The 141,128-nt window shown below is 41.2% G+C and overlaps 6 protein-coding genes across 11 annotated transcripts; 4 read left to right on the top strand and 2 right to left on the bottom strand.

Annotated features, from left to right (window-relative positions):
* Positions 1-9,791: 9,791 nt before the first annotated feature.
* LOC124282815 lies at positions 9,792-53,973 on the top strand. Of its 2 annotated transcripts, XM_046718849.1 has the most exons (8): positions 9,792-9,856; positions 10,188-10,250; positions 34,062-34,121; positions 46,798-46,857; positions 47,319-47,384; positions 47,487-47,785; positions 49,787-49,891; positions 53,234-53,973. In XM_046718849.1, the coding sequence occupies exons 1-8, from the start codon at positions 9,832-9,834 to the stop codon at positions 53,741-53,743; spliced, it is 1,188 nt and encodes a 395-aa protein (XP_046574805.1). In that variant the 5' UTR covers positions 9,792-9,831; the 3' UTR covers positions 53,744-53,973. The 2 variants fall into 2 exon arrangements, with proteins under 2 accessions (XP_046574805.1, XP_046574806.1); XM_046718850.1 differs by lacking the exon at positions 34,062-34,121 and having other exon boundaries at positions 9,801-9,856.
* An 8,492-nt stretch (positions 53,974-62,465) lies between these two features.
* LOC124282776 lies at positions 62,466-63,500 on the top strand. The gene has a single exon (XM_046718804.1). The coding sequence runs from the start codon at positions 62,466-62,468 to the stop codon at positions 63,498-63,500; it is 1,035 nt and encodes a 344-aa protein (XP_046574760.1).
* Positions 63,501-76,097: 12,597 nt separating this feature from the next.
* On the bottom strand, positions 76,098-83,115 carry LOC124282813 (caspase-3-like). The gene is made up of 6 exons (XM_046718845.1): positions 82,914-83,115; positions 81,149-81,191; positions 79,867-80,148; positions 79,231-79,409; positions 77,280-77,439; positions 76,098-76,766 (listed from the first exon to the last, which is right to left on the bottom strand). Exons 3-6 carry the CDS (start codon positions 79,979-79,981, stop codon positions 76,543-76,545), a joined length of 678 nt encoding a protein of 225 aa, XP_046574801.1. The 5' UTR covers positions 79,982-80,148; positions 81,149-81,191; positions 82,914-83,115; the 3' UTR covers positions 76,098-76,542.
* A 4,412-nt stretch (positions 83,116-87,527) lies between these two features.
* LOC124282812 (caspase-6-like) lies at positions 87,528-97,323 on the top strand. Of its 4 annotated transcripts, none has more exons than XR_006900251.1 (7): positions 87,528-87,681; positions 88,041-88,070; positions 89,489-89,546; positions 93,368-93,638; positions 94,791-94,969; positions 95,889-96,046; positions 96,588-97,323. XR_006900251.1 is itself a non-coding variant. In XM_046718844.1 (6 exons), exons 3-5 carry the CDS (start codon positions 93,509-93,511, stop codon positions 96,012-96,014), a joined length of 435 nt encoding a protein of 144 aa, XP_046574800.1. In that variant the 5' UTR covers positions 87,906-88,070; positions 89,489-89,546; positions 93,368-93,508; the 3' UTR covers positions 96,015-96,046; positions 96,588-97,323. The 4 variants fall into 4 exon arrangements, 1 of the variants encoding a protein (XP_046574800.1); XR_006900250.1 differs by having other exon boundaries at positions 87,528-87,746; XR_006900252.1 differs by lacking the exon at positions 87,528-87,681 and adding an exon at positions 87,844-87,899.
* A 6,936-nt stretch (positions 97,324-104,259) lies between these two features.
* Positions 104,260-133,890, bottom strand: LOC124282775 (protein CIP2A-like). The gene is given in 29 exon segments (XM_046718802.1): positions 104,260-104,650; positions 105,187-105,348; positions 105,475-105,557; positions 106,255-106,286; positions 106,289-106,371; positions 107,873-107,877; positions 108,268-108,401; positions 109,178-109,288; positions 109,605-109,667; positions 110,333-110,564; positions 111,011-111,077; positions 112,336-112,479; positions 113,616-113,700; positions 114,049-114,280; positions 114,937-115,055; positions 115,815-115,914; positions 116,554-116,695; positions 117,288-117,444; positions 117,944-118,180; positions 119,662-119,737; positions 120,014-120,159; positions 120,582-120,704; positions 121,090-121,183; positions 123,232-123,326; positions 123,835-123,863; positions 125,061-125,220; positions 129,266-129,303; positions 129,306-129,402; positions 133,782-133,890. Coding segments are annotated over 27 exon segments (3,009 nt in total). The 5' UTR covers positions 129,367-129,402; positions 133,782-133,890; the 3' UTR covers positions 104,260-104,650; position 105,187.
* A 60-nt stretch (positions 133,891-133,950) lies between these two features.
* LOC124282811 (probable methyltransferase-like protein 25) lies at positions 133,951-140,545 on the top strand. 2 transcript variants are annotated; one of them, XM_046718843.1, is made up of 7 exons: positions 133,951-134,217; positions 134,885-135,616; positions 135,952-136,843; positions 137,313-137,428; positions 138,205-138,375; positions 138,867-139,013; positions 139,511-140,545. In XM_046718843.1, exons 3-7 carry the CDS (start codon positions 136,621-136,623, stop codon positions 139,598-139,600), a joined length of 747 nt encoding a protein of 248 aa, XP_046574799.1. In that variant the 5' UTR covers positions 133,951-134,217; positions 134,885-135,616; positions 135,952-136,620; the 3' UTR covers positions 139,601-140,545. The 2 variants fall into 2 exon arrangements, with proteins under 2 accessions (XP_046574799.1, XP_046574798.1); XM_046718842.1 differs by lacking the exons at positions 137,313-137,428; positions 138,205-138,375; positions 138,867-139,013; positions 139,511-140,545 and having other exon boundaries at positions 135,952-136,625.
* Positions 140,546-141,128: the final 583 nt, after the last annotated feature.

Below are 141,128 nucleotides of genomic sequence, written 5' to 3'. Positions count from 1 at the left end.
TTGGTTGTTCAGACCATCCTTTAATGTTGGAATATGGGCGAAAAGTAAATATAAAACAACATGAGCGATTCTGCCCTCTGTGTGTTGTACTTTACCATTGAATCAGAGTACCAATTCTTTATTGAATGTTAATTTTACTGTGATCTGAGAAACAGCCTGCTCCCACAATACTACATAAATAATCCATGTGAAACTAAATTTATCAACTTGTTATTGTCTTGCAATTCTACAACTGTTAACAATCTTGCTAAGTTTATATTTCTTTTGCATTGACAATAAGAGCGAAGTTTTTTTGAATATAGAGTATAAGATTAAATGAGACATTGTACATGTTAGCATACAGCTCAGTATTATATATGGCACTGGATTGTATTGTCATCTTTATAATTGTATAACGGGTCGGTGGCCCTTGTACGAAATTAACTCTCACTCACTAGATATATGCTTACGATGACACATACTTAAACTAAACGTGACAAAATTCACTTTTCACCCAAAACATTGAACATTTAAAAATGTGTTCACCACTGCAATTTCGACTAGTCAAGTCGATAATCCTTTCGTTAATCCCTTTAAACACTCATTACTAAAACAACACCAAACATCAAAGACTACCGCCAGTCGCCATAACGCCCCCATGAAACACTCATGCCGCCCCCATGCCACTATAGCAATAGATAGATAGATAGATATTCTTTATTTCCTCCAGTGAATGAAGATACAATGTGATATGATATATTGACATGCAGATCAGAAACAGGGGAATACAGATAGTTACAAACAGTTTACAAAGAAATGTTTCCAGTTGTTAACAGTTGTACATACATTGGTCATACATTCAAGCCATACATTATCATCAAGGGATAGACAATATTCCGTTGGAAGTCCTCCGAGTAAGAAACATAGAATCAATTCTTCATCATTGTTCCAAAGGCTAGAAAACGTATTTACATCTACTCTGTCAATAATTGATTCGATAAGAAGATCTCTCTGACGGCTTGTCAGCTCGCAGTACATAAAAACATGTTTGACAATATCGTAGGCAAATGTGCCACATATACACTCTTTTGATTGGATACGCAGAGTACTAATTTGCACCAAGTTTGCAATACAGTGAAATAGATCAGGTCGTAGGATCGACATTTGCCATAATCTATGTATATTCTGGTCTCGCACTGAATAGTATCTATGTTGATTTTCCCTTGACGTTAACTCTTTACATATATGGATATTTTCAGCATCATGAATTGTTTTCGTAACATGGACATTCCATTGTGCTTTATTAGGAAAGCTGGCAGACACAATGTATGTATTTACATAACCTGTCAGGTCGTATTTATATGTTAATAGTAGCATATGGTAGATAGGGGATTTTGTACTTTTAGCTTCTCTTTCATAACATGAGTCAAGTAAGAATTGACTAAGTTTAAAGTTTAAGACATTCTTGAATACAAAGTTTAAATTACCTCTACATAATTTGCCAAGGAACATAAGACAACGTTTTTCTATGTATGCTTGGACTGATAGTAAATTTAAACAGTCTCGTGCGACAACTGTCGAAGAACATTTAGAGAGCCCCTGGATGTGTTTACAGAAGAAAGATTGAGCTCGTTCAAGTATTTCATACTCTTTAGATGTTAGTTTACACCATAATTCACAAGCAAACAGGGCACATGGTAACATAACTCTGTTCCAGACTCCACAAGCAGACATGGGGTTTAGACCACCAAAGAACAAACCATTGCAGCGATTTGTGTTGACTAACATTCTAAGTTTATCACATGATTTTTGAGTACGCACTAAAGTTGAAGATGCAGTGGTTATGTACAAGCCAGCATACACAACAAGATCTTTTTGAGTTACAATCTTCTCCCCAATGTAAAATGATGGACATGTATGTTTTTGGGTATTACCAAACAATAAGAATACACTTTTGTCGGCATTATATTTAAGATGCCATTTGCAAGAGTACTCAAAACACACATTTAGTGCACACTGTAGGCCATCTATGGCTCCACTTACAATAGTTGTGTCATCTGCTAATAAGATACCTGGCACATTACCCCATGGAAGACTTAAACCGTGTTGTAATGATTCTAGTGCGTATAATAGGTCATTAATATACAATGAAAATAACCAAGCTGACAAAACACATCCTTGACCAACACCTTGTTTTACAGGAAATGGAGCAGATGCAACTCCCCCCTATTTTAACACAAGACTGCATTGAAGTATATTTAGTACGTAAGATACGCCACAGTTTACCATTTATACCAAAGTGATGGAGTTTATAAAATAATCCATTAAGCCATATTCTATCAAAGGCCTTCTCGTTGTCTAGAAAGACACAATACACTGGTGAGTTTCTTTCCCTGTAATAAGCTATACTTTCTAACAGTGTTAATGCAGCTGTTTCAGCGCCAGCACCTTTACGGAATCCAAATTGATACTTGTGCGGGAAAGGTTTACTGTGGCAACACCAATTTTCTATTCTTTCTAAGATGACTCTTTCGAATAATTTGCTGACAATAGGAGTTAAAGTTATTCCCCGGTAATTTGAAGGGTCGCATGTGCTTTTACCTTTTCCTTTGTGTATGGGAAGTATGGTACCAACATTAAAACCACAAGGTAGATATTCATAATGAACAATAGCATTGTAAAGTGCTACTAGGTGATTAATAACAGATCTACCGGCGTACTTTAAGTGTTCATTAACAATACCATCAGGTCCAGGTGATTTGCCGTTCTTAAGTCGCCGAATAGTGCATAACAGTTCATCAAACGTAAAAGGACACTGAAGCAGTGTAGAAACATCATCACAGTCATCATGAGTATTATCAAGTTGAGATACAAAGTTATTTACATAATCAGTAAGATCTGAATCAAAATTAACATCTGTACATGGTAGAGATAGGTCTCTGAAATATTTAGCAAATAGGTCACATATACCTTCCTGAGTATTACAAGATGTGTTTTCGTAAGTGAGAACTTGAGTGTATTCTTTTTTACGTTTGTATATTTTGGTAGCTTTAAAGTACTCTTGTATACCTAGTTCAGAAGCCTCATAAATTCTTTTGAATTTAAGATCATCCTCATGTTTCTTTGATTGACGATGTCGTTTTCGGAAAATACGTTTTGCTTCTTTATATGCAATGTAGTAACTATTCTCTTTATCATGGATTTTACCATTACGGATCCATTCATTGCGACAATTTCTCATTGTATTATGTAGATCTTTCAAATTATCTTTTTTTCCAATATGGTTTCAAGTTTGCCTGGTAACGAGAGGAAGGGATACTTATATTTGCTGCAGAATGGAGAGATTGGGTTACATATGCATAATGAGCTTCGATGTATTCTTCTGGAGATGTATACTGGGAGCATTCGAATTCAACATTTCTAAAATAGTTTTCAGTTTCATACCGATACAATGAGAGATCTACTTGATTGGCTTTTCGCCAATTTAGATGTATACCATCAGTATAGCTGTATGTAGGAGTTTCACTACGAAACACCGTGAGGATAGGAAAATGGTCGGATACAGCATAGCTTATGTTATTGTCAACAGCATAACCCAGTACCCTATTTCTGAGATCACAGTCTATGAAGACGTAGTCAATCAAACTTCTTTGTGTTTTACACTTGTTGGAATAAGTAAAAACATTACTATCATCCAGAGGTATAACAGATACAAGGTTTCGTTCTGTTAGAACCCTATTTAGATACCTAGCTCTACGCTTTGAGTCAACACAGTGTCTTATGTCAGCATTAAAATCGCCAACTAATATTGTCTCTGCTTCTTGAGCGCACTTGTCATATAGATCAAAGGTATTATACAGTTCTTCACAATACCGAGAATCAAGCACGTTTGTGGACGGAAGTCGGGTGCCAATTATAAATGTTGTGCTCCCGTTAATAGTCACCTTTGCACCAAGGATGTTTTCACTCTCTGATACGTAGAGCGCAGAGCTGTTTAATGTTTTCCGGATAAACAGAGCAACACCACCTGCTCCTCTCTGTGACGAATGGTCAGTTCTACACTTATAGTATACACTAAAAGAGTCATGTAGATCGAGCAGTGTTGATATTTCAGACTTATTCATCCAATGTTCGTTAATGAATAGAGCATCACAGCCATCGAGCTTTGTTTTGAGATGGGGCAAACAGTTACTAGCACCCCGTACATTCCACGTTATTACACTGAAAGCTGCCATGAGAATATACACAACTCCACACCACGCCCTACTTGTGTGCTTCATTGTCTTGGCTTTTCAGAAATGTCGTCAGTGTACCAATCGCTGTTTGGAATCCAGTCCCTGCAGTTTACGTTTTCGGGCCAGAAGCACTCGTCGTCATATATAATATCCGCACATCGTCTTGACACTGTTATTCTGATGGTGTATGTTGGATTACGTCCCCCTTCCCAATGTTTCATCAGCCTGGTATTGGAGACGTTAACGCCACGTTCTTTGGCATATTCACAGATGGCGTCTTTAACGACTTCGTAAGGTTCATCAGCACGAACATAACTCAGTACAAACCGTTTGTTTCTATTTCTGGATACTCCTGAGAAACACTTTTTCCAGTGGTTAGTGAAAGTTACGTTTCTTCTGTCTGTTGATTGGTTTCGTCTCGTGTGTGAGGAGTACTGGTTGTTAGTGACGTAATCTACTGTACCAGTGTCCACAGGAGGGTTGATACCATAGCTTGTCTGGGTCTCCGCTGTGACGTCATCATTGAATGGCTGGGGTGTGCTGACAGGGCTTGATTGACTATCCCTGGGCTCCATTGTCGTCTTGCTTGGCGTGGTTACATCAGTGCTTGTATCCTTGAGGGCCTCTGAATACAGTAGCTTGTGCCTTGTACTTACGCAATCCATTTTGCCCTCAACTGCTCGTACGCACTTTTCAATGGAGTTGAGCTTTGAATTTAGGCTATCTTTTGTGTCTTTCAGTTCTAAGTCTTTCTGCTTTATCTGATTGCGTAATTTCACAGCTTCTGACTTGAGAGTTTTTTCACTATGGCAAAGAGAAGTTATCTCTTCTTTACAACACTTGACCTCGTCAGATTTTCTATCATAGGCTTCAATCAGCTGCATCATGTCTCTATCATATTTTTCCTCAAAGGTTTCTAATTGTTTACATACAGACTCAAACTTCTTTATCATATCTTCATGAATACACATCATCTTAGATAGCATTTGCGAGGCAATATCTTTATCCATATCACTTAATTCATGTTGAACTTTGGGCTGGACCGACTTAGCCCTGCTCAGAACTTCAGTCTGTATAACATGTGACTGTATAGCTCCCTTGTAGAACTTATACAGTAGATACACGTCAGATGCATACTTTTCTGCAATTGACTTTGACTGGCCATTTCTTTTCACCCTCTTCACAAGAGTTCCCTCCGGAAAATCCCGACACTCAGTTTTAGCAATATCATATATAGCTTGTCTGATATGGTTCAAACCTTCATCATCATCGACATATGAATCGACCAGCTTTTGTTCACACGTTTTCCTGTCATTAACACCTATAATGTCATTAAGTTCATTCAAAATATTATAATCCAATGGATCAGGGTTCTGTGTTTGATAATACTGTGAAGAGTTCATGTCGGCCATGGTAAGCTCACGTATAGAGGGAAAAGTTGTATTTACCTCAGGCAATAAGTCCATCCATATCGTAATCCATGAATATTATAATCCACAAGTGTAGAATTACATTCTGTAGACACGGAGTCATGTAGGTCCTCGAGTTCAAATTATGTATTTGATTGATGGCCAATATGATTTTGCATGACATAGCTTATAACATAACAATTTCTCTCGTGGAGGCGAGGTGGGTGTCAATATAACACTACTTACAATATTATTGTCACTTCCACCACAACCTCGCTTCCGAGAAAGAAATCGTTATGCTTCAAGTTGTGTCATGGAAAATCTTTTTGGTCATCAATCATATATTTATTGTACTACAACTAGTAAGTAGTTTTGATTCTTTAACTTCCGCGAAGCGATCTGAACACATTTAAGATATCGTTCCAAGCTTCCACAACGCTCGCTTCGCACTCACAAACATAACCCAGTTAGCACGAACTACGGGGTCCAGTGGAAATTAGTGCATGGTGACACCATCACTCGACCCCCTAGGAGGGCAACGCAACGATTCGTTTTGCTTTGAGTAAGTTTGGTTGTTCAGACCATCCTTTAATGTTGGAATATGGGCGAAAAGTAAATATAAAACAACATGAGCGATTCTGCCCTCTGTGTGTTGTACTTACCATTGAATCAGAGTACCAATTCTTTATTGAATGTTAATTTTACTGTGATCTGAGAAACAGCCTGCTCCCACAATACTACATAAATAATCCATGTGAAACTAAATTTATCAACTTGTTATTGTCTTGCAATTCTACAACTGTTAACAATCTTGCTAAGTTTATATTTCTTGCATTGACAATAAGAGCGAAGTTTTTGAATATAGAGTATAAGATTAAATGAGACATTGTACATGTTAGCATACAGCTCAGTATTATATATGGCACTGGATTGTATTGTCATCTTTATAATTGTATAACGGGTCGGTGGCCCTTGTACGAAATTAACTCTCACTCACTAGATATATGCTTACGATGACACATACTTAAACTAAACGTGACAAAATTCACTTTTCACCCAAAACATTGAACATTTAAAATGTGTTCACCACTGCAATTTCGACTAGTCAAGTCGATAATCCTTTCGTTAATCCCTTAAACACTCATTACTAAAACAACACCAAACATCAAAGACTACCGCCAGTCGCCATAACGCCCCCCATGAAACACTCATGCCGCCCCCATGCCACTATAGCAATTAGCCCATGCAGAACAATAATTTACCATCACCCACCAGTTATCTCCCCTTGCGGATATTTCCAAACTTGGAAATCTCACATTTCCAAAATTAGAAATTTTTGGAAACATCATCTTTCCAAAATTGGAAATGTCTTGGAAACATCATCTTTCCAAAATTGGAAATGTCTTGGAAACATCATCTTTCCAAAATTGGAAATGTCTTGGAAACATCATCTTTCCAAGACATTTCCAAGCTTGTAAATGTGGATTTTTTTCCAGTGATATAGTGAGGGTCCTCGGGATGGAGATGACCTCGTCGACTCACCTAAACATGGGAGTGATTGACAGTACCATGATCATCCGCGTACACCCTTTCATTGTTGATGAACAGTTTGTCTCTTACCAGTCTGGCATTTTCACCCCTACTCTTTGCTTGTCTAAAGAGAGGGACTAACTTCTTCCTTCACTCATTCATTTCCCTCGGTAGTTTTTCATTCACTCCAATGCTGGTACCCCTCAGTTGAGTGGCGCAGATTTCTTCACGAGCTCCCGTTGCCTGAAGTGCGTGAAGCGCGCTATAATGGGCGCGTCCTGGACAACAGGTCAGACCCGAGACGGTGCACTCTATCCAGGGATATTTTCTCTTCAGTTTTCAGATTTTCTTTATTAAACGTTAACAATTGATCCTCAACATTTTCCTTGCTGGTCCCACTGAATGTAAGGTTGTTCCTCATTTCTCTCCACTGGAGATCTAGCATATCCTCGCGAACCTGATGTAGATCACTAGATAAATTGTCTATACACTCAATGTCTTTTCTGATCTTTCAAGCAATTTACATCATTTGTATGTTGTTTATTCATTGACTCAGTAGCTGAACGAATACTCTTCTGTAGTTCAATAACTTCATCATATCTAATGCTCATGAACTATCAGTCTAAGTAAACTTAGGCTCAGTACTATTCGTTACACTGCTATACTGAGTCTATCAAAACCTAGTAGAAGGTCGCGTCAGCTAACATTTTGGACTGACCAGTCAGAACACAGCTTACCAAATCGCGGAAGTTAACATTCGCACATACCGTTTGAACCTTTACCTAAAAAACTCGAACGATTCCGAATGCTATTTTCCGCACTATCGCTTCCGAGTGATACACGCAATGAGTAAACAAAAGCGTTTTTGTCAATATTCAAGGATGTCATCTTGCGAACATATAAGCAAATAGTAACCATGTCATTAGAAACCCATAAGTGTATATACTGCAGGTCAAATATTTGTGTTTTATGCGGATTTTCGTTTGTTGATAGATCAGTGTCAGCGACCAGGGAAGAGAAAATTCAAAAACCGTTTTGTAAGTCCCGCCGAACCCTAACAAGTAGTCGTTGTCTGATTGGTTAAAACCGTTCGACCTTCTACTAGGTTTTGTTAGACTCAGTATAGCAGTGTAAGGAATAATACTGAGCCTAAGTTTACTTAGACTGATGAACTGTACACTTTCCTGCAGTGATTTTATTGTCTCATCAGTCTTGTCAAGTCTACAGCTAAGTTGATTCATTTTTTAATTGATGTCACTAACTGCACTTTCAACAGCGTCGAGCTTATACAGTTTATGGATCATAACATTCATTTTATCCATCATGTCCTGATACTGCGAGGGTTGGTGGGTTTGTAGGTACTGGGAGTGAACCTGGGGCTGAGTCATGGGGGTAGCTCCGTGTATAACTCCTGGGGTTGGGAATAACTGTGATGAACACTGGGGTCCCCAGTTCATCTGGGGTGGAATTGAAGTCTGCATGTAGGTACCAGGGGAAGGTATCTGTGATGTCATATTGTGTTCTGTGAGAAGATTTAAACTGTCTAGGACAGGTTTCGGTGTTTGGGTGTGAGAGCTAGTCGGCTCGGTATGTTTACATATTTGTCTGTGGGTGTTGACAGTTTTTGTGCAGGCATCAGATAGTGTTCGCAATGTTCAATATATGGCTCCAGACAACACTTATGCGTTAAGACATGCAGAGCTCGGTGTTGATACGTCAGTGTGCAGCCGCCGAAGAACCGGGTTCGATTCCCCTCATGGGTACAATGTGTGAAGCCCATTTCTGGTGTCCCCCGATCCCGGTAGTCGCCTCTAACAACAAGCATGGGTTACTGAAGATCAAATTCTAACCTGGATCTTCACAGGTCGACTCATAGAACAGCAATACAAATTTTGATATTCGTACACTTAATGGAAAAGGCAGCTACCCCTGTGGAGGAACACAAACCATCTGAAAGGGAAACTTTCTTCGGAAGAATGAAAAATATGTCCAGGCATGACCACAAAGCTTGGTCAACGACATTCAAGGCAATTCACTTCAATTCATATCATGGATCAACAGTTATTTGCATTAACTTAGCTTGTCAAGCAGTTTAGGTCAGATTTTAAAGACTTGTCACTGTTATATCAGACGTAAAATCATGACACTTCTCCAAAGACTTCAATCCTAAGACCTCTTCTTCATTGCAAAATTTGAATTGATTGGCCCTGAAGTAATGAAATTTGATAGATTACTTCATTTTCTATTGTCTTTCTATAGGCACAGCAATATTAAGTCATCTCACGTTGTTATCTGAAAATTGATTTTTGAATTTCCAGAAAAGCTAGTTTTCACAAAACTATTATTCAAGGTGTTTGTCATTGCTTTATGGTCATTTAATTTCATAACGACAGTTCAAGCTATGTCTATAACACCACTGGTGATACAATCTTGACAAAAACTTTGAAGGATTTATATATTCAAAGAGAAATTGGTAGTCCTAATAGTATGTTTTTGGACAGGGTGGGTGGTGAAGGTCACGTGACCTTAGTCACTACGTCAGGGTCTATATGCAAGTAATAAGCTTTCCAGTGAAGAATAATATGTACACACCTGAGATGGATATTTGGCTCGTTAATTTAGCCACTTTTCTTACAGGCACCTACAAGGCTGTTCCGTGAAGACTCTAAAAGTTGGAAATGAAGATTGTGAAGAAGTTGAAAAGTGAGTAGACTTGTCTTTGAGTGTGGCTCGTTCTGTACACAGAATTACAAAGAGGTTGTCTGTCTAAACAAGGTTTGTTGCGTCATCTGTTAATGGAAACCTACTGGAGTTTACGACCATAGTAGTTTATTGTGTTGTAATGAACATTTAATCATTTTCTTTGAAGTGATACAATTATAGATTATGATATTTATATGATATTATCTAAGTGTGATGAGAATGTTTATCATTTTTCTGTTCTATTTTTTCTTGCAAAAAGGTTTGTACATAATATGGTCTCTATTCAATCATTTATAATTAAATATTTAGAACTCAGTTTATATGGTTCCAGGTGTTGCCATCTTGGTGCTCATTTCCTCGCTCATTGGTTTGGTGGGCAAAGCTTTATATAAATGTAAGTAGCATCTAACATTAAATAACAGTATCTTGAAACAGCAGAAGCAGTAGAATGGTACGGTACAAGCAGTAGAATGGTACGGTACAAGCAGTAGAGTGGTACAGCACAGTATATTGGTACAGCACAAGCATTATAGTGGTACAACACAAGCATTAGAGTCCCGGTTCGAGACAATTCTCTTGTCTTATTATGTTGAAAACGTCTCTAGAGATGAAATCGTATTTCGCTGGACACCAAAATGTCTGGCCACTCCATTTTGGGCCATTCCAGTCTCCATTATACCCACGGCGCGGAGACTCTGATTTTCTGTAAGCCGTGACATGACGTACGGGCTGTTTAGGTTGACATTACGTGTTTCCCATAAAAACAGAGGCTAGAGAATAATCAACCGTTCTTCAATATCATATGTGTGAACTTCAAAGCACATGCAAAAAGTGAGTATGTTCATTGTGCGCAAAGTGCACGTGCCACGCGTGATACGTGACATCAAATTTCATGCAGAGTGCTTTACTACATGTTTATTTAGGGTTATATTCATAACCATTCAAGTAACCTTTATTTTATGCAATATGTTATGCAATTACTTTTTCCGTTAGTATACATGAATAATCAACTCTCACTTTTGACATATCAGACTTAACGAACACGGAATAATCAGATAGTCAGAAAATTATCTACTGACATGTGGAGTACCAAGTCTTTATTTCCGGTACTGAAAGGCCACAGGCCTGTAGTACAATACATTTGCAAACAGTATTTACACGCACATGTAATGCACATGAAGAAGAGAAGATAATCAAGGGTAGCTTACATTGTGTTCTGAGATATATTCTGCTCTAAACAACATGGTATAGTAAGTAAACATGGACAAGTTTCGAAGTATTTTATGGTTTTTATTATTTAAAAATGCTGAGAATTTATAAAGGTGTAGATTGACAAAATAATATTTCTTAATATTCACCTTTCTCAGGGAATTATAAGCAGGGCACATTAAAAGAAAATGATATTCATCTTCTATTTGGTTAAGATCACAAAGTTTGCAAAATTTTATTTTCGTTTTTGACAGTTTTAAGTCTTCCACTTGCCATAATTAAAATCATGTGAAGAATACATCAGTCTACTTAACGCTCTCCTAAACAGCTTTACGTTTACACATGAAAGATAAATATCTGCGTCAAAAGTAAATTTAAACATCTTATAATACAAACATTTACAGAAGAAACCCAATTTGTGTGTCCATTTCTATCGAATAACATCATATTGTAACATTTCTTTGGTAGCCTATAAGAAGGCATCTCAATACATTTAACATGTATTTTATAGCTCTGGTAAATAAATAAGTGCATCGGATATCTATCACATTCTCTATACACCATTATATTCCTTGTATTGGGTTTAACACCAGGGAATATTTTACATGGCTTGCTTTCAATTGAACTCTTTAGATATCATTGTAATAATTCAAACCCCAGATTTCAGCCCCATACAATAAAATTGGCTTACTTTTTGCATCAAATATTTTAAAGTCTGAACTTAAATTTATGTCTCCAAGTACATTTGATTGTTTAAAGATACCAATCAGGACCTTTTGTGCTTGCAAGCAAGCGTAATTCAGATGTGTTGTCCAAGATAAACAATTACTGAAAAACATTTCCAAATATTTATACGAAATGGTGCATTCTAATTCATTACCTTTATACAACCATTTCTCTTTTTTAACAAACGTCCCCCTTTTTAAAAAAACTACTACTTTAGTTTTCATTCTATTTACAGTTAATTTGTATTTGTCACAATAAATCTCAAGTTCTTTGTAAACCTCCAACAGTGCTTGAGAATAGCACGATATCGTCCGCAAAACAGAAGAAAAATATGTACTAAGTCAGGGTGTAACTGTATTCCATAATCACAAGTGTTCTCAATTTGGGTTGCTAATTCGTTTATGAAAAATAGAATTAAAATGGGCTAAATATACAGCCTTGTCTTACCCCGAGTTGTAGTTCAAAAGAATCTGAGAACTCATTGTTTTTCTTAACACAAACGTTAACATTTTCATAGATATTATGAATCATCTTATTTTCGTTTTCGTACTTGGAGCATGGGTATTAAAATAGGCCATAGCTTTTGTCTGTCCACTGAATCATATGCTTTTTTCAAAATCAACGAAAAGAGCATAGAGCTTACCGACTTTGCTGTTTAGGTATCTCTGTATAATACTTTGTAATATAAACATAATGTCATTAGTCGTATATCCATGTCTAAATCCAGCCTGAGATTCATGTATTTTATTCAGTGCCTCTCTCCAAATTACTAATATTGTGTTAATAATAGAAGTGAAAACCTTCCTAGAAATACTCAAAAGACTAATGCCTCTGTTATTATTTGGATTATCGAGACTGTCTAGCTTATGGACCGGGACAAAAATCCTGATTGTCCAACTAGTTGGAAAAGTACCATTTTCAAATATTATATTGAATAATAATTCTAGTGGGTTTTAAGCATTTAATGCTGTCCAAAATCTATTCCCTAATAATAGGACAATCCACCATATGTTTTGTCAGGAGATGTTGACAAAGTGTTATTCTCAGTTTCGAAGTTGAAAAGATTTCGAAAATGTCGATGCCACTCATTCGTACAAATATTGTTTGGGTATTTTTTTGCTACGGTAGAATTGTTCAAAGTTTTCAGTTCAAACTAAAACCTTTTTGAGTGCCATATGCTATTTTCTATGTCTAACCGCTTTTCTTTATAGTAGCCAAGTCGCTTTTGCTTACACACTGCATTATATTCATTTCTTATCTGACAATGTTCTTCAAATGACCTCTTATATTCCGATTTTCTAAACTTATTTAATAACTTACATCGTTTAGTTACAACTTTCTCACATGCCATATCATACCATTTGTTGACATTTCTTTGATGTGCCAATCTTGTCTTTTCATATTTTCCGCAGCTAAAATGTGAGCATTAGTGATATAATTAATGGCGTCATCAGTAATCAACTGATTTATCAAGTAATAATACACTGGGAGCATTAGTGAGATATTTAATGCTGTCATGATATTTTTGTGAATGCGTAATCAACTGATTTATCAAGTAATGATTATCAACATGATCAGACCATAGGTTCTCTCTAAATTGTTCAGCTTTATCGGTTTCCCAGAAAAACGTATAAGCATTAATCATTGGGTGCTCTAGGTTGCTACCTCGTTTGGGCCAGTTTAATTCATAATATATCCCTCAGTTCTTATAAATCAAATTCTTCCATTTTCACCCCGTGCAGGTTGGCTACTGCCTCTGCACATTACGCTTTTGTCAGGTCAGCTCGGCCCCTGCCATTGCTTCCATCTCGGGTTGTCGCCCCTGCAACCAATCTTATAAAATATTTAGTAAGTAGCAACCGAGCCAGCTCCCAATTATGTGCCAAATTATTCTGTGAGTATATATATATTCATGTATAATAAATCTCATTTATAATAAATATAATTCATTCTTGCTTGTGTTGTTTCCGCGCAAAATGTAAATATTAATGTTTTTGTTTGTGCAGAAACAAGTCGTACGTATGTTATTCATTTATTTTCTAGGCATAACTACATCAACATTGTTATACCATAGCGTACTATTGCACTTCCTATTGTACTATATTTTTCTACGTAAGTTTACATAACTTCAATAATTGCTGCACTATTTCCCCACTACAATCCGCTAATTTCCTTAGTACTTCCTTGAATTTAGCTTCTCTCACGGCATTTAGTTTCGTATTCTACTTCCCTTTAGGCGCCTTACATCGGGCTTTTTTATAGTAATGTTAATTAGCATAGTAGTAGATACAATGACTGTCCGGGACCAAGTCCAACAAAAGCCTCTGCAAAGCCTTATTTCCCAAATAAGGCTTTGGTCGGACCCTTAGCTCTTGCTACCATTGTATCTACTACTTTTGAGCCCCCGTTGATTTCCCGCCCACACGTGGCACTATGTCACGTTGACATCGATGAAACAGTTTAATGTGAATCGCCTATGATCTCTTTGGTGTTCGTAATAAAGTCTTGCCGGGCTTTTTGTATCCCCTGTTCTATGTACTTTTTTTTCTCGTCCTCGCTGATAGAAGACTTACGAGACTTGGACCGAATCTCTTGTTTCATTTTGTCATATTTTGTGAGTTCAGAGAGGATTGAACGAAACTCCTCCTCCGAGATCTTACTGTCAGTGAGTGCCGTGGAAATACGCTCACTTCTCATGTTCAGCTTTGCTTCGGCCAGAACCCTGATCTCGTCGTGTGTTTCAACGCCTTACGATGCAGTCTGCGGGATGCAAACTTAAGCACCAACCCTAACACCCCTGTCACCCCAGCTGTTATTTCAATGCCTAGCACTATAGGTGCAGCCACGATGGTAGCTAACAACCCAACACCTGCCGCCCCTAGCCCCATGCTGGTTGCCATAAGGGCAGTATCAGTCCCGTCCACGCATTGAAAGCTCTATGGTACTTCTTATATAGTGCTGTCCGCGTGTCGCGGTCTTGTTCTAGTTGACGTTTTACATCACATAACTGCCTCAAGCGGAACCCGTCTACGGTTTCCAGGGTCTTCGCTACTTCCTCTACGACTGGGTACAGCCCCATCCTATAATATATATTACGAAAGATATTTTAATTGGGTTTCATTTAACCTTAGATTAATGTACTTAAAGCTGATAATGCTTAGATTAATGTGCGTGTAAAAAAGCAGGGTCTTAAAATGAAGGCCATTAAAGAGACGAACTCCATCAAGGCTTGCTAAAGGGTCGTTTCCCGATACCTTAGTAATACGACAACGTTGGTTATTACACCTGTCTTCCCAATTTATCACCATATCCTCTGTAATGTAAATATACACCCCAGGCGACGGGCTATCTCCGAGATAGACGTCTATGATTAATGTGTAGGTTTCCGCGACACTTCTATTTAATTGGTAACTGAGAAATTTGATCTCTGTCTTTACCTTCTCACTGGAAACTAACATGTTACCCGAGAAGTCTGGTATTGGTAGGACTCGTACACTAGATTCCGGAACAAACGATCCTAGAAATATGCTGTTGTTCTTAATCTCGGAGATAGTATTATTTTTTTTCAAGGAGATATAAGGTGAGGTGAGGGTTAAGTTGGCTAACCATTCAGGATCTTTAAAATCTGTTAACGGCACCCGTCTATACACGTTGTCTTTGAAGTGCAGGATGTATAAGGTGTCTTCCTCACCAGGCTGATCGAATCCCTCCGTGTCCCCTAGGTCGTTAAGAGTAGTGTTGGGGCGAAGCCAAGACATTACTATAATACTATTACGATATAATTTCCAACTGGTTTTCTGATAATAGTTCAGGGGTGCACTTCAACCCCATGAAGTGTATGTTGTCGGGTAGGAATATCTTGGTTAGTGATATCGTGTCTTCTACGATCACGGTGACACCCTGCAGACTGGTTTTGGAGTCGACACCCACCCGCACGTAAACGTTGCAAACGTGATACTGGTGTTGTTTCCCCCACCGGAGTTTGACCCCCTTCACGATCTCGACATCATCCCGCGATGGTTCCCCTAGGTAGACTTGGATGACCAGTGTTGAGTTCGCCGGTAGACTCTCCAGGATCTTGACCACGCCTTCGAATTCAGACACCAACTGCAATACAACGTTTTGCATGCCCGGTTTACCGATAGCATATGGGCTGCCATACTGGCGAGTGGGACTGATGACTACGCTACGTCTCTGAGTCGGGACGTAAGCCACTAGCAGGGTTCCGTTGTTCACGACTTTGTTTAGGTGGTTGTCTTTGTTATCCGTGAACACGTAGGGGGAGCCGAGCCTAATATTGAGAAACCAGTCGGTTTTATCGGGTAATAACACCCACTTGTCATCTTCGGTGAAGACGAGCGTATATGGCTTGTTTCGGGCGACGGTAGTGCTCTCAACATCGGTTAAGTCGAACAGTTTGCCCCCGAACGATGGGTATATTATCCATTTATCATCCCCGGTGGTGACTAGGGTGTACTTAGTGTTGACTACCGCTCTTGTGGTATCTACTATATCACTTAGGTTGCTAGTACCACCGATGGAGGGGACTTCAACGCGTTTGTAAATGCTGTTTTTCAGTTGCAAGGCGTACAATTTACCATTTACTCCGGGGTCGTCGAATCCGCGTGTGTCCCCGAGGTCGGAGATCCCCACATTGATGCATTTTTTCAACTTCATTCCAGGGCCTTGTGCGTTGGTCATTTTATGTGCAGCGTTATGCTGAGGTATCCTATATTCACGGGATTGTGATTTATATCTAACACCGATATTATCAGCTCAGGTATGTTGCCCTGAGTCAACCTCTTATACTGCTGCGGTGAAAACGACTCAGTTCTACCGTCGTTGTATTTCTCCGTTTTCACTGGTACGGCTCTCAGTATAGTGGAAGGGTGACCCCCTTGAATGTTGTCCGTTGTGCTCACCTGGTTGAGATGAATGCACAGCTCTCGGTACGGTACTAGGTCGGGTAACTTCACACCTGTGGCGGTAGTCGTTGGTTTTATCTCGTCCGGCGGCATACCGAGTGTCCTCGCCAATGGTCGGCTGAGCCTCAAGGAGTTTCTTCCGTTGTTGATTAACACCACTGTGCCGTTTGAGTCGTTCATCTTGAGTTCGGCTCCCAGGGGCTTGAAGACCTCGTCGCTTAGCGAGCACACGCTGTAGTAGCCATGAGTTATCTGGTTGCGATCGCCACCGATGATCAGCTTATTGTTGTTGGCGTTGATGTTAGTCCATCGCGGTAGGTAGGTGATATCGCAGAGTGCGACTTCGAGTTGACCTGACGTGTTATCGATCGCGTGCGTCAGCTGAACGGCCTCACCGCTCGTTATTCCTGGAAGTGTTATGTACATGTTAGAGTATATATGCTCATTATATAATAGTTTCAAAATGTACTCCCCTGGTGTGTTTTACCCTAAACTGGGCATAGATTTCCCCCACATGAAGATCGTGGTCGCTGCTGGGTTGTATTTCTACGCTCAGTTCATAGATGTGTTCGGCCAGTATAAGTTTTCGGTGACTAACGCTAAGGTAGTTCATGCTTGGTTCAACAAACCGATGCAGTTCTGGCAGAATCAACTCAACTTCGCCGTGTGGTGCGCTACAACGCGGTGTGGTGTGACATTGACAGACACTCGGCGTGGACCGCTGAGTCAGTCTGTGTTCACGTTTCACGTGTACTACCAGGTCAGGCGTATCCTCAAAGAGATCAGCGCCCCGCTCCCACAGGAAAAGGCGTGGAACCCAGTAAACAACCAGTACGATAGACGGGCCTACGAACGTATTTGCAACGAATTCGAACTAAACACGAAGACGGATTGGCGTTTGCCGGGACCGAACCTCAGGTTGGGTATCCCCATCGTTCACAACATGCCCCTCGTGGATGCCAGCGAGAAGATGAAAGAATGGGGATACAAGTCGTATCATCACCTCACAACCAACGAGTGGGATGACCGTTACATGGCTTTCGACAACAGCAAGGATTACCGAGTCTGGAGGTTCGAGCAGGGGGCAGCGGATGACTGGAAAATGTTCATGCTGGACACATCGAAAGGGTTCACTCGTGCTGGGGTAATCAGGTTAAACGACTCGATTCGAACGTACGTGTGGGCGCTGTTGGGTGCGCAGACGCAAACGCGTTCCAACATCCTCGGTAAGGGGACTGCTTACGACGCTCAGAAACAGTTCGTTGTCAACGTTGAGGATGCTATCAATGCTCCAGTTGATCTCCCGAGTGCCATCAAACGCTACCAAGACGTGTTGGAATACGCCAGGTCGAAAGTCGACTACGTCTTCGACGTGGGGCTGTACATGGCTCCGAGCGATATGCAACTGAGAGTAAAAAAAGTGGGGGCTACAACAACGAAATAGTCATAGCCACGGCGGACCAAAAGTTGGGCATCAATTTTGATGTCAACGTCCCCCACGTCCCACCACCCACGACCGGCGAAACGGGTGTAGTCGTACCACCCCCAGAGCCTAGGGCTCAACCCACACCCCCTGTGGGGTCACACACACCTGCACACGTTCAGCAGCACATCGATCGTAAAACAGCCCTGGTGGTTGGTGGGGTCGCGGTCAGGTTGGGGCTCATTTGGTTAAAAATTCCTTAGCCGCTACGTACACCAAACCCGCCACGGCGACGATGGCTGCCCACAGGTTTTGACTGAGCCATGTGGCAGTTTTAGCCAGAGCGCTCAGCAGCCACGAGACGATGCTACCCAGGATGCCGGGCAGGGCTTCGGCAGCCTTACCAGCCAGTTTAGCCAGGGCCTCCCCTAGGGATTTCAGGTGTTTTTTTATCCAGTCTTTGACACCCCCACCACTTGGTGGTGTGCCGCCGGCAGGCGTGGGGGTACCCCCACTCAATGACACCACCAGGGTTGATATGATGAAGCCCAATGCAGTCAGAATGCTGGCGATGGTTATGCCTTGCTCTCGGAAGAGGATTCGGATCCTGTCAGCTAGCGTGGTGTCCTCATTTAGGACTCGATCGATGGTTTCCCGTACACGACTGATCTGGGATCAGAGGGCTTCCTGGTTCGAGGAAGCGGATTCAAACCGAGTCCGTCTCTCATCTTCCAAGTTTTTTATTCTCTCCTCGATACGACGTTTCATATCATCATCTTCAGTTTCGGTGAGTTTTATTTTCTTGCGAGCGATGCGAACGTCGACTTCGTTCAGTTTCCCCATGTTGTTAATGAGTTCTCCGCGTACATGTTTCAAGGCTTCGTCTAGGCCTCGCAGTTCCCTCAGGGGAAATTCGAGCCCCGGCAAGGGTTTGTTATGGTACGTGGCCAATATTTTTTCGATACTGTCCGATGTTTCTTTAGCACGTTGGGGTATATCCCCTTCACCGCTGAGTTCAGGCCTGGCTGCTTGCAGATCTTGGACGACCTTCGGGGGAAACTTAGGTCATGCACCAGCGTAATCTATGAAGCCTAGTTCATCACGGATCAGTTGGCTCCCACCAGGGCGACTGGTGAGTGTTGACAAAGCATATGTCTTCCCGTCTTTTTTCATGATATCGACCCCCGGGTGAGCCTTCAATCGCAGTGTGCCCTTCTTATCGACGGTAAACTTGGCATAGTCTCGCACCAACGGCTTGATGTTGTCTCTATTTTCAACTGCGTCGTAATAATCGTCGACGGCCGGCTGTACAAGTTCAGCACTTAAGGGGTTGTTCGTGAATGTGGTGTCATCCTGGGCACTTTCATCCCACATATCATCCATAGGTATGTATTCAGCCATTATTTAGTATTAAAACTTATATATTTCATTTATATAACAATGTATGGTAGAAAACTAGATCCTTTGAGAAGATCAAGAGAGCCCCTAGGCATCAGAGCCGTGCGCCAGTCGGTGACCATCACCAACAATCCCAGCAAGATAGACCAGAATCAAACGCTGCTGGTTAGATTCCCAAACCTTGGTGAGAATGACCTCATTGTACCAGGCACGGTTCGACTGGCGTTCAACCTCACGTTGACCTCCGACAACGACAAACGCGAGCTAGTGCGGAACGTAGGTCGAGCCATCATCAAGAAAACCACCATCAAGATCAGCGGTAACGAGGTGCTGAGCATCGACGACAGCGACGTGTTTCACTGCTACGGGGACCTCTGGAAAACCGAGGGAGAACGCGTCAATCACGTGTACCAGGGTATCAGCAAATCGACTCGGTTGCGTATGGGATACAGCTTCACACAAGACCAGCTAGACAAGATCTCGGATGGTGACAAGGCCATCGCCCAAGCGTACGGGAACAGGTTCTGCGTGCCGCTCGACTTCGAGTTGCTCACGTCACACGCGCCGTTTTACAAGGCCGCGCTGGGTGATAGGCTCGAATACGAGCTAACGTTTAACGACTACAGCAAAGTAGTGCTACGCCGAACGGCGATGAGGCCAGTTACGTCATAGACAACATCTCTCTGGAGTTCGACATGGTCACTAGCCCGGAGCTGGCCAGGCAGGTTCGAAGCCAGTACTCGGGGAAGGTGGCCATCCTGTACGATCGCATACTGAGGCATAGATCAGTCGTGCGGGATAAGAGCGACACTGTGTGGAATATCAACCTGAACGTGCCAGCGCGATCGATGAAAGGCATCCTGGTCGTCCCCGTGGAGGATTACGAGCCATTCCAGAGGGACAGCGAGAAGTTTTTCAACCCCGAGATTGAAAAGGTGGAAGTGACCATCGAGGGCGTGCCCAACCAGCTGTTCAGTCATGGTATGAGGGCATACCAGCAGTGGGATGAGATAAAAAAGCTACCGGCCATCAAACAACACCCATACATAACCAAAGACCTGGACCTATCCTCCGTGCAGATCGGCGAATACCTGACCACCAAGTACGCGCTGTGGTTGGACATGCGATCCACGGATGACGATAAACTGCACGGTAGCGGTCGCCGCATCGATAACAGCAGTGAGGGGATAACAATCCAGATTACCAAGAACCCGCTGGCAAGTTGAAATTATATCTGTACGTTATTATGGACGCGCAACTTAATATAGACAATGGGAGATTCGTGCAAGCCATCTACTGATTTGCCTACTGATTTGCCCCGCGACCCACACTGCGCCATAGTGTGCGGGCAGACTGGTTGTGGGAAGACCGTTTTCGTGTTGGATATGTTGGAGGGGTACTACAGGGATGTTTTCGACAACATCGTTATCATGTGCCCTACTCTGAGCAAGAATAAAACTTACACGGAAAGACCTTGGGTGATGACGGACCCGGACGTACACAGAGTCGACCCGGGACCACGTCTGCAGGACTGGTTGAAAGCTTACCATATGAAATTTAAAGGGGAGTCGACGCTGTTCATACTGGATGACTGCAGCGCTAATCGTGAGATAACAAAAAAGAGAGACATGATATCGTACCTGGCCTTCTCCGGCCGGCACGCAAATCACAGCGTCTGGGTGCTAACGCAGAAGTTCAACTCGGTGTTGAAAGACCTCAGGGAGCAGACGCGATGGGTGGCCTTATTTCACTGCAAGGACAGGGATTCGTTCGAGGAGTGTTTGAGAGAGAACGATGTGATGAGCAAATTAGAACGGGAACAGGTGAAGAAACAGCTCGCTGAAACTAAACACGCTAAGCTAGTGCTCAAGACCGACCAACCCGTGGCCTATAGGGTGTTTTAGCTTAGCAAAAGCTTAGCAAAGCTTAGCAAATGCTTAGCATTTAGTTATAGCTATGGTATTTGAAGTGTTCGTCGTGTGCAACTTAACCTTCATTTCTCTGTGTTTTGTCTGCATAGGGTATTATATTGTTAAAACTAAAACTTACTTGTTACATTATAAGATGGAGTGTGATGAACTACTCGAACAACTGTTGGTGCCAGTGAGTGATGATAAGCGAGGGGATGATGATAAGCGAGAGAAACTGGTGGCATTGGCTGTTGGCGGCAAAGCCAAACAATACTTTGGGGAGTACACTCACGATAAAATTCACAAAATGTCAGCCGAAGAAATCAATAAGCTGCACGCTAGATACGAGTCTAGACTCGGGGCAGAAATGACAAAGACAATAGGATCGGCTATGACCCAGATATACACTGGTATTGCGTCGTACTTCCTTCCCATCCCCCCGGAGCGCCGACTTTACCTGTGGGAGGACCTCGAGAAAGACCCTTTTATCGAACACGCCTTGAGCTCTATCAGCTGCCAGCTGTACCACAAATACGGTATGTTGTTAGCCCCGGTGACGGCGGCGATTATCACGGCAAAGCATTGTCAATTTGAGAGGAAAAATAATAATAATAGTATAGATGGATGCTGCACAGGAGGAGATGGGGGAGACCCCCAAGGAGGAGACCCCTTCAGAGGAGACCCAGACCCCCAGGGAGGAGATGGGGGAACCCCAACCCCCTACAGTCACCAGGTAGAAGAATCCTAAGAGAGTAGCTGCCGGTAAAAAAAGGTGGTGTAACCTACTTAAAATTATCACGGTGACTCACCCGACCCGACTCTTGTTGGCTGTAGGCGTAACTGCTGCCGTGGTTATCTCATGGTTATATACACGACACAGGGATCCCAAGGATCCTGGGGATCCGGTCCCACAATTAGAGGTCAACCCACATATCATGTTATAATTTAATATTTTATATCATATACATAATGTCTGAGGGGAAAACGTTCGTCAACGACGCATACCACGCCACCGTGGTCGCCAATCTAGCCGTAGGGTATGCTAGGTTGACCAAAATCAAGCTAGATTTCAACCTGCAGGATATGGGTATGCTCATAATGAACCTTGGTATGGCGATGGCCACAAAGGACATCCTAGTAAAACAAGGGATACTACCTGAAAATATTATGAAGTAAATATAGGATGGCTACGATTGCCATGATGGTCGGTGGTGCGTTAATAAATGCCCTAGCATTTTCCGGGAGTAATTTCGTCTTCTCGAAACTACGAGAGTCACACGCGGCTGAAATACAGGAAGAAAGGAAGCGACATAACCTCGCTATTGAGAAATTACAGGCCGCACAATCCGAGTACGCTAAAAAACGCCTCCAGAGGATCGATTACATTAACCAACAGCTCAGGCTTGAAAACCATGCCGTTCAAACATTCCACGATGTCGACGAGGCAGCGAGAGAATACTACCTACTAACTGGTAAACGGTTGGAACCGCTCAATAAACCCACACTCGCTCAGTACTACACACCATCCAAGGGGCAAATGGACCGTGAACTGGTCTTCATAGCGCAGCGACTGCGTTGGTTGCAATACAATTAGACTAAGTACTCATATAAGTATGCTAAACATGAGACCTGCTCCATACCGATGCGAATACATACTTATGGGGAAGAAAGAAGCCTGTGATAGGAGATGCAGGACCGAGGGGTACTGTTGTTTCCACATGGGAAGTCCTAACTACACGTGTTCTGTGTGTGGTATAGGGGTTAAAGGGCACTACTGCCTATGCAAAGCTCACGGGGCGAACGTAGTAAGACATCATCTCATCTACGAGAATAAAAAGGCCTACATAAAAGAACGTAGGCGCCTCCTCAAGATAGACCCCCAATTAGAGCCTGTGCACACTTAGGTATAGCTATGTTTGTGGAAATTGACCCCAGGGAAAGTATACCCGTCATCGAATCTCTGGTTAAAAACATACTCAAAGATGAACTGAACTTATGGGGACGCTTCAGATTTCAGGTCATATTGGAAGTGGCATGGATTAAAGAGGGTGTTAAGTATACTCTCCCCTTCACATGTGGGCGGGACATCACGACTCAATAGCAAATAAATTGTTTTACAAGTATACAGGAATACCTGCACAACTTCAAGGAATACTATATCCAACAGTGTAAGTACTGGATTGAAACGGCCCATCTAGTGATTTTATGAGCGCCTCACTATATTTTTTATCAGTTACCTCCCTTTTCTGTGGTCCAATTAGACATTGATTCTCTTAGGTGTGTACGCAACTATGACTACTATACGTGAGCTCAAACAAATCGCCAGACGCCGTGGTGTGATCGGGTATTCTCGAATGAGGAAGCCAGCCTTGTTGAGATTACTAGGTTTAGGAGCCCCTCCCACGGTAAAACAATTAAAAATCCAGGCAAAACAGCTTGGGCTCACGGGTTATTCAAACCTGGGGAGAGCCGGGTTAGTTGCATTGTTATCACATGACCCCGTAGCAAAACCTCCCACTGTAAAACAATTAAAAGCTCAGGTACGCAATTTGGGTTTAGGTGGATATTCCCGTATGAGGAAACCACAGCTTGTAGAACTATTACGGCAGAATAGAGCTATTGACCTACAGTTCGTGCGCACTGAGCGCACTGTAGGCAACTATTTGAGAGGCTGGCGCATGCATGTTGATAGGAATATAGACATCACAGATATCAAGCCTCTGATAGCTGATAAGGTCAACCATGAACTACATGATCTTGGAAGTATCAAATTTCAGATCACAGTTAAAATGTCGCTCGATAAGCAGGTAGGGGGAGGGGTCACTGAGTACGTTCAGCCTTACTTCAGAGGTAGGCAAGAAATCGTCACGCATACAGAGACCATAGACGCATCAATCAATACCAGTTTTCAGCAGATACGAGAATACCTAGAACGCTACACACACTTGGGGTCCGGGTGGGCTGTAGATAAAATCGATAATGTCTATCTAGACATAGCTAACTACGTGACGTTCAGAGGAGGGTCATACCTAGACTTGCCCCCCTACTATAAGAAAAAACAGGCCATGGTAAACGTCAAGAATAGAGGAGACGATTGCCTGAGGGTAGCTACTAGGTCAGCCTTGTTTCCAGCTGACACTCATTCAGACAGGCTTTCTAGCTATCCCCAAGATGATGGGCTCAACTGGGATGGTATAGATGAACCAACCCCCATATCCCAGATCACTAAAGTAGAAAAACAGAATAATCTAGCTTATAACGTCTTTGGGCATGAAGGCAACACAACAATAGTACACAGGGTCAGCCCAGTGTTGGGGGAGGAGGGCCGCCAAGTTATCAATATATTCATGATCCAACGAGGTGAAAAGTATCACTACACGTGGATAAAACATCTCAGTCGAAACACGTTGGGAAAAAACACTTTTGTGTGCGATGCCTGCACGGTTTCAGCCGAGCTGATTTATTAGAATCCCACCGGGAGGATTGCCAAGGTGTGGGGCAGACGGCCATACGAGTCGACATGCCTAAGGAAGGTGACAATATCCTAAAATTCAGCAACCACAAGAACCAAATGTCTGTGCCTTATATCATCTACGCCGACTTTGAAGCCTTGGTCAAACCCGTTGAGACTGTTGGGGGTACCCCAACCACACTCAAAACACAGGAGCATGAAGCCTGTGGGTTTGGATACGTTGTCGTCCGTTGTGACGGGGAAACGAAAGCTCCGGTAGTGTACAGGGGTCCCGACACGGCTGAAAGGTTTTTAAAGTGTTTGTAGGAGGAAGAAAAAATTATTAGGAATACACTGTACACAATCGCTCCCATGCGTATGACCCGAGCCGACCGACTAGCTCACGCCTGTAGCACTAATTGTCACGTGTGTGACTCACCACTTAACAGTGATTCGGTGAGAGATCACTGTCACGTAACCGGTAAGTATAGAGGCGCCGCTCACAGCGCGTGTAACCTCAAGCTTAGAATCAACCCCAAGATAATAAACATCCCCGTGGTCTTTCACAACTTGAGAGGGTACGACTCTCATTTGATCATGCAGGCCATCGCGAAAATCGATGGCAATATAACGTGCATCCCCAACAACATGGAGAGATACATCTCCTTCAGCTTAAACGGCCTGAGGTTCATCGACTCAGTTCAGTTCCTCCTGTCGTCACTCGACAGTCTGGTCAAGGCCAACGATACCTTCCCTATTACCGATTGATACACAGACGCCGAGACTAGACCCCTGCTGATGAGGAAGGGTGTGTACCCCTATGAGTACATGGATGGTTGGGCCAAGTTCGCCGAGACCAGACTACCCCCCATCATAGAATTTTACAGCAACCTGACCGACTTGGCAATATCCCAAGACGATTACTCACACGCTATTAACGTATGGAATAAACTGGGTTGTAAGAATCTGGGTGACTACCACGACCTGTACTTGAGGACAGATGTACTGCTGTTAGCCGACGTGTTTGAGACGTTTAGGCGGACATGTTTCAAGCAGTATAAACTCGACCCCGCATGGTATTACACCAGCCCAGGTCTGTCGTGGGATGCCTTGCTTAAAAAGACCGGAGTTAAGTTGGAATTGCTTACAGATTATGACATGCACCTATTCATTGAGAAAGGCTTGCGAGGTGCGATCTCCATGGCAACCAAACGATACGCGAAAGCAAATAATCAATACGTGAAAGGCTACGATCCGAGCAAGCCAACCAATCACATTCTCTACCTCGACGCCAACAACCTGTACGGCTGGGCCATGAGCCAGTATCTACCCACAGGGGGATTCGAATGGGCGTCACATGAGGTCGATGTTATGAGCATCGCACCAGATTCGAACAAAGGTTATATCCTCGAGGTTGACTTGGAGTACCCCAAGGCATTACACACATCACACAACAGTTACCCCCTGGCCCCCGAACGTATGAGGGTTAACCCAGACTGGATGTCTGAGTACCAACATAACTTGTTAGGTGGGCGGGTGGCAGACGTTGAAAAACTCGTGCCCAACTTAATGAATAAGACCAAGTACATCGTTCACTATCGCAACCTACAGCTGTACCTGTCGTTGGGTATGAGGCTGACCAAAATACACAGGGTGCTCATGTTCAACCAGAGCCCATGGATGGAGCCCTACATCAGAATGAACACAGACCTACGAAAGCTTGCCACCAGTGACTTTGAGAAAAATCTCTATAAGCTCATGAACAACTCGGTGTTTGGTAAGACTATGGAGAACCTGAGGAAACGCGTGACCGTGAAGCTGGTTCGGTCGAATGAGGAAGACAAGCTCAGGAGACTGATAGCCAGTCCGGCATTCAACCGTAGCAAGATATTCACCGACGACCTAGTTGCCCTACACATGGAGAAAAGCCACATAAAATTCAACCGGCCTGTTTACGTGGGGATGAGCATCCTCGATTTATCCAAACACCTGATGTACGACTTTTACTACAACGAGCTTAAGAAACAGTACGACGACAGGTGTGAAGTGCTGTACACTGACACGGATTCCCTGCTGATGGAGATTCGAACCGAGGACGTGTACGAGGACATGAAGAAACACCTCGATTTGTACGACACCAGCGACTACCCCAAGGACCATGCCATACACAGCACGGTAAATAAAAAGGTCCTAGGTAAGATGAAGGACGAGTGTGCTGGCACGCCCATAGCCGAGTACATAGGTTTGAGACCTAAGATGTACTCCATCCTGAAGGCCGACAATAGTGAGATCCGGAAGGCTAAGGGTGTTAAGAAGTACGTGGTTAAACAACACATCAAACACGCCAGATTCAAGGAAGCCCTGTTCAAGACCCGTACCTTTAGGCATAAAATGAACACACTTAGAAGTGATGGTCATAGGATATACGGACTTACTATAAACAAGACGTCCCTGTCGCCGATGGACACTTAACGTTGGATAGCTATTGATGGGATAAACACGTACGCGTACGGGCATGAGAAAATTGAACCAAGAACATAGATGTATATATGTCTGGGAACCAGAGAAAGTTTGAGGCTATTTACTATAGCCCGCGTGGCTACTGGAAAGGAGCTAGCGCTGTAGATAAGCTGGCTAAAATGGCGCGAGTACCCCCGGAGGAGGCCAAAGCGTGGCTTGAAAAACAAGCCCTGTAGCAGATCTATTTGCCGCCACCACGCTACGTGCCTAGAAGGAAGTTTGGTATTAACATACCTAATAGCGTTTACCAGGCAGACCTACTGTTCCTACCCCACGACAAGAGGTACAAGTATGCCTTAACCATAGTGGACGTAGCCAGTCGCTACAAGGAAGCCGAACCCTTGACCGCGAAAGATTCTGCCCAGGTAGCCAGAGGATTCGAACGCATATACAAACGCAGTCCGCTGACGTGGCCAACAGAGCTGCAAGTTGACCCGGGCGGAGTTCATGGGTGTCGATGTCACAACTGCTAGCCAAACACGATACAAAGGTCAGATGGCACGGCCGGAGCCCATCGCAGCCAAGCCATAGTTGAGAGATTTAATAGGACTTTGGCTGAGCTTATTCGGACATCAGTATGCTAGGGAGATGGCCAACCCGGGGAAGCGATCGACTGAATGGGTCGCGAGGTTACCTAAGGTGGTGTCGGCAATCAACCATGAAGTCACCCGTCTCACCGGCAAGAAACCGGCAGACGCTATCAAACTAAAATCAATAGTGGCAGAGTCGGCTGCTCCATTGCGTGGGAAAGAGAAACAGATACCAGATAGGGCCCTAGTGAGGTATCTATACCAGCCGGGGGAACATGAGGGTGATAGCCGTAAGCGAGCCACCGATCCTATATGGTCAGTCAAAACTTACAACATAGATAAAGTGGACATGAAAGCAGACGAGCCTAACTTGTACTACTTGAGGGATGGGCCAGGTAGAGGGCTCGTTAGACAGGAATTATTGATCGTACCGTACGGCACAATGTTACCTCCTGTCAACACGGCATAGTGTCACGGAAGTAAACAAAATAATCCCAGTATCACATTAAACTGTTTCCTAGCAACATATCACGTGATCAGGAAAGTGCTAGTTCACTATCTCAGGATAGACCCGTTAAACCGAGATACTCCAGCTAAGTCCCCGGTAGCTCAATCGGTTGAGGAGTGGTGCGGCCCATTATGCATAGTTTGCGCGAGCTATACATGTGGGTTCGTATCCCGCCGTGCCTCAGGAGATTCCTTGCAACTTTGTGTGATGTGAGGTGTTTCGGTAAGGAATCAAGATCATATCAGTTGGGTCGCTGAAAAGGGCTTAGCTGAGCGAGGCACTCTCATAGCGAGAGAAAAGCAGCCGACGCAATTCCCCTTGGGAGAAGCGCAACATCATCATCTTTCGATTTCACCCTTGGGGAATTGTGGCTGCCGGGGACATTTTACTACTTTTTAGAACCTTTCTATCTTTCTATAGGTACAGTAGTGCCACGTGTGGGCGGGAAATCAACGGTGGCTCAAAAGTAGTACATACAATGATAGCAAGAGCTAAGGGTCCGACCAAAGCCTTATTTGGAAAATAAGGCTTTGCAGAGGCTTTTGTTGGACTTGGTCCCGGACAATCATTGTATCTACTACTAGCATTTATTTCACGTACTCCTATTTCACTTGACCAAATCCTTAATTTTTTTTGTCTCAATATATATTTTCAACTTATTAATAGTTCGTAATTAGCTTCACATATTTTCATGACGTCATCTATTCCTGCGCGCATGTGTAGCTGTGCACGCATTATATTTTTGGTCGGATAATAGATTCTCCCTAAATTGTTCAACTTTATCTTTTCCCAGAAAAACGTATAATAGTGGAACGGCTAAGCAGATAAATGTTCATTTAATGACAAAAACATGAAACTTTGCGCATTTATAGTTTGATGCATAGTGAACATTTTAGGATATGGATGCACTCAAAATAATTTCATTTTGCGCATGCGCAGTAGATAAATAATATTTTACATTTTCTGGCTACTGTTCTAGCTTTGGGACTACCATCAATACCCTACTAGGACAACTTTTTTAAAAATACTGACCCAAAATATTGGTTAAACATCTTGAAAACATAGCTGAGTCAATGTTATGAGCACTGGCTCTCGCAACAACAGTGAGGATTGTTTGCACTTGCATCAGTTGTTACACCCTTTTGTACAGACACGATACCAACACCTGACAAGATTGTGATGCTTCGGGTAGTGTCGTCCAGTAAGGGACATACTGTCCAATTTCGTTCTGTATCCAGCCCCACGTAGTTGGAGATGGGAGTTCAGGCTGTGGAAGAATGACTGACCCCATATATGACCTGTCTGGTAAGCTGCCCTTTTGACATGTTGTACAACAGCTGCATGTGTTGATGGGATGGCATAAATTGAGTTTCCTTCGCAAATAATCTCAAATAAAATGATTGAATATAAAAAGAAAAATATTCCCAAAGCATCCTTCCATGATGGTAGGGAAGGAGCAGTTGCCAAATAGTGCTCTTACTTCGTGTGGGTTGGAAGCTGAGGGATGTTTTAAGCCTACATCTCTGTATGCTCGAAGTATCACCGATCTTATCCAGAAGCATATAGTTGTTTTGGTTACGTCTGCTGTGACATCTCTCACGAGCGGGATGAAGAGTCGTCTTAACTTGACGTCTGGTGCTCGTTCTACGTAGATATAATGCGTAGTGATAAGTCTTCCTTATCTTCATTGCCAAGTATAGAAGATGATCGTGGGATGTGAAACTGTCGGTCTGGCTGATTTGGGGCAGTATAATCCAAACGCACTGATCCATTGGGACCTTTATCAAATCTGGTAAGGCTGACGTCTATAGAATGGATCTCTGACATTCTGAGTGAGTTTGGAGCCTTCACCTTGGTGATGACAGAGCTGATGGGTGCTAAGATTTGACCAATCTGGAAGTTTTAGAACCGGACTGTCTGCTAGCAGGATGAGTTGGCTGTCCTAGTCATCAATGGCTCATTGGACAGTCGAGGGACCCAGTGGTTAATGGCTCAGATAACTGATTGATGATTGATATGAAGTAGCTTCTCTTCTGGAGACAACAGCTCTGAGGTTACATCTGTGTCGAGGTGTGCTCCCCTACACTATAGAGACGCATCTACATACAGATACAGGTTGAACCTTGGCTCGCCGAGAAGGTCATTGCACAGACCTTTGATTTCATCTTCCACTATTGGAGATACTGTAGTAGGTGGTGTGGTAGTTGTGATCTGAAGTCCTGCTGGACCAGCAGTCAGACTAGAAACCTCTGGATGGGTTGTAGTTGCAGTCTGCCCCTCTTCGTGAATGATTGGGTTGACGTTGGGCAGCAATCCTAGTGTGAAATGCAACTGACGTTTGAGTATAACGGCTTGTTGAAGTGATTTAATGCATTGTCTAGGTAGAAGGTGCATATAATTACCCTGTTGTGCAGGAAGCTCATGATGGGCTTGGTTACCCGTATGAATAACCATGGGCCATGAAAATGCAAAACTGTAGAACCCTCCACTGGTTTTTTTGATGGTTTGATGGTTGAACAAGAATCGTAGATACTTCCTGGACCCTGGGTGGATTGGCATATGCAGATATGCATCCCTTAAATCTATGCTTGCCAAAAAGTTGTTCTGTCTTATCATCTGCTTCAGCTGTAAACGGTGGAGAATTCTGAACTTCTCTGTCTTCAATAAGTAATCATTGTTGAACTTCTTCATATTAGTCTGGATTTTTCTGATAAATTGTTCTTGGGAACCAAGAAAATTGGGGAGCAGGACTCTGGGTCGAGTGCCTCTTGAGGTAAAACTTCTATTGCTTCTTTGAATAGAAGTGACTCAATCGCATCTGTGAGTTTGAGTTGTAGGGTTTCTGCGTAATGTATCTGTGGAAGATAGAGTGGAGTGATGGCGTCGTGTTCACCGGAATGGTATCTACTCTTTAAGATATTTGTGATGAATGGGTCTTCCAGAAGGCCCCAGTTTGGCCAATACTTCCTTGTCTACGTATTTAGGTGAGTCCCGCTGATGCTGAGCAGATCTGGTCGGAGATATACTCCTGATACTTCTGCTGGTTGACCATGGACAAAAGCATACGTTCTTTGAAGTGTGATATCATCACCTTCTTGATGGATCTGGATATGGTGAGGCCCAGGAAGACTCGTCTGATAATAGTATCAAGCTGAGCAAGCTGGGAAGACCCTGCATTCTGGTAGCTTTGGTTCTTGATGACTTGCAAAGTTGCTCCAGTGGGTGGTAAGGTGAAGGAGGACGATCCTTCGATGGGGAAGCTATGAGTAACCCATCTAAAATCCAAGCTAGCAGTTGACTGATATTGTCCCTTCATGATGTGAGTCTAACCCTGTTGGCACTTATATGAGAGAGTGAAGAGTCACAGGCTTGGTCACGTGCATCCGCTTCACATGCGCAGATTGGAATGTGCCGAGGTTAGATATGTTTTTTTTCTTTTGAAGGGGAACACAAGCACTTGATTTTCCACTACTATTCGGAAATGAGATGAGATAAGCAATTAATATGAGTCAGGATACGATACAAGTTGTATGTTTGCACTAAATTAATTTCTATTTACCATTACACAATAACAAAAACTAAGTATGACTTGTACCGAAAAAATGACTGCTCCCCTGCGAAAGACAATCTGAATTATTCCTTTGCTTGCCCCTGCGCCATGAAGATGGGGAATAATCACATAGATTTTGATTGTTAAACATATCCAAGACTTTTTTCTTATTTTACTGCATTTCTTTTGCCACCTATTATGTTCATTTTCAATTGTGATCAGATAAATCCCAAGCATACACACATTTTCTCAAAGTTCAATAGTCCAAAAAGCTATCTACTAGCTCCCATTGTGGGAAGAGGGATTGTTCATTGTTTCAAAATGTTTTGTATTATTCTGAAATTATGTATTTCTTGTCTTTTCACGAACCTGTAAATCACTATTTATGAAAATGTGGGTGTGTAACGAAAGATTGAAGAAGAAACGCTGAAAATAGTATGTCAAAGTTTATGTACTGCGCATGCGCACAAAATACAACATTTGAGGTGCCTCCATATCTGAAATCATTTTCGACATGTTCTGTTATATGATGACTAATTTTGGTGCTTTTATCATCAAATGCACAATTCTTATGAAAACCTGATCTTAGCTGCTCCACTATAAGCATTATTTGGATTGTTGTAACATCCGTCAAAAGATCTAACATAATCTGTCTTTACTGAGAGTGTTATTGGTAAATGTTCTGACTCGATTCGAGATTGTATACTAAAAGCACCCTCAAAGTCAAATAATATTGATGATGAGAATATAATCGGTTAGGCTTGTACCTATATTACCTATATACGTAAAATCTCCAGTTTCTAGAGACCCGTGAAGGTCCAGGTTAGAATGAAGCTTCAGTAACCCATGCTTGTTGTAACAGGCGACTAACGGGATCGAGTGGTCAGGCTCGCTGACTTGGTTGACACCTGTCATGTACATGCTGTTGATCACTGGATTGTCTGGTCCAGATTCGATTATTTACAGACCGCCGCCATATAGCTGGAATATTACTGTGTGCGGCATAAAACTAAACTCACTCACTCCATCACCAGTTTCTAGATTGCTACCACAACATCCGTTCAAAATATGGATAAGGTAGAACATAAATCTAGTAAGGTTTTACCAAAGTTGTTTAGAGTTCTGTTGGCGGAAAAAAACTTTTTGGATTAAAAAACTTCAGTTAAAAAGTCCCAATAGGATTCATTTTCTATTTTATGTGTATTCTAATAAATAGTGATCCTCTACAAAGTCAGGGTTTGTGCCAGTTCGAGCATTAAAATCTCCACCACAGAGAATATAAACATCCGGTAGATTAATATATACAACGTCTAATAAAGGAACTTGAGGAGGTCACATCTTTCTGCTCCGGTAGTCTCCGATGCGCCGTAAAATGTCAACGAGAATCGTGCCCTTGGCCCCACCCCTTGGGAGAATGTTCCTGGGAGGGCGACGCGAATCCGACCTGAGACCATGGCGGGGTCCCTGCTTCAATATCTAGTTTCATCACATATCCTGCTCTTTTTTAATACTGTCTATGTCCTCTCTCAGCTCGTGGATGTCAGATTTCATGTCTCTTATGTCATCTTTGATAGATCATTCACTGATCATTCTTGAGCTATCTGTGCACAAATTGTGTCACTATTGTCGCACAAATGTAAACATACATTTTCCCCAGACAGTAGATTAAAATCAAGATGCCTGGTGTCAGCACAAACTTCCACATATCGCAAAAGGGAAAAGGACAAGATGAAATGTATCGAGAATAGCACAGCACAGAGAATTAGTGTGTAGGGAACATCAGAGCTGGCGGTGTACACGGTGCAGGTGTCGCAATGGCCGACCTGTCGACTACCCCTCGTGTGTGTAAAGAGCCTGATACTCGCTCTATAGGGCATTAGGTCTATCATAATTAGTTCATAAAGATGCTTTAGTCCTTATAAAGTAGTATTGATGGTTGGTTGTCAAAACGGTATTTTGATAATTACCTAAATTTTCTCAGCTGCTGTGCTACGTGAAACTGTTGATAGGGGCGAGTAACTCTGTCACTCATAGTTTGACACCAATATATTTCAGCTCGGGTTGAGAGACTTCGCTTTGCCACTATACTTGAAGAGTACGCAAAGAAAACTACAGGTATGTACACCTGGCCCGCAAATGACCTATTTCGCTTGCCGCTGTTAATAACACCCCTGATCATGATTGTTGGCATGTTTTCATGGAAATAACTCCTGCCCATCGGTTTCGCTTCCCTTTAAGTGGAAATGGCAACTGACATCTGTTCATTGACATTTTTCCAACAATATCACGGCGAGGGACACCAGACATTGTACCCATGGGGGAATCGAACCCGATTTTTGTCGTGATGAAGTGGTGCATTCTAATTCTTTACCTTTATGCAACCATTTCTCGTTTTTAATAAACGTCCCCCTTTTTAAAAAAAACTACTGCTTTAGTTTTGATTCTATTTACAGTTAATTTGTGTTTGTCACAATAAATCTCAAGTTTTTGGTAAACCTCCAACAGTGCTTGAGAATAGCACGATATCGTCTGCAAAACAGAAGAAAAATATGTACTAGGTTAGGGTGTAACTGTATTCCATCATCACAAGTGCTCTCAATTGGGGCTGCTAATTCGTTTATGAAAAATAGAATAAAAATGGGCTAAATATACAGCCTTGTCTTACCCCGAGTTGTAGTTCAAAAGAATCTGAGAACTCATTGTTTTTCTTAACACAAACTTTAACATGTTCATACATATTATAAATCATCTTATTTCGTTTTCGTACTTGGAGCATGGGTATTAAAAATAGACCATAGCTTTTGTCTGTCCTCTAAATCAAATGCTTCTCCAAAATCAACGAAAAGAGCATAGAGTTTACCGACTTTGCTGATGAGGTATCTCTGTATAATACTTTGTAATATAAACATACTGTCAGTAGTCGTATATCCATGTCTAAATCCAGCCTGAGATTCATTTATTTTAATCAGTGCCTCTCTCCAAATTACTAATATTGTGTTAATAATAGAAGTGAAAACCTTTCTAGAAATACTCAAAAGACTAATGCCTCTTATTATTTGGATTATCGAGACTGTCTTGCTAATGGACCGGGACAAAAATCCTGATTGTCCAACTAATTGGAAAAGTACCATTTTCAAATATACTCTCCAAAAAAAGAAACGCATATAGGAATTTCAACTGTATTTTTATGTTTATTTTGAAACATCTTGTAGGCTTTATGAGTCAATGAAATATAGCGAAATTGCACACTGGGAATGCAGCCTTATCCGTCTTTGGCACCAACTCGAGGAAAGTCAGTTTAAGTGTCACATGGAGACGTGTGGTGGCGCTGAAGTCAATACCTCGTGTGACCACCGTGGGCATCCAGAACTGCACGGCATCGAACAAATAAGTCTCAGAATCTCGTGTTGCCCAATCGCAACCCACTCTGCCTGTAGTGCCTGTGCGAGTTGCTGAAGTGTCTGGGGCTGAGGGTTACGGCGTCCCACCCGTCTGTCCACGGCATCGCACAGATGTTCGATCGGGTTTAAGTGCGGTGATCTTGAGGGCCAGGGGAGCACATTGATGTTGTGGTTCTGGAGGAAGTCTCTAGTGTGACGTGCTGTGTGGGGCCTGGCATTGTCTCCCTCTGGCGATCAATGATCGGAAGGAGGTGTGGGCGTAGGATTTCGTCACAGTACCGTTGAGCTGTCAGGTTGCCCTGGATCATCACCAAATCACTTCTCCTACGGCAGGTGATCGTTCCCCACATCATAACACTACCCCGGCCGAATCTGTCCACCTGGGGAACGCAAGCGTCGGCGAAATGTTCACGTTGACGTCTGTACACCCGCATTCTTCCATCGCGTCGTTCCAATAGAAATCGTGATTCATCACTGAACCAGATGATACGCCAATTCGGTAGGTTCCAGGCCTGAACGTTGGTGCACCATTGAACTCGATGTCGACGATGTTGTTGTCGAAGCACAGGGCCAAAATAAGGTCTTCTGGCACGTAAACCAGCCTCTCTTAACCTGTTCCTGGCGGTCTGTGCAGAAAGCCTCCTCAATCCGGGTATTTGTCGAGCAGTACTGGTCGCCGTAGCTGTTCGATGACGCAGGTGATGTACCCGTAGGTAGCGATCCTGCGATGCAGTGGTCGCTCGAGGTCGCCCACTACGAGGGGTTTGGTGAACATTCATGCGTCGGGCAACTGCACGTTGAGACTGGCCAGCTTCAAGCAAACCAATGGCGATATGACGGTTGGCTTCACTTAGACGTGGCATTTTGCGTTCGTCAACAATATTCCAAATACAGTGAATAATCGACAGACAGCGATCAACCTTTTATACCCATCGATCATTGAGACGATCTGATCCCCAACTTTCACGTGCATTACATGTGAATTGTGTATTCTGTGACACTACAGGCCGAAATTGAAAATCATGCTGTTAAATACGGGTATTTTACGGATGGTGCGTTTTGTTGTGATGTTTCAAAACATAAACACCATAGGACTCATAAACAGAGCAAAACCTTTTGTAAAATGAATCACGTTTTAATTCATTGCTACATGAAATTGCTATTTTCATGATGCGTTTGGGAGAGTATATTATATTGAATAATAATTCTAATAGGTTTTTAGCATTTAATGCTGTCCAAAATCTATTCCCTAATAATAGGACAATGTTTTGTCAGGAGATGTTGATGGATTTATTCTCAGTTTCGAAGTTGAAAAGATTTCTAAAATGTCGATGCCACTCATTCGTACAAATATTGTTTGGTTTTTTTTTGCTACGGTAGAAGTGTTCAAAGTTTTCAGTTCAAAGCGAAACCTTTTTGAGTGCCATGTGCTATTTTCTATGTCTAACCGCTTTTCTTTATAGTAGCCAAGTCGCTTTTGTTTACACACTGCATTGTATTCATTTCTTATCTGACAATATTCTTCAAATGACCTCTTATATTCCGATTTTCTAAACTTATTTAATAACTTACAACGTTTAGTTACAACTTTCTCACATGCCCTATCATACCATTTGTTTGATATTTCTTTGATGTGCCAATCTTGTCTTTTCATATTTTCCGCAGCTAAACTGAGAGCATTAGTGATATATTTAATGGCGTCATCAGTAAGCAACTGATTTATCAAGTAATGATAAACTGGGAGCATTAGTGAGATATTTAATGCTGTCATGATATTTTTGTGAATGCGTACTCAACTGATTTATCAAGAAATGATTATCAACATGATCAGACAAGAGATTCTCTCTAAATTGTTCAGCTTTATCGGGTTCCCAGAAAAGCATTAATCATTGGGTGCTCTAGGGTGCTACCTCGTTTGGGCCAGTTTAATTCATAATATATCCCTCAGTTCTTATAAATCAAATTCTTCCATTTTCACCCCGTGCAGGTTGGCTACTGCCTCTGCACATTAAGCTTTTGTCAGGCCGGCTCGAGCTCGGCCCCTGCAATTGCTTCCATCTCGGGTTCTCGCCCCTGCAAACAATCTTATAAAATATTTAGTAAGTATCAACCGAGCAAGCTCCCAATTATGTGCCAAATTATTCTGTGAGTATATATATATTCATGTATAATAAATCTATTTTAATTCATTCTTGCTTGTGTTGTTTCCGCGCAAAATGTAAATATTAATGTTTTTGTTTGTGCAGAAACAAGTCGTACGTATCTTATTCATTTATTTTCTAGGCATAACTACATCAACATTGTTATACCATAGCGTACTATTTCACTTCCTTGATCTATATTGTTCTACGTAAGTCTACATAACCTCAATAATGGCTTCACTATTTCCCCACTACAATCCGCTAATTTCCGTAGTGCTTCCTTGAATTTAGCTTCTCTCACAGCATTTAGTTTCGTATTCTACTTCCGTTTAGGCGCCTTACATCGGGCTTTTTATAGTAATTGTAATTAGCATATATTCTCGTACTCCTATTTGACTTGACCAAATCCTTAAATTTAGTGTCTCAATATATATTTTCAACTTATTAATAGTTCGTAATTAGGTTCACATATTTTCATGGCGTCACCTATTCCTGCGCGCATGTGTAGCTGCGCACGCAGTGTATTTTTTTGTCTTCGTTGTTGTTCAGCCCTAGCGCCATGTTTGTACACCCTGGGCTTCCTCCTTGGAGCTGTGCATGGTTCTACTTACCTTATTTCTTTTCATTACATATTCCCAATTTCTTAACATTTCCATGTTATTCATACTTATTCCTGGCGGCCAGTTTAATTCATAATATATCCCCCAATTCTTATAAATCAAATTCTCACATCTTCACCCCGTGCAGGCCGGCTACTGCCTCTGTACATTAAGCTTTTGTCAGGCGGCTCGGCCCCTGCAATTGTTTCCATTTCAGGTTGTCCAGGCCAGTTACAGCCCCTGCAAACAATCTTAGAAACTATTTAGTAAGTAGCAACAGAGCCAGGGTCCAATTATGTGCCAAATTATTCTGTGAGTATATATGTAATCATGTATAATAAATCTATGTTAATTCATTTTTGCTTGTGTTGTTTCTACACAAATTTAATGGCATCATCAATATTTGTGAATACGTAATCAACTGATTTATCAAGTAATGATTAATATCAACATGATCGGATAATAGATTCTCCCTAAATTGTTCAACTTTATCTTTTTCCGCAAAAAACGTATAATAGTGGAACAGCTAAGCAGATAAATGTTTATTAAATGACAAAAGCATGAAACTTTACGCATTTATATTTTGATGCATAGTGAACATTTTAGGATATGGAGGCACTCAAAATAATTTCATTTTGCGCATGCGCAGTAGATAAAAAATAATTATTTTCTGGCTACTGTTCTAGCTTTGGGACTGCCATCAATACCCTATTAGGACGACTTTTTTTAAAATACTGACCCAAAATATTGGTTAAACATCTTGAAAACATAGCTGAGTCAATGTTATGAGCACTGGCTCTCGCAACAACAGTGAGGATTGTTTGCACTTGCATCAGTTGTTACACCCTTTTGTACAGACACGATACCAACACCTGACAAGATTGTGATGCTTGGGGTAGTGTCGTCCTGTACGGGACATACTGTCCAATTTCGTTCTGTATCCAGCCCCACGTAGTTGGAGATGGGAGTTCAGGCTGTGGAAAAATGACTGACCCCGTATATGATCTGTCTGGTAAGCTGCCCTTTTGACATGTTGTACAACAGCTGCATGTGTTGATGAGATGGCATAAATTGAGTTTTACTTCGCAAATAATCTCAAATAAATTGATTGAACATAAAAAGAAAAATATTCCCAAAGCATCCTGACATGATGGTAGGGAAGGAGCAGTTGCCAAATAGTGCTCTTACTTCGTGTGGGTTGGAAGCTGAGGGATGTTCTAAGCCTACATCTCTGTATGCTCGAAGTACTACCGATCTCATCCAGAAGGCTATAGTTGTTTTGGTTACTCCTGCTGTGACATCTCTCACGAGCGGGATGAAGAGTCGCCTTAACTTGACGTCTGGTGCTCGTTCTACGTAGATATAATGCGTAGTGATAAGTCTTCCTTATCTTCATTGCCAAGTATAGAAAATAATCGTGGGATGTGAAACTGTCGGTCTGGCTGATTTGGGGCAACGGAGACAAGGATGCACTGATGCATTGGGACCTTTATCAAATCTGGTAAGGCTGACATCTATAGAATGGATCTCTGACATTCTGAGTGAGTTTGGAGCCTTCACCGTGGTGATGACAGAGCTGATGGGTGCTAAGATTTCAGCAATCTGGAAGTTTTAGAACCGGACTGCCTTCTAGCAGGATGAGTTGGCTGTCCTAGTCATCAATGACTGATTGAACAGTCGAGGGGCCCAGTGGTTAATGGGTCAAATAACTGCCTAATCTCGGTGATTGATATGAAGTAGCTTTTCTTCTGGAGACAACAGCTCTGAGGTTACATCTGTGTCGAGGTGTGCTCCCCTACACTATAGAGACGCATCTACATACAGATACAGGTTGAACCTTGGCTCGCCGAGAAGGTCATTGCGCAGACCTTTGATTTCATCATCCACCATTGGAGATACTGTAGTAGGTGATGTGGTAGTTGTGATCTGAAGTCCTGCTGGACCAGCAGTCAGACTAGGAACCTCTGGATGGGTTGTAGTTGCAGTCTGCCCCTCTTCGTGAGTGATTGGGTTGACGTTGGGCAGCTGTTACAGGCTCCTTCCCTCTGCAAGCAGTTTGCGTTCTGCTGTTTATTTTGTTGACAGTTACATAGTCAGATTCTTTAAAGAACCACTAAACTTTGTTTTTTGTTACTCTTTTAACCATTACATATGAAAGATTTGTGGTTAGTCTTATGCGGAACACCAAATTTATTCTTTAAAAACTTGTGGTTAATTAATACCGAGCGATTAAAAGTGGCCAAAAAGTCGCCTGCTTCCCTCTCGCCCGCCAACGAAACCACAGACAGGTTACGTAACTCTGTCGCCAGAGCACTGCAGTGACGTCATATGAGGAACGATTTTCAGTTAGTTGTATAGAAAATGTGTAGCACGCTCATCATTTTGATGATTTTTCGACATCAACAACGACATGCTGAATCGTTGCTTTGTCGTCAATTGCTCCTAGGGGTCGGGCGATGGTGTCCCCATGCACAGATTTCCACAGGACCCCGCAGTTCGTGCTAAATGGGTTATGTTTGTGAGTGCGAAGCGAGCGTTGTGGAAGCCTGAAACGATATCTTACTTGTGTTCAGATCGCTTCACGGAAGTTAAAGAATCAAAACTACTTACTAGTTGTAGTAAAATATGCATATGATTTATGACCATAAAGATTTTCTATGACACAACTTGTAACATAACGATTTCTTCCTCGGAAGTGAGGTTGTGGTCGAAGTGACAATAATATTGTAAGTAGTATTATATTGACACCCACCTCGCTGCCACGAGAGAAATTGTTATGATATACGCTATGTCATGCAAAATCCTATTGGCCATCAATAAAATACATATTTTACTACCAGTAGAAAAATAGTTTTGATTTTAAACTCGGTGAAAACAAACCTAAATACCATTTATCCTCAGACTGGCGGATGTTACCGACAGGGCGCTGCCATTTTTAAAAATAAAAAAATCTGTTAGAATTAATGAGATTATAGTTAGTTTTCATCAAGTTAGAAAATCAAAACTACTTTCTACTCGTAGTTAAATATGTATTGGAATCATAACCAAACGGATTTTGCATGACACAACTTATAACATAACGATTTCTTCCACGGAAGTGAGGTGGGGGTCGAAGTCACAATACTGCGCGATAAATTTCTTGCTACATTCCCATGGTTAATGTCCACTCACCAGTATGTAGATACTAGTCAATGTGCGTCTTTATATTTGGTCTTATAATCCTAATTAGTTTATTATCACACTTGTATGCATTTTGAAACTAAATAAAAAGCAGACGATCTGCTGATACTTATAAGTGAATTTATAACAGAACTGTAATATCTAGACATTTTATAGTTTGCCAATGTGAATCATAATTCGCACACACACCCTAGTGCATGTTGTCTGTCTCATTACACTTCACGGCGAAAACAATGATTCTGTTGAATGCTACGACAAATGAATAAAAACAAAATGCAAATATTAAAATTCAAACACATTAAAGTTATAGGAACAATATCAGGCCATTACCTTGTTCGATGAATGTATCCATCAATATCCACAAAACTGTTCCAAATGATGTGTCTTTTAACAGTTTAATATACGAAAAAGTGATAAATCTTTTCAGGTATTGGTGTATAGTCTCATTGGTCACCCAAGATAGCACACCTGGCAACTAATTGCATAATGTCCGCCTTTCTTTAAAAACAGTAATTTAGTTAGCCAATAATGGGCAATCAATCAATGTATTGCCGGTTAATCCTTTGAAAGAAGGACGTTGTTTTTACGCAGACACCGACACGACAGAGTGTATTCAGTATAGATTAGTAAATCTACATACATAAACACTACCTTCTGACAATTCCGCTGTGTAAGATAAAAGTAATTTATCAATCAGCGTGTTATCGGTTAATCCTTTGATCGATGTTTATAATGTTGAATATTTACTCCAGACACAAGAAATGCCAAATGGGAACCTTTGTCGGGTAATCTAAGTGTGTTACCACTAATTATACCTGTTATAAATTCATTAACTGACCATCAAGTGAATGATGACAAATAACATGTGTAGGTTTATACCACCTAACACGGGTTACAACGAGGGAGTATTAATTGCTGTATTGCATGTGAAAACTTATGGGCCGACACTGTTTTGAGAATACAAACAAATTTTTACATGACATGATTAAATATCGAGGTAAAACAACACAGAAATGGGATCAATTTGGATCAGTCATTATACAAATAGGGCCTAACGACACCAATCGATTTTGACAGAATCGTCTATGAAAACAAGTTGTAACTCGGAAACTAGGCAAAGCAGGAGACAAAATTAAATGACAGTAGATTGTGAGAACATATAGCTTTCATTTTCCACAACAATTGTCACGATTTCAGGTTTATACAAGCCTGTAAACACGATAATTTACCCCCTAAAATGTAGATGAATTCTGCATCGGCTCTCAAAGCTATTCCTCATATGACGTCACAGAGGCGCGCCCGCTCTGATTGGTTGAAATTTCGTTCGCGGGTGAGAATTGTGCACTGTTGTCAAAAAGGTCGATTTAAGTCAATTAAAGGTCGAAATGAGTAGTTTTAATGACGGGGTTTCATTTATAACGATGCCAGTTAGTGATTTATGTATTTGTACCCCCTAGGGTTTATGTGACCTTTAATACAAATGCATAAAATCGGTGATTTACAATGTGATCAGGTTGTCTGACAAAACATCCACTTCCACAGTTTGAGATCGATTGGGTCATTGGATGAAGAGATATTTACAAAAAAAAACGGGTCCACATGCATTTCATGCCAAACTATAGGGTGAAATGCAACTGACGTTTGAGTATAACGGCTTGTTGAAGTGATTTAATGCATTGCCTAGGTAGAAGGTGCATCTAATTACCCTGTTGTGCAGGAAGCTCATGAATCGTAGATACTTCCTGGACCCTGAGTGGATTGGCATATGCAGATATGCATCCCTTAAATCTATGCTTGCCAAAAAGTTGTTCTGTCTTATCATGTGCTTCAGCTGTAAACGGTGGAGAATTCTGAACTTCTCTGTCTTCAATAAGTAATCATTGTTGAACTTTGGGGAGCAGGACTCTGGGTCGAGTGCCTCTTGAGGTAAAACTTCTATTGCTTCTTCGAATAGAAGTGACTCAATCGCATCTGTGAGCTTGGGTTGTAGGGTTTCTGCGTAATGTATCTGTGGAAGATAGAGTGGAGTGATGGCGTCGTGTTCACCGGAATGGTATCTACTCTTTAAGATTTTTGTAATGAATGGGTCTTCCAGAAGGCCCCAGTTTGGCCAATACTTCCTTGTCTACGTATTTAGGTGAGTCCCACTGATGCTGAGCAGATCTGGTCGGACATAGACTCCTGGTACTTCTGCTGGTTGACATTGGACAAAAGCATACGTTCTTTGAAGTGTGATATCATCACCTTCTTGATGGATCTGGATATGGTGAGGCCCAGGAAGACTCGTCTGATAATAGTATCAAGCTGAGCAAACTGGGAAGACCCTGCATTCTGGTAGCTTTGGTTCTTGATGACTTGCAAAGTTGCTCTAGTTGGTGGTAAGGTGAAGGAGGACGATCCTTCGATGGGGAAGCTATGAGTAACCCATCTAAAATCCAAGCTAGCAGTTGATTGATATTGTCCCTTCATGATGTGAGTCTAACCCTGTTGGCACTAATATGAGAGAGTGAAGAGTCACAGGCTTGGTCACGTGCATCCGGTACACATGCGCAGATTGGAATGTGTCGGGGTTAGATGTGTTTTCTTCTTTTGAAGGGGAACACAAGCACTTGATTTTCAACTTCTTTTCGGAAATGAGATGAGATAAGCAATTAGTATGAGTCAGGATACGATACAAGTTGTATGTTTGCACTAAATTAATTTCTATTTACCATTACACAATAAAACAAGTTAAGTATCACTTGTACCGGGAAAATGACTGCTCCCCTGCGAAAGACAATCTGAAGTATCTCCCTTGCTTGCCCCTGCGCCATGAAGATGGGGAATAATCACATAGATTTTGATTGTTAAATATATCCAAGACATTTTTCTTATTTTATTGCATTTCTTTTGCCACCTATTATGTTCATTTTCAATTGTGATCAGATAAATCCCAAGCATACACACATTTTCTCAAAGTTCAATAGTCCAAAATGCTATCTACTGGCTCCCATTGTGGGAAGAGGGAGTGTTCATTGTTTCAAAATGTTTTGTATTATTCTGAAATTATGTATTTCTTGTCTTATCACGAACCTGTAAATCACTATTTATGAAAATGTGGGTGTGTAATGAAAGATTGAAGGAGAAACGCTGAAAATAGTATGTCCAAGTTTATGTACTGCGCATGCGCACAAGATACAACATTTGAGGTTCCTCCATATCTGAAATCATTTCAGACATGTTATTTTATGTGATGGCCACTTTTGGTGCTTTTATCATCAAATGTACAATCTTATGAAAACCTGATCTTAGCCGCTCCACTATAAGCATTATTTGGATTGTTGTCACATCCGTCAAAAGATCTAACATAATCTGTCTTTACTGAGAGTGTTATTGGTAAATGTTCTGACTCGATTCGAGATTGTATACTAAAAGCACCCTCAAAGACAAATAATATTGATGACGAGAATATAATCGGTTAGGCTTGTACCTATATTACCTATATACGTAAAATCTCCAGTTTCTAGAGACCCGTGAAGGTCCGGGAATGAAGCTTCAGTAACCTATGCTTGTTGTAACAGGCGACTAACGGGATCGAGTGGTCAGGCTCGCTGACTTGGTTGACACATGTCATGTACATGCTGTTGATCACTGGATTGTCTGGTCCAGATTCGATTATTTACAGACCGCCGCCATATAGCTGGAATATTACTGTGTGCGGCATAAAACTAAACTCACTCACTCCATCACCAGTTTCTAGATTGCTACCACAACATCCGTTCAAAATATGGATAAGGTAGAACATAAATCTAGTAAGGTTTTACCAAAGTTGTTTAGAGTTCTGTTGGCGGAAAAAACCTTTTTGGATTAAAAAACTTCAGTTAAAAAGTCCCAATAGGATTCATTTTCTATTTTATGTGTATTCTAATAAATAGTGATCCTCTACAAAGTCAGGGTTTGTGCCAGTTCGAGCATTAAAATCTCCACCACAGAGAATATAAACATCCGGTAGATTAATATATACAACGTCTAATAAAGAAACTTGAGGAGGTCACATCTTTCTGCTCCGGTAGTTCCAATGCGCCGTAAAATGTTTACGAGAATCGTGCCCTTGGCCCCATCCCTTGGGAGAATGTTCCTGGGAGGGCGACGCGAATCTGACCTGAGACCATGGCGGGGTCCTGCCTGCTGCTACTATGCTCTGGTGAGGTGTTCTTGGTATGGTGTGAGGGAGACTGGGTGGGTGCAGGTGTGTCTGTCGTCCTAACGGGTCGTCCTTAGGGGCTTCCATCAGTTTGTTGAAATGGTAACGCATGTTAGGGTTTCCACTGCGTTGTCGTTGAAGCTCTTTGCGTTGGTAAGTTGTGAGGTCGTTAGGAATCCCCACCCCTTGGTGCTTCAAAACACTCCTCATTTTCACCGATTGCCACTTATCCCAATGACACATGCGAGCTATAATGAGCCTAGTTTTGTCACCCCTCTTAGAAGAAGGTCTGTGTGCCCTCTCTATATCCCGAGGGGCTAACGGTAGGAGATTCTTCACTACCCTGGGCTCACTGAGAACTGTCATAACTTTATCCTTACTCTCAGTGTATGTCTCTCGTTGACCGCTCTCAGGCACATTGTATAGCACGAGATTGTTTCGTCTGCTACGGTGCTCTTGATCCTTGAATTTAGTGTCTAAGTCTTCCAGATACTTCTCGATACCCACTGTCCTGTCATTCAAAGCTTCAATATCTAGTTTCATCACATCCTGCTCTTGTTTACTACTGTTTATGTCCTCTCTGAGCTCGTGTATGTCAGATTTCATGCCTCTAATGTCATTTTTTATAGATCTTATATCCCTAGATATCCTATCCTCACTCACCTATATCTGTTTCAAAATGTCCCTCTTCATCTCATTTAGACCATCATTTGGACCGAGATTGAGTTCTATATCTCCTGACAGATGTAACGTCGAAGGAATCAGTCTCTTTACAGGGAGAGTTGCTGTTATGAGATGTTTATAGCACAAAACACTGATCATTCTTGAGCTATCTGTGCACAAATTGTGTCACTATTGTCGCACAAATGTAAACATACATTTTCCCCAGACAATAGATCAAAATCAAGATGCCTGGTGTCAGCACAAACTTCCACATATCGCAAAAGGGAAAAGGACAAGATGAAATGTATCGAGAATAGCACAGCACAGAGAATTAGTGTGTAGGGAACATCAGAGCTGGCGGTGTACTGGGTGCAGGTGTCGCAATGGCCGACCTGTCGACTACCCCTCGTGTGTGTAAAGAGCCTGATACTCGCTCTATAGGGCATTAGGTCTATCATAATTAGTTCATAAAGATGCTTTAGTCCTTATAAAGTAGTATTGATGGTTGGTTGTCAAAACGGTATTTTGATAATTACCTAAATTTTCTCAGCTGCTGTGCTACGTGAAACTGTTGATAGGGGCGAGTAACTCTGTCACTCATAGTTTGACACCAATATATTTCAGCTCGGGTTGAGAGACTTCGCTTTGCCGCTATACTTGAAGAGTACGCAAAGAAAACTACAGGTATGTACACCTGGCCCGCAAATGACCTATTTCGCTTGCCGCTGTTAATAACACCCCTGATCATGATTGTTGGCATGTTTTCATGGAAATAACTCCTGCCCATCGGTTTCGCTTCCCTTTAAATGGAAATGGCAACTGACATTTGTTCATTGACATTTTTCCAACAATATCACGGCGAGGGACACCAGACATTGTACCCATGGGGGAATCGAACCCGATTGTTGTCGTGATGAGCGAACGCTTAAGACTACCCCACCGGCCTACTGTCAAAGATTTAAGCAGAATGTGACGACCAATGATTGGTTCATGTCATTCAAATGACTTATGACATCAACATATGATCACTGCAAGTTTATGATTCATTAGTTACGTCATTTGTTTATAAACATGCAGCCATTGTTAATTCTTGACGCAAAATGTCATCTGATTGTACTTAAAAGTATACTTCCATGATCAAACAGATTTACAACGTGCGGGACAATGGAGGAACAATCAAGTGAAAACATGTGAAAAGGAATCATTCCCAGGTCAGTCAAGTTATACTTTAACTATTCTCACTGCCAACACCATGGCGTTTGTAATTGTATGTAAATTTTAAAATGACCGAGAATAATATTCACTCCTTGCAGGGAAGGCATGTGTTCGAAATGACTGCCCGGTACTACAGTCCACAACACTCGAAGAAAACCTGAGAAGTGTCCTGTCCACCATGTCGGAACGGAATCTACGGGATCTGGACCTAATAATGGGACTGTTCCCAGAGCCCCCTACCGGCAAAAGAACAATGTTTGTCACAGCAACATCCAGCAACCACTTCTACGAGTCCCAGGCCCTGATCCGGAACCTCCACAGGAATGTCTTCCCTCTGATTAATAACTACACATTTGTGCTCTATGACCTGGGACTGACGGCATCTGAACGAAAGCAGGTGAAACATGATACAAAACAATGACATAATGAACATAATACAATGACATAATGAACATAAAACAATGACATAATGAACATAATACAATGACATAATATAATGAACATAATACAATGACATAATGAACATAATACAATGACATAATGAACACAATACAATGACATAATGAACATAATACAGTGACATAATGAACATAAAACAATGACATAATGAACATAATACAATGACATAATGAACATAAATCAATGATATAATGAACATAATACAATGACATAATGAACATAATACAGAGACATAATGAACATAATACAATGACATATTGAACATAATATAATGACATAATGAACATAATACAATGACATAATGAACATAATACAATGACATAATGAACATAATGAACATAATACATAATACAGACATAATGAACATATAATGACATAATGAACATAATACAATGACATAATGAACATAATACAATGACATAATGAACATAATACAATGACATAATGAACATAATACAGTGACATAATGAACATAATACAATGACATAATGAACATAATACAATGACATAATGAACAATACATAATAATGATTACATGACATATTGAACATAATACAATGACATAATGAACATAATACAGAGACATAATGAACATAATACAATGACATAATGAACATAATACAATGACATAATGAACATAATACAGAGACATAATGAACATAATACAATGACATAGTGAACATAATACAAAGACTTAATGATCATAATACAATGACATCATGAACATAATACAGAGACATAATGAACATAATACAATGACATATTGAACATAATATAATGACATAATGAACATAATACAATGACATAATGAACATAATACAATGACATATTCAACATGATACAGAAACTTAATGATCATAATACAATGACATAATGAACATTATACAGAGACATAATGACATATTGAACATAATACAATGACATAGTGAACATAATACAATGACATAATGAACATAAAACAATGACATAATGAACATAATACAACGACAAAATGAACATAATACAATGACATAATGAACATAATACATTGACATATTGAACATAATGCAGAGACATAATGATCATAATACAAAACAATGACACAATGAACATAATACTGACTTACTGAGTTTGGTTTTACGCCGCTTTTAGCAATATTCCAGCAACGTCACGGCGGGGGACACCAGAAATGGGCTTCACACATTGTACCCATGTGGGGATTCGAACCCGGGTCTTCGGCGTGACGAGCCAACGCTTTAACCATTAGGCTACCCCACCGCCCCATGAACATAATACAAAACAATGACATAATGAACATAATACGAAACACTGACAAATGAACATAACACAATACAATGACATAATGAACATAATACAATGACATAATGAACATAATAGAAAATACTGACATAATGAACCTAATACAAGTAGATTATGAGCATAATACAAAATATTTACATAAGGAACATAATACAAAATACTATAAACAATATATACACGTTATATTCTTGATGACAGTCGTCATATACGCAGCATATATATTATTATCAGCCATGCAATTATTTTCAGCTAATAGGAATCATTTTCAAATTGTAACATACACAAGATAAAGCATTCACACATAAGATAATTATCAGTATGCATATATATTTGCTAGGTACAATCACAGGGGCTTGTAACGCTTAAAACGGGCTTCAAGGTACATACTGTCCTTGACGGGGGTCTTAACACTATATGAAAGGATGTGAAGACCCCGTCAGTGACAGTGACAATATATACCTTGATGCACGTTTTACAATGGCTCACTTGGCCTGACTTTGCATGTGTTTGTGATGCGTGGAGCAAGATGTCATACACCATAAACAGATCCTTATAATGTGGGCGGCATAGGAAAACAGACTGCACCTTTAACTACGATTACTGACGATTATGGAAATGGCTTTGTCGCTTTTATTCACAGATGGAGAAACATTGTCGTTGTGAAGTTCGGAGATTTCCGTTGGAGTTCATGCCTTCAAGCTTGCGGGATCTTAAATGCTACACATGGAAACCAATTATTATACAGGTGTGCTATTTTCTGTTTCCCTACTTTTACATGTCTGTGTTTTCGAGAGAAAATGTTATATTTAGTGAATAAATCCCAGAACATATATATTGTCCGTGTTCTATAAAGATTCATGCTGGAACTTGTCAGTGCATATACACTGTAGGACGGAGATAAACACGTGTTTTCAGTGTAGTGTTATGTTTCCTGTAAACATACCGACGCTGAAATGAACGGGGAAGTGAACGTGCAGTGTATTTGTTTTCAGATGACAAAATGTAAGTGTTTGGTGTTATCAGGGATACTGAGTGAGTGAAGCAGTATGTTTGGAAGTAGTAATGATGTAATTAACATATAGCAGGTTGCAGTAAACACTCCATACTGTCACTTACAGCATTTACAGATTCAGTCTTTATAATGTTATCAGGTTAATATCTTTTACTGAGGTAGTGAATAAAATAGGCAAACATGAAATGGACTCAAGCAAATGACATTGTCAGCTTTGTTTCCAAATGAATCCGATGTTACAGTGGAAGATGAAGACTCGCCTAATGTCGAGATCATTTGTTTTCCCTTCAAATTTCAATGCACTCCAGCGAAAGAGTATTATAAGTGATATAACTTTTAGCTTGATGAAAATTGTAATCTTCGTCCAACCAAACTGATGTCTGGTGCAATTTCGACTTGTACCATATGCTAATAATGGATGAGGGAGTGAGTGAGTTTACGTCACACTCAGCAATATTCCGACTATATGGCGGCGGTCTGTAAATATCGAGTTTGGACCAGACAATTCAGTGATCAACAGCATGAGCTCCGATCTACGCAATTGGGATACGATGACATGTGTCAGCCAAGTCAGCGAACGTGACCACCTGTGTCAGCCGATCTCGTTTGTCGCCTTTTACGACAAGCACGGGTTACCGAAGATCAATTCTAACAGTGATCTTCACGGGTATTTTGATGGATGACACAAGTGGGGCAACACCTGGTCTCATCACTATATGATATATTCTGTCAAGAAAAGTGGGGATATTTCTTCTTTTTTTATGTGTGGTGATTTGGGAACTAAGATGTATGAGTGTATATGGATTTAGAAAATGATCATTCTATTCACAATGTGTTGTGAATTTCGTGCAAACACACCGAATTCGTGCAAGCGTTTTTCATGACGTGAAGGTTAACATGGTCGAAGTAAAATTGTATAGTGAAACCTGTCAGTGTGTTGCTGTACATTTCAGTGATAATAAAACATACTGTTCCGCTACTGTTTTAAACTCAATTCAACGTGTTTTTGGCCTGCGGCGTCTGTCACTTAAGGAACGACTGTGTGCAGTTGGCATGTTGGAAGTTGGTACAAGACAAAGCATTGTGGCACGTTCTCTGAAAGTTTCACAGTCAGTAATAAGCAGACTGCAATCACGATATCATTAGGCAAATACCGTTGGTGACCGCGGTCGATTACCTGTCCCTACAAGTTGAGTTGACCAATAATTCATTCAATTTATAACATGAGTATAACAAGTAATCGCTCAGGGAGGTCAACACATTGAGATGTTAATAAACATTACGTTTTGGCTTCTTTAAGGGTCTTTGCAACCCAATATCTCTTTACGGTACACCCTGCTACATGTAAATACTACTACTGGGGGTGTAGTAGGAGGAGACAAGATTTGTAGGTCATACAGTACATATGTTGTGGATACAGACTCGTAATAGGACGGAAGTCAAAACATTAACTTCTTTAGGAGAAGTCTTTGTACAACCAAGTCGGAACATACCCGTATTCTCGACAGAATTGAAACAGTGAGATAAAGATGTCTGGATACAATGGAACAATTCCTAAAACTGCTTTCGAATACCACTGGAATCTGGCGCCGTAAATTTAATTTGACTTTACATTTGGGCTTTTTAATTAGTTTTAAAGACAATCAAGTTAAATGAAACACACCAATGGCGACCTTATTGTCCTTAAATGTCTATTTTAATCCACTAATCATGGTTCTTCGAGGTTCCCACGTGAAGACCGCTAGCTACTGCTTCAGAATCTATGGTTGGTCTTTCCTCGTCAGTACCTTTGATTGCCTATAATAACTGTAAAACTGATTTCAATCACTTTTTAAATGATCTTTTGTAAAATGAAATTATTTACATTTCACGGTTTTCCCCGAATTGACAGTATCAAAATATAGTAGTGTCAAAAAGAGACATACTGGTGTGGATGGACGCATCTGTAACATCTTAGGATAGGTTTGCATCTAGTTGTTGTACTTTCAGGTTAACCTACATAAGGCAGACATACTGGTGTGGATGGACGCGTCTGTAACATCTTAGGATAGGTTTGCATCTAGTTGTTGTACTTTCAGGTTAACCTACATAAGGCAGACATACTGGTGTGGATGGACGCGTCTGTAACATCTTAGGATAGGTTTGCATCTAGTTGTTGTACTTTCAGGTTAACCTACATAAGGCAGACATACTGGTGTGGATGGACGCGTCTGTAACATCTTAGGATAGGTTTGCATCTAGCTGTTGTACTTTCAGGCTAACCTACATAAGGCAGACATACTGGTGTGGATGGACGCGTCTGTAACATCTTAGTATAGGTTTGCATCTAGTTGTTGTACTTTCAGGCTAACCTACATAAGGCAGACATACTGGTGTGGATGGACGCGTCTGTAACATCTTAGTATAGGTTTGCATCTAGTTGTTGTACTTTCAGGTTAACCTACATAAGGCAGACATACTGACATACTGGTGTGGATGGACGCGTCTGTAACATCTTACATACTGTGGACGGTTTGCATCTAGCTGTTGTACTTTCAGGCTAACCTACATAAGGCAGACATACTGGTGTGGATGGACGCGTCTGTAACATCTTAGTATAGGTTTGCATCTAGTTGTTGTACTTTCAGGCTAACCTACATAAGGCAGACATACTGGTGTGGATGGACGCGTCTGTAACATCTTAGTGTAGATTTGCATCTAGCTGTTGTACTTTCAGGCTAACCTACATAAGGCAGACATACTGGTGTGGATGGACGCGTCTGTAACATCTTAGTATAGGTTTGCATCTAGTTGTTGTACTTTCAGGTTAACCTACATAAGGCAGACATACTGGTGTGGATGGACGCGTCTGTAACATCTTAGTGTAGAGGTTTGCATCTAGTCTGTTGTACTTTCAGGCTAACCTACATAAGGCAGACATACTGGTGTGGATGGACGCGTCTGTAACATCTTAGTATAGGTTTGCATCTAGTTGTTGTACTTTCAGGCTAACCTACATAAGGTGGACATACTGGTGTGGATGGACGCGTCTGTAACATCTTAGTGTAGATTTGCATCTAGCTGTTGTACTTTCAGGCTAACCTACATAAGGTGGACATACTGGTGTGGATGGACGCGTCTGTGAGGATCTCCAACAATACCATCAAACCCCTGCTAGATGATGTAGAAAGTCGGGGCATGGTCATACGCTCAGGTACCAACTCGGTGGGGCAGCATACTCTACAGGTTACAATGGACTACATGAAGGAAGACGTCTGCACCCTAGCTCCAGTGTTTGAGCATGAAGCAACATTCATCATGTTTCACAACAAGCAGTGGGTACGAGGGGCCGTTGTGAAGCCATGGGCAGTTTGTGCCATGAGTGCTAAGTGCATGTGTCCTCGGGAACCTAAACAAGTCATATACTGTAACGTGTACATCCGCAAATACCACAAGTGTCATCGTTTTGACCAATCAGGAATAAACATCATCCTCGCCAAACTTTTTCGGGATCACACAAGTAGTCTTATTTCGACATACAACGGTCGTGTCGCTTTGAAGCGTGGAGATACTTACAAATATTTTGATGAACTTGAGAAACAATAATCCGTTATCGAACGTCTCTAAAGTCTAACTGATCAGTTCATTGTATTAGTACATCGGAGCATCATATAATGCAGGGGCGATGGGGTAGCCTAGTGGTTAAAGCGTTCGCTCGTCACGCCGAAGACCCTGGTTCGAGTCCAGACATGTGTACAATGTCTGAAGCCCTTTCTGGTGTCCCCCGCCGTGATATTGCTGGGATATTGCTTAAAGCCGCAAAAAGCTAAACTCATCCACTCTTCCTCTTTAATACTTTACTCATTCTATTTGTGAGTTTTAAAGAACCCGTTGGCCCCAGTTGTATTCCCTCCTATTATTCCCTTCCGGCCCAGGTGTGTGTGACCTTTAGGTTGACCTTAGTGGTCTGTGACAGTAACATCCTCTATTTTGAATTATGACATTATTACACAGTTGTATGATCAAATGTATACCTCGAGTTCATTCTAGGTGTAGGAAAATGAGGGCCAATGACGCCATCACCCTGACTCAATATTAGTCGCCCATTCAGAAATTATCTTTTCAATTCTGGATTGTTATTCAATTATTTGATAAGTGTGATTAATGGGTTTTTAATCCCTCTCTAGTGACCTGATACGTGGGTTGCTAATGGAAAACCCCATCCTTATCAGTTCAAGAGACGCATTAGGGCATGCCATGACATTCTAAATAAAATATTGAATCCATAAATGAATAGTTGTTTCTGTGAAAACGGAAATAGGTGAAGTGCTGGATAGTCAACTTCTTTACTCATTGCAATAAAGAAGTTGACTATCCATAGAACTTGGTTTTCCTTCATCTATACAACTTCTAAAAGGCCTCTCAAAGAAGTGATAAGATACATCATATGACTTTAAATAACCCTAATTGGTCCTCAAATAGATGAGCCCCTCACGAGACCCATACTCTGATTGCCAAGCAAACTAATGGGTAATCCAACTGTCTCGTTATCCCTCAAGTACATCATTGATGAATTCATTAACAAGAGACGGCAACCCAGTCTATGTACCCAGTAACTGTGTTCAGGCATCTTTATCTGTATATAAGCCCCTGAGTGCTGTTGGACTGACCGTGGTCTGATAAGGTCCTCGCTAATACCAAATGTGTCTAGTGATCTGTCTGTGGTAACGTCTGCTCAGCCAACAATTTACCCTGATATGTAAATGAAGAAGAAATCACATTGTATGTGTTCTAAACACAACTTGAACTAAGACAACTGTCTCGACCATGTCCAGCTTTGAAAGTGCTAAGTCAGAGAGAGATAAATCCAAGTAGGGGTCACTATCTGATGGCGAAATACGCTGATAATACCTGGAGGGGCTCCTTGGATTGTTATGTCGTCAAAATCATCTGAAGGTTATTGTTGTAAACATTGTCATTCATGTGTATGAACTTTGTATTGGTTTTTATATCTGTTTAAATGACATGGTGCATGTGAATCATGTTCAGTTGTGTTTAAGATGGCACCTTGGGAAGAGTACTTGAATAGGATCTATTATGATCCCAAACGAGAACCCAGATCAAGAGTATTGAATTCAAGAAATTATTAAAAAGAGAAGACGAAACAAGCAGAAGGAGGTGTTAATAAAATGGCTTCATTGGCCAAGAAAATATAATTCCTGGATTCCCGAACCGGATATTTATCGTTATCCCACAGTATAAATGGATTGATACTTCCTTCTCAGAGTCATTTGTGTGTCAAGACACATCATAGACAAATATATGGTCCTTCGTATCACAGACAGTCAAAACAGCTATCCTGACAATACACCCTGGACGTTTAGAGTCCAACTGAATGAACCACTACAGTTTGACAATTAAGGACCTGTCCCGTCATAAACGAACAAAACATTCAGGAGAAGATCCCAAGCAGCAGCAGCAGCATTCAGGAGAAGACACGATACTGTATTCCTCCGTGTTAATGCCTCGCCATGTTTTTTTGTCCGCTGCTTGAATGATAGAGATCTTGATGGGAAGCCTTTCCGATGAGGCAAGGCATGTTTGTACCTTTTCCAGGCCACGAGCAACGTAATGTAAAGCCTTGATTCAGGATTTGCAATCGGGATAGAACGTCCGTAACTCCTTAAAACGTGTAAATCCTTAAAACGTAATTTAAGCCATGTAAACTTGTTATCGCTACCGTTGTTTTCCCCACCTGTTGTATATTCGGTTGTATTATGATGGAATAATAAATACAATGAAAATAATACACAAGCGTCAACACATTTCATCCGATGTGCGTGTGGTGTACGTATGTTGATTGACCTGTTTCTGCTGATATCTTACTAGATTTTCATCACTGCTGTAGCTCAGGGCTCATGGGTTACGGTAGAAACCACGAGCACACAGAGATAGATTGAGTTTAGTTTAACACCGCTTTTAGCAATATTCCAGCAACACTACGACGGGGAACACCAGAAATGGGCTTCACACAGTGTACCCATGTGGGGAATTGAACCCGGGTCTTCGGCGTGACGAGCGGTCATTAACCACCTGGCTACCCCACCTCCCACACACAGATAGAGAGGAACCCGCCATCAGCGAATCCTGGCGCGACGAAGCGAAGTAACTATACAGACCTCTCGCGTCCTTTAACGTTTCAAGAAATATGTATACCGTTTAAATAGTAAGCTACCCTAGAAATATATACGCAAAACATGAAGCATGAAACCAACCAACAACGAAGAAAATTATATGATCAACAATTGTATTCTATAATGTCATAGGTTTACAAAATCATACATATTACGGTCAAATAGTTATGATGGCAAAACACAATAGTTAGTGAGTGAGTATGGTTTTACGTCGCTTTTAGCAATGGGGAATCGAACCCGGGTCTTCGGCGTGACGAGGGAACGCTTTAACCACTAGGCTACCTCACAGCCCCGGCATATAAAAGAATAACGGTGGTAATAGAAGTAAAGTCTATGACGATAGTCTTCACCTAGCAGAGTGAGTGAGTGATTTCAGTTTTACGCCGCTTTTAGCAATATTCCAGCAATATCATGGCGGGAGACACAAGGAATGGGCTTCACACATTGTACCTATGTGGGGAATCGAACCCGGGTGTTCGGCGTGACGAGCGAACGCTTTAACCACTAGGCTACCCCACCGCCCCGGCATATGAAAGAATAACGGTGGTAATAGAAGTAAAGTCTGTTACGATATTATTCACCTAGCAGAGTGAGTGAGTGAGTTCAGTTTTACGCCGCTTTTAGTAATATTCCAGCAATATCATGGCGGGTGACACCATAAATGGGCTTCACACATTGTACCCATGTGGAGAATCGTATACATCCATGCATACATACATACATACTATACATACATACATACATACATACATACATACATACATACATACATACATATACATACATACATACATACATACATACATACATACATACATACATACAAAACTTTCACTTACAATTGACACATTTGGATTTCTTCTTCCTTCTGAGGATGGTCATGAATTGATTCGGACACGACAGAACACCGCCCCTGAAACTAATCTGTAGACGACTGCATACATTGTCAGAAACAGGTTTTCCTGCAGTGGCAGGGTTCTAAAATTATGAAATAAGTATGGTTTTCAATTATACTAATATGTAGAAATACAAAGTTTGACAACTGACATTTTTTATTAACATTTTATTTTATATATAATACTGCGTGTTATAGATGTTAGGCAAAGTCGTGCAAAGAGGTCCTTCAGCTTCTGCTGACAGATTCCTTCAGAAACTGTTATGGCAATGACCTGGTCTCGTGAAGTGAGAGCTCTGTCAACAAATTTATACCTATAATAAACCAGTCAGTTCTGGTCAGGTGGATATTCAATTCTATGATGGTTTTCTATGTACTGTTTGGAAATGACAAATCCCTTTTGTAGGAAGTTGGAAACCAATCATTGGTACGCGTTCAGCCACTGCACATTTTTAGTACTTTTTTTCTAAAGATACAAGTCTTCCCTTACAATAATTTCACATTAAATGGCGTTGATATATTGCAAATGGAATACACGGTTGAGTTATATTTTAAGCCAGGGCTTTGGTCAGCTGGTCATGGAGATAATTCTTCCCACACTCAGCGGGTCCCCGAACAATTGGTGACAGTCAGGAATTGCTTCTGGGAATCAACACTTCAATCATAATTGCTATTTGAAAATGTACTTTCCGTCTGATTTTTTTTAATCTATCAACACTATCGACACTCCTCAAAATAATGTCTTCATGCCTACTTGGGTCTGGGTAAATTTATGATATTGCTTTGGTGATTGGCTTTTTTGGCGAAATTGGAGTTAGTTCTGGTCAGCTGGAAACATTCAGTTGTTTTTGTTGTTGTTGTTGTTGTTGTTGTTGTGGGGGAGGTGTGTTTGTGGGTTTTTTTGCGGGTTGTTGCTGTTATTGTTTTGGAGTTATTTGGGTTTTATGGTGTGGAAACACTTACTGCCAGGACCAGACAATCCAGTGGTCAACCTCATGGGCATCGATCTACACAAAGGGGATTCGATGACATGTTGGGGGGAGGTGGGGGAGGAAGAGTGGGGGGGGATTTCCGTGAACAAAACGCACATCACCTGGGTAGGGCTTCTCCTCCCTTCCCCCGTAAAGATGATAAAAGAAATGGGCGACTGGATGCTCTGAATAAACTTATCTTCCTCTGGGTAGTCGAGTCAACCTCCCTCCGGGACACAAACCAAACTGGAAATGAGACTTCACCCAAGGAGAGTCACAGAGCACGTACAAGTAAATCTTGGACACATCAACTTCTTGGGTATGCAAAAGCAACAGGATGACCAGAAATGTCACGGATCAAGGACAAAACGTTGAAGCAGCAAAGAGAGAGAGCATAAACTTGCATTTATGATATTTCATACAAAATTGTATAAGCGCCGTGAACCGGCTGATCTGTCTGCCAACACTTGTCAGGCACCTTCACATGAACCAACAGTTGCGACAGCAGCAGGTCCGAAACTGCCAATGGATGTTCACATTATCCTTCGAAAATTACCTGATCCCCTGGGCTAACAGAATGAAATCTCCTAATGTCACGATCAGTAACTGAAATGAAAAAGTCAGCACTGTATTTTATAACCTAGTGGGTGGGCTGTGACTCGTTGAACTCCTGTACGTGGGCGATCGGCAACTTCATTAGTCTTCTGATAACGTCTCAACAGTGCTGACATGTTGCTTTCGTGGCAATGAAAATTAGCAGCCTCCTGGCGTTGAAGCAATTCCCATACTGACTATCTCAATAGCTTCATGTCATGATGCTGTTCAGTCGTTCTGCGGTTTTTTAAGGATACCAGGGCATGTTCACTCTTAGTTCTGCAAAGATCGAAAAAGTCTTTCCCAAAGAAAGGTGATTTGACTGATTGTCAAAAGGTCCCCGCTTTACCTGAATACACTATAGACAATACTATGTATTGTGCTGGCTGTGTTACAGATGCTGTGTCATCTTACTGCACCTGCAATCATATTAGTTACCTGGAGTAGATAGCCATCAGAAATGATACTGGGGTTTAAGGATCAATTGTTGATTCAAAGAATGATCATTGAAGTGACAAAACGTTTTCGCTGTAGCCACACAATGTGTTGGACAGACTACAAAGACACTTATGACTCTGTACTTCACGAATGGAGTATGAGGACACTAAAACGCACCGACCTCTCCGGAACAAGTACTTGTTTTACTCAAGTACGCCCAGTTATTGAAGTTCAGAGTCTTAATAAAGACCACGTTTTGTTTTGCTGTGAAGGAATTTGAAAGAAAAATCTAAAAACATTGTATTATTTGCGTTTGGTTGTTTTACCTGAAGGGGTATATACTGACACCATCATTTAGTGCTTCATGTGGCACTTTCTGAACATCATTTCTTTGAACACAGAGTATTTGTAATACGTTTTGCCCAATAAAACACCCACGTACCTAATATAATCAGACTCAAGGTTGCAGACAAGACAAGTTTATTTGTGTACAAACCGCTTGGTCAAAGTAAATACACATGCATATACAAACTGATCTAACATGATATTACAATTAAACTGGTAAGCTTCTTTACGACAGTAATTGACATAGTTTCTAACAAGTCTGGTGTTCATAAAAGTATGAATCCACAAACTCGGGTCTTCAGTTTCTGGGCACACCGATACAAAGTGAAATTCATTTCGAAACACAATTGTTGATCACATTCAATCTTAGCGTCAAACCTCACCAAACCGAAATTTGCAGAATATACCTAATACATCTTTATAGTTAAACAGGTCCATAATACATTTGTCGGTGTCGGGAAAATATTTTTTTAGCTTTCTAGGGAAAAAAAGTGTAATGTACATGAATTAAGGTAAACGGTCAGATTAAGTTCTTTAGATAACTTTTAAATCGGTATTTAAAACAAACAGAACACGTTAACATCCTGATTAGAATTGGTCTTCAGCATCCTATGTTTCTCATAAGCGGCGAGTAACAGGATTGGGTTGTCAGGCCCGCTGACTTGCTTGACACATGTCATCGTATTATCGATATTGATCATTGGACTGTCTGGTCTGAACTCGATCATTTACAGACCGCCGCTAAATAGCTGCAATATTGGTGAGTATGGTGTTAAACAACAAACAAACAAGCAAAACAGTGCTCTAATAACTGTAAACCAATGCTATTTGCCGCATCATTGAGAGTATATGTTTTGTTTGTCCGAAAACAGATAATGCTAAAAACGGTGTAAAACCTTACTCACTCACTCACTCATTGTATAAGGCGTATCATTATATGTTTTCGGCGATTTTCATGTAACTTTGTCAATTTTGTATACTTCCAGTTTGTTATTACACCAATTTCACCACTACTCCCGTATACATAAAACTCATTATTGAAATAAGCCATGCTGTTTATTTTGTAGGAAAGGGCCATAATTCTCATGCTCAAATTCATTGACAAAGAAAAACCTAATACCTCAGAGCTTTTGATGTAATAAAGAAGTGACCGATCTGGATCAAATACCAAATTAGATATGTATTTTCCTTTAAGGAGTGTTCGCATATTTGTACCTTCATATGATATGGAGAATATTCTGTTATATGATCGCCCAAAAATAATTTGCTGCGAAGTATCAAGCACCATTATACTGGGGTCGAACCTTGTTGGGAACTTCTGTAGGATTTTGCCTGTTAATGTCATCTTCTCCAATTTTCCCCTCGATGTTACAAACAGGATATCCTTTTCTTCATCTACAGCCATTGATCTCACCATTATTTCCTTGTTGTATGACCGATATATCAGAGGTGTCGACAGGTACCGACATTATATGCATAGCTGTAGCTATCAGCAGTGCTTCTGATTTCTGGAGGACTGCAACACTTATAACCCGCCTTTCTCTGAGATACTGGTAATCTCTTAGAGAACCATTACCAAGGAACAGTTGATGAAAGGTTAGCTGACTTTCTGAATAGAGTCTTATTACCAGCAGTCGTGCCTTCGGTGAACATTCGGTCAGTTCTTCTTCTCTCATTACGGAATCTATCGACATACAAAACAGAACATCTGGAAGGAACATATTCCAATGTTTGGCACTGAAACTGAGTGACTTCGGAAGGACATCGTAACAATCACGAGTGAGTGAGTTATAACTTAAAGCCACATTTCAGCCATATTGGTACGTAACAGTCACGAAGCACGTGACTTGAGACAGCATTGTCAATCAGACTCGGCTGGTTGCGGACAGATATTGTTTTTGGAACCAAACATTCACAGACACTATCTTACGTACATGCATACATACATACATACATATCTACACAGACGCACACGCACACGCACACACACGCACGCACGCACGCACGCCCGCACAGACAAACAAACAAACACACAGACATTGCTAAAATATTCACTTACATTTGATACATTTGAGATGCTTCTTCCGTGTGAGGATGGTCATGAACTGATTTGGACACGACAAAACACTGTCTCTGAAACAAATCTATAGGAGACCATATACATTGTCGAAATCAGGCATTTCCAGCAGTGGCTGGGTTCGAAAAAATATACTTTTCAGATATACCAATGAAAGGGAAATTTACAAAGCCAAAAATATATACAAAGAGAAAGCTGTACTCATGCAACAACGACATCTGAACATACTTCTATTTGTATGGTAAGAATAATAACATATTAATTGTTTGATCGGCATTCTAGAAGTTGGTGAGTCAAAAAATGAAGCATACAACTTTATGGATGACAAAGCTTGTCCTTGAAAGGATTAGGCATCATCGAAAAACGAAAACCATTACCTTCTGCCAAATAGATCATCACCTTCAATAACTAAACTCAACAATGTCGCCTGATCTCTTCAAAAAACTATGCAGTGCCCAGAACCGAGCCAACAACAAATTGGACTCTAAAACCAAAACCATCCATCTCAACAAGCTGCATCAACTCCAGGACAATAAAAGATCGAACTCTAAGACATCGGACTCCAGTGTGACCCAGGCATAGTACATCAAGACGACAGTCATAAACATCAGCAGCAAGACTATCACCAAAAACCAAATCAACCTCTTAGCCAAAGGCCATTACTTATGTACCCACCAAACCATGGCGACATTATGAAAGGTCTCCAGCAACTTGCCCCAGGAGGTAAGATTGATTACTTACGCCACCAGATGAGCCACATTCTTCAAAAGCCCTCGGACACACACCTAAACTTACACTAGCCGAGAAACAAGCCATGAAAGACCTCAAGAAAGACCCAGACATAGCCAAGGTCACAGCTGACAAGAGACGTGCCATGGTCATCCTTGACAAGTCTGAGTTCCACTCCCTGGTCAACAAGATGCTCACCGACCCCACCACCTACAGAAAACTCAAGAAGGATCCCACCAGCACACTCCAACGTCAGCACAAGTCCACATTGAAACGCATGAAAGACACCTTTGAGATTACCGCCCAACCATATTATGAACTTTCTGTCTCGCATCCACAGCACCCCTATGCCCGCGCCACCATCAAGAGTCATAAAGACCTCATCAAGGCAAGACTACTTGTATGTTCAAGGGACACAGTCTTTTACAACACCACTCAGTACCTCGCCGAAATACTCTCCCCTCTTGGTAAAACAGCGAAATCCTACATCACAGACTCCACAGACTTCTGCCAAACGATAAGCAGCATTACTGAACCCGACCAGATTATCAGCTACGATGTTGTTGACCTCTTTACAAACTTCCCACCTACGAAGCCCTACAAATCCTCCGTCAGCGCATCTCCAACCTGGATCGACCTTTCCATAGACTCCATCATCAGCCTCACTAAATCATGCATAACATCCACCTACTTCACCTGGGGAGACAACATTTTCGAACAGATCCATGGTCTCCCTTTTTCACCCATTCGTACTGAAATCTACATGACCCATTTTGAAGAAGAAACCCTGGCCTCCTTCCCCATCCAGCCTGTGTGCTTGTATCGGAAGGTGGATGACACCTTTGTCATCCTCGGAAAAGACCAACATCCCACCTCACTACACCAGCACCTCAATACCCAACATCCCCGAATCAAGTTCACTATGGAGACAGAGAACGACAACAAACTCCCCTTCCATAATGTCCTTGTATCCAGAGACCCCTGCGACACGATCCAAACCAAAGTCTACAGAACACCCACCCATTCCGACCAGTACATTCATTTCTACTTTAACCACCCCCCTAAAACAAAGTTCGATGTCATCTCGCCAAGAATATTTGCTCCAGCAGCGATGACCTAGAACATGAACTTAACCACCTACAAAATGTCTTCACTAACCTCAACCAGTATCCGACTAACCTAGTCAAGAGGACCATCTCCACCACGCTCCAGGACAAACCCAAACCGACGAAGCATGTATCCGTAATCCACCCTCCACTAAGCAACCCCCCAAAGGAGTGATTTACAAGATTAACTGTGAATGTGGAGATTCTTATATAGGTGAAACCTCCAGTCCCGTTGACACCCGCATAAAAGAACATACAACCTCTGCAGCCAAGGCAGAGAGCAAATTAGCCCTCTCAAATCACCAGCAAAAATTCCCTACCCATCAAATCAAGTTTGACAAATTCGAAGTCCTATCAACCAAAAATCAGCACTTCACAAAAAGAAAACTGTTGGAAGCCATCGAAATCCGCCGCCACAAACCATCAGCCTATGAAGAACTAATCAAACTATAGACTATTAAAGCACCCTGTCTATTTGTTGTTACTACTTAATCCCCCTGTTTATTGACTTCATCACTAGTGCTATTTGTTGCTTTTAGTTCCTCACTGGCCTCTTCCAATTATGTACCACTTGTTATTCTATTACATGACGTTGTTAATGTTAATCTGCTGCTTGTCACAACATACCATGTATATATGCTTCTCACCATTTGGTTGTAGTCACTTTTAGATTTATAACGATGTAAGAATCTACCTCGAAACGTCGCTTTACGCAATAAACAAGGTGTTGTCATCCATAAAGTTGTATGTTTCATTTTTTAATAACATATTGTTGTCTCAATCGTAAATGTGTTAATACGTACCTGTAAGTTGTCTTTAATATGTGCATCTTTTTATCTGTCGTAAATGTTTTATACCTACCTGTAAGGGGTCCGTTGATAAAACTGTATCCGTTCTAGACCGTTTCGTGTTGACTGGGCCATCTACTCGACAGGAAAGATCAGCAACCTCAAATATGAAGCTGGTGCATCCACTGACACGATGACAGAGCTCTTCACACATGCGGGGACCAAAGGGTTTTATGTCTTGTCTGTATACATGTATATAGGAGGCAGTGGTAAAACTGCATATCATTGAAGTTATCCAAAGACCTGCAAAGTAGTGCTTCATATTCTTCTGGCAGATTTCTGCAGCAACTACTAAGGCAATGACCTGCTCTTTCCTGGGAGGTCTTCACACGTGCGGGAACCAAAAGGCTTTATATGTTGCCTATATACGGGTATATAGGAGGCAGCGGTAAAACTAAATTCTGCAAAGATTTGCAACGTAACCCTTCTTCTACACCATCCCCTCAGAAACCACTATTGCAGTGATCTGGCCTTCAATACTCAGATCTCATCTGTCGAGAGAAGTTGGAGTTATGGTAAAATATGTTAGTTGTGTTTGGAAATACAGCTTGTTCAGCTTGACCTGAGCTACTCTACATATGCATGACCCGTGAGGTCAATTGGCGCAAACGGCAGGTCGAGTTAACTTCATTAAATAGGGGAGCAGAGAATGTTAAACGACAACCTTGTCTCGGCTGTTCGGACATGTTGACAATCAACTGACAAAGGTGCACCCCTTGACAATAATAGACCCAACCATTCGCAATACATTAGTATTCACTTGATCATGTCAAGCTGGACAAGCTGTAAGAACTCTCTTTTGTGAGGTTGGACTGCACTTACTTGTTTGTGTGCAGTCACTGAGAAGGTTTAGCATTTTTTATTGAAAGAAATAAGTCTTGCTCGACAACAATTAAAATTAAATGGTAATAATATATTGTAAACGATATGCTCTTTGACGTGTGAGGGTTCCATGTGGCAAAAGGTTTAGGGATATTTCTGGCCAAAACTCTGTCAATTGTTCATGCCGCTAATCGTTCCTAAACTCAATAAGCCCGATAACTGATGACTGGAAAGAGCTGCTGAACACTGAAAATATAACGGTTGTTTAAAACGGTACTTTTCGCCTGGAAACAATGAGATATGTCATGCATTTTATGTATTTATCACTACTAAGCCCTGTGCTCATCACTATGCAGTATGGGAAGCAATGTTTGATCCCAAACCGAGTGAGCGAGTGAGTGGGGAGTGAGTGGGAGTGGCAGTGAGTGAGGGAGGGAGGGAGTGTGAGTGAGTGGAGGGAGGAGTGAGTGAGGGAGGAGCAGTGAGTGAGGGAGGGAGGGAGGAGGAGTGAGGGGTGAGCGAGGAGTGAGGGAGGGAGGGAGGGAGCTAGGAGTGAGGGAGGGAGGGAGTGAGTGAGCGAGGAGTGAGCGAGGAGGGAGGGAGGGAGGGGAGCTGAGTGAGCAGTGAGGGAGGGAGTGAGTGAGCGAGTGAGCGAGTGAGCGAGTGAGCGAGTGAGGAGGGAGGAGTGAGGAGCGAGCGAGTGAGCGAGCGAGGGAGGGAGGGAGGGAGGGAGGGAGGAGAGAGGAGGGAGAGAGTGAGGAGAGTGAGTGAGGAGGAGGGAGGAGGAGGAGTGAGGGAGGGAGGAGTGAGGAGTGAGTGAGTGCGGGAGGAGAGTGAGAGAGGGAGGAGAGGAAGGAGGTAGGGAGGAGTGAGTGTGAGTGAGGGAATGAGCAAGGGAGTGGGGCAGCAGTGAGTGAGTGAGTGAGGGAGTGAGTGATCGAGGAGGGAGTGAGCGAGCGAGGGAGAGGGAGGAGGGAGGGAGGAAGAGAGGGAGGAGCGAGTGAGCGAGGGAGGGAGGGAGGAGGGAGGGAGGAGTGAGGAGGGAGGGAGTGAGCGAGTGAGCGAGTGAGTGAGGGAGGGAGGAGGAGCGAGTGAGGAGTGTGCGAGTGAGCGAGTGAGTGAGGAGGGAGGGAGGGAGGGAGGGAGCGAGTAAGGGAGTGAGCGAGTGATTGAGGGAGGAGGAGTGAGTGAGTGAGTGAGTTTACGCCGCCTATAGCAATATTCCAGCAATATCACGGCGGGGTGAACAGAAATAGGCTTCACACATTGTAACAATGTGGGGAAGAGAACCCGGGTCTATGGCGTGATGAGCGAACGCTTTAACCACAAGTCTACCCCACCGCCCGTGTATCTCAGATGAGGAGAAATGGAAAGACGTAAGGTTGGAACTGTTGGAATACTACTCGATATCCCTGATCCATTTGAAAGTTTGACATTAAAATATGCAAATTGTTACTATACTATCGTATTGACACAAGTTGTTGAAAGTGAAATTCATTTCTTGTGTGAATGCAAATGTTAGGTTGATCTTACATACGATTTGTTAGCCTCCTATTATACTTTTAATGATATTGCTATAAATGATAAAAATACTTTGTTCATTAAACCAATGAATTTGAAAATATCTATTTTGTACATATGTTAGCCAGTAACATAGCAAAAATGTTTTTGAGACGCAATTTACATGCGCCTACTTTTATATACTTTCTCAAAATATTTTAAGCACAATTTACCTTATTATATTATGTAATGCTCTTATATAATGTATATGCTATACCATTTTAACAGTCACAACGATTGTATATTCTCACTACGTTTTTTTATTTATATTGTCCATTTAAAACCTGCTTTTTTATATTTCATAAGTTTTAAATGTTTAGTGTCTCATAAGCCAGTTATGGCTGGATGACAGTTTTTTTATATAAATATTTTGACTACCTTGATTGTACCTATTGTAACTGTCATGTGACACTTTAATAAAATACTTCTGTCTGTGTTGTCCTCGTTACCTTAATGACCCTTGACCGGATCCAGCGCTAGGTGTCCAAGGATGTCTCTACGGTTTATGAACAAGAAGTCGACCTTTTGAAATTTCGCTATGGACACCCGCTGTAAACTTTGATGTTGAAGGTGTTGCTGGAGTCACGCTGATCCGCTAATAGATTTTCGATAACTTAAGGATCGCGTAAGGCGTGAACATAGTTCACTCAAAATCTCATCTGTGAGAGTGAATTTTACAATGGTGAACATATTTCATTCAATTTGGATGTATATGGAAAGACCTCCGTGAACACAGTATGTAGATGTATCATGCATGGTATTAATCAATGGTTTTTTATATCTAAAGGTTGAGAGAGCTCTGTTTGGACACATTGGCGACCGTGCCCGACGACCCACGCTGCCGAGACACCAGTGACTTCATCACCAGCTACTGGATCAAGGATGACCTCCATAGATCCCAGTGGAACCATCTGGAATGGTGGTACTCTTGTCTGAAGAGATTGGTGGGAAAAGCCCACCCCAGTGTTTATTGTTAAACATCTTGCTAAGAGGTGAGTGAGTGAGTTTAGTTTTACATCACACTCAGCAATATTCCAGGTTGGCGGCGCTCTGTAAATATTCGACTCTGGACCAGACATACTGATCAACAACATGAGCATCGATCTACGCAATTGGGATACGATGACATGTGTCAACCCAGTCAGCGAGTCTGACCACCCGATCCCGTTAGTCTTACGATAAGCATGGGTTGCTGAAGATAAATTCTATCCCGCGTCTTCACGGGTTTTGTTCTATTATAAATCTGTTATTTGTACCAGGTTGTTTTATTTTATGTTTATTGTATTAATGTATGTGTAGATAGGTCTCATTACTCTATGCATGCCGATACCAAGTTGAAATCAATTCACTCACTCATTCACTCAGGCACGCACGCACGCACTTAAGCATTCATTCATTCACTCATACTTAGGACAATTTCTACACAAGAATTCCCCGAGGAATAGGTGTCCAGAAAGTAAACTCATCGCTCTGCATGAAACCAGGTCAAATAACAGTTCTTTACATATTTACGATTTTATTATTCACAAAATAACCCGCCTGCAGAATACAATCCATAAAAATGGAGGAGGATTGACAAGACAAAGGTTGTGATCATTATCGCATGTGATATGATATTCTGATCATTTCTGATACCTATTTCTATTCCAGGGCCACCTCCTTGGATCAAAGGTGTCGTCCCTCAGCTCCGTTATAAAACGACAGTCTATGGTTTCCTTGTCTAGTTCCTCCAACGCCATGTTCAGCACCACCAGCCCTTTCCCACGTCGGAGCCTCGTTTTAGTGGATCTGGTCCAAGATTTGGGTTCACGCTGCGTCGATCTGCATACTTATCCCGATCTTCTTTCAGCAGCTTCTGAAGCAGCAGCGGATATTTGTGAGTGTAGAACTTCAGAGTCTTGGACGGAGAATCATCGATGATGATGGGCTTCAAATCTAAACGGTTTGCAAATGCCTGGAATCCTTCGTCTTTTTCTTCCAAAGGTCGGGTCCCAATCGTTGTTGGACGTCTCAGTAAAGAGGCTTTCAAAGATGGATCTGGGATCGGCGGTAAACCGACTGTTGTAGTTGTCTCCCTTGTGGAGGGTGACTTCCTGTCTGGGGTGAAGGTCGAAGTATGGGATTCTAGTTTTGTTGTGAAAGTAGGGAAGAGTTCAGGAACTCTAGGACTTGTGAATCTGTACTCAGCACTGGCCAAATAATGAACCCTCTTAGCGTGTTCGTATACTTTCGGCCTTCTCGGACTCTTCTTGGCGTACACAATGGAGCTCCTTCTCAAAGTCCTCTCGACCTTATGTTTCTCGTCCCGCCCTGAAAACGAAAATAACAAAGGAGAGAGTTGAATCATGCCTTTAAATCAATTCTGGAATGATTCCGACTGTCACAAGCATGTGTTTATGACTCACTATTGAACTTTAATGACATCAGGTGTTCGAGAAAATGAGAGCGTATCCTTCCCACCGGTTCACTAATCATGTATACTAATCATGCATCGGCCTTTAAGATAAGTTTCAGTGAATTAATGAGTGAATGAGTTTAGTTTACGCCGCACTCAGCAATATTCCAGTCTGTATATAATCAAGTCTGTACCAGACAATTCAATGAACAACAGCAATTGAGATACGATGACATGTGTCAACCAAGTCAGCAAACCAGACTACCCGATCCCATTAGTCGCAAGCATGGGTTGCTGAAGATAAATTCTATCCGGGTCTTCGCGGGTTTTGTTCTGTTATAAATCTGTTTTTAATCGCCTCTTACGACAAGCATGGGTTGCTGAAGATAAATTCTATCCCGGGTCTTTGCGGGTTTTGTTCTGTTATAAATTTGTTTTTAATCGCCTCTTACGACAAACATGGGTTGCTGAAGATAAATTCTATCCCGGATCTTTTGCTGGTTTTGTTCAATTATAAATTTGTTGTTTTTGTTCTGTTATATCGCCTCTTACGACAAACATGGGTTGCTGAAGAAAAATTCTAACACCAGAAATTAAAGAGCTGAAAGGTTTATACACCCCAACCAGAGAGTGCACAAGAACCCCATGCTCTTTACCCGGTTGCTGCTGTTCCATTTTATATTGTCAGAAACGAAATGTATTGTATAATTTTACAAGATTCATTTTAGATTTGTGATATCACTTTCGTAACTTTGCTCTTATCTTCACAAAACTATTTTTATATCGAACACGCTTATAATGAACTAACGGATATAACGAAACTTTTTTTATTGATACCGGCCACGTGTTGTATATTTTAGTCGAAATGTGTATAACGAACTACGGTATAACGAACTACAATTAGTGCCCCCTTTGAGTTCGTTATAACCGTAGTTGACTGTGTTTCCAATACGATAGTTTTGTTGACCGCGTGAGTTCTTTTTCATGAAGTTAGGACTGAGCGCTGTGAACGTCTTTTGGAACCTTCACCCTTGGGAGAATGGTATATTTTACTTATGATTAAAGAAGTATATCTATTGACTATGTCAAACAGGTCCAATTACAAAGAAAACAGGAGATACGGCAAATTTATATACCATACAAGACGTTTTGGACAAGTAATCTTTTAGCTGGACGATCAAACGTTTTAATTCCTAACAAAAATACTTTATACCTTAATAGCATTGATTTGAGAAAAAAGTACTTTACGATACTTACAACGTTCTTATGACACTACTATCAAACATTCGTCACCGCTCGCTCCTTTCCGTAATCGGCTTATCCCCGGAATAACGGTAATAATAGTTGGTCACGAGTGTACCATAAGGGTTCGATGAAGAGTGAGTGAGTTTACTTTTGCGCCGCGTTTAGCAATATTCCAACCATAACAATATCACATGGGACGCCAGAAATGGCCTTCACACATTGTACCCATGTGGGGAATCTTACACGGGTCTTCAGCGTGACGAGCGAACGCTTTAACAACTAGGCTACACCACCGCCCCTATTTAAATAGACATTCCTGCTAGGATCCTAACATCGCCGATTCGAATCTCAGATTCCACTTTTAGATTTTTAGTCTTGATGTGGCAGCACAACTCTGTACTATATCAACGGCCTCCATGAGCTTTTACATTGAACCGACACCAGGTCAAATAACTTAAATTTGTCCAAAGAGCTCTCATAAGATTATTACAATATACCCGAACATAACAATACAGATGGGAAAACAAAATGCAAGGTTATAATTTATCATCCGATGAAACTTATAGGACTGTCGTACTGACATCATATTTAGCAACAGAACATGTATACTAAATTACTAAATATAAAGCAAGATCATATTTATCAAAGATTATTTGTAATCTGTGTGTCTCTGTCCCCGTCAATGTCTGTTGTGATATTAATACTGACATGATTAATCATTACCTATTACCTTTTATATCTTTTACACGAAAACTAACATTTTCTCGAACGTGCCATATATGATTTCCCATCTCGTTTTATAAATATTTCGATGATATTTATATCTCTTGGTGAGGTTGAGAAAATAAAATCATTTGACCTGGGTTCAGTTTACAATCTTAACTCAGTGCCTGTAAACGTGATGGAAGTTTAGTGACGAGAAGCGACAATTTGTACAGTTCACAGTAGCAAACAGGGAAGTACGAAGACATTTACAGAAGTGGGCCCCTGGTCGTGTTGGTAGTATTTACTTGTATTCATGGAGTATCTTCATATAAACCGAGGACGTGTCTTGTTAAGACATCAACTTTTCAGATTTGTAATATTTTACAATAACCGACACAACTAGTGTGTGCTTATTACCCTGTGCGTTCCCTCGCCAGTCCTTATTCCCAGTACAAGACATGTGTCATAAAAGCGACGCGGTCTCCAACTGACTGTCACAGTGTCTCCAGTGACAGAAATCGATAGCAAGTGAAAAGGTCAGCATGTGCTCCTTCAAAGTGAAGACGCTGATTTCATGTGTCAGTTATTTTCGTGATAATTATTTTGACATGTACCTGTATTCTCAAGGAGTTTGCTTCGCTCACAATTTGAAACTAGGGAAGGAGTTGGTGAATATGCCGATTCGTGAATTTAACAGTTACTTTAATCTTTAAAAAATATCCCTGTCCTAAAATTCCTGCAAAGCAGATTCAATCGGGTTATTTTTATAGGGTGTACCATGGACAATGATATTATCAGTTAGTTGAACGTTTTAATGTACAGGTCTTGGAGCCCGTTTTGTTGACTGATTACAATGTGTATTAATTTGACAAAGGAAAAATCGTTTTACATACTCTTACCAAACAAAAGAGAGAAATGGTTTGTATAATGCACAGTGATGTTTGTAACATCGACCAAACATTCAAAATGCGCTGATATGTCGTTCCTAAGGTATTTATTCTTGTATGCATGTATTTATTAAGCGGACAAAAAATCTTAACATGATGTTGTAAATATTGTGTTTATCGATTGTGACTACATATACTTATGCGACAATTATGTTTTTACTTATACATTGCCGTGATGTCAAGTCATAATATTCCCCATACTGATTACTACTGTAAACTTGCAGGAGTCTCTACAATGTAAGTGTAAAAAATTGATAATTTAAATGATAATTTCTAAAAAATATGAATAACAGACTGGCGTCCTTAGACATGCACAAGTATCTAAGGTAGTAATTAATAGTTTAAATAATAATTTTCTAAAAATATAATTAACGCACTGGCGTCCTTACAACCAGTCTGCTTTATCTAGACTAGGGATAGAAATAATATAGATGCATGGGCTTAAAGTACTTTAACATTCAGTACAGCCTTGGAGCAAGGCTATGACTACTGATACCTATGGTTTTATTAATTTCTAAACAATACCAATATGAATGCATGTAGTATGAGTCTCTAGTTTCAAATAGTTATGTCGTAATGTGTTACATTTTAAAGTTCTATTCGGTACATGTTACGAATAGTTTATTATAACTGATTATGCCGTCTGAATAAGGTTGTATGCCAATATCTGAAACTGATTTGTTACCCGTCCGGCAATCAACACTCCTGAAATATATCGTCACCCCTTTGTGAAAACGGTGAAACTACCTCGAGACATTAACGCCGACTAAATTACATGTTCATTTATGAATGCTGAACAATACAACGATTCTGCATGACAGAGTGAAGCCATTACCACGTTCCCCATAGTGCCACTCGCGTCATACGCCTGTTGCATGCTATAAATACGAATGTGAATGTTGAAAGTTGATACAATCTGTAGACTCGGCTATTATTCTTTAATGTCACTGTTTAAAGATATGTGGATATTTTCGGGTCCAGCTCATACAGGGCGACCACCTCACAATGCAAAGTTCCTTCACTTTAGGCATGTCTGATTGGTTGATTGTTTAACGTTTGCGCACTCAGCCATATTCCAGCTGTATGGCGGCGGTCTGTAAACAATTGAGTCTGACCAGACAATCCAGTGATCAACAGCATGAGCATAGATCTACGCAATTGAGGGATACGATGACATGTGTCAACCAAGACAGCGAGTCTGACCACCTGATCCCGTTAGTCGCCTCTCCATGACAAGCATGGGTACGCATGCCTGAAACGCGGGTTCGATTCCCAGATTGGCACTAACAATGTTCTGCCGTCGAGACCATACTCGTGATCGTCCTTTCACCAAAGTAATACATTTTATAAGACGTCCATCTCTTCGGGCTTTCCTCCCACATTAAGCCTACAACGAAAGTAATGTTAAAAGTAGCGATAAACCCAACTCACTCACTCACCCTATAGATGATTAATTAAAATGGGGACCCAACATAAACACTTTTATAACAATATAACAAAATAAGGTGACACTGAAATAATATACAAAATGGGTTTATTAGGCGGAAGGGCGAGATATTGATAGTTGTCTGTTATACCAACACATGTTCAAGTAGTTGGTTATTTATACATTTTCTGGCTTTGGGGCCCATATGATAAAGTAGTGCAGTACGCTGGGTGCCGATCCTATTAAGTAGTAATCCGTAAAGCAGTGCAGTACGCCGTATGCTGAGTCCTGTTAAGTAGTAATCCGTAAAGTAGTGCAGTACGCTGGATGCCGAGTCCTGTTAATCAGTAATCCGTAAAGTGTAGTGCAGTACGCTGGGTGCCGAGTCCTGTTAAGTAGTAATCCGTAAAGTAGTGCAGTACGCTGGGTGCCGAGTCCTGTTAAGTAGTAATCCGTAAAGTAGTGCAGTACGCCGTATGCCGAGTCCTGTTAAGTAGTAATCCGTAACGTAGTGCAGTACGCTGGGTGCCGAGTGCTGTTAAGTAGTAATCCGTAACGTAGTGCAGTACGCTGAGTGCCGAGTGCTGTTAAGTAGTAATCCGTAACGTAGTGCAGTACGCTGGGTGCCGAGTGCTGTTAAGTAGTAATCCGTAAAGTAGTGCAGTACGCTGGGTGCCGAGTGCTGTTAAGTAGTAATCCGTAAAGTAGTGCAGTACGCTGGGTGCCGATCCTATTAAGTAGTAATCCGTAAAGTAGTGCAGTACGCTGGGTGCCGATCCTATTAAGTAGTAATCCGTAAAGTAGTGCAGTACGCTGGGTGCCGAGTCCTGTTAAGTAGTAATCCGTAAAGTAGTGCAGTACGCTGGGTGCCGAGTCCTGTTAAGTAGTAATCCGTAAAGTAGTGCAGTACGCTGGGTGCCGAGTCCTGTTAATCAGTAATCCGTAACGTAGTGCAGTACGCTGGGTGCCGATCCTATTAAGTAGTAATCCGTAAAGTAGTGCAGTACGCTGGGTGCCGATCCTATTAAGTAGTAATCCGTAAAGTAGTGCAGTACGCTGGGTGCCGAGTCCTGTTAAGTAGTAATCCGTAAAGTGGTGCAGTACGCTGGGTGCCGAGTCCTGTTAAGTAGTAATCCGTAAAGTAGTGCAGTACGCTGGGTGCTGAGTCCTGTTAAGTGGTTTTGAAATTTATTTTTCTTGCAAAGTGCGAAAATCAATAACAAAAATAGCTTTAGGTTTTGTGCGTGCTTGGCCATACATTCTATGTGAAAATCCCAGTGTATTTTGCTTGTACAAGCTGTATACGCTCATGTGATTTAAGACTGCTTAATTTGGATGTCAAGGTAAATTAGTGGTATGTAATCTCATAAAAGTTTTGACTCATAACTATATGTCTAGGATGATTTGAATGTATGCCCCTTCTTCACAATAATGATATTACATTTCATTTATAAGATTCTTGCCTGTGTTACGTTTTCAAGGATGACGCTTACAAAGGAAATTTGTGCGAATCTGGGAAAGATGCGCAGGTAAAATCATTACTTTTAATGTCATATACTGAGTTAAAACAGTCAAGAGAAACTCAAATATCCACAAAAGAACAACTATATATAATGTTGTGGACAACATGTCTGTAGTATTTATCAGTTTTCGAACTGTTTATATAATAAATCACACGTGCAGAAAGACTAATGCCCGTATTTGTAAATTTGGTTTAGAAAGAAAGTCACACACACATTTTAAGAACAAGTAATGCATTATCTGAGAATAGCACTTGTGTATAAATAATATCATTGATGATGCAAAAGGCGATGATGAATTAGTGAGTTAGACTTTCATTTCCCGCCCACCAGCACTAACACGGGCCCTGACTATGATTTAGTAAAGTGCCGGAAAGCCTTTATTCTGCTATTCTGTGGAGACCACACTCAATGCACAATCCTATAAGAACACGCTCGCTTCATCCTCATCTCCGACAGTTGATGATAACGCATACCTTAGTTGGATTTCGTTAATATCAGTTAAAGAGCAAAAATGCTCCGGAAACTTTTGGCAGAAAGTCTAATGAATTAATTAATAATTTTGATGGCCTTATACATATATTGTCATTTCATAACATCAAAAAGTTGAAATATTATATTATTGCCACAGTATACAAAGAATGTGTGATAACAAACATATACATGTATGTACACTAACACATTACTCCCATCGTTACTAAGTACGTACACACGGTGATCAGGAGAAGGGAATTACATGTAATAAAGTATAGGTAATGTAACAGTAGTGAAATGATAAAAACACGACTACAGATATATTTGCAAAGAGGTACAGCTATTGTAATATGGCGAGCTATGATTATAATTCTATTGCATTGTTGGGCATCATATTTAAAGTTGAAACTGCCGTCAAGTAATCCATCCAGCAGATTATGTGAACAGTTGTAAAGCAAGCACTGGAAAGTAGGCCCGATGAGAGAGGGGTATGTGATAAGAACACCATGATGAAAACATAAATGATAACTGTTATATTTTCAGATAACATACTGATATATTTTCAGACGATATACTGGTATGTATTTTTAGATGATATACTATTATATTTTCAAGATGATATACCGATATATTTTTCAGACGATATACTGATATATTTTCAGATGATATTACTGTTATATTTTCACAGGGTTGCCTGCATTGATACTTAATAATAATAATTGTGAATTTATAATGCGCCTTTTCCATATACAAGGCAATATGCTCAAATATACGATCTTGATTATTATTACCCCCGTATAACCTAACGTGCCTGTGAGGCGCCAGAAGGTTAATGGTCACACGGCCTATCCCATCGGGTACGTCCATTTTCTGCTGGGTGAACATAGGCAAGTTTGAACAAACCTGCAAAGTTTACACGCAGCACCAAGGTTACCTATTTATTTTATTGATATAAAATGTACAAGGCCGATCACGACGCATCGATATTTCGATTAATCGATACAGTCGATCAAGACTGTGACACCTTTAACTCAACATAGATGTAGCATCTGTTAATTGTTTGTTGTAAAGAATTCGCAAAGACCATCTGACTGTGAGCAAAGATAGAATACCGTCACAGATACAACTGTTTTCTTAACAAAGACAAGTAACAAGAGCACTGTTTCTTTGAGTTGAATTCCTGCTGCCTGGCTGCCGACTTGAAATTGACTGCCAACCGCCTGTTTACCACCGTCAGGAGTTTGCAGATCTCAAGCTGGCCGCCATATTGTTCCATGACGTCACACAAGGTTTGGATAAAATAGGAACCGTTCATTGTGTTCCGGTAGCTGAAATAACCTAGAAAGGAAACGAAGGAGATAATATTCAGTATGTTTTACAAAGAATTTCAGCAAAAAATGTGAAACTGTTTTTCTGGAATGATCGGAACCAACTGAAACACACGTAGTCATTGTCAGTACAAATGTCGGTTTACTGTAGCGCAAATAGGGTTGCGCAACAAAGAGAAAATGACTAGTCTTCCTGAATGCGAGCGAAGCGAGCAAAGGTTCGCAACGTACTTCTCTCGCTTCGGTTCGAAAAATATTTTTGATATCAAGATATAATATCGCCTTCATCAAACGTAGACACCCACTTCCTCACAGGGTTGTGGTCTCAGAATTCCAACCTTGTATTCAATAATTACTCGTAATATATATTTAATTCAACATTTGAAGCGCCACTCGTGGCAGATCAAATCCAGTGACTCACATCAACGCAACTGGGATACGATGACATGCATCAAGCAAGCCAGCGGGCGTGACCACCCGAATGGAATGTTGCTGAAAGCGACGTAAAACTAAACTCACTCACCATGCACCGTCGAATGAATGTACAGGAAGTCCACCTCATATGGCAGGTTCTGGAAAAGGTCTTCATCACTCTCGTCGTCATCTTCATCGTCATCATTTCCTCTGAACACTGCAGCATCAGCGACATCTTGTCCCTCGTCCACCTGGTCGCCCTGACAAGCCTGGGTAAGAACCAAGGTTGATCTCAATATTCACAGAATTGTACATCGCAAAGCATATACTTATCTTGGCTGGTTTTGATAAGGCACGAATATTTAGTTCATCTGACATATTGTTTTTCAAGAGGCCCTCACAAGGTAATCCGGTGTATGGAGAATTACCTCCCTTGGTAAGCGATGGTATGTCCCACGAGGTGAGGTGAAGTGCATGGGCGTAATATGGCATGACAGACAACCGCCCAAATATATCGACGTGCATGGAGAAGAGTGTGTGAATGTGCGTGCGTGCGTGCAGTTTGTGAGTGATTGCTTGTTTTGATACCGGTTTAATCGTTCCAAGGTCTAGACCATGCAGCAGTTTAACATGGACACCCAACTGAGACATATATATTACACCTAGTGCTCGTGTTTACCCCTTGTAAGCATGACTTTGTGTAAGGGTTACACACGGTTCAATCATTGAGGTTTTAGGAGTACACGATAGCTAGTGTGTATTGTTCACATATGTGTGGTATTATCTCCCTACAAAAATGCAAAACATCCAAAACGTGCGCGTGCATGAACATCCACATGCCAATTGTAAATCACGACTTTAAAATCAAGATGATTTCATCTGTGAATATGTTTTACAAGTAGCACAGTAACTCTTACTAATATATACTATCCAAACAAAGAAACGCATAGGCGATTTGTATTTTTAAAATCAATTAATTACCTATTGTGTTCAAACAATCGTCAATATATGTAACAGAAGTGTTGATAACATGCACTGTCTGGCTATAAAAATCCAGATTACTTTAGGAAATTGGCATTCGTTTTGAAGGAGTTTCAAGGTCAAATCACTACGCCACGTCTTGACGCTGCGACACGAAAAATCGAACATCGCCATTGAAAGAATGCACGCTGGAGATTACCAATTTTCTATTGCCAGGCGTCTGAATGTTAGCCTGAGCACGATATCACGGCTTGCAGCTCGTTACAACCAAACAGGTATAACAAATGACCGTCCCCATACAGGCAGACCTCGAGTCACCACTGCAGCCCAAGATCGGTACATCCGGGTACTACATTTGCGTGATCGTACTGCCACGGGTGAGAGCACAGCAGCCAGGGTGCCTGGACTTCGGAGGATATCCGGTCAAACTGTACGGAACAGGTTGAAAGAGATTGGTCTGAGAGCCAGGAGACCCGACGTCGGGACCGTGCTACGTCGTCACCATCGCACTCAACGTCTCCGTTATCTAAAAGTATCCACTTGGTTGTATAGACATTACCTTCTTCTAAACTGATGTACAAATTCATGTACTAAAGTCTATTTGTGGACGAGTTATACATGTTTGAAAATACAACATTTTCGCCCCAGATTTCTGGCCTATGCGTTTCTTTTTGGGATAGTATATATTCAGTTCATATGTCTTGATACCCGTGAAGGTCCGGGTTAGAATGAACCTTCACTAACCCATGCTTGTCGTAAGAGGCGACTAACGGGATCGGGTGGTCAGGCTCGCTGGCTTGGTTGACACATGTCATCGGTTCCCAATTGCGCAGATCGATGCTCATGCTGTTGATCACTGGATTGTCTGGTCCAGATTCGATTATTTACAATCCGCCGCCATATAGCTGGAATGTTGCTGAGTGTGGCGTAAAACTAAACTCACTCACTCATACGTCTTGAATGAGAGAAACGTATTAATAACATGGGAAACGAAGTATTGCCTTCTTTAAGTAGCACATCCATAAATATTATCTATAAACATGACAATCAAATGACACTGTGTATCTACCACGACTTACATTGATGATGAATATCTTCGGTTTCCCTATCAGTGTGCGACATCGTCCGCCGGCGAAGTAGGAGATGAGGGTCTTTATGTGAACTGTTCGCCCGTCCGTGCACGTCACGTGATCCTCCGAGCCGTGCGTCATGATGACGCAGACGAAGCAGTCACGCTTGCTGTGGTCCGATGCAGCTTCTGAGTAAGAAATAAAATGACTCATGTTTTAGTTTGATCAGCATGGCGTACTGCAACCAAGAAGTTTACGTGTTAGTGTGCGTGAATGTGTGCGTGCATGTGTGCGTGTGATGACGCTGTTTCAGACTCTGTACTAGCCAGGGAGCCGTTGTACGAAACAACCTTAGCGTTAAGTCTGTCGTAAGTCTATGTTAAGGTATGGGAGTTACGGTCACCTTAAAATCGCTTTGCACAACGGCACCTAGGCCCCGATTTCTAGAAGCTAACTTACGTTTTCACTCAAATTTCAAAATGAGCGTCAGATTTTGACACAGTGCCATTTCTCAAAACAAACCCAGAAGTTATAATCGATCTCGTTTGTTTGGGTTTTTGTATGTGGTATCAGAGGCCTTCCGTTTCTAATGTAAACACCTTAGATTTACTTCCTGTATACAGCTACGAAGTCTTGTATACTCACTGGACATGAGACATGCCTGCAAAGTGTCCGCCGTAACGTCTTGCACCATGTCGACGTCAAAGCCGCGGCTGACAAGTGTTTCCGTCATTCTCTCGGCATCCACGTCGGTTCCCATTCGGCTGCTCGTTGTCCTGAAGTTCAGGTTACATATTATCAAGGCCAAGCCACGCTGTTGGCGGTTCAGCTTGTACTTCACTGGACCGGAAGTGATCTCACGGAAACTTTCTGATGAGGTTTTTGCTCGGGAACTCACGTTCTGAATTTGGGGCGGATGTCGTAGCTCTGGGGACGGAAACACGGTTCACTTTTCGCTTATCATGGTACATGTTTTACAGACCCGTGAAGGTCCGGGTTAGAATATTGATCTTCAGTAACTCATGCTTGTCGTAAGAGGCGACTAACGGGATCGGGTGGTCAGGCTCGCTGACTTGGTTGACACATGTCATCGGTTCCCAATTGCGCAGATCGATGCTCATGCTGTTGATCACTGGATTGTCTAGTCCAGACTCGATTATTTACAGACCGCCGCCATATAGCTGGAATATTGCTGAGTGCGGAGTAAAACTAAACTCACTCACTCATTCACTTGTTTTACAAAGCGTTCACAATACTTGTAATTGGCAAGAATATGACGTTGTGATGACCGTTACTTTCCTTAACCTCGCCGAGACGCAGTTATGTAAGTACAATAACGTTTAAGGTGCGAGAGCTGCTGAATGAGTACCTACTGATCAATAATACATGCGGTAATAAACTGACATACAAAAGAAAGTATACACCTAGTATTTGGGGAATAACCGCCACTTATATAAAAGGTGTCGGATGGACACCCTCCTGATGATTTTGGTCATGATTTAGGTCTAGTCTGTTCAAGTCTGTTTTCTGAAGAAAATTTGTTCATGGGAGATAACCCCTCTGTCAAGATTTAGAGATCCTCTCCCAACAATCCAATGAAACTACTACGATCGGACGAGTTGCTTGGGTTTCAGTGCCGATTCTCCAGGGCCCACTTGTAAAAGTGAGATTTTAGCTCTACGATGGTACTTTTAACAGGCTATGATAGTCGTAGAGCTGAAATCGTTTCGTGCAAGTAATTCCAGTTATATAACAGAATGACAGAGTAATGTGGGAGGATAGCAATGAAACAATGGATAATCGAGGGTGAATTCCTAAACCACCATAAGCACCACGCACGCTGAAGATCATAACATACGCACAACCATCATACGCTCACATACGAACACACACACACACACACACACATGCCGAAGGTTCAACTTACGCAGCAGCGTTGGTCCATCTGGTGGCGTCAACCTCGTCAAAACCTGGTGTAGGGGTTGAGATCAGATGAAAGGTATTTCATTAAAAAGTCAGTTCTCGAAAACATAATATACGCATGATATAGCGTGTGAAGCCTCTTTAGCGACAGCGGATCCTGACAACTGGTAGTCCGGATCCGCAGTGTATGATAGATACCATAGAATGTCTATCAGCTACTCATATCTCCATGTGCAAATATATTATTATTTTATATGTCCGTGCTAATAGTGACACATTCATAACATACTAATCTCTAAGCTTATGAACACTTACCGTCATATTCTATGTAAAATCTAAATGTCTTACTAACTCGTACATGCTGTGAGTAAGTGAGTGTGGTTTTACGCGGCTTTAGCAATATTCCGGGGACATTTGAAATTGGCTCTACATTATTGCACCCATGTTGGAAATCGAACAGGGTCTTCGTCGTGACGAGCTAATGCTTTAACCACTAGGCTACCCCACCGTCCCTTGTACATGTTGTTAACACTGATATGACTCAACAGATCTTTAATCATATGTCAAAAACATTAAGGGGTATGATGCAATAGTTACACCAAAGGGTGACCGGGCAATGAGTGAGTGAGTGCGTTGGGTTTAAGGCCACAGGAAAAGTATTCCATTTACATATCAGCTTAAAGGGGAAAGAATGTACAAACTGATGTTGGTATTAGACGTTTCCCGGGTATGGTGCTCACAAAACCTACAAACATAATCGGGGCGACGCGATTCGAGCCAAGACGTTATATTTTTGGCGTGGGTAGGCAATGCAACTCTGCGCATTGAATCGCGAGACCTTAGACGATTGGGCCACCCTGAACCATGGCCGGGTAATTGGGGATGACTGGGTGAGTGAGTATGGTCTGACGCCGCTTTTAGCAATATTCCAGCAATATCACGGCGGGGACACCAGAAAAAGGGCTTCACATACTGTTCCCACGTGGGGAATCGAACCCGGATCTTCGGCGTGACGAGCCAGTGCTTTACCCACCAGGCTACCCCACCACCCCTATTTATATAGACATGGGTTTGATTCCCCACATGGGTGAAATGTGTGAAGCCGAATACTGGTGTCCCCCGCCGTGATATTGCTGGAATTTTGCTAAAAGCGGCGTAAAACCATACTCACTCTCACTCATTTTAGCTGAAGACCTCCAGAGGCTGTATCGCAATGGGGATCTGATAACACTTAAGCTCTTGACAGACAGAATACCTTTCTTTTTAAAGCTTAGTGATTACACCATGTACCCTGAGTCCATTGCTAGTTTTCCCCGCAGAGATATTGCTGGAATACTGCCAAAAGGCGTAAAGCCATACTCACTCACTCATTTATGTGATCCGATGTTACAAGAAGTTAAAAACAGAAACAGCAGCTCGAACCAAAAGTGTATGTGCAGACATTGTAAACAAAACCCAAAACTGAAATAATTCTAAAATCTGTTCATCCCACTGTCGTCCACGAGATATGTGCACAACACATGGATGACATGACATGATGCCGGGTTAGAATTGGTCTTCAGGAACCCATGCTTGTCGTATGACGCCACTAACGGAACCGGGAGTTCAAACTGGCTTACTAGTTTTACCCATGTCATCGTATCCCAAAACCTGACATAACGCATAGATACCAAGCGGGTAATCAATATTTGTCATAATTATTATCAACATAACATAGACAGTATCAGACCCGTCGGGCTGATTTCCAAATCTCCTCCTGGCTGTCTTACCTCCGTCGTCCATCTTGGATTTTCTTAACACGCTTCAGTTCTTCAACTAGAGACACTATCCATAAAGATATGTCGAACACGGTGCTCAATAGAAATACAATAAACCCAGACGTACTGTCAAGCGGCCATATCACGGCATGTTTTTACTTGTCAGAACTGTCGCAGTTGCTGGCGAGTTGCCAAGAGGCCCTCTATGGGTTGACTATAGTGGATTTATAATCGCGTCAATGACACGTGTCTGCATTCATTCACGGTCCTCTTCTGTCCACAAAAAAATGTTTCAGATGTCTTTTAGTGCCGTGAATAAGGTTGAGAAGCCGTTTTCGGATGTGTCGAATACTCTGATAAGCCGAACTGACCAAACTGGATCTGAATCCAGTTCAACTCGATCTTCACTTGTGCAGTTAACTACATCAAACTGACGGATAGAACTATTTTTTGTCACGGGCATTTGCTGAATAATTCAGTCGAACGAAGTACGGTTATAACGAAACTAACATGATCTTACAGGGGTGATTGACAACGAACAACATTCCCGCGGTTTAATTGTAAAAGAGTATTGTTTAACGTTGCTTTTACAATACTCCAGAACCAGCACGGCGTTGTGCATCGGAATTGGGCTTTAGTCATTAGACCCAGGTAGGGAATCAAACCCGGATCTTCGGCGAATCTTTTCAAACATTGATATTAACTAATTACAGAATTCCATTTTGTTTCACGGAAGTAGAAACGTGATTTATTTTCGTGTACACTTCCCCTATAACAACTACTGCCCCTTATAGTTAAAGGCGTGAATTGGCCAGTTATAATATGATCGACATGGATTTTAACCTCTTTATTCTTTCAGTTAGGTGTGTGAGTAAAGATGAAAGTACCATTATCACACATGCGGTATATAAACATGATATATTTCCCAGTTCTAGATTCATAAGTAGTGTGTTCTAAGTACGGGACCCGTGAGGATCCGGGCTAGAAGGGTCTTCTGCAACCAATGCTTGTAAGAGGCGACTAACAGGATTGGGTGGTCAGGCCCGCTGACTTGGTTGACAGATGTCATCGCATCCCAGTTGCGCAGATCGATGCTCGTGCTGTTCATCACTGAATTGTCTGGACCAGACTCGATTATTTACAGACCGCCGCCGTCTAGCTGGAATATTGCTGAGTGCGGCGTAAAACAACAACCAAACCAAATCCGAATACGGTCCTATTAAAGTCATTCTCTACACTCTTGGTATCAAGAGACGTGTGAGGTGAGGGTGAGGTGAGGTGAGGTGAGGTGAGAGTGGGTTTAACGTCGTGCTTGAGAATATTTCGTTCGTATGACGACGTGCATGTGTATGTGTATGTGCGGCTGCTTGTACTAGCCCAGACTGAAGCTGGTTTTATAGTGCTAGCCCACTGAGATACCACGCCGCAGTGAAGCATGAATACCCCACTTAGACACATTATACTGACTCCGAGCCGACCAGTCCTTGTTGTACCCATTAATGCCGAGCTCCAGGCAGGGACCAACAAGTACCATATTTAAACGTCTTTTGGTATGACGCGGTCGGGGATCGAACCCGCGACCTTCCGCTCTCCGGGCGGACGCTCTAACCACTAGTGTTGGGAATTGGTTAAAATCTCATATTTGATGATTGGTTCATTACAACCGATCAATCATCGAAAATGATTGGTTAGCGTCATTTATCAAATGTTCCTGTTATCTTTGTTAAAGCACACACACAAAATAAAGAAAAAACATGTAGTAATTTGGGTTTTGCAAATTGCACAAAATCCATTTACAAATTTCGCATATTTAAAGGATGATCAGTATGTTAGGAACACAGATTTTCTGGATTCTTTAAGATAAATTCAATCATGACTTGGAACGAGCTTGTAGTGCTTATGAAATGTAAATTTAATGACACAGACAAAACCAGCCTTGTGAAAAATATTGTTAATGCAAACAAGTGTTCCAAGATTGGTTGTGTTTGATTATGAGAAAACATGTTCGATTGCTTGGTCGTTTAGACTGCGACCAATCTTCGATTATTTCAATTAATCGGACCACCACTACTAGCCACTACACCACGGAGGCGGTCTCAAGAGACGTGTCCCTGTGGGACTTAGATTATACGGTTGTCCTGTGGTTGGATATTATTAATACCACCTATCGCTATATTACTCAGCGGTAAAGGCGCGTTTGTCACGTACATTTACGTTAAGAAGCAGCCCACCCCTGGGGGTAAGTGTCTTCCTGAATGATAAGCGGATCAATAAATCTATATGGTTTACTTATATAACACTCACATGATCCACATATAGGTCGCCCCGTCGTCAGCTTATGCCACGATCGTAAGATCTAGTGCTTACAACTGATTATTACTGATTTAAAACTTTGTTTGGGAGTATGTGTAACTTGAGAGTTCTGATGTTCTACCTAAGAAGTCAGCTGATTGGTACAGTGGGTTCGCTGTCTCCCCGAATTTCTGGGTTCGATATTCCATGTGGGCAGCAAATTTGAGAACAACCCGGAATAACGGATGATCCTTCCAGAATGAATGAGATTCTCAGAACCCGAGCGTTTAGCAAGAGATACTCAGTTTCCATTCACAGAAACACACTTTTTTTTGTAGCAAAATATTTCCCCAGCTGCTAGAACGATTACAAATGTGAGTGAGTGAGTTTAGTTTTACGCCGCTTTTAGCAATATTCCAGCAATATCATGGCGGGGAACACCAGACAAGGGGCTTCACACATTATCATGCCCATGTGGAAAATCTAACCCGGTCTTCCGACTGACGAGCGAACGCCTTAACCACCAAGCTACGCCACAGCCCCCGTTTAACAATGGATGACATCGGGATGCCGTTGTTTAGTACCTTTTCTCGCGACGTCTGGGCATATTATAGTATACGGCCATCTTTGATGATGGTTAATATAAAACAAATAATAAATGGCTACACGATGGTGACATTGCTTTGTTTATTGTTTCACTCAGCATTATTCGAGTTATATGGTGGCGGTCTGTAAAAACCGATTCTGGACCAGATCGGGCATCGATCTACGCAATTGGGATACGATGACATATGTCAACCAAGTCAGTGAGCCTGACCACCCGAGCATGTTTGTCGCATGAGCCTGCAACGACAAGCATGGGTACCTGATGAATATTCTAACCTGGATCTTCACGGGTCTCAATGGTGATGTGCATGTACGGGGATCATTGGTCCTGATGTTTGCAGTGCTGTGCTGTGACGACTGTTTGCAGTGCAGTGCTGTGACGACTGTTTCGGTCAAGTAACGTTTATAATTTTTGTACTGTTAGGGATAAACCAATTTTCGAGTATATACTTTCTTATGTCTTCAGTCTATACAGCCTTCCAAAGAGAGATCGAATGTCATCATCCAACATCAGAGTACAGTCTAGTCAATAACATGTGCGATTTGGGTAATGGGTAGTCTCTCGTACAGACCCTGAAGCAAATATATCCAAGAAAGCCCACACAAGTCTAGAAAATGTGGCAAGTCTAGATTTCCTCAGCTTCTGAAAATGAAGAAAGTCTCAGGGCTCCTTTTCATTATATATTTTTTTTTTTTACTATGAACTTTTTTCAGTAAAATATGTTCATTTCAGAGACTGTTGAAGAAAGTCTCAGGGCTCCTTTTCATTATATATTTTTTTTTTTTACTATGAACTTTTTTCAGTAAAATATGTTCATTTCAGAGACTAGTTGTTAGTCTAGGTAATGGGCTACAGCCATAAATATTATGCTGACTGCTTTTCTGCAGATAGATTTGATCTGCATCACTATTGTTCGTATTTTAAAGGCACAATTTCACACATTTTCAACAATATTTTGGCCTATATTATATATACTGGGGCATATGCCCTCACTTTAGCTTCATATTGATGCAGTAAAATACTTATTATCCCATACGACTTGCCTGAAATCGATATTTGAAACTTCGAGGCGAACAGATTCCAAACAGAGAACACTTACCATACATGGAATGTAAACAATTGCTCCGTACATCGAAAGCTGACGCATGCAGTGATGTCGGTGTTTGTCAACTGGTTTCAATGGCAAGTTGCGCGTATGTATTGTCTCGTTCTGTCTCCAAAGGAATGATATGATATTCTCAAAGAGCGCTCCAAGGGCCATAACTCTATGGGGTTCGCTTGAAATAATGTTCGGCCGGTAATCTTGTAATCTAAATACGTAATTTTTCAGTGGAATAAATTTTATTGTAGCTTCCATGAGAGCTGACAGTTGGTATTATGGAGAGAAAAGTATTATATATTTTTAGAGAAGTGTGGTGTGAAATAGTGCCTTTAAGCACTCAGTTTCTGAAGAAGAAATATAGCAGAAACTGTTTCTTATGTTGACCCCGCCTACCTTGGTGAAACTCAAAGTCATCTATGTTCACAAATCAAGGATCATATTTAGGACCAAACTGGGATTCGAACCCACGAGCTAATCATCTGGCACGCCTAATGGGCGTAAATGTACGTAAACTCCATATTACATGGTTTCCGTACGAACTTACGGGTATATTTGTCGCACCCTTATGAGGCCTCGCTGTGTATAAAAAGGGATTCCCCGAGGTTTCTAGGCACGCACTTTCCTCAGTAACGGCTATTAATATATCTCATAACGTTCTCAAGTGCTTGTTTGGGTATTGATATGGAGGGCGATCGTGGTCTATTGACATTGATAGACACGTGGGTTATCTCGTTCCAAGAAATAAACGAGAAATACGTACACAGTAACTGTTGAGTCAGGTACGTCAGGTACATCAGATCAACAGCCTTCATTGTGACAACTGGTGGCAGCGCCTGAAATATAGGTCAGTCAATCTACGCCGTTCGCCTGTATTATAATCGATGATTTCTTAGTTTAATTTATCAGTTACTTCCGGTTGGGTTGTCGGTGCAACAGGAAAGGAATGATAACATTTCACCTGTGTTGATTACATTCGTCACAACTGGTTGAAGTCATAGTGGGTTTAAGTGTTGATGTTCACCTGGATGTTTGCGTTCCTTTGTGTGTAATGGTTATCCTTTCAATGCGTGTCATTATGACCGTATGTTAATTTGATTGGATGGTTGTAAGATATTTTTGAGTATCTCTTTTGTTGCAGAATCACAGCACGGCGCTAGCACTATGGCAGGTAGGTTTCAATGCTGGAGAGTGAGTGAGTTTAGATTTACGCCGTTTCTAGCAATTCCAGCAATATCATGGCGGGTGACACCAGAAAAGGGCTTCACACATGTGGGGAATCTAACCCGGGTGTTCGGCGTGATGAGCCAACGTTTTAACCACTAGGCTACCCACTGCCCCGATGCTGGAGAGAATCATATTAGGAAAACCAAACAAGTGGGCAATACTGTAAGCACCGAGCTATAGACGCCATCAGGTCACGGTGACACACAGTCAGCCCTACACTGTGACTATCCAATCCTCGAGTCGCTCCTTAGAGCGTGTGATTCTGGCGATCCGTACAGACCCAGAATTCCCAAAGGAAATGAACAATGAGTTATGTCCCTTTCATCATGCACAGGTCCTCGTACAGTACCTATACCCAGACCCTGGAACTAATTTATCCAATGAGTCCATGCAAGTCTATAATATTCTAGATTAGTCTAGATTACTGCAAATGAAGAAAGTCTATTGGTTCCTTTTTATTATTTTGCAAGATAATTTAAGCACTTTTTATTTACTGTGTAATAGTGGTGATCCGATTAATTGAAATAATCGAAGATTGGTCGCATTGACTAAACGACCAAGCAATCGATCATGTTTTCTCATAATCGAACACAAACAATTCTGGAACACTTGTTTTCATCAACAATATTTTCTATAAGGTTGGTTTTGTCTGTTACATTTCATAAGCACTACAAGCGTTCCAAGTCATGATTGAATTTATCTTAATGACACCAAGAGATTTATGTTCCTAACATACTAGTCATACTTTAAAGATGTGAAATTTTGCCCCAAACCCCAAAATAACTACGTTTTTTTCCTTATTTCTTGTGCATTAACAAATTTCATAAATGACGCTATCCAATTATTTTCGATGATTGATCGGTGGTAATGAACCAATCATCAATTATGAGCTTTAAACCAATTCCCAACACTATGTGTAATGTGCTCATTTCAGAGACTACACATTAGCCAGGCCAGGGATAAATGGTCAATACAATATATGTGTGAAAAGCTACTAATTGTTATGTTTCATATTTGCACGCCAGGATCATTCAATGTAAGCAATGCTGAAACTGCCTTGCCAAAGCAGTTTGATATATAGCGTACTACTAAAGATCTTTGTGTGTCCATACTGAGAAGATCCGGGTAATAACTGGTCTTCAGAAACCCATGCTTGCCGTAAGAGGCGACTAACGGGATCGGGTGGTCAGGCTCGCCGACTTGGTTGACACATGTCATCGTATCCCATACTGAGATTTTATATACGACGTGTATATATGCTACAGAGGTTTCAGCTGGGTTAAATATGTTTTGCTGAAGATGGACCTAGCGGGAATTAAAATATGTTAGTTTAATTTTTCAAAACTTTATTATTTGTTTCAGATTCATATGATGAAACGGATAGCAGCTATATGTCGAAAACGAAGATCAACTGTACGGGGTAAGATATTCAACAGTAGCTTAATAATATTCCCCTCGATTACGGATCTTGAATTGAAACAGTCTTGACACAATTTTCATTGCGAAAAAACAAAGTTTAAAAACTGCTGCATGGTCGCGTCGAGTGAGTGAGTGAGTGAGTTTGGTTTTACGCCGCTTTTAGCAATAGTCCAGCAACATCACGGCAGGGAACACCAGAAATTGTACCCATGTGGGGATTCGAACCCGGGTCTTCGGCGTGACGAGCCAACGCTTTAACCACTAGGCTACCCCACCGCCCCTGGTCGCGTCGAGAACAAAGCTGACAAGAAAGAGGCTTTGTTGGGTTTCCACCATCCACCATCCAAAGCTTCGTTGTCTATAAGTAACATAATCGAGATGTTATACACTGTAAAGCAAAAAGGTCTCCGTCTAATAATAATAGTTGAGTTCATTCAATTGACTCCTAACCAATCGGTGTGGAAATTTATGAATACCCAGTGTGTTATGGGGAATTACCAATCATCGGTAATCAGTGAATGACAAATGGTGTTAATCCCTAACCTTTGGCCAGGTCCGGGTGTTCCGTATGTAGATCAGGGTATTCTACAGAATCCATGCTGACGTTATTAAAGGGAAAATGAAGTAATATTTAACATATGAAATGCCAGACCTTCAGAGAAAATTGGCTGAAGCCATCCTAATGTCCAGAGGTTCATTGCGAAATTCATATTTCGAATGTCAACAACGTGTAAAACTTAAACTGTATAGGATTATTCCCATCTAAAGTTGTTGAAACACAGAAAGTCCGAATGAGTATAACTATGATTTATTAATTCTGGCTGCTTGTATATACACTATATATTCTATCTGTCTGTCCACTAAATTCTAATCAATTGACGTCATATCGTGACGTCATGAACAATGGATGACGCAAATATCATATCGCATTTGTGTCCCAACAATGAAGCACTGTGTAAAATTTCTAAGAAATGTGGACCTTCAACTGACCAATCAGAATCGAAAATCGGTCAAAAAAAATGCACTCGTGCAAATATCGGAAAGTTATTCACTTATGCTCATCCTTTAGTTTTTTGCGTGAAGAGCTTTTTTTACAAGCATAGGTATTATCGCCCGCTTTTAAGCGCTCGTGACTGAGGAATTCACTGCTTCACATGATTTGTTTCGTCCAACATAATTACCCACAGATTCAGGAAATCCAGGTGGGAACCATATAATGGCATTGATGGCATATATGGACCATTCTACTGGGTCCTGCAAACGTTGCTCCCAGTGCTCATTGAATGCTCTTGATTTTGATGGAGAAAGTATTCCATTCTCACAGAAAGTAAGCGATCTTGGTGTCATCCTTGACTCCGACCTCTCTTTGGATGATCACATACCACATCTCTCTAGGATCTGTTTTGCAGCTCTACGCAATATCAGTTCCATTAGAGCAACACCTGACTATAGATTCGGCAAAACTCTCACCTTATGCCATGTAATGACCTGCCTGGACTGTTGTAACTCTCTCTAGCCGGGGTGCAAACAAATCCACAAAATCCAGAGACTTCAACGAATCAAAAATGCTGCGGCACGTGTCGTGACTAAATCGAAGAGGTTTGACCACATCTCTCCCATTCTTCAATCTCTTCATTGGCTTCCAGTCGAGGAACCGGATCCGCTTTAAACTCCTCTGCCTCACCTACCGCTGCCTGTCTGGATGCGCTCCTGCTTATCTCTCCAATCTTCTTATGCCATATAAACCAGCTAAGATCCTTTGTTCTCAGGACCGAAAACCTTCTGCTTGTTCCTAGAGCAGATCATTCGCCTACGCAGCTTCAACAGCCTGGAATGATCTTCCCTCTCTCTCCGGGACACAAGTGACTTCTCTGGCTTCCGATCAAAACTGAAAACTCACCTTTTCCTGATGTCTTCCAACTTTGCTGAACTCTGAGGCATACTTCCAGTATGGATATATGCACGTTAGAAATGCCCTATTATTACTATTATTATTATAATGTGGTCAAATACATAGTGTGAAGATGAAGGCGAAAGTGGAACATAAATGCATACAAGCCATGTGCTATGACTGAAGAGTTGGGCGCTGTACTAAAAGACTTTGCTATCACATATTTGGTTTAAGGAATCTTTGTGCCGGAGGATTTTGTTAGTTGACGCACTGCACTGGTACTTTTTTATTAAACTGGTGCAGTGTGTGTGTACCAGGAGAGGTCATCAGTGGCGGTATATACGTAGCGCTGGTGTAAGTTTGTTTCTATTCACAGGCCAAGGTTTATCATTTTGAGCTTTGTATCATATGTCAGGAAACCAGTCAGTCTAAAATACCTTCTACAACCAGACAGAACTGGGCATCTAATCCATCTTTGAGGCCACCCAGCTCAGGCACAAATTGAAACATTGCAAAGTTCGGTTATCTGTAGACAGGCTTTCGTTCCTCTTTGAAGAATCTCCTGACGGCAACCCTAATCTAAAATGGCACAAACTCTGTTCTTCAGCATACACACATTAGGGAAAAATAAATGTAAGGCTTGCCAAGGAACAGTCCAATGCTTCACAAGGAAATGAACAGACTGGTGTTTCAGATGAAGGACACCGCTTTTTACGCAGGGGTACTTCAACAGTGGATTTGTACACAAATGCAAAATATGTACACAAGGCCTTTGTACGTATTGTAGACGTGAATGCTATTAAGTACAGCCTCGATCCTTCAGTCATAGCACATAAAATGGCTTGTATGCATTTATGTTCCACTTTCGCCTTCATCTTCATACTATGTATTTGACACATTATCGGATAGGGTTCCCACCTGTTCCTGTGATTTCCTGAACTGTTCTGAGGGTAATTATGTTGCTAAGATCATAAATCAAACTCACTGCATGAATGAAAGCAGTTTTATTTGACATGCATGTGAAGCAGTATCAAAGCATTCGTGTGGCATACATGTAAAAATGCCTATCGCATCCTGTCACACTCATTAACCTTTGAAGTAATTATGCGCTTAATATGCGATTTTTGTGATCTAAACGGTTTGCCTGGAATATAATTCTGTCAACAAAAGGAAAAGATTCAGCCTTGCTTTGCATTTTGAGCAAAAATGCTTGTAAAAGTAGCTCTTCACGCAAAACTAAAAGTCGCTCCATAAGGGAGATATTTGTAAAAATACGAATTTTTTCCTTCACCATTTCCATGAAATCCAACATTTTGAAATCCTGTGGTACCATTATTAATCAATATATTGTAAACTGAGTTCATTGTATGGATGGAGAATGATAAATAAAACACTTTTTAAAAAAATTGAATTTTGCACTCATTGACCTTTGACCCCAATTTGTGACCTAATTAGGCATTTTTGAGCTTAGCAAACAACTGATTCATATTCAGCACGAAAAACTACCCCAGAAAATGTTGTTTGCTTGCTTTTACTCAAAAATGCCTCATGCATTCACATTTCTTAGAAATTTGACTAGTCTATATACACGATACATATGTCTTAGCTAAGTCCCTGGATTGAAACAATACAACCACAATTAGCGCTACATGATCACGAGTTTAATCATATATGAGTTTGTTCTCGCTGTTTCATAGAATTTCTCCGTGATGCATGTTACGGTAATTATCTAGCATGCCTTGAATTCTTTTCGGCCATAAACTTTTTTATGGGAATATTGTGATTGTGCGCGTAAACGTTCACCTCTTGTGGCAATTTTCCAGTAATATCACGGCGCATACACGAAGGATAGACATGCGTAGCGAAAAGGCATACTTTGCTAGTTCCATTATTGTATCCTAAACCATTTTCAGTATTTATTTTTCTTTCAGGAAAGGCAAGTCTAATGACTGTAAATTACCTTACAACCCCAGTATGTCCTCTGAATGTGAACTCAAAGAGTATGACGTCACCAGAAACGGGAGGAAACTCGCCGTCATCATCAACATCACGGACTTTGAAAGCAAAACGGGATGCCCCAACGCACACACGCAAAGACGGATGAAGCCGTCATCACTAACATGCTCGAACAGCTGCTAGGGTTTGAGCTTTTCCCTAAAGAAAATCTGACATTACAAGATCTCACTGATCTCTTCAAGGAAAGTAAGTACAAACTCAAAATTGTTATCAATCTACAGACCCGTGCAAAAGTATTCGGACTCTTGACGTAATTTCCAAAGACTTACATGTCATTTCAGTGTAGCATAAACAATTTTCACGAAGTGAGTTAAGGATGGATCTTTGTCAAATTTGACGAAACAAACTTGAAATCATCTCTGCTCTGCGTACATAATTTCAGTTCAGTTTTCCGACCACTAATGACATCACATTTATCAACTTACGTATGGTTCCACAATGCACAATCCCATAGGCCGCCATGTAAAGGAGTTCACGGCACTGTACATCTTGATTAAATTGTTGCCATTCGATAAATAAGCAACGGAAAATTAAACAGAAATTATGTGATTGTGGGGAAAATGATTCCTCACAAATATGCAAAATTTGACTTGGATCTTACGAAAATTAAATTCATGAAAATTATTTATGCTACACTAAATTAACATGTAAGTCTCTGGAAATTACGTCAAGTGTCTGAATACTTTTTGCACGACTCTGTATGTATCCACGTCTCGAGTCCATCTCATGTACGACCCGTGAAGATCCAGGTTAGAATTGGTCTTCAGTAACCCATTCTTGCTGTAGGAGGCTACTAACGGGATCGGGTGGGTCAGGCTCGCTGACTTGGTTGACACATGTATGTCATCGGTTCCAAATTGCGTAGATCGATGTTCATGCTGTTGATCACTGGGCTGCATGGTCCATACTCGATTATTTACAGACCGCCATCATATAGCTGGAATATTGCTGAGTGTGACGTCAAACAACCAACTAACCAACAAACCACTCATGTCTAGAGTGACGGGAACATCTGGTCTGTTTCAGCTTTGAACTGTAGATCAGTTTCTGGGCTCCTGAGAAATCGTTCTGGAGGTATATATTTTTAAACAAGATAACTTTCTTGGACTGAATGTCAGACTAAAAGAGAAATTCTGTTTGGTCAGCGAGCCTGACCACCCGATCCCGTTAGTCACCTCTTATGACAAGCATGGGTTACTGAAGATCAATTCTAATCCGGATCTGGAGCCACGGGTAATTTTCAATATCACAGAACAGAGGATATAGCGATCAGCGTCTGTCCTACTGTATCATTACATAACAGATCAGTTCATGCAGACGCCATGTGTTTCCATCCAGTGCGTACCTGGGACTACAAGAACGTGGAGACGCTGGCCGTTGTCGTGATGTCGCACGGGAACAACAGGGAGATCTACACACATGACGGTCAGAAGGTTGAGATGAAAGTACTGCTAGAGAACCTCAAAGGCAAGAAGTGCAAGGGACTAGCGGGCAAGCCGAAGATTGTGTTTATCAATGTAAAGCATTTATTCATTTCAGATAGATCAAATATCATCAATACTTCTCGGGTTTGTTTACACTATGACAGTCCGTGAGTTGTCACGTGATGTCTTTACAGCTAGCAGACGACAGTGGGATTACAAGAAACAGGATAATTTCATTGGATCACAATTTCTACATGTCCATATTTGGTTCCTGCTGGGTTTTTTTAACCTTTTAACATCGGATCATATCGATGAGTGAGCGAGTATGCGTTTTTCCGCAGATTTAACAATATTCTGGCAATATCAAATAGGGAGATACCAGAAATGAGCTTCACACGTTAAATCCATCTAAGAAACTGAACCCAGGACTTCCCTGTGTCCAGCGAATTCACTGACACTACCACACCTCTCCAAACCCGTGGGGGTATTGGTGATATCTGACGTTATGGGTAATGTCAGATCCTTGATGCGAAATAGCTTGATTTGATGAATGTTTGATGCAGGCAAACATATCCTGCTGCCAAAACCTCAAGGAAAACATTAAAAACCTGCATTGTGTGTATTTAGAGGGAGGTTTCAAATATTTCTGAAACAAACTAAATATTTTGGGATTAAAATATATCATGTTGTCAATGAGTGAGTGAGTATGGTTTTACGCCGCTTTTAGCAATATTCAAACAATATCACGGCGGGGAACACTAGAAATGGGCTTCACACATTATACCTATGTGGGGACTCGAACCCGGATCTTCAGCGAAACGAGCGGGCGCTTTAACCATTAGGCTACCCCACCAGCCATCATTTTGTCAGCAGTGCATTGATTAATAGGACATAAACATGACGTATATCATGTTATGTTTAAGTTTGTTCAAAATGCATTTGTATAAATCAGAATATGTAGGATGCATGTACTACCACATGCATAAGAACATCTTGGTATATATCAACACAGGCGGGCAGTTGGGAAGAATCTCCTGAAGATCTGGATGGTGATTACGATGAGGTTGATGCATGCGTCACTAGTAATGAGGAGACAGAGCCCAAAGGAAAAGACTATCTGTATCCCAAAGGAGTGTGACTTTATCCATGTATACTCTCCAGTCACATTTGGTAGGTATAGCTGGGGATCTTATTACTCTTCCTATCTTATCTTGACTTCCATCATTGACATGGGATGATTTTCTTGTCGTTTCATTTGGTCTGTCTCGTCTTGACATGGTCAAACCATGTGTCTTGATATCTTGACCCACTTCCGCATGTATGGCAGGGTGCAGTGTTTGTGCGATATCTTGCCGCGGATCTGTGCTCATACGTATGGCCATGGTGTCTGTACAAGACGATGTCACTAATGGAATATAACGATGTGTTTCAAAATGTGGATGTAAAGACGTTTGCAATATGTAAGGTTGGAAATAGGAATATTTGTCAGAGCTTCAGGAAACGCAGAGGAAGGGATGTTATTAAGATTTTGATAATCATCATCTTCAGTTACTCCTATGAAAGGAGTGGAACAATTGGATAGTGTGGGCTAACAAAATATAATAAAAGCCAGCCAAACACCCCAATGTATTGGTGGGAAATTATTTCTAGTAAGTATAGAACTATCAAATATGATCCACCCAAAAATAGCTAAAACCTTTTCATCTTCAAGGTCACCAAAAGGCTGGCAATGTGGAACAAGGGAACATATTCCTGACAGCTCTAAGTGAGATGTGCCTCAAACTGGACAGTGAGCCTCTGGAGTTCTGTGACATGCTGACAAGAACCAACAGACAGGTGGCACACCGAGTCAGGTCAGCTTCCAACATCCCAGCCAGACCCTGCTTCTTCCTGTCAACTCTCACCAAGGAACTCTACCTGACCCCCAATACATAGACAACAAGATGGAGGGTATACACTTTATGCTTACAGTCAGATGGGAAAGCCTACAGCTCTGTTGTGTGTACACATTTATCAGACAATATGGATTCTCCTGGCACCCAACACACAGACACCAAGGTGAAGGTCATATATGTGATGCTTACAGTCAGGGGGATTCTGTGTTGACCCAACACATAGACACTAAGGTTTGCAAGCTGGGTATTGCTTTTCAGTGATGCAGTCAACAATATTACTACAGCTTGTAAATAATCAAGTCCAGACAACCAAAGCTGTAGTTGATATTTATGAAGGACCTTTATGTTTGCAATGAAATATATGTATTTACTTCTAAGAGGCTTTGCTCTCTTCAAAAGACATGAGTGGCATGATCAATCATTTTGTAAAGAGTGAATACTTATTTTTGGTTTCATATTTTCATTCATCTTCTCAACTTGTATCTTCTATTTTTCTCATCTTAACAATCATGAAGTGTGAAAGCATATGAAAATAAAGACATACTTGTATTATATTTTCTTATGGTGGTTTCTAGTCTGAAAGAATATAGGTGTTGCTGGAGAACTCCACCATTTGGTCAACGATCATGGTTCATGGTGTGTGTGTGAGTTTAACAAGTACCTCATTCCTATCATGGTGTTTGAGGTCTTACATGCTTAGCAGTTTGGTAAAACCCACAAGCACTGGAATCATTTATGGTGCTGATGAACCACCAAACAAAATCAGGAAGAATCTTGAAGTGTGCCTTTAGTCACAGACTTCTGCTAATTGCGGTACCATCGATGGCTTGGCCACATGTGCCCATAGAACCTTAAAACTCTAAGATCCCTTGTAACGAAATTAAATCTTCACTGTGAAATGCTGCCTTCCCTTCTGGAATCAATCTTGAATCCATTGCAATCACAAGTTTGACACTCATCTAGAGAAAGATTCTGATTACTTGTTCCTGCCATGATTCGTCATATTAGAATTGTTTGTTTCCATGGTTATAGGTCCAACAGTTGGCAAAATAAACTATCACATCCATTCTTTCTGTAAATGGTAAAGTGTATATCACCACAAAATAGAAAACTCCTTCAAACTGAGTGTTTGAATATTTATCATTCATATGTACAGGTATTTCACATTTATACAAGGAGTATGACAACACAAACCTCAGATCTGTACACAATAAAACAGAGGAGGAAAGAGAGAGAGACAGGAGAGAGAACAACAGGGAGGAAATCCAGCTCACCAACACAAACTGGGACAGAATAGTGGACATCAGTGAAGATTATTATAATGCTATCTACATGACAAGTAAATGCATTGTCTTGGGCTGAGACAGGTAGAAACTTTGGAACTGGGTACCCGAGGTTGCATTACCCTACCCATTTACTTATGTGACAGTTAATGTGACTTTGGCGCTTGGTGACCTGTGAAGGTCTGGGTTAGAATATTGATCTTCAGTAACCCATGGTTGTCGTAAGAGGCAACAACAGGGATCGGGTGGTCAGGCTCACTGACTTTGTTGACACATGTCATCGGTTCCCAATTGCGCAGATCGATGCTCATGCTGTTGATCACTGGGTTGTCTGGTCCAGACTGTGAGATTATTTCACAGACCACTGACATATAGCTGGAATATTGCTGAGTGCAGCGTGCAACTAAAACTCACTCACTCACTTTGACGCTTGGTCATACTTTGGTTTAAACTCAGAAACAAATGCAACTTGCCCAGTGTGGAACTGATTTTTAAAGATAGTGGCATGTCCTCTATGTGGAAACACCTGGCTTCCTAAACATATGATACTCAATGGAACAGCCACATAGGCCAAGGCAGCTGCTGACGCTGTTAAACCAGTCCCAGAGAATTCAGTTTACAAAATGGAACTTGATAGGTGTCACCTTTGTCGCCTGGCAATAAATCATTTTAGTGAGTAAAAATACGTGAGGCTATGTGTATTAATCAAAAGATTTCTTCTGTGAGCATAGTATACACTTATTTCGTTGTTGATGTCATATATTTGCTTTATTTAAAACCAGAAATTCCAAGGATTTATGTTACATTCTAATCTACAAAAGATATCCCCAAATAATTGACTAAGTTGGTTATTATTGTGACATTCAATCATGCATGAATGTTTTGATATTATTCAAATAATGTTCACTGTTTTGCCTAGTCATTGTCAACATGGTCAGTGAAACTACGAAAGGGTTTGATTGGTTGAAAGAGACACACCCTGCCTCAATGCACCATTTGTCGACAATGTAGCACAAAGCAACAAAGCCTGTCCTGTCATCTCATTTTATGATTGAAGAACAAATTATTTACTCGACCCGAGTACTGTGATAACCCATCCCAGCCCTCGAGTTATCCCAGTCCACCATTCCTTCACTAGAAGTCAGTAATAAGTCAGATACATTTGAACAATGCCACAAAACAAAATCACATACATACATGTATATATATCCATCATATACCACAAACAAAACCTACAATCTGTAAACTGCCAGCTAAATATGCTGCATTGTATTCCTGTCCTAAATCATACACACTTGGAACGATATCTTGTCTGGAATTGCTCAAACACACAAACATGATTTAAATGCAACTGTATACAATCTGTTGTTAATGCATTATATATGTGGTCTGGTAAAAGTAGCACAGCCACCATGGTAAACATGCAATTCATTAGTAAACATGTCATGAAATTATTACGAAATGTGATGCAAAGTAATAAAGATGTGATGTGGGATACCTTCAACAGGGGAGGTAATTTGCAGAAAATGAATTCATTTGGACTGTGTAATGGCAACCATCTGCTGGTGCCTCTGTTTCCCCTAAACTAAACCTCTATCATGTATGTGTAGGGTCCCTTGGATGGGTTTCCGTCCATGCCCTTTCTGAGACTGTTTAAGGGCAGCTATCTGCTGGTGCTACTGTTTTTCCCTGAACGTCCCTAATTTAAATCTCTAAGCGTGTATGTGCATGGTCACTTGGGTGGGTTCCCCGTCCTTGCCCCCACTGAGACTGTGTATAAGGGCAGCTATCTGCTGGTGCTTGTCTATCTCGCCTGCTGATTTGCCAGCTTGTCCTCCGCTCCTTCATGGCATTCTCCTGGTCCTGGACAACAGCTTCCAGGGACACCATCTGATAGATACAAGTCATGACATAATTTCCCTTTCAGGTAAATGTATAGAGAGAAGCAGCTTTAGACACTATATGAAAAAATGACATACTCCTTACCATCAACTAAAACTCAAGCTCTTGGCACTACTACAGTGATGTTACTCTTGATACAACCCCCATGCTGTAGCTTTTGACAATCCAATCCACAGCTCTTCACACTTCCCATGATGCTAATTAGAGTAAGTGGAGTGAGTATAGTTTACACCGCACTCAGGCATATTCCACCTATATCACAGCATATGGCGGGCGGTCTGTAAAAAATGTGCCTGGACCAGACAATCCAGTGATCAGGCAGCATGAGCATTGATCTACACATGAATTGGGATACGGCTTTTATGACATGTCAACCAAGTCAGCAAGCCTGACCACCCAAATCTGTTATTTTGCCTCTTATGACAAGCATGGGTTATTGAAGATCAATTCTAACCCGGATCTTCACAGGGTTCTTCTAATTAGAATATTCAGTTTACACTCACCTCCACACTGCTGATGGGGAAACACTCACCTTATGCTGCAGGTCCCTTCGAAACTGCTCGGCTCGCTGTATGTCTGTCCGAGCTGGTCCACAGTCAGCTCCATCTTGTCCTTCTCTCCTCTTCGGTGGTGCGCCTCGCCAACACCTTCTTCAGCTTCTCATCTGTTTTCTGCAGTGTCTTTGTCAGGTCTCTTGGATACACAACATAACCATGGGCATTACATGAGAGACAAGCACCTATTCCCTATCTACAATAGTCACAACCTAACTTGTTACATGTACAGATTTTGTCAAGTTATTTTGTCACTGTATGAGGAACCCACCTGTTAGTTTTGTTTCTTTCTCCTTCAGTAATTTTGAAATCTGCTTCCTTTCATCTTCCAACTTCCTTAGATGATCAGTGGTCCTAAATATAACCAATCAAAATATTTGCATGTTTTCCAGTTAACACTTGGTAAGAGAATCAGCGGTAAGCTCCATTGGTCAAATCCAACTTAGCCATGCCCAATTCAGACTAGCAGTTTCTGTAAAATCACCTGACTTGTGTAGAAAACTACTGAATCGCTTTGAGATTTGTCACTAGTTCACATCAAAGGATGTTTCATGCAGAAGTCTGCAGTTCCACATTGTTGGCTGGAAACCAGCACCTACAGCAGCTAGCATGCACACTTGACCAGGTGTCAAAACTTGAACACACCTTCCCATGCACACCTGAAGATGTTTGGGTGAGATTAAACACAATTATATTGTACCACAAAGCTTTGCAGACCATTGTCATATCATCGGGTTACAATGAGGTCACAATCAAATGATTAATCAAATCGACTAATCTCTCGGTCCCTAAAGCTGGTTAACTGTATTTTATTCTTGTGAAGCAACTAGTTATTACTTTTAAAACTCGGAAAATAAGGAAGGATGATTTTGATTGTAAATTATAATCTCAACCTTGTGTATGTCTTTTAATATCAATTATATAAACAATTGTGGATAAAAGCTTTAAGGCAAATCTCTTCGACTTCTAAACCTTTAACTGACTTCCATTGACTGATGCTTCTCATATCATAAGACACAAGGGTGAGATCTTCTATCCCCAACATATGACTCACACATCATGTTGCTGCTTGAGACTCTCATGGTGTTTCTGCAGCATAGTCGTGCATCTCCGACATGGTCTTGTGTTCCTGCTGGAGGCACAGCAGGCTGCGCTCACTCTTGTCATGCCTGCAGAACATGGACAGTTCAAATAATTCTTAGAAGAATGAGAGTTAATCAACTAACCAGTGTCTGTGAGACCTAAATAAAGTCAGAAAGTGTCAGTTGTTTCTTGTTGCTATTTATCACACCAGCATTTTGATGGCAGTTTGTAAATAATCGAATAGTGGTTTCTAGTCTGAAAAGAATATAGGTGTTGCTGGAGAACCCACCATTTGGTCAATCCATCATGGTTCATGGGTGTGAGTTTAACACAGCTTTGACAAGTACCTCATTCTTGCTCATGATGTTGTCTAAACTTATGTTTGAGGTCTTACATGCTTAGCAGTTTGGTTAAACCCACAAGCACTGGAATCATATATGAATGCTGACAACAACCACCAAACAAATTCAGGAAGAATCTTGAAGTGTGCCTTTAGTCACAGACCCTGCCGAATTGCAGTACCATCGATGGCTTGGCAACATGTACCCATAGAACCTTAAAGGCAGCTAGATCCCTTGTTCACGAAAATGAAATCTTCACTGTGAGTAAATGCTGTGCCTTTAAGTCTACAGACTTCTCGCGAGTTGCAGTCCCATTGATGGCTTGGTCACATGTACCCATAGAACCCTTTAAAAGCGCTTAAGATCCCTTGTATAACAGAATTAAATCTTCACTGTGAAATGCACCGCCTTCCCTTCTGAAATCAATCTTGAATCCATTTGCATCACACAGAGTTTGACACTCATCTAGAGAAAGATTCTGATTACTTGTTCCTGCCATGATTCCTCATATTAGAATTGTTTGTTTCCATGGTTATAGGTCCAACAGGTGGCAAAATATACTATCAAAATCCATCCTTTCTGTAAATGGTAAAGTGTATATCACCACAAAGAAACTCCTTCAAAGAGCTGAGTATTTGAATATTTATCATTCATATGTACAGGTATTTCACATTTATACAAGGAATATGACCAACACAAACCTCAAGATCTGTACACACAATAAAACAGGAGTGAAAGAGAGAGAGACAGGAGAGAACAACAGGGAAGTCGAGCTCACCAAGCACAAACTGGGACAGAATAGTGGACATCAGTGAAGATTATTATAATGCTATCTACATGACAAGTAAAATGCATTGTTCTTGGGCTGGGAATGGTAGAAACTTTGGAACTGGGTACCGAGGTTGCATTACCCTACCCATTTTACTTATGGCGACGAGTTAATGTGACTTTTGGCACTTAGTGACCTGTGAAGGTCTGGGTTAGAATATTGATCTTCAGTAACCCATGGTTGTCGCGTAAGAAGCTGACTAGCGGGATCCGGGTGTTCAGGCTTTCGCTGACTTTGTTGACACATGGCATGGTTCCCAATTGTTGCCGAATCGGATGCTCATGCTGTTGATCACTGGGTTGTCCTGGTCCAGACTCTATGATTTACAGACCACTGACATATAACTGGAATATTGCTGAGTGCAGCGTAAAACTAAACTCACTCACTCACTTGGCCCGCTTGAGTCATACTTTGAGGTCTAAACACAGAAACAAATGCAACTTTGCCCAGTGTGGAACTGATTTTTTAAAGATAGTGGCATGTCCTCTATGTGGAAACACCTGGCTTCCTAACATATGATACTCAAATGGAACAGCTTACATAGGCTAAGACAGCTGCTGACGCTTGTTAAACCAGTCCCAGACAATTCAGTTTACAAAATAGAACTTGATAGATGTCACCTTTGTCGCCTGGCAATAATTCATTTTAGTGAGTAAAAAACGTGAGGTTATGTGTATTAATCAAAAAGATTTCTTCTGTGAGCATAGTATAAACTTATTTTCGTTGTTGATGTCATATATTTGCTTTATTTAAAATCAGAAATTCCAAGGATTTATGTTACATTCTAATCTACAAAATATATCCCCAAATAATTGACTAAGTTGGTTATTATTGTGACATTCAATCATGCATGAATGTTTTGATATTATTCAAAATAATGTTCAGTTTTGCCTAGTCATTGTCAACATGGTCAGTGAAACTATGAAAAGGCTTTGATTGGTTGAAAGAGACACACCCTGCCTCAATGCACCATTTGTCGGCAATACCGTAGCACAAAAGCCTAACAAAGACAGAGCCATTTTGTCCTCATTTTTATGATTGAAGAACAAATTATTTACTCGACTCCGAGTACTGTGATAACCCGCTCTCAGCCCTTGAGTTATCCCAGTCCACCATTCCTTCACTAGAAGTCAGTAATGAGTCAGATACATTTGAACAATGCCACAAAACAAAATCACATACATACATGTATATATATCCATCATATACCACAGAACAAAACCTAAAATCTGTAAACTGCCAGCTAAATATGTTGCATTGTATTCCTGTCCTAAATCATACACACTTTGGAACGATATCTTGTCTGGAATTGCTCAAACACACAAACATGATTTAAATGCAACTGTATACAATCTGTTGCTTAAATGCATTATATATGTGGTCTGGTAAAAGTAGCACAGCCACCATGGTAAACATGCAATTCATTAGTAAACATGTCATGAAATCATTACGAAATGTGATGCAAAGTAATAAAGATGTGATGTGGGATACCTTCAACAGGGGAGGTAATTCGCGAGAAAATGAATGCATTTGGACTGTGCAATGGCAACCCATCCGCTGGTGCTTCTGTTTCCCCTAAACTAAACCTCTATCATGTATGTGTATGGTCACTTGGATGGGTTTCCGTCCATGCCCTTTCTGAGACTGTTTAAGGGCAGCTATCTGCTGGTGCTACTGTTTTCCTGAACGCCCCTAAATTAAATCTCTAGCGTGTGTATGTGCATGGTCACTTGGGTGGGTTCTCGTTCCTTGCCCCCACTGAGACTGTGTATAAGGGGCAGCTATCTGCTGGTGCTTGTCTATCTCGGCCTGCTGATTTGCCAGCTTGTCCTCCCGCTCCTTCATGGCATTCTCCTGGTCCTGGACAACAGCTTCCAGGGACACCATCTGATAGATACAAGTCATGACATAATTTCCCTTTCAGGTAAATGTATAGAGAGAAGCAGCTTTGTAGACACTATGAAAATGACATACCCCTTACCATCAACTAAAAAACTCAAGCTCTTGGCACTACTACAGTGATGTTACTCTTGATACAACCCCATGCTGTAGCTTTTGACAATCCCCCAATCCACAGCTCTTCACACTTCCCATGATGCTAATTAGAGTAAGTGAGTGAGTATAGTTTTACACCGCACTCAGGCATATTCCACCTATATCACAGTATATGGCAGCGGTCTGTAAAAAATGTGCCTGGACCAGACAATCCAGTGATCAACAGCATGAGCATCGATCTACGAATTGGGATACGATGACATGTGTCAACCAAGTCAGCCCGTGAGCCTGACCACCCAATTCTGTTATTTGCCTCTTATGACAAGCATGGGTTATTGAAGATCAATTCTAACCCGGATCTTCACGGGTTCTTCTAATTAGAACATTCAGTTTACACTACCTCACACTGCTGATGGGGACACACTCACCTTATGCTGCAGGTCCCTTCTGAAACTGCTCAGCTCGCTGTATGTCTGTCCGGAGCTGGTCCACAGTCAGCTCCATCTTGTCCTTCTCTTCTTCGATGGTCGCTTTCTCGGCCAACACCTTCTTCAGCTTCTCATCTGTTTTCTGCAGTGTCTTTGTCGTCTCTGATACACAACATAACCATGGGCATTACATGAAGACAACACCTATTCCTATCTACAATAGTCACAACCTAACTCATTACATGTACAGATTTGTCAAGTTATTTTGTCACTGTATGAGGAACCCACCTGTTAGTTTTGTTTCTTTCTCCTTCAGTAATTTTGAAATCTGCTTCCTTTCATCTTCCAACTTCCTTAGATGATCAGTGGTCCTAAATATAACCAACCAAAATATATGCATGTTTTCCAGTTAACACTTGGTTAGAGAATCAGCAGTAAGCTCCATTGGTCAAATCCAACTTAGCCATGCCCATTTCAGACTAGCAGTTTCTGTAAAATCACCTGACTTGTGTAGAAAACTACGAATCGCTCGAGATTGTCACTTAGTTCACATCAAAGGATGTTTCATGCAGAAGTCTGCAGTTCCACATTGTTGGCTGGAAACCAGCACCTACAGCAGCTAGCATGCACACTTGACCAGGTGTCAAACTCGAACACACCTTCCCATGCACACCTGAAGATGTTTGGGTGAGATTAAACACAATTATATTGTACCACAAAGCTTTGCAGACCATTGTCATATCATCGTGGTTACAATGAGGTCACAATCAAATGATTAATCAAATCGACTAATCTCTCGGTCCCTAAAGCTGGTTAACTGTATTTTATTCTTGTGAAGCAACTAGTTATTACTTTTAAAAACTCGAAAATAAGGAAGGATGATTTTGGATTGTAAATTATAATCTCAACCTTGTGTATGTCTTTTTAATATCAATTATATAAACAATTGTCGATAAAAAGCTTTAAGGCAAATCTCGGACTTCTAAACCTTAACTGACTCATTGCACTGATGCTTCTCATATCATAAGACACAAGGGTGAGATCTTCTATCCCCAACACATGACTCACACATCATGTTGCTGCTTGAGACTCTCATGATGGTTTTCTGCAGCATGTCGTGCATCTCCGACATGGTCTTGTGTTCCTGCTGGAGGCACAGCAGGCTCAAGCTCACTCTTGTCATGCCTGCAGAACATGGACAGTTCAAATAATTCTTAGAAGAATGAGAGTTAATCAACTAAATCAGTGTCTGTGAGACCTAAATAAAGTCAGAAAAGTGTCAGTTGTTTCTTGTTGCTATTTATCACACCAGCATTTTGATGGCAGTTTGTAAATAATCGAGTCTGGACTAGATAATCCTATGACAGACAGACATGCAACAATATGTTCCATTTGGGATACAATGACATGCATTAGACAAGTCAGCCCACTTGATCCTGTCCATCTCCTGTTACAAGCATGGGTTGCTAAAGACCAATTGGAACATAGATCTCTATGAGGGTTAGAGTACCGGTATGTTATAGATAAATGTCTTGTGATTATAAATGTGACATTGCAATGTGATGAGCTTTCAAACACTGTCATTACTTCAGCAAGAGGATACAGAGGTTCTAGAATGAGCTGCCATGTGCTTATCTTAACCCTGTACCCTGCTTAGCTCTGAAAGTGCTGCCCCCAATCAGCTCCTCACATTCTTGCTGACTTCAGCTCAAGTCCTGCCAAGAATACAAGCAACATGGTTCTCATAACTAGTGATCTCAAACAACTTTCCCCAATACCTAGTGTGTATCTCTATAACCACCTGTGCTTATCTTCACCTAACCTCTGCTTATCCTCATTTCTGTACCTTCCTCAATATAATACCTTTGTTATCTCATAACCCCTGTACCTTCCCACATAATACCTGTGCTTATCTCACCTGTGCTTAATACCTGTGCTTATCTCATAACCTCTGTACCTTCCCCAATAATACCTGTGCTTATCCTCATAACCTCTGTACCTTCCCCCTATAACACCTGTGCTTATCTCCTAACCTCTGTACCTTCCCCAATATTACCTGTGCTTATCTCCCTAACCCTAATGATTTCTGTACCCCATGTGCTAACTTGAACCTCACCTTGTGCTTATCCTTAATGACTAACACCTGTGCCTTATCTTCTGACTTTCCCCTTAATAACACCTGTGCTTACTGAACAGTGTGTCTCTACACCTGTACTTTCCTCTATAACACCTGTGCTTATCTCATGACTTCTGTACCTTCCCCCATAACACCTGTGCTTACCTCATAACCTCTGTACCTTTCCCCTAATAACACCTGTGTTTATCTCCATGACTTCTGTACCTTCCCTAATAACACACCTGTGCCACCTCTAACTTTTCCCCATTATAACACCTGTGCTTACCTCATAACTTCTGTACCTTCCCCAATAACACCTGTGCTTACCTCATGACTTTTGAACTTCCCCCATTACAACTGTACCTTCCCCATAACACCTATGCTTACTCCTTAAAACCTCTGTACCTTTCTGTAATAACATCTGTGCTTATCTCATGACTTCTGTACCTTTCCCAGTAACACCTGTGCTTACCATATAACCTTTCCTCAGCAACACCTGTGCTTATCTCATAACTTCTGAACCTTCCCTATAACACCTGCACTTACCTTACCACATGCTCACCCTCATACCCTCTCTGTACAATAACATCTGTGCTTATCTCATGCTTACCTTTTCCATCATGTGTACTTCTGTACCTTTCTTACCCAATAACAACACTGTGCTTATCTCATGACTTCTGTACCTTGTGCCCCTATAACACCTGTGTGTACCTTTCCCATAACATACCACTTAACACCTGTGAACTCATTCCCTTCCTATAACACCTGTACCTTACCTATAACACCTGCACTTTTTACCTCCTATAACACATGCTTAACCTCTGTAATTCGGCTTACCTCACCTCATAACTTCTGAACATTCCCCTATAACACCTAACTGCTGTACCTTCCCCTATAACACCAGTGCTAACTCCTCTGCCTCAATGTCCAAATCCAATGTCTACACCTACAACTCCTGTGCCTACCTCTGTAAGTCCTGTCCCTGTTGATCAAACTCATGCTGTAGAGTTTCACGCCTCCAGATTAAGTGTGTTAATCTGCTCCTGATACTTCTCAGCCTTTCGGCCAGACTCCTGGAGTAGCAGCGCATCTTCTGTGTCTGTAACACAAAGACGCCAGTTTAATATTTTTCTAAACACAGAGATACAATGACAATGGTAGATATACAGAATGTATTCACCTCGCCTTCACACCTGGCCTGCCTGGCCCTGTACTGAGCTATGAGTCGGTCAGCCTGAGCTACAATCATTACAAGGACAGATATACAAAACAACTCACCTCGCATTCATCCCTGGCCTGTCTTTTCCTGTACTGAGCTATGAGTCGGTCAGCCTGGGCTACAATCATTACAAGGACAGATATACAAAACAACTCACCTCGTGATTCATCCCTGGCCTGTCTTTTCCCTGTACTGAGCTATGAGTCGGTCAGCCTGGGCTACAATCATTACAAGGACAGATATACAAAACAACTCACCTCGCTTCTTCATACCAGGCCTGTCTGGCCCTGTACTGGGCTATGAGTCAATCAGCCTGAGCTACAATCATTACAAGGACAGATATACAAAACAACCCACCTCGCCTTCATACTTTGGCCTCCTGCCTGGCCCTGTACTGAGCTATGAGTCAATCAGCCTGAGGTACAATCATTACAAGGACAGATATACAAAACAACTCCACCTCGCCTTCATACCTGACCTGCCTGGCCCTGTACTGAGCTATGAGTCAATCAGCCTGAGCTACAATCATTACAAGGACAGATATACAAAACAACTCACCTCGCCTTCATACCTGGCCTGTCTGGCCCTGTACTGAGCTATGAGTCGGTCAGCCTGGGCTACAATCATTACAAGAACAGATATACAAAACAACTCACCTCGCCTTCATACCTGGCCTGCCTGGCCCTGTACTGAGCTATGAGTCGGTCAGCCTGGGCTACTGCCATGGTCTTCGCCTCCAGCAGATTTTCTAGATGCTCCTCCTTAGTCTACAACACAATGAGTTTTCTATCAGATACAGTATTTGTAGTGAACAGATTTAGGGAAAAGGTCAATGAAACTAAGTTCAAACTAAGCTAAATCTGGGCAACTTTATGCTCTTCTATGCTACTGTTCTCAGTAAATAAATACAATACAGACTGTCACACAAATTTTGGCCTTAGCATCCAAGGAAGTTTGGTCTTTATGTTGGTCAAGAGGAAATAATAATAACAGATTAACTATGTTCATTAACTTTTTCAGAGTGGTATTTGATTTACATCATTATCATGGAATATATGCTGGTTGTGCATAGATTAGAATTACCTGTAGTGTCTGAAATCTGTGCTCATATATTTCAATGATATCTGAGGCTTTGGTGTCCTTCACCTGTGATGGAATAAATCAGGCATACAATAGATCATATAGACTCACATAATAAGCAAACAGAACAGGTAAAGATAATGAGTCAGTGAGTGTCAGCAATATTAAAGCTGTGTCAAGGTGGCAACGAGACAATTTGGGACAGACAAACAAGGGCCTGACAGCAAGTACAACCAACCATCTCAGGCCCAGATCTCCATGGGTGCCCAGTCAAGTAGGAAGTGAATGAGTTGTGCTGTACCCCACATTACACATTTTCAAGCCATGTGAAGGCAGCGCACACTAAGAATGGGACTCAAAACCTTTTATCCAAACGGGACAGAACCTGGGCCTTCAATAAGAGTGAGTGAGTTTAGTTTTACACCGCTTTTAGCAATATTCCACCAAATCATGGCAGGGGACACCAGATATGGGCTTCACACATTGTACCCATGTGGGGAATCGAACCCGGGTCTTCGGCGTAACAACCGAATGCTTTAACCACTAGGCTACCCCACCTCCCCCTACAATAAGACAAAACCTCACTCCTTCCACCTGGCTACTCCACAGAATCTGGTGATGTTGCAGAGCTCAGTACGTCATGATGGATAAGAGAATCTAGCCAGTAGTGTTCACTGTTTCATATACATCGATAATGGTGATCACATGGCATTTTTACAAATTATCCTCACCTCGAGGCTAGTGTGCATCTTCTCAATGAGTGACTGTAGTGACGTGTCGATACTTTCATTGTTAGATACTGATCTCTTCATGGACTTCACCGGCACATTCTCCTTGTTCTCCAGGCCACGCTTGATTGACTGGTTTGAGTGTTTTGTCGGAGTGACTGTGACACTGGAAGTAGATGACTTGCTGGTCTCTTCCGCCTTCTTCACGTTCATGGCAGCCACAGCATCACCCAGACTGGGAACAGTAATAATGATGGCGTGAACACCTTCACATTCACTAAGCATTACCATAAATATCTCCCTGATGGTCAGCTACAAGAATGTGTTAAATGTGACGTGACCTATTACCTATGTCTCCTATAACTCTTTGAGGACTTTGATCTCCAGTAAATGCTTCATGAATAATCACACAAAGGAAACATTTCTTCAGGCTATCACCTTGAGGGTGGCCTTACTTGCTGACAAGAAAGATGAATCTGACAAAATGATTCCAGGGCTATTATCTATTACATATGGCATCTCCGAGTGGTCTGAGCACTTTGATTTCAAAACCGAAATGCTTCACTTGCAGTAATCAAATTTCCAAAACAAAAATGCACCGCTTTTTAACATGAAACTGCTTAAAAGCATGATCAGAAGTGAATCATTGAAAAATGAAGAGAACAATCTCTGCTGACTCACATGACGTCGGGAAGTTCTCCAGGGTTGACCCCTGACACACCAGTCGGAGTGCCAGCTGTACCGTGTCACTCTTCTCACACACTAGCCCTGATGCCAGGAATGGAGCGGTACGACTATCCTGAAACATGAAATACCTCGTCACAGGTAAATTCATGACCTCTTCACAACTGATGATGAAGTCTACATTATACAGATTCACATTACGCTTACAGATACCACAAATAAATTACAAATACTCACAACTAAAAAATTGCAATGGATTAAAGAATGTCAATATACAACCTATGTTGTGTAATGTGATCACACTGAGATGATGGGAAACATGCTAAAACAAAGTGTCACGTCTAGACAACTGATCGATTTAACATGTACCAAGTACTGCATGCTTGAAGTGTTTATTCAGTTCACAAAGAACTCTGAATCAAACTCAGATAAATTGTCCTAATTGTCATGCTCAAGTTCAGAGTCCAGCGTGGAAATGTCAGCGATTTCATTGATTTATAGACTAAACAGGGAATGTTGGTGCTAAATTTGATCTGCTTAGACAAAAGTAATGCTGCAACAAGTTCTGTGTGTTTTAGCATCACATACCTGGAGAAGCCCGTGATGTACACTTCCATGTCCCTAACATATCTCTTGATCTTGGTCATCAGATGCATACACACCAGCCCACCTCTATGCCTGCCTCACTGGAAACACAAGGAGCGCTGTAATAGCAGTGCCAGCTGACCACCTCTCCATCTTTAACTCATCACGAAAAGGTCCTAAAATACCAATGATGTTCTACAGGCTATAAAAAACATGAAAGGAAAGACATAATACAATTTGGCACAGGGATGCACAAGTACTAAATTTTGCCCTGTTAGTTGTTTTACAGCTATCGACGATACCTGTCTGCAGATAACTGAATCTAGGTCAGACAATCCAGTGATTGACATCATGAGCATCAATCGACACATTTGGCATCTAATGACATGCAATCAGGCAAGTCACCAAGTGTGTCTACTCCATCCCTTCAGTCTCCTCTGATGATCATCAATCATCCCCACAAATACTGAGAAAACATCAGCAGTGTGTAACTCCAGTCACAACCTGTGAAGATCTGGATTAAAATTGATCTTCAGTAACCCATGCTTGTCGTAAGTGGGATTAACGAGAATGAGTGGTCAGACTTGGCTGACACATGTCATTGTATCCCAATTGTGTAGGCAGATGCTCATGATTTTGATCACTGGATTGTCTGGTCCAGACTCGATTATTTACAGACCACCGCAATATAGGTGAAATATTGCTGAATGCGGCGTAAAACTCACTCACTCACTCACCTCCAGTCATCCCGTTCTGCGGGGCCAGGTTTAGGATGCAGTATCTTATTGTTGTTGAGCTGGAAGTTGATGATGGTCTGGAACAGGGGTGTGTCGACCAGGTCCACCAGCGAGCCCCCTTCAGGTCATCCTCACTGCACAGCACTAGACACAGAGATGTCATTGAACCACTAGACACAGAGATGTCATTGAACCACTAGACACAGAGATGTCATTGAACCACCAGATACAGAGATGTCATTGAACCACTAGACACAGAGATGTCATTGAACCACTAGACACAGAGATGTCATTGAACCACTAGACACAGAGATGTCATTGAACCACTAGACACAGAGATGTCATTGAACCACTAGACACAGAGATGTCATTGAACCACTAGACACAGGGATGTCATTGAACCACTAGACACAGAGATGTCATTGAACCACTAGACACAGAGATGTCATTGAACTGACTTTACTTACCATGAATAGTACAACAGTTTGCATTGCACTGCAGCATAATGATAAAGAAATGCCAAGGTAAGTTAGTGGTAGCTTTCATCACAGTCTCACATACTTTGATCTCATGACTATCAGGTCTTCTAAAAGTGTTCTGCTCTTAGGGTTTATAAACAAGTCATGTAGACTTATTCAGCTCAATTTGAGTATGGACCTTACAGTAGAAACTTTTTCGTTGTGATGTGGTCATCAAAGTTAAAGTTAAACTATTTGACAAAACCATTCAAATTTATAAAATGACACTGTAAAATTGGCCCCTGACCCATTTATATCTAAAAATGTTAAAATAAACTAAAACAGTAATATTAGGTTAAGGATGTGCTCCTTTCTCATTCTGTGCTCCTTCTCTCTGGAACTGTCTTCCTTTTGATATCAAAACTCCCCCATCTTTAGCTGTCTTCAAGTCCAAACTTAAAACCCATCTCTTCTCCAAGTACTATCCTTGATACCTCCGGCTTTGAGCAACCACAGCGGATGGAAAATAGCAATATAAATGCACTTATTATTTTTTATTATTATTAAGGATGCAATAATAGTATCAGAATAAATCAATTGAGTATTCATGATTGTGTTGTTTCTGTGACTGCTTATATAACAGTTCTAAGCAGCATGTCCATGGTCATTCAAGGATGTAGCATATCCATGGTCAGGATTTCACTGGCCTACTATGTGCAGGTAATCTACAGCAGAGATGTTACCACTGACCTGTGAGAAGCTTCACTGCCTTGACCACCTTGTTACACTTCCTTCTGACCAGTGTGTGGCGTCACCCTCTACACTTGACCTCAGCATGTCCACTAGCACTGGCAGTAGCAGGTCGGTGGATACACAGGTCCGGGCTCCGATCAGAGTACAGCACCTCCTGCACAACAAGGAGTGAGTGAGTGAGTTTAGTTTTACAATCGCTTTTAGCAATATTCCACCAAATCATGGCAGGGGACACCAGATATGGGCTTCACACATTGTACCCATGTGGGGAATCGAACCCGGGTCTTCGGCGTAACAACCGAATGCTTTAACCACTAGGCTACCCCACCTCCCCCTACAATAAGACAAAACCTCACTCCTTCCACCTGGCTACTCCACAGAATCTGGTGATGTTGCAGAGCTCAGTACGTCATGATGGATAAGAGAATCTAGCCAGTAGTGTTCACTGTTTCATATACATCGATAATGGTGTTCACTTGGAATTTTTACAAATTATCCTCACCTCGAGGCTAGTGTGCATCTTCTCAATGAGTGACTGTAGTGACGTGTCGATACTTTCATTGTTAGATACTGATCTCTTCATGGACTTCACCGGCACATTCTCCTTGTTCTCCAGGCCACGCTTGATTGACTGGTTTGAGTGTTTTGTCGGAGTGACTGTGACACTGGAAGTAGATGACTTGCTGGTCTCTTCCGCCTTCTTCAAGTTCATGGCAGCAACGGCATCACCCAGACTGGGGAACAGTAATAATGATGACGTGAACACCTCCACATTCACTCAGCATTGCCACAAATATCCCCCTGATGGCAGCCACAGCATCACCCAGACTGGGGAACAGTAATAATGATGACGTGAACACCTCCACATTCACTCAGCATTGCCACAAATATCCCCCTGATGGTCAGCTACAAGAATGTGTTAAATGTGACCTGACCTATTACCTATGTCTCTTATAACTCTTTGAAGACTTTGATCTCCAGTAAATGCTTCATGAATAATCACACAAAGGAAACATTTCTTCAGGCTATGACCTTGAGGGTGGCCTTTACTTGCTGACAAGAAAGATGAATGTGACAATGATTCCAGATATTTCAGTCAAAGCGATCAGCGCCACGACAGTCGTAGTCGATGTTAAAGTATGGGAGTTACGACTGTCGTGAGCGCTACACGATCGCTTTGAGGAACGGGCCCAGGGCTAATATCTTTACATATGGCATCTCCGAAAGTGGTCTGAGCACTTTGATTTCAAAACCTAAAATGCTTCACTTTGAAGAAGTCAAATTTCCAAAACCAAAATCCATCGCCTTTTAACATGAAACTGCTTTAACAGCATGATCAGAAGTGAATCATTGAAAAAATTAAGAGAACACACAATCTCTGCTGACTCACATGACGTCAGGGAAGTTCTCCAGGGTTGACCCCTGACACACCAGTCGGAGTGCCAGCTGTACCGTGTCACTCTTCTCACACACCAGCCCTGATGCCAGGAATGGAACGGTACGACTATCCTGAAACATGAAACACCTCGTCACAGGTCAATTCATGACATCTTCACAACTGATGATGAAGTCTACATTATACAGATTCACATTACGCTTACAGATACCACAAATAAATTACAAATACTCACAACTAAAAAATTGCAATGGATTAAAGAATGTCAATATACAACCTATGTTGTGTAATGTGATCACACTGAGATGATGAGAAACATGCTAAAAACAAATGGTCACATCTAGACAACTGATCGACTGACCCGTGAAGATCCGGGATAGAATAGGTCTTCAGCAACCCATGTGCTTGCCATAAAAGGCTTACTATTATCTTGTCGTAGAAGAGCTTAATTAACGGATCGGTGGTCAGTTTCGACTTGGTTGACACATGTCATCGGTTCCCAACTGCGCAGATCGATGCTCATGCTGTTGATCACTGGATTGTCTGGTCCAGACTCGATTATGTACAGACCGCCGCCATATAGCTGGGATATTGCGGAGTGCGGCGTAAAACTAAACTCACTCACTCACTCACAACTGATCAATTTAACATGTACCAAGTACTGCATGCTTGAAGTGTTTATTCAGTTCACAAAGAACTCTGAATCAGCCTCAGATATATTGTCCTAATTGTCATGCTCAAGTCCACAACGTGGAAATGTCACGCCGATTTCATTGATTTATAGACTAAACAGGTAATGTTGGGGCTAACTTTGATCTGCTGAGACAAAAAGTAATGCTGCAACAAGTTCTGTGTGTTTTAGCATCACATACCTGGAGAAGCCCCGTGATGTACACTTCCATGTCCCGAACATATCTCTTGATCTTGGTCATCAGATGCATACACACCAGCGCCACCTCTATGCCTGCCTCACTGAAAAACAAGGAGCGGCTGTAATAGCAGTGCCAGCTGACCACCTCTCCATCTTTAACTCATCACGAAAAAGGTCCAAAAATACCAATGATGTTCTACAGGCTATAAAAAACATGAAAGGAAAGACATTATATACTTTGGCACAGGGATGCACAAGTACTAAAGTTTTATCCTGTTGGTTGTATTATAGCTATGCGATACCTGTCTGCAGATAACTGAATCTAGGTCAGACAATCCAGTGATTGACATCATGAGCATCAATCTGCACAATTGGCATCTAATGACATGCAATCAGCCAAGTCACCAAGTCTGTCTACTGGATCCTTTCAGTCTCCTCTGATGATCATCAATCATCCCAACAAATACTGAGAATACATCATCAGTGTGTAACTCCAGTCATCACAACCTGTGAAGATCCGGATTAGAATTGATCTTCAGTAACCCATGGTTGTCGTAAGTGGGATTAACGAGAATGAGTGGTCAGACTTGGCTGACACATGTCATTGTATCCCAATTGTGTAGGCAGATGCTCATGATTTTGATCACTGGATTGTCTGGTCCAGACTCGATTATTTACAGACCACCGCAATATAGGTGAAATATTGCTGAATGCGGCGTAAAACTCACTCACTCACTCACCTCCAGTCATCCCGTTCTGCGGGGCCAGGTTTAGGATGCAGTATCTTATTGTTGTTGAGCTGGAAGTTGATGATGGTCTGGAACAGGGGTGTGTCGACCAGGTCCACCAGCGACGCTTTCAGATCATCCTCACTGCACAGCACTAGACACAGAGATGTCATTGAACTGACTTTACTTACTATGAATTGAATAGTACAACAGTTTGTATTACACTGCAGCATAATGATAAAGAAATGCCAAAGTAAGTTAGTGGTAACTTTCATCACAGTCTCACATACTTTGATCTCATAACTATCAGTCTTCTAAAAGTGTAAGCTGTGAATGTGGTTCTGCTCTTAGGTTTATAAACAAGTCATGTAGACTTATTCAGCCCAATTTGAATATGGACCTTACAGTAGAAACTTTTCGTTATGATGTGGTCATCAAAGCTAAGTTAAACTATTTGACAAACCATTCAACTTCATTTATAAAAATGACGCTGTAAAATTGGCCCCTGCCCCATTTATATTTAAAAATGTGAAAAAAACTAAAAAACAGTAATATTAGGTTAAGAATGCAATAATAGTATCAGAATAAATCAATGGAGTATTCACGATTGTGTTGTTTCTGTGACTGCTCATATAACAGTTCTAAGTAGCATATCCATGGTCATTCAAAGATGTAGCATATCCATGGTCAGGATTTCACTGGCCTACTATGTGCAGGTAATCTACAGAAAAGACGTTACCACTGACCTGTGAGAAGCTTCACTGCCTTGACCACCTTGTTACAATTCCTTCTGACCAGTGTGGCGTCACCCTCTACACTTGACCTCAGCATGTCCACTAGCACTGGCAGTAGCAGGTCGGAGTGGATACACTGGTCCGGGCTCCGATCGGAGTACAGCACCTCCTGCACAACAAGGAGTGAGTGAGTGAGTTTAGTTTTATGTCGCTTTTAGCAATATTCAAGCAATATCATGGCGGGGACACCAGAAATGGGCGTCATACATTATACCCAAACCCGGGTCTTCGGTGGGACGAGCGAATGCTTTAACCACTAAGCTACACCACCACCGGGCCTGCACAACAAGGAACTTATCTAAGTAGAATCATGTTTGTTCGATGTTTCTATGTGCTTGCTCAGACTTATGGCACAATCAGGCAGTAACTGTGCCATACCCCAACACTCCACCCCTACCCCAACACATACACATACCAACTACAGTTCACATCAATGTGTAGGAATTATCAAAGGGTTGTCATGTGATTTGACTGTTTTATTGCACTAGAGTACAGAGAGCGAAGAAGCAATAATAGAGAGTAAATATCACTTATACATGTTGTAAGAAATGTATTCATTCTTTGACAAGAAAAAACTCTCAACCTGACAACACACAGCTAACACAAACCTCATAAATCTCTGTGAGCAGATCCAGGGCATACAGTGATGCTGTGTCAGATGTTTCCACTGTCTGCATGGCCCAGTGGACGATGGCAAACAGTGGTTCAGACTGACCACTGACTGGACCCTTGAGTGCATTCCGGTAGTGGTCAGCTGACTGCAGTCTAGGGGCACTGAACAAGGTCTTGCAGATGGACGTCCTGATGGTTCCCAGAGTACAGAAACTGAGCAATAGCTCAAACAACTGTGAGTGGAAAGTGAGGCAGATTAACACAGAAGCATGTGTGTCTGAGAGTGAGGGCAGATTAACACAATATGTGCATCTGAGAGTGAGGGCACATTAACACAGAAGCATGTGTGTCTGAGAGTGAGGACACATTAACACAGGGGCATGTGTGTCTGAGAGTGAGGACACATTAACACGGGAGCATGTGTGTCTGAGAGTGAGGGCACATTAACACGGGAGCATGTATGTCTGAGAGTGAGGGCACATTAACACGGGAGCATGTGTGTCTGAGAGTGTGGACACATTAACACGGGAGCATGTGTGTCTGAGAGTGAGGACACATTGATCCAGGGTCATGTGTGTCTGAGAGTGAGGACACATTAACACAGAAGCATGTGTGTCTGAGAGTGAGGACACATTAACACAGGAGCATGTGTGTCTGAGAGTGAGGGCACATTAACACGGGAGCATGTGTGTCTGAGAGTGTGGACAGATTAACACGGGAGCATGTGTGTCTGAGAGTGTGGACACATTAACACGGAAGCATATGTGTCTGAGAGTGTGGGCACATTAACACGGGAGCATGTGTGTCTGAGAGTGAGGGCACATTAACACGGGAGCATGTATGTCTGAGCGTGTGGACACATTAACACAGAAGCATATGTGTCTGAGAGTGAGGGCACATTAACACGGGAGCATGTGTGTCTGAGAGTGAGGGCACATTAACACAGAAGCAAATGTGTCTGAGAGTGAGGGCACATTAACACAGAAGCATGTGTGTCTGAGAGTGAGGGCACATTAACACAGAAGCATGTGTGTCTGAGAGTGAGGGCACATTAATACAGAAGCATGTGTGTCTGGGAGGGTAGTTTGAGACAGGAGCATGTGTGTCTGGGAGGGTAGTTTAAAACAGGAGCATGTGTGTCTGAGAGGGTAGTTTGAAACAGGAGCATGTGTGTCTGGGAGGGTAGTTTGAAACAGGAGCATGTGTGTCTGGGAGGGTAGTTTAAAACAGGAGCATGTGTGTCTGAGAGGGTAGTTTGAAACAGGAGCATGTGTGTCTGGGAGGGTAGTTTGAAACAGGAACATGTGTGTCTGGGAGGGTAGTTTAAAAACAGGAGCATGTGTATCTGAGGAGGGTAGTTTGAAACAGGAGCATGTGTGTCTGGGAGGGTAGTTTGAAACAGGAGCATGTGTGTCTGGGAGGGTAGTTTGAAACAGGAGCATGTGTGTCTGAGAGGGTAGTTTGAAACAGGAGCATGTGTGTCTGAGAGGGTAGTTTGAAACAAGAGCATGTGTGTCTGAGAGGGTAGTTTGAAACAGCAGCATGTATGTCTGAGAGGGTAGTTTGAAACAGGAGCATGTGTGTCTGGGAGGGTAGTTTGAAACAGGAGCATGTCTCTTAGCCCAACATTTCAGGATACCAATGGTTTCAACAACAAAAATGATTCAGTTGAAATTGTTATTTCCGCTTTGATCAAACCTTTAAGAGAACCTACCTTGGTGACAGTCTCTCCTGTGCTTGAAGCAATAAGGCTCAAGGTATGGTTGATGCATACCTGTAAGTGTTTATACCTGGAATAACACAGATTTCTGATAAACTGCAAGCAAATTTACCTACATTGACAAATATTACATTCATCATCAAAAATTACTCTTCCAGCAGAACATAGAGAACCAGTTGCTGAACCAGAACATAAAACAGAACATTCAACTGTCAATAAAGAGGGTTTTGCTCCTCTGTTTTAAGAGAATGTCTTGATGTTGTTATGGGAGTCGTCAGAGTTTCAGAAAACGCTCATCTTGTTGCATACACCAGGTACATTGAATTCTGTATGCTGTTTTTCTTACCTCTGTAGGGAGTTCTGTATGCTGGGTTTCTTAAGCAGATCCTGGAAGAGGTCGACAACATACAGACGTGTCACACCAAAGTCTCCGTTCACCAAGATGTTGAAGATCAGCTTTAGAGTCTCATTCACATTCTCTGTGTTGAAAATCTGGTGAAAATACACTTCAGCTATATTGATAATAGTTTACTGCATTTCAATCTGTCCATCTCAGAAACACATGTAAGAAAGTGACATTTAACTTTCAAACATGAAATGTTTTCACATCGACTTGACAAGATTTTGCTGTAAAAGCAGTGTGAAAGTACATGAAAGAGGAACATAGCTCTCTAATGTTGACGACTGAAATTCAAACGTCTAAAACATGCCAGCAGTAAATGGACAGTAGTGAGTTTGGTTTTACGCCGTTTCAGCAATATCACGGCAGGGGACACCTGAAATGGGCTCAACAGATTGTACCCATGTGGGGAATCCAACCCGGGTCTTCAACATGAGGAGCCAATGCTTTAATCACTAGGCTACCCCACCGTCCTAATTGACAGTAACACAAAACCTGTCTAAAGTTGACCTACCTCCTGGCCAATCTCTTCATGAAGACACAGACTGGTGAGAACACACATGCTGAACACAGCCACAGTCAGGTTCTTGTCGGAGATGTAAGTGCACAGCATCCGCATCAGGCGTTTAAAGTTCTCCTACAATACAGCCATGGCATTGTTACGACAGCCTTTATAAGATATAACATAACATTTCACTCGGATGTTTTTGAACGACGTTGTTTTTTTCCAAACTGAATCTATTTCAAAGGAAGTAATCCAATGAAACCATAGGCCAGAAGGCCCAAAGTAACTCATAATCATTTCCATTAGTTACGACTTATGTGCACAAAACATCCATGACATTAGGATTACATGGATATTTCTGAAAGTGAGTGCACAGTGACTACTTTTAAATCTCAAGAAATCAAAGTTTGAAACTGCACTGATCACTATTATCCTGTCAATTTCTATTTTATTGACTATCTTTCCAAGAATTCCCAGGAATATGCAGCTAAAGGCAGGCTTCTGTGTGGGGACGTACCAGACCCTTGACATACGACTGGACTGTGTAGTTGTCTCGAGACAGGTTGGCCAACAGGCCCAGACACGACTGGGTGATCTCGTTGGGAGTCAACCTGAAACAGGTCATCGTTCAAACTGAGAAAATTACTATCAGTATCATCACTTTGGTAGGTAATTATACAACAGAAGAGAGTGTGTTGCAATCTAACTGGGAGAAAAGAGATACTACATAGGGTTTTGAAAACTGTATACTGTGGTAAATATTTTTCTTTACAGTCTCAAATTTAAAAAGTGGTCATGAAGCATAAGCAGGATTCGAACACATTACCATAGATTTCTGATGTGCCCAAGAGATGAAATTTAGCACAGCCGCTTTAACAACTGGGCCAATCATGCTCGCCTCATATAGTTTAACACAGCCTTATGACAATCATAGAAGTGTCAGAACCCAGGATTGCCCAGGACCGCACTGCTACACTACAATTATAGCACAGGCCCTCGTGTCTTTGCGAAGATTGAAGATTAATATTTGTCTTTGTGTTTGAGATGACCCCTGACTCGAAATGCTTCACAGTACAATACATTATGACAAGGCCGGACACTTCGGTGCACCCGACCCAACTGCTTTGCTGATCACTACGGTACCATCGCATGCAATCGATTAAAACTTAAAGGTCACATGCAACCCAAAAATCAAACATAATTAAAACACAATTATCACTTATTCATGACATATAATATGCATTGCTGGTTATGAAAAAACATATAAAGAAAATTATAAGCGTACAATCGCAAATCAAAAGTGCAATATTGTGTACTTCGGTTTACTTCCCAAGAAACGAAGCAGCCGGGATACCGAACCCAGTCAGAGCGGGTGGGTGTGCACTCAAGTGTAACGGCTGGTTCATTTGCAGATGCCCTCACGGCTCATTGTGTGTGTATATATAGAGATGTTGGGTTTTGTAAATACATGCTCATTTTTGGTGTATAACATTTTGCAATCAACAGACATCATAACATGTCATGTGTACAAGCATCACACCTGCCTGTCTGTGTAATTACATAATGTGACAGAGACCGAACTCGGGCCAAAAATCAATGCATTTTGTTTATGGTGTATAGCCTGATTGGTGTTAAGTTCAAATTGCATGTGGTCAGTGATAGCAGCTGTGTATTGAATATTGTCATTAGCAGACAGGCAGGCAGACACACAGGTGTCAATAAACAAGACATTGAGTTTTGTCTGTGACATCAACATATCTATATCACAGTTAGAAATTCTGTCAACGCTAAATAATGACATTGCTTTTTAAGTATCGAACTGAGAAAGTGACACGGTAAGAAGAACGTGTGGTGAAATAGACAAATGAAATTATATAAACAGTTAATTTACTGTCATAACATGTAAAAGCCTCGCTACTTCGTGAGATATCAACAAAACATTAGAAAAATAGCTCACACCAAAGCCTTCACCGAAAGTATTCACCGACAACCCGCTTCCAAGCTGCGCGAACCTATTTCGCTGCGCACATGCTATGAGCGCAGCCTAGCTGTTGAAACCCGTTTTCCCCAGAAAAGTCGGGGGAAATTTAGTGAAACGTTTGAACTCCGATTTCGCGCGGGTTTTTTCATCGCGTTATTTTTCAACTTTATAAGTTGAATTTGCATTTTTGACGATTTGTTTCGATAAGTCCATACCGAAAGGTATCAGAATCTGCAAAGTTGTGTTTTACGTTGCATGTGACCTTTAATTTAAACATAATCATGGATGATTGGCCTATCGATCACCACTCATGACACCTACCAATTCTTTATTGGTATTTCTGCACATAGATTTAAACCCGATTTTGACTCTCAACTAAACGATCTTGACACAAATGGATGACGATATATCCACACAAAACGGGGGTGGTGGTCGAAGCAAGTCATCTGGTTGGTGGATGCTTTATATGTTTTTAACATCTTTAATCCTCGCAAAGACACAAGGGCCTGTGATTTAAAGTAATTTTTGTGACAAGCATGGGTTCTGGCTCCATGTGTCTGTCCAAAAATTCCAACAGAATAAGTCTTGCATTTTGTTCAGCAGTAAATTAACCTTGAGGACATCCACCAAAAACTAAGAATACAAAACTAAAAACATCATGATGTCAGCACAACTCACACTTGTTTGATGAGGTACTTGAGAAGATCTTCCATGAAGCTCTCATGGAAGCTGATTCTGTGACCATGAGTTATCTTCATCATCAGTTGCAGACACTAAAACCGTCAGCACAAGAACATTAAATACACATGCCATCTGGAAAATTGCTTCCGTATAGAAAAGATGATGTCAAGAAACAGCAAATCGGCATCAGCAGAAAGTCACTATGTCAAGATATGATGACAATCTTATAACAAGGTTGGACATCTTAACTATTCAATCCTCATTCTGCTCACTTTACAATCATGTGGCCTACTCTTCTCTAACGTTTACACAAAGTACATGAAACAACTGTTTGTTCAACAGGTTAATATTCATATGATCCATGGACCAAGCTAATAATTGTATTCGAACTTTGAACATGCTTCAACAGAAGAACACTAACCTATTACAAATATCTGTGTTATTATTATTGTTGTTGTCAGTAAAATGATCACACCACACACTAGAGAACTCTAGAAGCTTGTTGGCATTACCTCTGAGATTTATTACCCACGAGGTCAACGTGATGGGTAGTTGCATACTAATCTCGTGACGCCACACGAAAGTGTCGTGATCGCTGACCTGTGTCGTGAACGACTTGACCTGAGATTCTAACGATTTGATTGATAACCGATGACCTCTCAATTAGGTCATGTTCTGACGTAACTATTTTTTCATTCATAACAAACACGCGAATTCATTCATTCTACAACTTAAATGCATTGTGGAATGTAAACATTGCGAACGCTGCCGTGGTCGCTGTTTAATTGTGAGTCGAACTGAGACATTATATCCGTTTAAAAACATAAACGCAATGTTTCCACCAGTGATGTTAGCCAATGAAGCAACTGGAAACCAAGAAACGGGTGCTACGGAGTAGTTTACTGTAGAAGGCTGTACGAGGCGATGACAACTGACATGCATCGCGGACGCCGGTTACCAAGGCAGTGACGCCATTACAGTGTGACGCCATGCAAATATTGTACTACAGTACAAACTCTTCCGCAACCCTCTTTATGAAACCGGTTTCGGTTTGAAACCAAAACATAACAAAAATACGCTTATTTTGTCAATTTAATGCATGTAAGACGGGTAATAAATAATACCACATTACTGTCTACATTACATACGAATTATAATGAACTGTGGATCTTCCTATATTATCTGACTTCGATTCCTCGCCACCGGGTCAGATACCATAGGAAGGACACTCGCTTCAGATAATTCGTATGTAATGAGACCTCGCGGTAGTATTCTCTATATATCCATCCATACAGTACATGGCCTGATGTCATTGTCAATACTTAGTCAAGCTGTGTCTCTCAGCATCATTTGCTTGTCGTAAGAGGTAACTAACGGGATCGGGTGGTCAGGCTCGCTGACTTGGTTGACTCATGTCATCAGTTCCCAAGTACGTAGATCGATGCTCATGCTGTTGATCACTGGATTGTCTGGGCCAGACTAGATTATTTACAGATCACCACCATTATAGCTGGAATATTGCCAAGTGTGGCGTAAAACTAAACTCACTCACTCAATCACTCTCTCACCAAGCATCATTTGCAGATGGCACACAGCAGGCACAGTGGGTTCAGAGAAATTATCAGGCAAATTACAAGAGTAACATTAAATTCTGCTGTGACCAAAATGGCAACATCAATCTTCATTTGTCTGAAGCCCAACGCTAATAAAATTAAGTTTGGTCAAGTAAGCTCAGCAATTAATAGCCCATAGTATAACAATAACATCCCCTGAAAATGATGCTTTGAGTATAGAATCAAAGGATTCTCATATTAGTTGAAGGTTACCTATTTGATTGAGCACCGTGAGACACTTGAGTACTAATCCCGACTTGGACTGAGAATCGTTTAGTATATCCACGATGCAGGTAAGACACTCTGTAGCCAGAAGCTGGCGGGGATTGAAGAACTTGAGGGGCAAAGTGCGGCCTATCACGCCATGAAGAATCTGAAATACAACAGAACAATGGTCATTAGGGCTGGCTATCAATACAGATCATATAGATTGATCATCGTAAACTAAAAAACATGTAATTTTTTAAGTAAAATTGATATTTTATACTTATCCTGACTTATGATCTTTGCTCATCTCCCTCTTCTATGTGAATGGTAGTGGAAAACTTGAATCCTTTGTAGTTCCCTTAAGCAGACGTAAAAGTACACTCACCCACGAGTTACCTCCCTTTTCCCGCACAAACAGTCATGTGTCCAGCCTTACTTGTCACTCTCTCTTGATTTTTCTGCTCATGCACCTGGATCTACTGTGAAATCCGAAGTGTTTCCAGCAGGGAGGTTGGGAGGGCTTGACCTCATGAGTCAGGATAAGTAGAAAATATCAATTCTACTTAAAAAATTACATATTTTTCCTTATCCTGACTCATGATCTTTGCTTATAAAATCCTTCGGATCAGGCCACTTCCTGGATTCTGTCCTGTATCCCCCCCCCATGGGAACTGCATAACGGCACTTCCTAGATCCTATTCTTCCAACTTCCTTTATAACTCGGGGGGGGGGACCACTTTCTTGTCTTACTTCTGTCTCAGACAAGTTGAATCTTGTAGATTCATGTGGCTTGAGATATACTAGTATCTTCTTCTTACTAGTTATCTATAACAACCCATATATTATGATAAGATCTTCATCATAAATGAGTTGCGACCCCTTCATGTACAGGTAAGATCTTTACCCGTACAGAGTCTTAATCACTCATGCTAGTCTGGCCTAGACTGTGAGCATGGACTTTCAAACTAATACTTTTTCCTTAGTAAAAGTTATCAACAAGTCAACGTGATAAAGGGTGAGATTTCCAACTCAGCACCTTTGTGGAACCGTTAGTTGCTGTGCTACAACGAGAGGCCCAAACTGGTGAATGCCAGAGACGTCTTCGGTGGCTATGTCTCGGAGGTAGTGGTTGGCAAACACTGTATCCGACTTCCAGAAGCAGCCCTCCATAATTGATGATATAGAGAAATTTCTATGTAGAGCTAGTGTTGACGCCAGTGCTCTGACTTCGTGTGGGTTGGAAGCTCTTGGAGGTTCTAGTCCTGCTGCTTTGTAGGCTCTCAATATAATGGCTCTCATCCAGAACAATATTGTCGTTCTTGAGACTTCTACTGATGTCTCTGTAGATAACGGGATGAACAGGCGCTTGAATTTTCTTCTCCTTGTTTTAGTCTTTTGAAGATATATCTTCAGGGCTCTGACAGGACACAAGGATAAGTCCTGCGTATCCTCTGGTCCAAGGATTGTAGAAAGCACTGGTACGTGGAACTGTCTATCTGGTTGACCAGGTAGTTGATTCTTGGCAAAAAAATCGCATCTGAGTCCTAGATGTACTGCAGCATGGTGCCCCGTGTCAAATCTAGTTCGACCAAAGTCTAGCGCATGTATCTCCGACATTCGAGCTGCCGTGGCTAATGCAAGCAGGAACAGAGTTTTCTGTGTAAGCAGCTCGAAGGTAGTCTGATCTAGAGGTGCATAGGCATCACTCGTGAGATGACGTAGAATTACATTCAGCCGGAGCTCTGAATTTCTTTTGCTGGTCCTCCAGTTTAAAAGATCTCAGCAGAGCAAGTAATTCAGGTACTTTCGTCAACTTGATGCCTGTCTTCATGGTGATCACTCTGATGGCAGCAAGATAAATAAAGTCCCTTTCAGATGTCTAGTATGTCTAAGATGACAAGGTATTCCTGCCACTTGAGGATCCACCAAAGCAATGGCACCTCCTTGCATAAGTTTCAGAAACTTCTGCCACTCTGTCAGCAGATAAAGTGGTTCTGTGTAACGCTAAGGTTACGCCTTGGCTGTCGGCGAGTATCCTCTTTCTTCAAACATGTTTTGATACCCACACGCAGTAGCTGCAGCAGCCTTGAGTTGTGCAATGAGTAGGTTCGCCAATCTGGTAACTTGATTGTTGGACTTGACGCTGTCAGATATTTTGTCAGGAACCGTTGCAGCGGTCTTAGTTGTAACCTTCCTGTGCAAGTCAAGTCCTAGGCCGAATTTAGTAGACTGAGTAGAGATTGCCATGTTCGTAGTGTTAACGGAGAGATGACTGCTTGAGGAATCATGGCTTGTATCTTGACCCAACGATCTTCTGGGACGACAATACGATTCTGTGTTGTGATAAATCTTATCCCCAGAAATTGTAGATCTTGTTTGGTTCCAACTCTGACTTCATAAGGTTCACCAGCCATCCTAGTTGAGTGAGCAACTTGATTGTGAAGTTCAGCTGTAGTCTGAGTTGACTGGCACTTTGGTGAACCTGAATGCCGTCGTCCAGGTAGAAGGCATTGCGTAGACCTCGATGATGTAGGTATGTGACTATAGGCTTGGTTACTCGTGTGATATTTCTGATGACGGTCCTGGTTAGAATATTGATGTTCTGTAACCCATGCTTGCCGTAAGAGGCTACTAACGGGATCGGGTGGTCAGGCTCGCTGACTTGGTTGACACATGTCATTGGTTCCCAATTGCGCAGATGGATGCTCATGCTGTTGATCACTGGATTGTCTGGTCCAGACTCAATTATTTACAGACCGCTGCCATATAGCTGGAATATTGCTGAGTGCGGCGTAAAACTCACTCTCTCACTATTTCAGATTGATTCAATTGAAACACTATCAATAACATTTCCAAAATAAAAGCAGGGATAGAAATACTTTTTGTTCTAAGTGTGCCCTAGGGCACCAGGCAAATATTTTAGGTGTGCCTTTAAGAAATCAGGTGTACCCAAGTGTTTAGAAGAAATGACTGTAGCAAGAATGGTGATCTTTTAAATTTTATTGTCAGAAAACAACAAATGTAACCAGTTTTCTGTTATCACTGATATGTCTTCTGTTTAAGTTGGCTTTCTTATGTTTCATTTGTTCTGCTTTCCCAACTCCTTTAAAAGCTAAGAATTGTGTGAGAGGTTCATTTTTTCAATAAATCTAACATACATAATTTCCTCTTCAATAACTGAACTATCAGTACTCCCAACACTCTAAATGAAAAAAACAACCAGATTTCTTTACATGAACCATCATAATTCCAGTGATTTCCTGGGCGATAAAGTCAATAAATGTTTTTGCTTGGTTGTCATTTGCATAAGTGTTTTGTTTGGTTATTAAGTGACTAAAGGTGTGTTATGTCTCTAAAAAATATAGGCATGCCATAGGGGCATGGCACGCTAACATATGGGGTATTTCGAACCCTGAAAGGTTAGCTCATTCCCAAAACAATACTTTAAATAATATCAGAGCTGAAATTAGTAATAACCCTTACCAAATGCTTTTCAATATTATTACCACATTTACCCCAAAATTAGTTGTTTTTCAGCCACAACACTTGTTCAGCAAGCATCAACCCCACTACTAGTTCACAGGACAGACACATGTGCCACAAACAAAAGCACATGAACACCAAATACTACAAAGAGCATGAAAGTCATCCAACAGTGATTTCTGAAGTATTCAAACTTTTTAGAGAACTCAGCTTGAATTTTATGCCCTAATTTTGGTTTTGCCATACTTGGCACTGTTTTACCCAAACTGCAAATTGATGGGCAATGTAAGAAAATAAAGAGATCATGCCTAAATGTTGAGATTTGTCACATCTGTAATACACCTCAAACACCCATTCATTGCAAATATGCAAATTTCATTATTATAGATGTCATTTTCATTACATATTGTATAACATGGATTATTTCATGAGTTCCTTTAATGTATTTCATGTTTCAGCCAATAAGATGCGAAAATACTCCCATTCTATTCGATCAAAGTCTCTAATCATACTCTCTTGAACATGATAAATAGCAACAATCGGTAAAAGTTCCTCTCGTTCCCCCATCCCAAATAATATTTATAAATTAATATATATACTAAAATGATTAAGAAAACTTAAAACAACATTACTAGAGAACTCATAAAAATGACTAAAAGTCCAAAATTAGAGTTAGGGTTAGGGTTGGGGGAACGGAAGGAACTCTCTCCCAACAATGATTCCTGTACCTCGAGTTGTCGCTGGAGGTAGATAAGGTTGCTGTTGCGCGACTGTTGTGGTACTGATTAGCGGCGATTGTCACCTGTTTCACACATGGAGCAGCCTCCATTCTTGCAGTTTGTTGGAATTGTCAGCTGAATTTTCTCTGCAGAAAAAAAATATTATTGTAGGTCAACAAAACATGACTGATCCTAGATTTTACCTTCAAACACTTGACGAACTTACATGATGTGAACACCACCTAAGCAAGACACCCTACACTAAAATACTGCTGTAGCTTGAATACTAATTAGTTGGTGCTATTATAGAATATATTCGCCACCTTGTTTTGTAACAATTTTACCATTTTTACCAATAATCCTTTCCTCTAATACTCAGGATAAGGTTCAGGTTTTAGGGTTAGGCTTAGGGTTTTGGTTAGCCTTTCTTTCTTTTTCTTTCTAGGTGAGGTGAAATTGGGTTTAACGTCGTGCTTGAGAATATTTCGCTCATATGACGACGTGCATGCGTATGTGTATGTGCGGCTGCTTGTACTAGCTGGTATTATAGTGCTAGCCCACTGAGATACCATGCCGCAGTGAAGCATGAATACCCCATTCAGACATATTATACTGACTCCGAGCCGACCAGTCCTTGTTGTACCCATTAATGCCAAGAGCCAGGCAGGGACCAACAAGTACCATATTTTAACGTCTTTTGGTATGACGCGGTCGGGGATTGAACCCACGACCTTCCGCTCTCCGGGCAGACGCTCTCACCACTACACCACGGAGGCTTTTTCTTTCTAGGTGGCAAACATATCCTATAGAGGCTCCACTTAGTAGTTCAGCCAGCTAAACGTCGTGTTCCTACCCAGGTACACGACGTTTAGCTGGCTGAACTACCACTTAGTTGTTATCACGAAAAGGTTGTCACTGAAAATTATACCAAAAGACTTTGGGGTGTTTGATAAGCAAGACCTAAGGATCGTAGCGATGGGGTGTTTGATTGGAAAGGTGAGCCAAGGGCTATTGATTCAGTTCGGTGTAAATTTCCCTAATCAATGCTACAGTCCGTTTGAGTCAGAAACGGACCGATGAATTGCAAATTTTATCTTTGTATAAAATTGCCACATAAATATAAATAGTACACGTTTATCAGTTACTAATACCCAACAGCTTTCTTATATTTGAAAATTGTTCGGACTCCACCAAAAAAGTTCTTTAAGAAACTATCATCCTTGAAAATGCAAAAGTTGTTATCTGTCGCGGCAGGGTGAAACTGCAGAAACAGAACAGCCACTATCTCGTAGTGCACGGGATACACATGCCTGATGAAAAATGAAGTTGAATGATGACGTGAAACAGTTGATGATTAAAGTGTACAATTTTTTCCGTGCTGAAGCCGAAAGGGGCAAACCATTTTATGCCATTAATAAATTCCATAAGCGGGCAGCAAAAGCTTTAGGAGTATCAGCAAGGGTACTGACAAATGTTCTGGAACACAAACATTGTGAGGGTGATGCGAAGCAGGTAGGGGTCGTGTCAAACTCACACAAATTAAAACATTTGGACAACTTTCAAAAGAACCTTGTAAGGCAGTCTATAAACAAGCTCTATTCTGAAAACATGTCGCTGAAAATTTTAAAAAAGCATTTGAAGCAAGAACACAACCTTAGAGCATCAAAGTACACACTCTGGCGACTCTTACACTCTTTCGGGTATCGTTATAAGAAAATTTCGGGGAGAATAGGTCAGTACTCTGTGAGCAGCCCTGATATCGCTCGTTAAGCGAGAAATAATTTTCTCAGGGTTATAAAGAAGAAGCGAGGAAGGGTTCGAGCCAGTGTACTTGGACGAGACCTGGGTCAATTCCTTGCACACTGCCAGCAGTCAGTGGGTACCCGATGGGGGTGATAAGGGGTCACGTAGAAAGCTGCCTCTAGGGAAAGGAAAGAGACTAATCATTCTCCATGCTGGTTGCTCCAGCAAAGGCTTTCTCCCAGGCTGTGACTTGGTATTCAGGGCAAAGTCCACAGATAACAGAGACTACCATTCCGAGATGAATGGTGCGGTTTTCCTCGATTGGGTTAAAAACAAGTTGGTACCAGCTCAACCAGAGAAGACTTTTGTCGTAATGGACAATGCCCCATACCACAGCGTGCAGGACCCCGACAGTAAATCCCCGACATCGAACAGTCGAAAAGGTGATATGATATCATGGCTCTATTCGACAAATTTCAGATCGCCACGGCCTTCAAAGGCAGCGAAGCCTCAGCTATATGAGATCATAAAAACCCACAAAGGTGAACCTTTCGACAAAGTTGACAGTTACATAAAAAGTAAGGGTCACGATATTCTGCGACTTCCACCCTATCACCTTAACCCCATTGAAATGATATGGGGAATTGTCAAAGGAGATGTCGCCAGATCAAACACAACTTTTAGATTACTTGATGTAGAGTTTTGGGAATTTTAATAAATTAAGACTGAAACTTTGGCAAAACTGTGTCAACAAGGTAGCACGTCATTGAACAACTTGGTCTCAGGATGGCTAAAACAGGCAACTGTGGCACCACTTGTCATCCCCTTAAGTTGTGACTACGACACTACGACAGACGAGGAACCGCCGAATAGATTTTGAGATGTCCCCCGCCATGAACACAGATAACAACTGGTTTCAATGGATAGTTTCTAACCCCAACATATATGTCCTTCCCTTCAACCCTCAATTTCAAGGCAATAAAAATCCCCTTTCCACACAAGTTGTGACTCTTGACCATCCTCATTATTTTAGACGAGTTCAAGCTGAAAACGATCAAAATGGTCTTCGAATGTCTTCATTTTTGACACAGTACTAAATGTCCCCGCCATGAATTTCAAAATAACATATTCTGGCTGTTTTACATGAAATCGTAAATTTTTCTCGGTTGGGATTTCTAGAAAATGCGCACTCGCCGTCGACAGTATTGAGACGCATATACACATATTTCATATTCAGCCGAAAACGCATCAATAAACTCATACATTTTAGACTCAAATGAGTGTGGTCTGTCACCAATGTTTCTAGATAAAAGAACATTTTTTGGTAACGCTGTGCTCGAAGACCGCGCTGGTTCAAAATGTAAACAAAGACAAAACCTATTTTCATTGTGTAGCATTTTCTGAAATTTTCCAACAATCCGCATTGCTTGCAATGGCTCAATACCTTTGGAATATGCATGGAAAGAATCGTAGCAAGAAATAGGAAATTATAAATAGATACAATGCAATGATTTGATAAAATTGTCAAAGTTTCCTCGCAGCGTGGCGCCATGTACGACTATCGAAAATCACGCTAGAACCAATAAATCGGTAATTATCTGGATTTCTGTCTTTTCTTTACATGTGTAGTCAGAATCATTTCTGATTACTTACATCTCATATTTATGGACAAATCGATCCCTCAATGGAAGGGTCCCCGAAAATCCTGTGTACCCTTGTCAACAAAGCCAGCCATTTTAGCCGTAGTACGTTTTCATGATAGTTCAGATATTAATTTTTATGAAACCGACTTCAGTGTTCAATATCATATTGCGATGGCAGTATTACTTGTGTTTTATTCTTTGAAAGTTTTGATTGTTTGAATCATATTTACATAGAAATTGACATTTAGTGCAATACACCATATTCTAAACCTTTACAAGTGTTATCAAACGTAGTCATAATAAATTGGCGTTAGTTTGCAACTAGCTATTTGCAGTTTCACATGAACAGGTTAATGAACGGGCTATTTAATTCAACCGTATAAGTAAAACTGATAATATTAATGAAAATGATTTATATATGGTATGAAATGTATATGCACACATTATTTAAAGGAATTGTCTTGTTTTTGCACATTTGTGTGTCGGGTTTATAGAGAAAACAATGATGTAAATTGATTGGCCAGGTGCTGGCTTGTCGGAAACGCTTTTATGATTCACTATCATTGTTTTCGATAATATAATATCTGACTCAACGGGACTGTAATAATAACACATAGTAACTCTCAGAGGATCAAAAGATCCAGTCTTATGGTTTTGTCTAAAGAGGATCGTTAAGAAGAGAACCAGAGTAGCTTTCACATGTAATCACGTTGTCATTTTTCTTGTAAATTGTGAAACTACCAAACCGCATCCGCAGTCTGACTTATAAAAGGCCAATTAACGCAGCAATGACATTTATTGCGAGAAGCTGCGCCCACTTTCCGTAATTGGCGAGTCATTTTAATGTTGAGCGTGATAACGCAGGACAAGCACATAAACCCAATTTTAGACACTCTTGCCGAGGGGGTAGTTGCACTTATATTTATGTACATTTCTGTGTACCATATGATATGCAATGTAAACATGCATTTATGTGGCATACTGCGTGTATTCTGGTGTCTACATAAAATTACTAAGTCAATGCCACGAAAACAGGTGACACAACATATGGTTGTCAACTTTTGGCCAAAACGGAAGACGGGAGGAATTCACACCAATCTGCTCTTCTAAGACAACTAAAACGATGCACTGTAACTTACACTTTTCTATGACTTTGTCAGCTTAGTTCAAGTGTCTAATGAAATGTCTTACAAACCACATCAAAATGCATAGCAATGTGCTTTGTTTACAGCAACCATTTTGAAAGTTTCAAACCTCGCGCTTTAGCTCTACTACGCATGCGCGAGATTATCGGCTCTGAATGTGAAATTTTATCGTCTGTCACCAGTTGGTCACCAGAAGGAAGAGTTATGGTATTTTCGAAGTATGGTATATTCAGCTAAGTTGTTGTGTTGGCGACATTTCAGTGTTTACATACTCCCAGTTTGCACCATCCAACATGACAGCGCCCATTTGGCGAACAACATGGGAAGTGCGTGTGGAAAAGCACCTTGCAATGGAGGAAAATTCCGAAACATAATGACAAGCTTTGGTGACTGGACAGGAATCATCATTTTCGAGAGTTAATGTGCATCTGTGAGTCGTATAGACCTAACATTCAATAGTCATAATGTGCCAATCAGCCAACCTGATCAACATGTGGCCACTGAGCATTCCCTAAACACGTGGACTCTGGTGACATGATCATGACAGCGCCAGAGACAGCAACTCAAACTTATGTTAAGGACTCTCTTAGCCTGCAAATTCATTAATTATCTGACTATTGATCAGATTCAAACTTCACGCTCTACACATATCACTTCACTCTTTCACATTTCGTACACACTAAACGAACGGACAGAGAGAACTGACTGAGTTTGGTTTTACGCCGCATTTAGCAATATTCCAGCAACATCACGGCGACAGATAGAAATGGCCCCTGAAAGTTTGGGGAATATATGGTCCCCAATTTTAGTGAAAATGGTCTGACATTTGAAGCAACAAAATTACCCACGCAAGCCTTAATCGGTAGTGATTTTCTAAAATGGAAATATGTTCTGAACTGATATGCTGCACATCACTGCTGTATTTAATCACTCACTCACTGTTCGATTCTGATTTTAGTTTTGGGAACCTTTCTTTTAGATACAGATAAAGACTTGGGCTATATATCTGTAAAGCCTGGGCCAGTATTGACACCTTAAGCTCAGATAGTCTGCCTAATCGTTGAACTATTTTACCATGTTTACGTGTGTCTTTGCAGATGCAGCTGTGAAGTTTTGATATGGCATCCAGACCCACTCCCGACAGTGGTGTCTCAGGTGGCTCCAGGGAAACACTGATCAGTAACGCCAAAGTAATGCTTTATCATTCCTGGTCTTTCTTAGCAGACTATTTGCCTCTAGCAAACTCGCAGGCATCAGATTTCATTGTTAAAAACTTATGGAGTCTCTATGTGCCACAGAACATTCAGGAAGAACTTTTAAAGATGTCAGATGATGAATTATCTTCTTTCCCGTCTGGCATGCTTGGAGAAGTGATGTCAGAATGTTATGGAAAGGAAGACAAAGGTGAAATGTTTAATGCTGAGCAAGCCAAAGCAAATATTAAATCGGAAGAAAAGTGGGAATCTTTTGATCCAGGGGAACATCGACTTGAATTCATTAAGTGTCAGTTCCTTGAGAATTCTTCAGTGTCAGCAAAAGGAAAAAAATCTGTTCATCTACAAACCTGTCCTATTTCCTGGAAGCATTCTAATTTGTATGCATTCACACAAGCTGCCCAGAAGCATACACTGACGTCAATGGATGTCTTAACTGCAGTTGGTGAGGTTGTCAGTGTGCAGAGTCATGCTGTACAGGATGATGATGATGTTGATGGTGCTGCTGATAATGATGAAGTGGATTGTGTGCTGATGTCACAGAAGAAGAGTCATGAGGTTGAAGTAATGGCAGAAGTTTGTGCACGCATGGCTGATGCTTTTAAAACTAATCTGGTAAGGGAAACATGCATTTGTAATTATTGTTTAAAGGAAGTTGTGTTTACCACCACTTATAACAGTTTGTGTAATTGAGTGGCAATATTGTGGATGTCCATCCATTCACCCAAAGTGAGTAGGCAACGATTTGAAGTTGCATCAACAATATCTTGGCCATGTTGTGACTCTTAATAGAGATCGTAGTTCAGTCCCAAGAATGTGTTCAGTGTGTGTGTACTGTGTAGGGAGTTTAGTTTTCTACAACCATGTTGGAATTGCTAAAATAAGCATTAAACCCATCCTACTCATTGTTTCATGTTTCAGAAATGTGATATGGGTTGGAAATGTTTCAGACTGTGGACCTTGGCAGTGGGAAAGGCTACCTGAGCACTCAATTGTGTTACAAGTTTAACCATCACGTCATTGGGATCGACTCTTCATGCACAAACACCGAGGGTGCCACCAAGAGGGCAGGCCGCCTAGACAAGAAATGGAGTGTCAGAAAAAACCAGCCAGTAAAACAAATGAAAAGTTCACAAAAAGACAAAAACCATCCATCAGACACTTTGCCTGAAACTAGTACTACAAATGATTTTGAGTCAAGTTCTTTTGTGAGTAAATGTTCAAGCTGTGATGTTGACAAACTTTCAGACAATTTTACTACATTTAATGTACATGATGAAGATGTGGCTATGCTTCATGCTGAAACAGCAGACATTAAATATTCAAACCAAATTGCCCACGATGACGATAGTTCCACAAGGCTGACTGGTTATTTTGAAAACTACAAGAATCAAGAAAAATGAAACAATTAACAGTGTGAATTTTCTGGAGCCAATGATGAAGTTATTTCAGTGGAACATTCAGACAGTTTGTGTAACCCGGATTCAGCTGAAAAGCACAAAAAGTCAAGCTCATTAAACCATACTTCTGGTGAAAGGATCCAAAACATTATCAGAGACAGGTGTGAACATGTTAAACAGGACAGGTTTGTCCCGCTGACAAAGTATGTTGATTGTAACATGAAGCTGATGGAATCAGTGAAAGAATCAGTAGTTAATTTGGGATTAGACCCCAACAAGGCCAGGCTGCTTCTGACGGGTCTTCATACATGTGGGGGTCTTGGTTCCAGTCTGGTGCGGTTGTTCGTCAACAGTCCATCTGTTCGAGCCATGTGTAATGTTGCTTGCTGCTATCATCTCATGGAAGAGGAGTTTGTTGCCAGTCCATTCAGTGATGATGCAAGTATGTTATAGGTAGGAGTTAAGGGTGGATTCTTAAGGTGATGCCTGGATTTGATTTGTAGATTGACATGATAGAGCCTAGTGACAAGCCTTAATTAATCAGTTTCCCAGTTAGCACAGACTGGTTGAAAGCAGCAACATGTTGGCCAGGTGGACATTGACAGGCTCTGTCACTTTTAATGTATTTCAAACTTTTAGGAAATTGAAATACAAGCCATCTCTGCAGAAGATCCACTAAGAATAGTAAGATTGTCTTGACTGGAGTCTGAGCTGTTGTCATATACCGTAGGTGGGAATTTTTCTGAGTGTAGTTTTAAACAACAATCTTTTATACTGATAAGGAATTAAAACAAAATGAGTGGTACCAAGTGAAAGAATATTGTGGTTTACTGTCATCTATGAGTTCCATTAGGATCATGCTAGACAGATGTGTATGTGTAGCTTGGTTACATGTGCATTATATCCTGCAGGTGCCCCCTCAGACTTCCCCATGAGGAGCTATCTACAGAAGGCACATATTGGCTTGGGGAAGGCGTCCCGGAACATAGCCTGCCTGTCTGTACACAGAATGGCTGCAGAGAAACAGGTGACTTTAACTTTTCATGTACATGGACAGTTTCATTAATATCAGTACTGAGTTGCTATATAAGTACTGAAACATGGAGAGAAGTTGCCCAGCAACTAATCCTGTTCGTAAGGGGTTACAAGATAGATCAAGTGATCAGGCCTGTCCACTTGGTCGATCAGTCACCGGTTAAATGATTGTTATTTTTTCTTATCCTGACTCTTCGGGAACTTCAAGGGATTTAAGTGTTCCACTGCCATTCACATAGGAAAGGGAGATAAGCAAAAAATTATGAATCAGGATAAGTATAAAAATATCAATTTTACTTGAAAAATTACATATTTGTAATAGCAGTTACTGGATGTTCTAGTCCAGACCCATACTTGGACACTGACTGCAGTTATTTGCAGACTGACAACATTTAGCTAAAATAATGTAGAATGAACTTGCAGTGAATTTGCACATGAACCTAATGCTGTGGGAATTTGGTGGTTCCCATGGTTACACTGTGTCATTTTAGTATTTTTACTGTGATGATACTGGCTGTTCATAGTATCGACCATTGGTTTACCTGCACGGATCATATTCAATAAACTGCTATGTTTTAGTATCCAGCTTTTATATTTTCAAATCATTGCATTAGAAACGTGCATTTGCGTAGGTGAAAGTTTCGATGTCGGGAGCTCATTTCACGAACTAGTGCTGCTCTATCAATCATGCTAGCATCTTTACAGATGTGACTGTGACTCTTACTCTTAATAATCATTCCTGTTGTGTAGCAAATGATCTTTATCCAGCTTCAGGGCAAGTCTTTCTACTCAAGGGCCCTGTTAGAAAAGATCATTCATGATGTGGTCGGAGATGTAGGAAATGGAGGTCAGAAACTACGGAAACTAGAGAAGCGAAGCAAATCTTTGTATGACTACATGGTAAAGGCATTCACAAGGCTGGGACTACCTACAGACAAGGTACATTGCAGGAGGAATGCATATATCTCTGATCAAACTGATGCTCGATAGATGTTAACTGCAACAGTATTTCTGGCCCGTGACGATCCGGGTTGGAATTAGTCTTCAGCAACGTCTCGTGGACTTGGTTGGTGCATGTCATCATATTCCTATTATGTAGATAGATGCACATGATGTCAGTACTTGCCATTATCTAGTTCCTCTTGATTTTCTACGGACCATCATTTTCAGCTGGTAGCTGGAATGGTGCAGAGTTAAACAAGGATATGTTTGTATTCGACATAAGGATATATTGGCATGTGTTAAGTGAACAAAATCATTTAGATTATAAAAACAGTCATTATGCATGGAAATGAAGTAGTTAATACAAGATATGGTAAAGTCTGTTCAAAACATGTATGAAACTGAATAATCCGTTTCAATTGAATTTGAATACTAGATAAGCCCCAGAGATTGTATGGAATACAGACGTATGTCCTGTTATTTGTCAGGTGACTCGAGACCTTGTTGAAGACTATGATAAAAGGTACAGCCATGTCCGTCACCAGCTGGCTGCATTTGTTCAGCTCCGTGCCGTCCTAGCTCCATGTATTGAGTCCCTCATCCTCCTCGACAGATACCTTTACCTTCTGGAACAGGTGAGTGAGGCCACATCCTCTCATAGCTTTTGGTAGTGAGAGGTCAGACTCCCTTTTGTCCAGTTTCAAGACCTGCAACTAGAAAACATTGTGTTCATGTTCATTCATCAGTTCACTTATGTCAATCTTGCACTGTTTGCAGTGTCTTAGCCCCAGTGAGGGCACAAATGGTGTTAGTCTCTTCAAATTTTTATTGGGAAAAATATTGAGTAAAATGTGGAGAGTATGCCTGAATGTATTGATTACCTAATGTTCCAGGATCGGGTGGTCAGTCTCGCTGACTTGGTTGACACTTGTCATCGTATCCCAATTGCTCAGATCCATGGTCATGCTGTTCATCACTGGATCGTCTGGTTCAGACTTGATTATTTACAAACCACCGCCATATAGCTGGAATATTGCTGAGTGGGGCGTTAAACTAAACTCACTCACTCACTCCATATTGTTCCCCACAAGGTTGTAGAACATAAGTCACTAAGAATCATCTTCTTTTTCAGGATGATATCCAAGATGTGTACCTCACACAACTATTTAATCCAGTTGTGTCACCAAGATGCTTTGCTATCATTGCCACCAAGAGAAACTAAAACTACCTCGAACAAGGATTTGATTCACTTCATTCAAAAGATGCAGAACCATCATTTCAGTCTTCAGGACAAGCTGGAAATGCCTACAACAATTTCATCACCATCATCAAGTAGACATGTTAACTCTGTGTTGTAATCTTTGTTCATGAAAACATTTCCACCACATAACTGCTTCTGTGATTCAATTATGTCCTTGCACTTTATTTGTGCATGGTTTACTGAGTCATTGACCTTCAAAACATGTTTTGCCAATCAGTTTGTATCACCTACCTTTACTCCATAATTCTATGCCACCAATTTTTTAACATACTGACCATATGATACATTATCAAAATACCTAAACCAAAACAAGAAGTCTAGCCTTACTTGTAAAATCTAAAGGGAAAAAGAGGTCCATTGGTTAGACAATAATCAATGGCTCTGTTGTATTTATGGTGATATTAAGGGACACTATGCTCTACAGCCAGATTCCTGCCATTTTGAAAGAAGTCCTTCTCCCACAAGATCTCATGTATTTGAAAACTTAATTTTTCATTACTCTTTCCTTTGAAACACTGCTCAAATGATGCATCAAAATATAGAATCTTACATAGTAACAAAGAAAATGTGTATATGTGCATGATATTTATCTAATCCTGCGCTACTTACTTCCTGCACTTGTTGCTTACGACTCGAAATGTAGCTGCTAAGTATACGTATATGGGGGTCTTACCACTTACCCAGCAGCTATTGTTTTAAGGTTCCAGATCAGTGAAGCGATATAATCCCCCAAAACAAAAGGTGCACCTGTAATTTAGTTCCCTTTGAGATTTCGTCACCCAGCAATCTGTGAGATTTGGTCCGTCACCAAAAAAGAAAAAGGTGTAAATAATCACCATTTTATTGACATTGACACACATTTTAGATATTTACTGGACATTTTACTAAATAAATACTTGTAAACTGAAGAATACAGGCCTGTTCCTTCTTTAAAAAAAGTCTATGATTTTGTAGATGTTGGGGTGGCTCTCAGTCGACACATTCAGTTTTCTGTGCCAGCCCTCAACATGGTTGGTCGTTCGTGGCTCTGTGGTCGTTCTGTGGCATAGTGGTTCAATGTTGCCATGGCCACCCTCCACCCAGTAGGTTGTCACATAGCTGGTGAAGCTGTTGATGTTGTCACCGGCCGGAGCATTTTCTAGGGCATGGAACCACTTTTCACTGACCATGTGCACAGGGACCAGTGGAAGGGCCATACCTCTCCACACGAGTAGCCCAACATCAGGGTTGTCCTTATATTTTGTCACTAAACCACATTTTTGCACTTTGTTCCCACACAGCTTGAGTGTAACGGAACAAACACCATTGTAGTTTGACGTCAGGAAAGATGGTGAAGAAGGCATTCTTGAAACGTTCTTTTTACATGTGTCACAAACTTTTCTTTTCCTGGATGGTTTATCTTCGTTCCCCATGATGTACAGACTCCCAACTTAAGTGTTAGCAAAAAACTGCATGTCAGCACTCTAGTGCGACAAGAAAGAGAAGGACT

Source organism: Haliotis rubra, unplaced genomic scaffold, assembly GCF_003918875.1.
Source record: "Haliotis rubra isolate DU_JTF1 unplaced genomic scaffold, ASM391887v1 Scf303, whole genome shotgun sequence".
Classification (NCBI taxonomy): Eukaryota; Metazoa; Mollusca; class Gastropoda; order Lepetellida; family Haliotidae; genus Haliotis; species Haliotis rubra.
Note: the sequence above shows the minus strand (reverse complement) of the source record. Positions and strands in the feature narration are given on the sequence as shown.

Excerpts from the sequence above, each read along its gene's own strand:
- LOC124282811 (XM_046718842.1), top strand. The coding sequence starts at position 134,906 with ATGGCATCCAGACCCACTCCCGACAGTGGTGTCTCAGGTGGCTCCAGG. Across the intron at positions 135,617-135,951 it reads ATGCTTTTAAAACTAATCTG|ACTGTGGACCTTGGCAGTGG; the intron begins GTAAGGGAAACA and ends GAAATGTTTCAG.
- LOC124282812 (XM_046718844.1), top strand. The coding sequence starts at position 93,509 with ATGCCCCAACGCACACACGCAAAGACGGATGAAGCCGTCATCACTAAC. Across the intron at positions 93,639-94,790 it reads CACTGATCTCTTCAAGGAAA|TGCGTACCTGGGACTACAAG; the intron begins GTAAGTACAAAC and ends GTTTCCATCCAG. Across the intron at positions 94,970-95,888 it reads CGAAGATTGTGTTTATCAAT|GCGGGCAGTTGGGAAGAATC; the intron begins GTAAAGCATTTA and ends ATATCAACACAG.
- LOC124282815 (XM_046718849.1), top strand. The coding sequence starts at position 9,832 with ATGAAGATTGTGAAGAAGTTGAAAA. Across the intron at positions 10,251-34,061 it reads GGGCAAAGCTTTATATAAAT|CTCGGGTTGAGAGACTTCGC; the intron begins GTAAGTAGCATC and ends AATATATTTCAG. Across the intron at positions 47,385-47,486 it reads TGAAAAGGAATCATTCCCAG|GGAAGGCATGTGTTCGAAAT; the intron begins GTCAGTCAAGTT and ends CACTCCTTGCAG.
- LOC124282813 (XM_046718845.1), bottom strand. The coding sequence starts at position 79,981 with ATGGGAACCGACGTGGATGCCGAGAGAATGACGGAAACACTTGTCAGC. Across the intron at positions 79,410-79,866 it reads GCAGGCATGTCTCATGTCCA|AAGCTGCATCGGACCACAGC; the intron begins GTGAGTATACAA and ends TTTCTTACTCAG. Across the intron at positions 76,767-77,279 it reads CATTCATTCGACGGTGCATG|GTTATTTCAGCTACCGGAAC; the intron begins GTGAGTGAGTTT and ends TTTCCTTTCTAG.
- LOC124282776 (XM_046718804.1), top strand. The coding sequence starts at position 62,466 with ATGAAAGACCTCAAGAAAGACCCAGACATAGCCAAGGTCACAGCTGAC.